The 138,435-nt window shown below is 42.9% G+C and overlaps 5 protein-coding genes across 10 annotated transcripts; 2 read left to right on the forward strand and 3 right to left on the reverse strand.

The window, feature by feature from the left end:
* The first annotated feature begins 1,951 nt into the window (after nucleotides 1–1,951).
* On the forward strand, nucleotides 1,952–5,941 carry mgme1 (mitochondrial genome maintenance exonuclease 1). Its single transcript, XM_042328401.1, is given in 3 exon segments — nucleotides 1,952–2,015; nucleotides 5,236–5,601; nucleotides 5,688–5,941. Coding segments are annotated over 3 exon segments (684 nt in total).
* A 2,985-nt stretch (nucleotides 5,942–8,926) lies between these two features.
* si:dkey-76k16.6 (uncharacterized protein LOC566817 homolog) lies at nucleotides 8,927–19,915 on the reverse strand. 3 transcript variants are annotated; one of them, XM_024432318.2, is made up of 6 exons: nucleotides 19,373–19,915; nucleotides 13,351–13,461; nucleotides 13,145–13,253; nucleotides 12,319–12,445; nucleotides 10,464–10,660; nucleotides 8,927–9,542 (listed from the first exon to the last, which is right to left on the reverse strand). In XM_024432318.2, exons 1-6 carry the CDS (start codon nucleotides 19,457–19,459, stop codon nucleotides 9,334–9,336), a joined length of 840 nt encoding a protein of 279 aa, XP_024288086.1. In that variant the 5' UTR covers nucleotides 19,460–19,915; the 3' UTR covers nucleotides 8,927–9,333. The 3 variants fall into 3 exon arrangements, with proteins under 3 accessions (XP_024288086.1, XP_024288095.1, XP_024288112.1); XM_024432327.2 differs by having other exon boundaries at nucleotides 19,385–19,913; XM_024432344.2 differs by lacking the exon at nucleotides 19,373–19,915 and adding an exon at nucleotides 18,111–18,369.
* Nucleotides 19,916–24,470: 4,555 nt separating this feature from the next.
* On the reverse strand, nucleotides 24,471–27,217 carry LOC112258172 (cystatin). The gene is made up of 3 exons (XM_024432355.2): nucleotides 26,902–27,217; nucleotides 25,366–25,476; nucleotides 24,471–24,807 (listed from the first exon to the last, which is right to left on the reverse strand). Exons 1-3 carry the CDS (start codon nucleotides 27,106–27,108, stop codon nucleotides 24,727–24,729), a joined length of 399 nt encoding a protein of 132 aa, XP_024288123.1. The 5' UTR covers nucleotides 27,109–27,217; the 3' UTR covers nucleotides 24,471–24,726.
* Nucleotides 27,218–43,621: 16,404 nt separating this feature from the next.
* LOC112258182 (MAD2L1 binding protein) lies at nucleotides 43,622–46,415 on the reverse strand. Of its 2 annotated transcripts, none has more exons than XM_024432378.2 (3): nucleotides 46,086–46,415; nucleotides 45,288–45,586; nucleotides 43,622–44,985 (listed from the first exon to the last, which is right to left on the reverse strand). In XM_024432378.2, the coding sequence occupies exons 1-3, from the start codon at nucleotides 46,330–46,332 to the stop codon at nucleotides 44,440–44,442; spliced, it is 1,092 nt and encodes a 363-aa protein (XP_024288146.1). In that variant the 5' UTR covers nucleotides 46,333–46,415; the 3' UTR covers nucleotides 43,622–44,439. The 2 variants fall into 2 exon arrangements, with proteins under 2 accessions (XP_024288146.1, XP_024288136.1); XM_024432368.2 differs by having other exon boundaries at nucleotides 45,981–46,414.
* Nucleotides 46,416–49,714: 3,299 nt separating this feature from the next.
* On the forward strand, nucleotides 49,715–117,664 carry LOC112258191. 3 transcript variants are annotated; one of them, XM_024432391.2, is made up of 26 exons: nucleotides 49,715–49,943; nucleotides 50,036–50,116; nucleotides 51,799–51,871; nucleotides 52,066–52,185; nucleotides 57,741–57,857; nucleotides 60,342–60,439; nucleotides 61,861–61,976; nucleotides 63,074–63,216; nucleotides 63,679–63,847; nucleotides 67,062–67,190; nucleotides 68,922–69,097; nucleotides 69,258–69,329; nucleotides 71,326–71,385; nucleotides 90,411–90,530; nucleotides 92,974–93,025; nucleotides 93,311–93,454; nucleotides 95,109–95,191; nucleotides 101,415–101,470; nucleotides 104,718–104,817; nucleotides 105,664–109,605; nucleotides 110,002–110,289; nucleotides 111,863–111,936; nucleotides 112,130–112,354; nucleotides 115,859–115,988; nucleotides 116,091–116,256; nucleotides 116,363–117,664. In XM_024432391.2, the coding sequence occupies exons 2-26, from the start codon at nucleotides 50,070–50,072 to the stop codon at nucleotides 116,611–116,613; spliced, it is 6,951 nt and encodes a 2,316-aa protein (XP_024288159.2). In that variant the 5' UTR covers nucleotides 49,715–49,943; nucleotides 50,036–50,069; the 3' UTR covers nucleotides 116,614–117,664. The 3 variants fall into 3 exon arrangements, with proteins under 3 accessions (XP_024288159.2, XP_024288175.2, XP_024288165.2); XM_024432407.2 differs by having other exon boundaries at nucleotides 93,311–93,448; XM_024432397.2 differs by having other exon boundaries at nucleotides 50,043–50,116.
* Nucleotides 117,665–138,435: the final 20,771 nt, after the last annotated feature.

Genomic DNA, 138,435 nt, shown 5'->3' on the forward strand with positions numbered 1-138,435 from the left:
CGCAAGGCACTACAGAGGGTAGTGCGTACGGCCCAGTACATCACTGGGGCCAAGCTTCCTGCCATCCAGGACCTCTATATCAGGCGGTGTCAGAGCATGGCCCAAAAAAATGCCAATGATTCCAGCCACCCCAGTCATAGACTGTTCTCTCTGCTACTAAGTCTAGGTCAAAAAGGCATTTTAACTGCTTCTAACCCCTTTAAGACTCTTGAACAGTTAATCTACCCGGACTATTTGCGTTGTCCCCACCTCACCCCCCATTTTACACTGCTGCTACATTCTTTTTATTATCTATGCATAGTTATTTTACCTCTACCTACATGTTTATATTACCTCGTCTAACCGCTGATTGACTCTGTACCGGAACCCCCTGTATATAGCCTCGCTACTGTTATTTTATTGTTGCTCCTTAATTATTTGTTATATTTCTATTTATTTATTTTTCTAAAACTGCATTGTTGGTTAAGGGCTTGTAAGTTGTCACACCCTGGCCTTAGTTATCTTTGTTTTCTTTATTATTTTGGTTAGGCCAGGGTGTGATATGGGCGATTTATGTGTTTTTCTTGTCTAGGGTTTTTTGTAGATTTATGGGGTTGTGTTCAGTTTAGGTGTCTAGGTAAGTCTATGGTTGCCTAGATTGGTTCTCAATCAGAGGCAGGTGTTAATATTTGTCTCTGATTGGGAACCATATTTAGGCAGCCATATTCTTTGGGTATTTTGTGGGTGATTGTTTCCTGTGTCGGTGTTTGTGCCACATGGGACTGTTTTCACGGTGCTTGTTTTCATGGTTTGTAGTTGTGCTCATGTTTGAGGTTTCCTATTAAAACCATGGACACGTACCACGCTGCGTATTGGTCTGATCCCTGTTTCACCTCTTCAGAGGAAGAGGAGGAAGAAAACCATGACATAAGTAAGCATTTCACTGTAAGCTCTACATCTGTTGTATTCAGTGCATATGACAAATAACATTTTATTGTTGTGTTGAGTCACTCTAAATACAAAGCTGCAAAAGAAAGAACGGATATCAAATGTATTTATAAATCCCTTAGATCAGCTGATATCTAGAAGTGCTGTAGAGAAACCCAGGCTAAAACCTCAAACAGCAAGCAATGCAGGTGTAGATGCACAGTGGCTAGGAAAAACTCCCTAAAAAGGCCAAAACCTACAAAGAAACCTAGAGAGGAACCAGGCTATAAGGGTTGGCCAGTCCTCTTCTGGCTATGCTGGGTGGAGATTATAGCAGAACATGGCCAAGACGTTCAAATGTCCATAAATGACCAGCATGGTCAAATAATAATAATCACAGTAGTTGTCGAGGGTGCAACAGGTCAGCACCTCTACCGCTCCTGCTGTCTCTAGAGAGTTGAAAACAGCAGGTCTGGGACAGGTAGTATGTCCGGTGAACAGGTCAGGGTTCCATAGCCGCAGGCAGAACAGTTGAAACTAGAGCAGCAGCACGGCCAGGTGGACTGGGGACAGCAAGGAGTCATCATGCCAGGTAGTCCTGAGGCATGGTCCTAGGGCTCAGGTCCTCCGAGAGAGAGAAAAAAAGAGAGAATTGTAGAGAGCATACTTAAATTCACACAGGACACCGGATAAGACAGGAGAAATACTCCAGATAACAGACTGACCCTAGTCCCCGACACAAACTACTGCAGCATAAATACTGGAGGCTGGGACAGGAGGGGTCAGGAGACACTGTGGCCCCATCCGATGATACCCCCAGACAGGGCCAAACAGGCAGGATATAACCCCACCCACTTTGCCAAAGCACAGCCCCAAACCACTAGAGGGATATCTTCAACCACCAACATACCATCCTGAGACAAGGCCGAGTATAGCCCACAAAGATCTCCGCCACGGCACAACCCAAGGGGGGGCGCCAACCCAGACAGGAAGACCACGTCAGTGACTCAACCCACTCAAGTGACGCACCCCTCCTAGGGATGGCATGGAAGAGCACCAGAAAGCCAGAGACTCAGCTCCTGTAATTGGGTTAGAGGCAGAGAATCCCAGTGAAGAGAGGGGAACCGGCCAGGCAGAGACAGCAAGGGCGGTTCGTTGCTCCAGTGCCTTTCCATTCACCTTCACACTCCTGGGCCAGACTACACTCAATCATAGGAGCTACTGAAGAGATGAGTCTTCAATAAAGACTTAAAAGTTGAGACCGAGTCTGCGTCTCTCGCATGGGTAGGCAGACCATTTCTCTATAGGAGAAAGCCCTGCCTCCAGCTGTTTGCTTAGAAATTCTAGGGACAATTAGGAGGCCTGCGTCTTGTGACCGTAGCGTACATGTACAGTAGGGAGAACAAGTATTTTGATACACTGCCGATTTTTCAGGTTTTCCTACTTACAAAGCATGTAGAGGTCTGTAATTTTTTTTATCATAGGTACACTTCAACTGAATCTAAAACAAAAATCCAGATAATCACATTGTATGATTTTTAAAAAAAAGTTATTAATTTTCATTTTATGGCATGACATAAGTATTTGATCACCTACCAACCAGTAAGAATTCCGGCTCTCACAGACCTGTTAGTTTTTCTTTAAGAAGACCGCCTGTTCTCCACTCATTACCTGTATTAACTGCACCTGTTTGAACTTGTTACCTGTATAAAAGACACCTGTCCACACACTCAATCAAACAGACTCCAACCTCTCCACAATGGCCAAGACCAGAGAGCTGTGTAAGGACATCAGGGATAAAATTGTAGACCTGCACAAGGCTGGGATGGGCTACAGGACAATAGGCAAGCAGCTTGGTGAGAAGGCAACAACTGTTGGCGCAATTATTAGAAAATGGAAGAAGTTCAAGATGACGGTCAATCACCCTCGGTCTGGGGCTCCATGCAAGATCTCACCTCGTGGGGCATCAATGATCGTGAGGGATCAGCCCAGAACTACACGGCAGGACCTGGCCAATGACCTGAAGAGAGCTGGGACCACAGTCTCAAAGAGAACCATTAGAAACACACTATGCCGTCATGGATTAAAATCCTGCAGCGCACGCAAGGTCCCCCTGCGCATGTCCAGGCCCATCTGAAGTTTGCCAATGACCATCTGGATGATCCAGAGGAGGAATGGGAGAAGGTCATGTGGTCTGATGAGACAAAAATAGAGCTTTTTGGTCTAAACTCCACTCGCTGTGTTTGGAGGAAGAAGGATGAGTACAACCCCAAGAACATCATCCCAACCGTGAAGTATGTGTCAGGATTTGGCCAGGGTTGTTCCGGTTTTGGTCACTAGATGCCCCCATTGTGCTTTTTGACCCTTTTGTTTTCCCTTGTTGCCAGTTATGATTTGCACCTGTGCCTTGTTTCCCTTGAAGGTATTTAAACCCTTAGTTTTCCTCAGTTCTTTGCTCTGTGTTTGAATGTTAGCACCCAGCCCCAGCGATGCTGTAAACATTTGTTGCTCCAGTTGGACTCTCTATAGGTACTCTGTTTTTGTTCTCGTTTATTTATTTTTGATTATCGTACCTACCACCTTGTGGATTTACCTTTTGAGTTGGAGGATTACCTTTGTTCTCTTGGAATTACTTTTGACGTTGTGGATTTATATTTTTGCCTGAAGAACTTTCCTTTTTACTTTATTGATGTGCTGATGTACTGATGTACATCAGTACTGATGTGTCTGCCTCATCTTCTGGGTTCTGCCGACTATTAGTGGCTCAGTTTGCTAAGTGACTGTTTCTCACACCTGTTTTTCACACCGGAGACCTGAGTTCGTAACTGGGTCCTGACAGTATGGAGGTGGAAACATAATTCTTTGGGGATGCTTTTCTGCGAAGGGGACAAGACGACTGCACCGTATTGAGGGGAGGATGGATGGGGCCATGTATCGCAAGATCTTGGCCAACAACCTCCTTCCCTCAGTAAGAGCATTGAAGATGGGTCGGGGCTGGGTCTTCCAGCATGACAACGACCCGAAACACACAGCCAGGGCAACTAAGGAGTGGCTCCGTAAGAAGCATCTCAAGGTCCTGGAGTGGCCTAGCCAGTCTCCAGACCTGAACCCAGTAGAAAATCTTTGGAGGGAGCTGAAAGTCCGTATTGCCCAGCGACAGATGCAGAGCCTCGGTCTGACGCCATTAAAAGGTCATTTACCACCTTCACAAGTGCAATCACAGAGCTATGATGGGGTTTAAAACCAGACTGAAGCATTTCGTATACATTGTTTGTCTTCAGGAAGGCAGTGAGTTGCTGTGCAACAGCTTTTTCTAAAATTTTTGAGAAGAATGGGAGATTCGAAATAGGCCGATAGTTTTTGAATATTTTCTGGGTCAAGGTTTGTCTTTTTCAAGAGAGGCTTTATTACTGCCACTTTTAGTGAGTTTGGTACACATCCGGTGGATAGAGAGCCGTTTATTATGTTCAACATAGGAGGGCCAAGCACAGGAAGCAGCTCTTTCAGTAGTTTAGTTGGAATAGGGTCCAGTATGCAGCTTGAAGGTTTAGAGGCCATGATTATTTTCTTCATTGTGTCAAGAGATATAGTACTAAAACACTTGAGTGTCTCCCTTGATCCAAGGTCCTGGCAGAGTTGTGCAGACTCAGGACAACCTGAGCTTTGGAGGAATATGCAGACTTAAAGAGGAGTTCGTAATTTGCTTTCTAATGATCATGATCTTCTCCTCAAAGAAGTTCATGAATGTATTACTGCTGAAGTGAAAGCCATCCTCTCTTGGGGGATGCTGCTTTTTAGTTAGCTTTGTGACAGTATCACATTTTGGGGGGGATTGTTCTTATTTTCCTCAATTAAGTTGGAAAAATAGGATGATCGAGCAGCAGTGAGGGCTCTTCGATACTGCATGGTACTGTCTTTCCAAGCTAGTCGGAAGACTTACAGTTTGGTGTGGCACCATTTCCGTTCCATTTTTCTGGAAGCTTGCTTCAGAGCTCGGGTATTTTCTGTATACCAGGAAGCTAGTTTATTATGACAAATGTTTTTAGGGGGACGACTGCATCTATGGTATTGCGCAAGGTTAAATTGAGTTCCTCAGTTAGGTGGTTAACTGATTTTTGTCCTCTGACGTCCTTGGGTATATCTCCTACAACATTCACTGTGTACTATTGTATGTGGCTAGCTAAGTTATCTAACGAACTAGAATGCATTTCCATCAGCTGTTTAGATGTGCACATCGTGTGTGGGAGCCAGCTAGGGTTGTGACTGGACTCTTCTCCCATTGTACCCCGACTTCCGTGAATACTTTCTCCACTTCCAATGTATCTCCAGCTCGTAAGAAACACAGTCCATACAGTTTCATGGACAGCAGACGCTACTCTACACTTGTCAAGTCAGTTGTGTCCCACTGAGTCAGTGCTCAAAATACCAAGATCCTAAAGGAGCCAGATGCTCAAATCTACGGACATGTGAGAAAATCCCAAACACCCTCCTAACGACTGCCACCCAAAGTGTTTAAAATGCTCCACCCGTTGCTTAACCGCAACAGGGCATTTTAATCTGGCGAAACTGAGCTTGGATGTGTGATCCATATCCTTCAGCAGACACTGTACCCGGAACGAAAGTTTTACCTGGAGAGGTGTAGGAGGAAGATGATCACTCAACTGGTAGAGGACGGCTTTAAGGAATACAATATGAGGTAGTCGGTGTAAGCAGAACCCTCTGATTGTAAAAGTTGATTTAATCATGAGGACATGATACACACAAACAAACAAACATGTCAGATCTATTCAGGCAAGGGAAGCTTTTCCACATGACCGTGGGGAGTGTTTGCCCATTGACAACAGAGGAGGCCCCAGGGGAAGACACAGCAGATCCTGAGAAGGCACCAGAGGTTCCAGCAGAGGCAGAGGGGTACTTGGACAGTATACACCATGTGTTGGAGGACGTTAGGGGAGTGAGAGCCATCGAGAGCCGTGTGCAGCATGACAAACTAGGCTATCTTTGATTTGTGGACTGCGTTGCTTTCTACAGGTGAGGATGGCCACGTTCCAGGCTAACTACATTGCAGACGACTACCAGATCTCCCAACGACTGGATAGATGTTCAACATATCAGCTAACCACATAATTTGATGTAATGCAACGTCTACAATGTTGTCACCCTGGAACGCGACCAACATCTTATCAAAGAAAGGACTAGAGGCTCTACCTGACCTGTAAGTTTATTTGGCCAACTCAGACTTTATTCTTTCCAGACACAGATAAAGCCTAGTCCTGGACTAAAAAAACATGCATGCTCAATGGAGAATCTTAATTGAAAGTGCTTTTAATGGAAACATCAGAGGTTGAAAACTTTCCTCATCAACACGTACAACAACCCCCTACAGGTAGCAGACTATGTTGGGGCCTTAAACAACGACGTGAACTACAACTACCAGGTGTGAATGACCTAAACTACAACTACCATACTCTCTCATCCTAATTCACTTCCTACAGCTCCTCCTTGGCACTAATCCTTCAATGTTAGCAGTTCTGAAGATTCTGGATAGGAATAAGCAGTGTAAATCAAATCAAATTTTATTTGTCACATACACATGGTTAGCAGATGTTAATGCGAGTGTAGCGAAATGCTTGTGCTTCTAGTTCCGACAGTGCAGTAATAACCAACAAGTAATCTAACTAACAATTCCAAAACTACTGTCTTATACACAGTGTAAGGGGATAAAGAATATGTACATAAGGATATATGAATGAGTGATTGTACAGAGCAGCATAGGCAAGATACAGTAGATAGTATCGAGTACAGTATATACATATGAGATGAGTATGTAAACAAAGTGGCATAGTTAGTGGCTAGTGATACATGTATTACATAAGGATGCAGTCGATGATATAGAGTACAGTATATACGTATGCATATGAGATGAATAATGTAGGGTAAGTAACATTATATAAGGTAGCATTGTTTAAAGTGGCTAGTGATATATTTACATCATTTCCCATCAGTGTAGTGATGGAGCTAACAGTATTGCTGCCACCATACAGAAATGCAAACATCAAAGAGTTAGGGCCAAGGTGGAAGAGCTGTGAGTTAAGAGTCTCTCTCTCAAATGTCTTTCTCACATAATACACAATGTGCTTCATTTCCTCCATGGGTTCTTGCTCTCCCTGCAGGTTGAGAATGGACAGATACTAGTGGCCTATAAAGACGGTTCCCTGGCCCATCTACTTAGCTCAGATCCAGTGCTACGTTACTGGGAGAGATGGCTGGTAAGGCTGGAGGAGAGAGGATGTGGATTAATGGTGTCTTTGCTGCGGATGGTGCAGTTGGTTTCATCTGCATGTTTCATGTCTATGGGCGGTAGGTAGCCTAGTGGTTAGAGCATTGGGCCAGCAACCGAAAAGAATCCCCTAGCTGACATGGTGAAAATCTGTTGTTCTGCCCCTGAACAAGGCAGTTAACTCACTGTTCCCCATTAGGCCGTCATTGTAAATAAGAAATTGTTCTTAACTGACTTACCTGGTTAAATAAAGGTTAAATTTTAAAATCCTTTCAGTAAGGTGATGCAAGAAAAATGTGCCCATTTGATTGCTGACTTGGAGTAAGGAGTGACAGTTGGCTCAGTATCTGACAATTAAGCATTTCATACTATGTCCTGTGACTGTATTTTGATCCATTACTCTATTTTGAGCCTGACACGTTTGACAACCACCATTATTTTAATGTGTTATTGGTGTTATTTCAAGCTGGAAAATGCATCATTGACCTTACACTGTGTTGAGAATGTAAAATTGTCTTAAACAACCTTTCCTCTAGTCTAAATGTTGAGGTTTTTTGCTTTTCACTTCTGAGGAACTCTAACCACTTTGGTAGCATCAGCCTGTGAAGTTCAGTACTAAACAAAGATGAATAAGAACTATTTTCTTTCATGTTTTACACTTGATAGTCCTCTCACTATCAACTGAATTTATTTTCAGTGAACTTAACATGTGTAAATATTTGTATGAACATAACTAGATCCAACAACTGAGACAAACTGAACAAGTTCCACAGACATGTGACTAATGTGTCCCTGAACAAAGGGGGGGGGTCAAAATCAAAAGTAACAGTCAGTATCTGGTGTGACCACCAGCTACATTAAGTACTGCAGTGCATCTCCTCCTCATGGACTGCACCAGATTTGCCAGTTCTTGCTGTAAGATGTTGCCTCACTCTTCCACCAAGGCACCTGCAAGTTCCAGGACATTTCTGGGGGGAATGGCCCTAGCCCTCACCCTCCAATCCAACAGGTCCCAGACATGCTCAATGGGATTGAAATCCGGGCTCTTCGCTGGCTATGGCAGAACACTGACATTCCTGTCTTGCAGGAAATCACACACAGAATGAGCAGTATGGCTGGTGGCATTGTCATGCTGGAGGATCATGTCAGGATGAGCCTGCATTAAGGGTACCACATGAGGGAGGAGGATGTCTTCCCTGTAACGCACGGTGTTGAGATTGCCTGCAATGACAACAAGCTCAGTGCGATGATGCTGTGACACACCGCCCCAGACCATGACGGCACCTCCACATCGATCCCATTCCAGAGTACAGGCCTCGGTGTAACGCTCATTCCTTCGACGATAAACGCGAATCCAACCATCACCCCTGGTGAGACAAAACCGCGACATGTCAGCGAAGAGCACTTTTGCCAGTCCTGTCTGGTCCAGCGAAGATGGGTTTGTGCCCACAGGCGACGTTCTCAGCCTAATGTGGACAGTGAGCACTGATGGAGGGATTTGTGTGTTCCTGGTGTAACTCGGGCGGTTGTTGATGCCATCCTGTACCGGTCCCGCAGGTGTGATTTTCGGATGTACCGATCCTGTGCAGTTGTTGTTATCTTTGAAAGACAGGGTCATGAAAAAGGGACGTTTCTTTTTTTGTTGAGTTTAATTGTATTCTATTTTTTGTTTTGTTTTTGTAAACATTCCCTCATTTGAGTTCAAATTAACATTTGGAATCAGAAATCTAAACAACAATGAAGTGTTATAGCTCAGAATTTAATTAGCATATTTTACTATGCAGCATTCTAATTACACCACACTGAAAATAAGCCTGGAGAAACAAACATCATGGGGTGCCGTGTGGCTCAGTTGGTAGAGTATGGCGCTTCCAACGACAGAGTAGTGGGTTTGACTCCCACAGGGGACCAGTAAGGAAAAGTAAAAAAATGTAAGCACTGGATAAGATTGGCGCTAAATGTAAAATAATGGAATCGTTGCCAGTCTAAAAGCTATTTGAATTGTGTGCATAGATACATTTAATAACTGTTCAAAGTAATATTTGCTCAAAGTACATCCTGCAATGATATCTCTTCACACACTGTCTTTTTTTGGAGATAATAGCATAGCTTTTAATGTCAACATTGATCTCTATGCACGACCTTAATCACAAACTGTTAAAGTCAAACCATGCAGCCCTGTATTGAGGGTCCTCAGTAAAGCCCAGGTTGGTGAAAAGGTTGTAGGACAGTGTATTCTCCTCCTCAACGAAGCAGTACACTGGGAAGCCCTGAGAATAGAGTCTCCTGGACATGCTGCTGACCAGGGCTTTGGCCAGGCCCTGTCCTCTGTGCTCCTGCAGGGTGTACAACATACCTGTGACGGGGTAGGAACCATTGTTTTGGTCATTGTTTCCCAGTGCGCCCAAAATAAGGAGGGACATGTAAAATGTATAAAAGCATTCCTTAGTCCTGTTCAAGTGAGAGCTGTGTACAGTGCCTTCAGAAAGTATTCACACCCTTTAACTTTTTCCATATTTTCTGTGTGCAATAATGTTCAACATGATTTTTTTAATGACTACCTCATCTCTGTACCCCACACAGAATTATCTGAAGGTCCCTCAGTCGAGCTGTGAATTTCAAACACAGATTCAACCATAGTGGTGGCTGCATCATGCTATGGGTATGTTTGTAATCATTAAGAAGACGGGAGTTTTTCAGGATACAAATTAAATGGATGGAGCTAAGCATAGGCAAAATCCTAGAGGAAAACCTGGTTCAGTCTGCTGTCCACCAGACACTGGGAGATTGTCTTGTTGCAAGGTGAATTAACCTAAAACACAATGCCAAATCTACACTGGAGTTGCTTACCAAGAAGACATTGAAATGTTCTGAGTTACAGTTTTGACTTAAATCTACTTGAAAATCTATGGCAAGATCTGAAAAAATTTAAAGATTTGACAGAGCTTGAAGAACTTTGAAAATAATAAAATTGGGAAATATTGCACAATCCAGGTGTGGAAAGCGCTTACAGAATTACCCAGAAAGACTCACAGCTGTAATTGCTGTCAAAGGTGATTCTAACATTTATTGACTCAGGGGGTCAAATACTTACATATCTAATCAAGATTTTACAAATGTTACATTTTTTCTTCCACTTTGACAGAGTATTTTGTGTAGATTGTTGACAAAAAATGACAATTAAATCCATTGTAATCCTACTTTTTAACACAACAAAATGTGGAAAAAGTCAAGGGGTGTAAATACTTTCTGAAGGCACCGTATATATTCCACATACCCATGGCACAGGAGGGATAGGTCAGAACCCAGGCTATGGGCAGCTGGCTCTCTGCATCCAGCACACAGCAAGACGGGTAGTGCCGGATCATGCTCCGGATCATCTGGAAACTGTTCTCCGTGTTCCCGAACTTCCAGGTTTTGTTGACTAGATCAGTATGGGATTCGTCCAGTGAGGATATCATTGATTCAACTGCACTGTGGATTTGAGAAGGAAAGAAAGAAGAGAGGTGTGAGATAGCACATCGTAGAGCGGCAGCCTGGGGTAACTCCGTCGGGGTCTCAAATTACCATTGAGAGTTAGAAAAGTAGAATACACAAGGTTCACTTAATATCATTAAGGACCTAAGCCACCGAGCCATGGTCTGTTCACTCTGCTACCATCTAGCAGGTGCATCAGAGCTGGGACTGAGAGACTGAAATACTGCTTCGATCTCAAATCAAATCAAATTTTATTTGTCACATACACATGGTTATCAGATGTTAATGCGAGTGTAGCGAAATGCTTGTGCTTAAGTTCCGACCATGCAGTAATATCTAATAAGTAATTTAACCGAACAATTTCACAACAACTACCTTATACACACGTGTAAAGGAATGAATAAGAACATGTACATACAAATATATGAATGAGTGATGGCCGAACGGCATAGGCAAGATGCAGATGGTATAGAGTGCAGTATATTATCTCCAGGCCATCAGACTGTTGAACAGCCATCACTAGCCGGATACTTGCCCGGTACTCTGCCCTGCACCTTGAGACTAATGCTCCATGTATATAGAGACATTTAACACTGGTCACTTCATTTAATTTTTATATACTGTTGTTTACTCACTGTGTATGTATACTGTATTCTCCACATAGCTCATCCTAATATACCTACCATTTTCTTTTCCAAATGATATGTCTATACACACCATGTATTTATATTCTGGATTTTTACATCGCTCACTCTAATATAGTATCTACTTTGGATTTTTAATTGTACTTGTTCTCATTTATTGTTTAGATTTCTTTATTATTTGTGTATTGAATTTGCTAGACATTCTACTGCACTGTTGGAGCTGGTAACGTAAGCATTCACTGCACCTGCTATAACAACTGAAAATCTGTGTACGCAACCAATAAAATTTGATTTTAAATTTGGTATAGTGCATCCTCAGTTTTCCTCGTTATGTCAGTCACTGACAGTCACTCAAGTAGCCCATGTCAGCAATGGTACCCCCCATGCATGCAGTGCACTTGCCATTGATTTTGTTTGAACGTGACACTCAGATATCATAAGTCATGGCAAAATGTGTAGAATGTTCTGTTATAATCTCCACCCGGCACAGCCAGAAGAGGACTGGCCACCCCACATATGCTCTCTCTAATTCTCTCTTTTTTTCTCTCTCTCTCTCAGAGGACCTGAGCCCTAGGACCATGCCCCAGGACTACCTGACATGATGACTCCTTGCTGTCCCCAGTCCATCTGACCGTGCTGCTGCTCCAGCTTCAACTGTTCTGCCTTATTATTATTATACGACCATGCTGGTCATTTATGAACATTTGAACATCTTGGCCATGTTCTGTTATAATCTCCACCCGGCACAGCCAGAAGAGGACTGGCCACCCCACATAGCCTGGTTCCTCTCTAGGTTTCCTCCTAGGTTTTGGCCTTTCTAGGGAGTTTTTCCTAGCCACCGTGCTTCTACACCTGCATTGCTTGCTGTTTGGGGTTTTAGGCTGGGTTTCTGTACAGCACATTGAGATATCAGCTGATGTACGAAGGGCTATATAAATAAATTTGATTTGATTTAAAATAGCAAAAATGTCTCTCCCTATGGTAAAATGAATTGAGCTGAGCCCATCATACCTTTCTACAGGTGGAAGGCGGGATGGATCCTGGAGCATCATCATGTGACTCACAGACACTTTTTTCACGGGCACCTTTCTCTCAGAAGCCACCGCCATCACCATCTCCTCATAGCAAAGACTGGTGCCTAAAATAGCAGAGGGCTGTAAAGTTGGCAAACAACTTCTACGAAATTGAACTTTGTGCTATATGGTGTGTGACTAATGAAACCACCCCAGATCCCAGCAGTCTAGAGACAACCAGAGACACCAGGGGCCGTATCTATCAAGCGTCTCAGAATAGGAGTGCTGATCTAGGATCAGTTCCTCCTTCATAATTATGCAAAACTGATCCTAGATCAACACTCCTACTCTGGCAAGCTTTATACATACAGCCCAGGTCTTTCTTTACTTGTAAAAGAGGTCTTCTGACCCCAATGGGACTTCCTGGATAAAGCATTAGGTTAAATTAATAAAACACAATGGGGAGCTCACCATCCCCTGTTTTATGGCCCTGCTATCTGCTGTAGCAGGGCAAGGCTGAGATTGTGTGTAGCACTGGTCCATGTTGTTGGTGCACATTCCTCCACTATTTTAGTAGGGGAAGGTGCAATAATGACCTGAACCAGAGCTCAGTTTGGGGGAGCATGAGAGAGAGCTAAAGAGGGCGTTACACTCCGAATGGGGAATTCTCAACATGGTACATTCATTTTAAGGTCCATGGGTGATGGTTTTAGGAGAAAGAGAGAAACTTACTTTAGTTTTAGGAAAGAGAAACAAGAGACAGAGGGGGGTGGGGCAAGCAGGCAAAGTGCAAGTGGCAGGTACTGTAATTACAGTGTAATTACCTAAACAGAGGAACTTTGTCCAATCAATTATGTTGTTCTCTCCAAGGATATTCCTAAAAGAAGCTTCATCTTTAGTAAAAACACATGTGTCTTTAAATAGGTCCCCCTCCTGCAAAATGGGCAAATGAGGAGTTAAGCCAACAAAATACACATTATTTCTATTAAGTTTGGGACATGTGTATCTTTATGAATGTATCTAATGTTACCTTCTCATATGGTGGTTTGCAGAGAATGACATTGAATTCTGGCCAGCGGTCCACAAAAACCTGAATCGGGTCAGCCATAACTCTGTTCATCTGGAAAATGTAACCATAAACCTTGACAGACAAGGCAAAATAACCCTTAGACACTACAGATCAAATCGGACATGTACCTGACAGTTCCCTAGATGCCTCCATTAGAAAACAAAGTATAAACTCTATCCTTGTTTGATATAAATGAAATACTCAATATATGTTATCTAGCATTTGTATATGTTATGTTTAAAGTCCTGTGTGGCTCAGTTAGTAGAGCATGGCACTTGCAAAACCAGGGTTGTAGGTTCGATTCCCACTGGGTGCAGTATAGGGAAAAAATATTAGGAACACCTTCCTAATATTGAGCTGCCCTCAGAATAAACTCAATTCATCAGGGAAAGCATTCCACAGGGATGCTGACCCATGTTGACTCCACACAGGACATCAAACAACTTGACACAGTTGTCTGAAAGTCCATTCTTGAAACACATGGGAAACTGTTGAGTGTGAAAAACCCTGCAGCGTTGCAGTTCTTTGCAACTGCGACCTGGCCAAGATAAAGCAAAGAAGTTTGACAAATACAACAACAGTTACACATGGAATAAACAAACATACAATCAATAATACAGTAGAAAAATATATATACAGCATGTGCAAATGAGGTAGGATAAGAGAGGTAAGGCAATAAATAGGCTATGGTGGCAAATTAATTACAATATAGCAATTAAACACTGGAATGGTAGGATGTGCAAGTTGAGATACTGGGGTGCAAAGGAGCAAGATAAATACATAAATACAGTATGTGGATGAGGTAGATTGTATGGGCTATTTACAGATGAGCTATGTACAGGTGCAGTGATCTGTGAGCTGCTCTGACAGCTGTGCTTAAAGCTAGTGAGGGAGATATGAGTCTCCAGCTTCAGAGATTTTTGCAGTTCGTTCCAGTCATTGGCAGCAGAGAACTGGAAGGAAAGGCGGCCAAAGGAAGAATTGGCCTTGGGGGTGACCAGTGAGATATACCTGCTGGAGCGCGTGCTACGGATGGGTGCTGCTATGGTGACCAGTGAGCTGAGATAAGGCGGGGCTTTACCTAGCAGAGACTTGTAGATGACCTGGAGCCAGTGTTGTTTGGCGACGAGTGTATGAAGCGAGGGCCAGACAACGAGAGCATACAGGTCACAGTGGTGGGTAGTATATGGGCTTTGGTGACAAAACGGATGGCACTGTGATAGACTGCTTCCAATTTGCTGAGTAGAGTGTTGGAGGCTATATTGTAAATGACATCGCCGAAGTAGAGGATCGGTAACATGGTCAGTTTTACGAGGGTATGTTTGGCAGCATGAGTGAAGGATGCTTTGTTGCGAAATAGGAAACCGATTCTAGATTTAATTTTGGATTGGAGATGTTTAATGTGAGTCTGGAAGGAGAGTTTGCAGTCTAACCAGACACCTAGGTATTTGTAGTTGTCCACATATTGTAAGTCAGAAACGTCCATAGTAGTGATGCTGGACGGGCGGACAGGTGCGGGCAGCGATCGGTTGAAAAGCATGCATTTAGTTTTACTTGCATTTAAGAGCAGTTGGAGGCCACGGAAGGAAAGACGTATGACATTGAAACTCATCTGGAGGTTAGATAACACAGTGTCCAATGAAGGGCCAGAGGTATACAGAATGGTGTCGTCTGCATAGAGGTGGATCAAAGAATCACCAGCAGCGAGAGCGATATCATTGATGTATACAGAGTCGGCCCGAGAATTGAGCCCTGTGGCACCCCTATAGAGACTGCCAGAGGTCCGGACAACAGGCCCTCCGATTTGACACACTGAACTCTATCGGAGAAGTAGTTGGTGAACCAAGCGAGGCAATCATTTGAGAAACCAAGGCTGTTGAGTCTGCCAATAAGTCGAAAGTCTAGCTGAGCGTGGCTGAGGTTCACCCATGACCAGCTCTGAAACCAGATTGCATAGCCGAGAAGGTACGGTGAGATTCGAAATGGTCGGTAATCTGTTTGTTAACTTAGCTTTCGAAGACTTTAGAAAGGCAGGGTAGAATAGATATAGGTCTGTAACAGTCTGGGTCTAGAGTGTCTCCCCCTTTGAAGAGGGGGATGACCGCGGCAGCTTTCCAATCTATGGGAATCTCAGACGATATGAAAGAGGTTAGTAATAGGGGGTGCAACACTTTCAGAGGATAATTTTTAGAAAGAGAGGGTCCAGATTATCTAGCCTGGCTGATTTGTTGGGGTCCAGATTTTGCAGCTCTTTCAGAACATCAGATATCTGGATTTGGGTGAAGGAGAAGTGGGGGAGGTTTGAGCGAGTTTCTGTGGGGAGATTGATTGGTGTGAACAAGTTGGTGAATTTCTGCCAAAGCCTGGACTTAATTGACATATGGAGAGTTAAAAACCCTGGAGAGAAACAATACACATGGAGTAAGAGATCGTTCTCTATAATCAATCATTTATTTGTGGGTTTTAACCTCTAGTCTTGAGCCCAACACTGTAGAGGTAAAAATATTGCCTGCAGTCCTGACGGATCATAAAGTCATATGGTTGACTGCAAGAATGTGCAGTGATGGTAAGAATGATGGTAAGAAATACTCGGGGGGTTATTGGAAATTAAATAACTCATTGTTATTGCATGATGATTTTAAAAAATGTGATTAAGAATCTAATTTCTGTTTACTGAATTTTATTGATATCTAATGCAGAATTTGGGAAATATTGTGAACTGCTGAAATTTAAGATCCGCTCAGCCTGTATTACTTAAGGAAAACGGCTTGCTTTAAGAAGGAGATGGGAGGTAGCTGAACTCTCGAAGACAATTGCAGAGATTGAGCATCTTGATCTTAATGAGAAAGCGAAATTGAATGACTTACAGAATCAACTAGATACATTGTATGAGGAAAAGGCTAGAGGAGCTTTGTCACGTTCTGACCTTAGTTCCTTTGTTTTGTCTTTTGTTTTAGTATGGTCAGGGCATGAGTTGGGTGGGTTGTCTATGTTAGTTTTTCTATGATTTTATATTTCTGTGTTTGGCCTGATATGGTTCTCAATCAGGCAGCTGTCAATCGTTGTCCCTGATTGAGAACCATATTTAGGTAGCCCGTTTTCCTTTGTGGGTGGTTATTTTCAGTCTGTGTGTCTGCACCAGACAGAACTGTTTCGGTTTTCACTTTGTTGTTTGGTAATTTGAAGTGTTCAGCTTGGATTATTATTAAATAAGATGAACACTAACCACGCTGCACTTTGGTCATCTCTTTTTTTCCACCTCTGAATGCTGTAACAAGCTTTCATAAGATCCAGAAAACAATGGCTTGAAAAAGGTGAAAAGAACCGTAGATACTTTAATTTGGAAAAGAGGAGAGAGGAACTGAACACATTTCGGAAACTGGGTTACCACTGAGGATAGAGATGTTATCAGATTATACCACTAAGTTTTATGAGAATCTTTACTCCTTAGATAACAATTTGGATGACTAAGGATCTCATTGATTCTATAGAGAATGTTAATTCAGTTAGTGAAGAATTCAATCGGTCTTGCTGTAAAGGTTTATCCATTATGGACATCCAGTATGGGATTGCTCAGAAAATAAAACTCCAGATTGTGATTGATGGATTAACCTCTGAATTTTACAAAACCTTCTCTGAAGAAATGGCACCATTTTTACTTGAAACCTTTAAGGAGGCTTTAAAGAAGGGGTTATTACACTTATACCACATAAGGATCTCTTAAATATTGATCATTGGCGTCCAATCACACTCCTAAATAACGACTACAAAATTATAGCCTTAATCTTTGCAAAAAGGTTAGTCTTGCTTGAATGTTCTGATTGAATGTCAGAGTTTAAGGGTGCCATATATCTAATAATCTGAGACGGGTGTTAGACTTGGTTGAGTATTGTGATTTATTGGATGACTTCCCTGTTATTGTCACGTTCTGACCTTAGTTATTTCATGTCTTTGTTTTAGTATGGTCAGTGCATGAGTTGGGTGGGTTGTCTATGTTCCATTTTCTATGTTGTGTTTGGCCTGGTATGGAATGGTTCTCAGAGGCAGGTGTCGTTAGTTGTCTCTGATTGAGAATCATACTTAGGTAGCCTTTTTCTACTTGTATTTCGTGGGTGTTTTTTCTGTTCTGTGTATTATTTCACCGTTCAGGACTGTTAGTTTGCCGTTTTATTTCAGTGTTCACTATTCGTATTAAAAATCAAGATGAACCCTTGCCACGCTGCGCTTTGGTCCTCTCCTTCATACGATGACCGTTAGTTATACTATTTTGGGATTTTTCAGAAACCATTTGATACAGTAAGTCACGTTTATCTTTGATTGTCTTAAGCATTTGAAGTTGTCTTTGTTGTTGATGCTATTAGAACTCTGCATAATGGTGGATAGCTGTATCAAACTCTCGGAACATCTTCAAGATTTAACATTTAGAAAGGAATACAGGTTGTCAAATTTCACTTTTTTGCATCTCAAATTTTATGTTCATTAGTTCAAAAGTCCATTTGAAGGCATTACATTCTAGGCCAGAGGGATCAAGATATCCCAACTGGCAGATGACACCTTTAAAAAAAAAAGTGCCACAAGCTAGATTAGCATTGGATATCGTGAAGTAGTTCTCCAAAATCTCAGATTTGGTATTAAATCTTTCCAAATGTGAAATGTTTGTTCTAAAAGGAGCTGTCAATCCAGCAGATTGTAACATCTCTGAAAAATATACTGTAACCTACCTCAGTGTAAAGATCACCAAAAATCTTAAGGCTGTGAATGATCGTAATTTGAATCCTTTAACTGAATCTGTCTGTCACGGCCGTTGAATGAAGAGATCCAAGGTGTGCGTACATATTCCTTTATATGCCGCCAACAATAAACAACCGTGAAGCTATAGTGTCAACTTTCCACACAGAAAGACGGGAATAGGGCTACCTAAGTACGGTTCCCAATCAGAGACAACGATAGACAGCTGTCCCTGATTGAGAACCATACCCGGCCAAAACATAGAAACACAAAATCATAGAAAACGAAACATAGAATGCCCACCCCAAATCACACCCTGACCAAACCAAATAGACATTAAAAGGCTCTCTACAGTCAGGGTGTGACACTGTCTAAAACAAAATATCCTCATGGTTAGGGAGGGATTTAAGTCTTCAAGGAAGGGTGCTTTTATCCAAAGCTGAGGGGCTCTCGTTTATCCTATCTTTTTTTGTCTATTGACATTCCCAAATCCACTTGCTGTACCTTAGATAGGCTATTGTACAACTTCATATGGAAAAACAAGCCACATAAGATAAGATGTTATCACCAACAGGGTTTGTGATGGCGGTCTAAATGTCTTAGACTTCACTCTCTTCAATCAGATATCAAAATCAACTGGGTTAAAAGGTACATAAAAAAAATCCTCATAGTTTCTGGAATATTATACCTCAATATGTTTCAGAAGTTCGAAGGGCTTCATTTTTTACTACAATGTCCATATATTGTGGGTAAACTTCCTGTGAAACTGGTGGCTTTTCACAAGCACGCTTTAATGTGCTGGGCTTTGTTGTATAAACACAACTTTTCACCTCATACTGTAAATGTCTTATATGGAACAACGGGTCGATATTACATAGAAACAAGATGTTATTTTACCATAATTGGTTCTCGAAAAACGTTATATAAAAAACCGATCCACGCCATATTGGGTGAGGCGGGTTGCAGGAGAGTATTTTGAAGTTGATGAGTAGGAAAAATATTAAAGGGAATGCGAAGTCTGACTGCTACGCCATCTTGGAAATCTTTAGGCTACATCTATTCCGACTTGCCACAACTAAAGTAGTTTCCTCTAGGAAAAATTGTTATAATATATAATGTAATCTATTCCAAAAATCATTATCTTTGAATTATCAAATCACATTACAATTTTTTTCAAGTGCATTTAAACCTTAATAAACTTCACACAAAAAGTATCATTTAATAATAAAAATTAATATAATGCACACTATACTACCTTAATACCCACCTGCTGCGACTGAGGAAATAGCTCTTTCAGTTGGGTCTCAACAGTTTTCAGCTGCATTTCATTTAGTTGCTCCATGGTTGTTCCTCGTTCTGACACTTGAATGACTTGACACTAAACAAATGCGGGCAAATCATTCCATTGCTTCCTGGATTTTACACTTTCACTTTGACTTCAACAAGTTTTACAACCTTCAGCACTTTACTTTCGGAGTTACGACGGAGGGGGAAATGACTTCACATCGGCCACTATGCAAACATATAGAAACTATGCATAGATGAATGTGGCGAACTGCCATACTAACAGCGGTTTGAATAAAACATCCCGAATCAGCTGTGAAAATAAGGCACATGCTGCAAACACTGCATACAGGCTAGGTTGAAGATGGTATATTTTGAACCAACCATGAAGATAAATATACCGTTATAAAGCGGGTAAGAATATTAGTTGTTCATTTTATCGAAAGCTAAAGGTGGCATCCTATGACGGTGCTACCTTGAAAGTCACTGAGCTCTTCAGTACAGGCCATTCTACTGCCAATGTTTATCTATGGAGATTGCATGGCTGTGTTCTCGATTTTATACACCTGTCAGAAATGGGTGTGGCTGAAATAGCAGAATCCACAAATTTGAAGGGGTGTCCACATACTTTTGTCTATCACTCAAAAAAGAAAAGCCCATTATGAATAGAATTTGTTTTCATGAATAGAACAAACGTGACAGAGTTCATGAAAAAAGTACATTTCTTCTGCATGGATGAAGAGATCTTGAAAAGAATGGTGACTGAAGAAAATGCCATTTCAGACGCAGTCAATATGAAGGGTTTTACCCTGGTGCAGCTTATGATGTTACCAGACCCTAGTCTCCTGCCCCAACTCAACATGTACTCACAGATTGGTTTAGTAACCTAGTGATATCTTGTGATGTATGATGTACACTGAGTGTACAAAACATTATGAACACCTGTTCTTTCCATGACATAGACTGACCATGTGAATCAGGTGAAAGCTATGATCCCTTATTGATGTCACTTGTTAAATCCACTTCAATCAGTGTAGATGAAGGGGAAGATACAGGTTAAAGAAGGTGCAACGGTTTGTGTCAAGAACTGCTACACTGCTGGGTTTTTCACACTCAACAGTTTCCTGTGTGTATAAAGAATGGCCCACCATCCAAAGAACATCCAGCCAACTTGATACAACTATTGGAAGCATTGTAGTCAACTTGGGCCAGCATCCCTTTGGACCGCTTTCGATACATTGTAGTCTATGCCCTCAGAACAGCCTCAATTCGCCGGGGAAAAATGAGGTGCAACTCAATATTACGAACATGTTCTTTATGTTTTTTACACTCAGTTTATTTTCTAATTAAAAGCTTTGAAGCCACCGGTCGGCCATATTGGCAATCCCCAGAAGGCGTAAATATTTTAAATGTTTTATTTGAATGTTTAGTATAATTTAAATGTATGAATTAAGGTGTATGTAATAGAATATATGTGGCAAAAACAAATGTAGACATTAATGAATGAATGCATTTCTATAGCTTCCAAAATATGTTTTATAAGATGGAGGCTCGGTGGCTTCCAAACAGCGGCCAATGTTAGTCATCTAATGTACATATAAATCATTGGGTCAAACACCTTATGTGTCGTTCTCCCGGGAGGGACGTTCCCAGGGGAACTATGTGGAGTGGGCATAGTGGGAGAGCAGGTGTACTGTTGGCTATTCAGGTTCACGCTCCACACACAGTTCTTTATCTTAAAGATTATTTTGAATTAGCTGATAGTCTTTTACTCGGTTTTATTTTGTAATGTAGTGTTAATTCATTCATGGCTAATACATCCTATTAGTTGAATTGAGTAAATGCAATCCTCGTGTTAGAGTAATTATTTGATTGACATTTATAGTTTAGTAGGTCGATTGATAGTTGTTATTTACGCGACACATAGTACATGCTTGGCTACCACCTTTAAACATTGGTCGCCAGGATTAGTTATTTGTAACTATTCTCTTAATATTTGCAGAACTGTGCAAGATAGAAACATGTTCATTATAGGTATATGTAATTAGATTCCTTCAGAAACACACAGGGCCTGTTTCTATTCACATTATATTGGAGTCAGATTGATTAATGTAGTTTATTATTATATTCAACATCATTTTCCTTCAACTATGTGTCTGTATAATCATATCCATTTTCTTTCCTCTACAGTGGCATTGAATTGAGGGTCTCCTCCCTGAACGAATCACACATTGACTTAGTTCGATGGGGACTAGCAGGGCTACAGGAACATTAAACACATCAGTCACTTACTTGCATTTCCCCAACTAATGGTTAAGGTTAGTATTGTGGGAGGGGAAGCTGATCCTAGATCTACACCCCGGAGCATGTAACATCTACACAGGGCTCACCTGAACCGTACCAAGGGGTGCTTTATATGTTCCCCCTGGGAAACAATTACCAAAGCTGTGGTTCCTATCCTTCTCCAGGAATGTTGTCAATAGGAACAGAGGACAGGGCCTGGCCAAAGCCCTGGTCAGCAGCATGTCCAGGAGACTCTATTCTCAGGGTTTCCCAGTGTACTGCTTTGTTGAGGAGGAGAATACACTGTCCTACAACCTCTACACCAACCTGGGCTTTATTGAGGACCCTCAATACAGGGCCGCATGGTACCAGTTCAATTATTAGTGTTAGCCAGTGGCTGTTCAGTCATTGCGCTTCTCGATTATAATTGTGAAATGTAATCTACGCAGAATCATCATATTTGTTACGCTATCCATGTCTATTCATGTTGAGATCAAATAAAACGTGTTTATATATTTTTTTAATCAGAAGCCTATTCATTTCATAAAATGTGCTTTTTTGTTGTCCTGTCCTACTTTTCTTGAATGGCAAGCCATGCAACCATGATTTAACCAACAAAAATAACGATTTTAATTGTATTGAGTCATGGACATGTCTGTAGTCTTGTATTATGAAGCCAAGACAAGCTCTATCTTAGTGACGTGCCAAGCAGAAGTTATCACTGACAATTAACCAGTGGTGTAATGTGCTTAAGTAAAAATACTTTTAAGTTCTGCTTAAGTAGTTTTTTGGGGTATCAATACTTTACTATTTATATTTTTGACAACTTTACTTCACTACATTCCTAAACAAAATTAAGTAGTTTTTACTCCATACATTTTCCCTGACACCTAGAAAGTACTCATTACATTTTGAATGCTTAGCAGGACAGGAAAATGGTCTAATTCACACACTTATCAAGAGAACATCCCTGGTCATTCCTTCTGCCTCTGATCTGGCGGCCTCACTAAACACATGCATTGTTGGTAAATGTGTTGGATTGTGCCCCTGGCTATCTGTAAATAACACAAAACTAGAAATGTGGACTGCTTTGCGTAATTTAAGGAATTTGAAATGATTTACACTTTTGATACTTAAAATATATTTTATCAATTACATTTACCTTTGATACTTAGGTATATTTAAAACCAAATACTGTCACTTGATGTGGTGTTTTATTGGAGTCATTTTCTATTTAGGTATTTTTATTCATACTCAAGTATGGCAAATGGGTACTTTTCCCACCAGTTAACACATCAGTAACGCCGCAGTTATTCAACACTGCTGTCGAGACTGGAATGAGAAAAAGTTTCTCAAATGCTTCAATATTTTCCCGCAAATGTGGGTGTATACCACAGCTAAGGGCTGTTCTTACGCACGACACAATGAGGATTGCCTGGGTACAGCCCTTAGCTGTGCTTTCGTGCATTTGGAAAGTATTCAGACCCAGACCTTTTCCACATTTTGTTACGTTACAGCCTTATTATAAAATGGATTAAATTGTCGTCCCCCCTCAATCAATACACAATATACCATATTGGACAAAGCAAAAACAGGTTTAGATATTTTTGCAAATTAATCAAAGTAAAAACGGAAATATCCTATTTACATAAGTATTCAGACTCTTTAGTGAGTACTTTGTTGAAGCACCTTTGACAGCGATTACTGCCTCGAGTCTTCTTGTGTATGACGATACAAGCTTGGCACACCTGTATTTAGGGAGTTTCTACCATTTTCTATGCAGATACACACAAGCTCTGCCCGGTTGGATGGTGAGTGTTGCTGCACAGCTATTTTCAGGTCTCTCCAGAGATGTTCGATCGGGTTCAGATACTGCGTTGTCTTGGTTCTGTGCTTAGGGTCGTTGTCCTGTTGGAAGGTGAACTTTTGCCCCAGTCTGAGGCCCTGAGCACTCTGGAACAGGTTTTCATCAAGGAACTCTGTACTTTGCGCAGTTCATCTTTCCCTCGTACATCTTACAACTCAGTCCTGACTGGTCTAAAAAAAAAAAAAAATCCCCACAGCATTTTGCTGCCACCACCATGCTTCACCGTAAGGCTGGTGCCAGGTTTCCTCCAGACGTGACTCTTTGCAGGCCAAAGAGTTCAATCTTGGTTTCATCAGACCAGAGAATCTTGTTTCTCATGGTCAAAATCCTTTAGGTGCAATATACCACAAACCCCAAAGGTATCTTATTGCTTTTATAAACCAGTTACCAATGTAATTAGGGCTGTAAAAATGTATGTTTTGTCATATCTGTGGTATACAATGATATACCATGACATTCAGCCAATCAGCATTCAGGGCTTGAACAACCCAGCTTATAATAAAGTATAAATAGCCAATAATCCCTTATGATACACCTTGTTTTTAGTAGTCCCTTGTCTCATACCTATTATCAATTTTTAAAAATGCTGTGATATACAATAGGTATGCTGCGTCACAGGGCGGACTGGTACCAGAAACCGGCCCTGACATTTCAAACACAGGCCACCCATTAGGCAGATAATGACAATTATTCACAACATAAAAAAAAGTGACAGGCCCACTGGACTAAAAACAGACCAGCCCATCTGTCTTATTACATTTATCTGTCACGTACTGGGTTCTGTGACTCATTGGGCGTGTGACTGGCAGCTGTATTTCTCAACTTTGGACACAATCATGTGAAAAGAAAACATATAGAACTTACTTTGTAAAGGAGAGGTTTGGGCATATGGCAACTAAATGAAGCAAATAACCACATGTAAACATCCCAAAACATTTATTTAAACTGTTGCATCATTTTAATACTACATTCTTAAGACAGCAATGTTTGCATTAAGTGCTTATATTAGTGTGGGCATGCAATACGTTTGAACATCTTTTATTAGTGGGATTCTCTGAATACATCCTAGACAAGGAGGTTGAACTGCATTGGTAAGACTAACAAATAACACTAGTACTAGATAATAGTAGTTATTGGGTAGACTAGACATTGATTGAAGTTCTCTTCAATGGGTCTTAACTTTCACACTGGTTCTTGACCATCCGGATATCGCTCATCCAGGGGCGGCTCCACACCTCGAAGGTGCACTTGTAGGGCTGAGGAGACAGAAAGCAACATGAGTTGGCATAGTAACACAACCTTTTAGCAAGCAGAACACTTGACAATGGACTTGTTCGACATTGCAGCCGACTGCCTGATATACAAATCAACTTGCGTCATAAATAACTACTCATTATTTGTAGATCAGTCACAATTTACACACAATATATTAGTTGTTATGCTCTTGAACATGGCCAAAGGCTGCACACACAGCCTCAATTCATTAGGGCATGGACTGAATGAAGTGGATTTAACAAGTGACATCAGTTAGGGAACATAGCTTTCACCTGGTCAGTCTGTCAAGGAAAGAGCAGGTGTTCTTAATGTTTTGTATACTCAGTGTATAGCAATAACTGAACTGAGCAAATTTTAATTTGTTTATCAACGGTTGTCTAAACTCTTAGTTACCAATGTGCTATGACTGTTTGTAACATGTTGCAAACAATCTATGGACCAGTCATAAGCCAGACATATAGGAAGCTCTGATCCGACTGGCACTGGTTGAGGACAAACCGATCTGGGAACAGGCTAGTCTAGGCCCTAGTGGTCCTTACCACAGCCATCTGTGGGTCCTTGTGCACGGAGCAGACCTTCTCAACACCTCCCTTCTTGCATGGGGTCCTGCCCATCTGCACTGTGAAGATGTACTTCATCCCAGATACCACCTATAGGCAAGAGGGTGGGTTACACAAACAATCTTTTTAAATCATGGCCATCATTTTATGGGATCATATCATTCACATATACAGAAATCACACCTGCTTTCAAAGTAATTTTGAAAGTTTTATTGATTGTACATGTCATGTTAGATTAGGCCAGGGTGACATTCTGTTTCTGCTCTTTTGCCAAATCCTGTCAGAACTGTCATGCAAAACACAGTACATTAAAGCAAAAACAGATTGGCACTCTGACCATGTTAGGCTGTGAGGTCAACCAACAGAGGTGATAAACAGCATTTTGGCCTAATTCTAGATTGGTCTTCTCCCTATCATGCACGGATGATAAACAATTGAAATGGAAAAAACAGAATCCAATTCCCTTCCGCATTCTATGCGGTGTTCTCAAATTAGCGCAGCTGCCCGCCTGGTTTAGAAATGAATAGTTCTCTGCATAATGGCAAATGTGCATTGATCCAGAGGGGTTGGGAAATTGGCATATAAACACAGAATCATTGAGCTTTCAATGTGGTGGTACGCTTGTGTTAATCTGATGAACTTCCTGACAATAAGACCCATTCCCATTTTCAGTCATTCAGCAGGTGCTCTTATCCAGAGCGATTTAGTTAAATTACTAAAACCATTTCACTTGAGGAATGAAACATGAGCAAACACAATAAGCATGGATTGGCGCCTGAGGTCTTTTGGGCGTCTATGTTTGGTTAAGATTTGGTCCTGCCTTGACTTGTCCCAATCATAGGCGTCTATGTTTCACAGCACAGTACAGAAGAGCGCAGCACAGCACAGAAAATGAGGTATAGTTGAGTACTGTAGAATGTACCATATTGTACTCTACGGAATTAAACTATATTGTACTGTACTCTGAATAGTACTGTGTCATAATACTGTTCAAACTTGTGAAACAGCCTTGACGTCCATGATTCTTTCAGATTTGGTTTTAGCCGGACTAACCAAATTGGTACTTGTTTGTTGGCGACTTTTATTAGAATAATATCCAGCATGCCTTGTTCGTTTTTTTTAATATATATATTTTTAATAACTTTTAGGTCGTTCAGCTTGTCCAGAACGACTTAGTCAGTGCATTCAACTAATGTAGATACAAAAATATATCAGTCATAACAAGAAACATTTCTATAACCGTTACAATGAATGTTATTGTAGTTGGTTTATTTTTTTCAACGTCGCTGACATCTTTAAAGCTCATTTAAAAAGCTTACATAAATGCATGTGACAGATTGGCAAATTTATTATAATAATAAATTCCACCCATACTACAAACATCCACAAAAGACGCATTTTGAACATACATTAGTGAGAAAATACGTATTTTCTACGTCATTTTGCTCACTGGGTAGACTACACAAACTAACAAAATGATCTTGTCGTGAACTAATACATGGAAAAGGATCTGACCTGTTTCTGTGCATTGACAACCTTGGCCACCTGCCTGACAAACATGTCGTTTGTTTTCTTGTTGTGTTCGACCACCGCGAACTGCAGGGCGTCTCTCGTTCCTTGGTCGTTCATATTTGCGTCCATGGGGCCTCCGATCAAACCGGCGTTCGCCACGGTAAAGGCCACGGCGAGCAAAGGAACGACGATCTTCCATTCCATGATCATTTTCCCGTTTGATATCTTTTTTAATCGTCACTCCAATCGTATTAAACAAACAAATCCTTGCCTCAGACGGCTGTTATATAAACACGGTGACGTCACTGCCTGCTTGCTGAGAGTGGGGCTTGATCTTGATTCCACCAATCACTTCAACCCAAAACCTAAAGAGGAGGACCCAAAAGTTTACACGTATTAAGTGCGTTTGTTTTGCAGAACAGATATTTACAAAATGTTTTAAACCAGGCAAGTCAGTTACAGTTTCTCAGTCCCTTTGGTGCATTTTTCACATCCCTAACATGTGCAAAATAATAAGTGCATTTCTCAGAACAATTTGTACAAACTGCAATATACAATAGATATGTTTCTAAAGCTAGTCAGTCACTAAAAATCCTTAGTACATCTCTCAGAAGTAAATATTCATGATCATGTCAGTGTCATCAGAATGATAAGTCATTGAGTCATTGTTCACGAACAAGGTCGTCAAAATGTTTAGGCATGTTGTCAATGTAACTGTGTACTTTGACAGTATTACCTGATGTAAACTTAGGCTACAGTTTGGATGACAGTTACTGTATTGAAAATGCACAAGGCTGCACTTCTATTGCATATATCAATTTCAACAGTACTATTTACATATTACTGTATGTGGGTTATTGATTGAAAGAGACTGGACAACCCAAGGGGCACAAAGGAAAAAAATGAAATTAGAAAGAAACACAGGAAACCACCCCTAAGGCACAACTTTGCCCGCAGCACTGTTGTGCTGTCTCTACACATCCAGACTTTCCTGTCTGTTGGCCCACATATTCTCATCCACATCACACCGGATATTTTCCCTTCCAATGCAACGTGGAAAGAATCTTTTGGAATGCCTTATCCATCCCCTGCAGGCGTCTACTGTGATGTCCTCACATGCTGCATCCATTGCAGCCAGCAGGGTCATCTGTGTGTGTGGCTGACGATCGTACACCTTCCACCTCCATGCTGAAAATAACTCCTCAATTAGGTTAAGGAATGGTGAATAAGGTGGGAGGAATTCTATGAGCATCCTCGGGTGGGTCACAAACCATTGCCTTATGATGTTTGATCGAGGGAAACTCACATTATCACAAATGACCACATACTTTGGCAAATCCTCTCTAAACAGACCCCTCTCATCATCAGGGATGAGAGCCTTGTAGAGAGTCTCAAAAAAGTTGAGTAGATGCTGGGTGTTGTATGGCCCTATAAGGGGGATATGGGTTAGGACACCATTCGGCCACCTTGAACTTTGACTGGACAGTAGCTTTACCACATTTCAGGCTTCAAACATAAAGATATCCAAAACTGTGCGAAAGTATTCGGCCACCTTTTTTTTGAAGAATCAGGCTTCAAACATAAAGATATAAAACTGTATTTTTTGGAAGAATCACAATCATGGGACACAAGTGGAACGACATTTATTGGATATTTCAAACTTTTTAACAAATCAAAAACTGAAAAATTGGGCGTGCAAAATTATTCAGCCCCCTTAAGTTAATACTTTGTAGCGCCACCTTTTGCTGCGATTACAGCTGTAAGTCGCTTGGGGTATGTCTCTATCAGTTTTGCACATCGAGAGACTGAAATTTTTTCCCCATTCCTCCTTGCAATACAGCTCGAGCTCAGTGAGGTTGGATGGAGAGCATTTGTGAACAGCAGTTTTCAGTTCTTTCCACAGATTCTCGATTGGATTCAGGTCTGGACTTTGACTTGGCCATTCTAACACCTGGATATGTTTATTTTTGAACCATTCCATTGTAGATGTTGCTTTATGTTTTGGATCATTGTCTTGTTGGAAGACAAATCTCCATCCCAGTCTCAGGTCTTTTGCAGACTCCATCAGGTTTTCTTCCAGAATGGTCCTGTATTTGGCTCCATCCATCTTCACATCAATTTTAACCATCTTCCCTGTCCCTGCTGAAGAAAAGCAGGCCCAAACCATGATGCTGCCACCGCCATGTTTGACAGTGGGTATGGTGTGTTCAGGGTGATGAGCTGGGTTGCTTTTACGCCAAACATAACGTTTTGCATTGTTGCCAAAAAGTTCAATTTTGGTTTCATCTGACCAGAGCACCTTCTTCCACATGTCTGGTGTGTCTCCCAGGTGGCTTGTGGCTAACTTTAAACAACACTTTTTATGGATATCTTTAAGAAATGGCTTTCTTCTTGCCACTCTTCCATAAAGGCCAGATTTGTGCAATATACGACTGATTGTTGTCCTATGGACAGAGTCTCCCACCTCAGCTGTAGATCTCTGCAGTTCATCCAGAGTGATCATGGGCCTCTTGGCTGCATCTCTGATCAGTCTTCTCCTTGTATGAGCTGAAAGTTTAGAGGGACGGCCAGGTCTTGGTAGATTTGCAGTGGTCTGATACTCCTTCCATTTCAATATTATCGCTTGCACAGTGCTCCTTGGGATGTTTAAAGCTTGGGAAATCTTTTTGTATCCAAATCCGGCTTTAAACTTCTTCACAACAGTATCTCGGACCTGCCTGGTGTGTTCCTTGTTCTTCATGATGCTCTCTGCGCTTTTAACGGACCTCTGAGACTATCACAGTGCAGGTGCATTTATATGGAGACTTGATTACACACAGGTGGATTGTATTTATCGTCATTAGTCATTTAGGTCAACATTGGATCATTCAGATATCCTCACTGAACTTCTGGAGAGAGTTTGCTGCACTGAAAGTAAAGGGGCTGAATAATTTTGCACGCCCAATTTTTCAGTTTTTGATTTGTTAAAAAAAGTTTGAAATATCCAATAAATGTCGTTCCACTTCATGATTGTGTCCCACTTGTTGTTGATTCTTCATTAAAAAATACAGTTTTATATCTTTATGTTTGAAGCCTGAAATGTGGCAAAAGGTCGCAATGTTCAAGGGGGCCGAATACTTTCGCAAGGCACTGTATATCCCAGAACACACAGTTGAATTTGTTTTGGTAAGGAAGAGTGACATAAAATGTACATATATTGCATGTTCCTTCCACAGCAATGGAAATGTGTGCAGTTTATGCTTACTGTACTATGTATCACTATAAAATGTTGCTGTAAAGTAGTTACATAGATACATGTTTTACCTGTACATACTGGTACCGTAGCTCCTTAACTCTGTCCTCATTCCTTTGGAATGGTACACGGTACAGCTGTTTCATACTCATCTGGTTTCTATGCAGCACCCTGTCGATGGTTGAGATGCTAACCGTATGGATGTTTTCAAAGACATCGTTGTCTTCTATAATGGTCCTTTGTATTTCCCTGAGTCTCATGGCATTGTTTACTCGGACCATGGTGCAAATAGCCTCCTCCTGTTGAGGTGTGAAAAGGCGTCCTCTGCCACCGGTTTGAGGTAATCTTGCAGTCCTATGTGGGGAAAAATGCAGTGATGCATCACACTTTCAGACAAAAACTATGCGAACACACATTTTACTGGAAAACATACAGGTTGTGCATGTAAGGTGCAGTATGTATCTGTATAGAGTATATTTCTGTATGCTGTGAAATACAAGTGGACTACTGTAATATGAAGCATTGTAGGAAGTATACAGTATACTGCTTATATACAGTAACAGTGCAGTGTACATTGGTGGACATACCTGTTCTCTCTTCGAAACGTTTGAACTGTTGAGGACACGGTTGATCTCCCAATATTCGGCTGCACCCTTCGACCCGCCTCAGCCATTGTAAGGCCATGATTGACAACATGGTCTACAATAGTGGCCCTTATGTCATCAGCTATGCGCCTATGTCCTCTTCTGCCTCTTCCTCTGTTTTGCCTTCCACCACGCATCCTTGCTCCTCTTCTTCCTCCTCTTGGCTGTTGACCCTGTTCGTTTCCTGGTCCATCCATTATTGGAAAATTGCAACTCTGTGTTGTGGTCTGTCTATATATGCTTGCCAATTGATTCTTCATGAGATGCAACTTTGAGCAATTTAGACAACTGGTTGATTGTTGGTTGAACTAACACTTTACATTCCTTCATGAGTGAGGGTCAATTGCACGATTCATCAATTCACGTTTTTGTACAAAAGGTCTAATAGAAATGTGTAAAACTATGCTTGACAGTTTATGACAAATAGTTCAACAATTTAGCATGTAATGGCTTATGCAAGGAACTAATGCCTAGATGTTTTGAGGGGTAAGACTATTCAACAGAGAACCATCTATTATATTTTGATCAACATGACATGAGCAATTGATCATGTGGAAAAAAGCGGACACTTGTACATTATCAATTGCAATTTGTTCAAAGGAATAAGAAATTGCTTTAATGATGTGCACAAGTGACTAGATGATTTGGAATTTGTACAAGTAGTATCAAGAATTGCACTTTTGATCTAAGAAATGCACCAAAGTGACTGAGAAAAACTGTAAGAACAAATTCTTATTTACAATTACCGCCTAGGAACAGTGGGTTAACTGCCTTGTTCTGGGGCAGAATGAGAAGTTTGTACCTTGTCAGCTCGGGATTCGATCTAGTAACCTTTTGGTTACTGTCTCAATACTCACCTGCCGACTGGCTTACCCAGTCTTGTTTGCCTGGTTGTACAGCTAAATACATAATTGAAAAACACTAATGAAATGTCACGAGACCCTGCTCACCAATGGAATTGTAAAATTCAGATGCTATTACCCAGGCAGATGCTACAGGACTGTTTTGCTAGCACAGACTGGAATATGTTCCGGGATTCATCCAATGGCATTGAGGAGTATACCACCTCAGTCACCGGCTTCATCAATAAGTGCATTGACTACGTCGTCCACAGTGACCGTACGTACATATCCCAATCAGAAGCCATGGATTACAGGCAACATCCGCATCGAGCTAAAGGCTAGAGCTGCCGCTTTCAAAGAACGGGACACTAATCCAGACGCTTATAAGAAATCCCGCTATGCCCTCCGACGAACCGTCAAACAAGCAAAGTGTCAATACAGGATTAAGATTGAATCCTACTACATCGGCTCTGGCACTCGTCGGATGTGGCAGGGCTTGAAAAACTATTACGGACTACAAAGGAAAACCCAGCCGCGAGCATACCAGACGAGAGAAAAATGCCTTTTACGCTCGTTTCGAGGCAAGCAACACTGAAGCATGCACGAGAGCACCAGCTGTTCTGGTCGACTGTGTGATAATGGTCTCGGTAGTCAACGTGAGCAAGACCTTTAAACAGGTCAACATTCACAAAGCCGCGCGGCCAGACGGATTACCAGGACGTGTACTGAAAGCATGCGCGGACCAACTGACAAGTGTCTTCACAGACATTTTCTGTTATGATGAGCGAAGGGGGGGGGGACACCCAAGAGCGGACTCAGCAGAGGAAACCGGGATGAATGCACAAAATGTTTATTGAACACAGAAAATGGGGAGTGCAGAACCGGGGCAGCTCAGATGAGTTGCAATAACGAGGAGTGTAGAGTGAGGTTGGAGTTGACAGCGTGGAACAGGGGAACTGGTCCTGAGGGGAATCCAAGGTGATGGTGGTGAGTAATATCCAGAGCAAGGAGGTTGGTGGTGAGATGTAGAACAGGAGACAGGAGCCGGAGACAGATCAGTACTTTAAGGAGAGGACAAAAATGATGTAAGACAGGGAACAAGCACTGTAGAGCTACCAGGATCTTGAGCTAAGACAAAAGGCTAGAATCATTACTGACTGATCAGAGATTACGTGGCAGCGTGGAAATGGCAGGAATGAGTTTATGTAGATGTCTTGATTATGGGACGATATGCAGCTGGTAGGGATTTGCTCTGACTCCAGCACACCTGTCTCCAACCACACAGACAGACAGACAGACAGAAGGTTATGACAAAACCGGATGGACACCAGAGGGCATAGTGGGAACAGATGTGACATTTTCAACCTCTCCCTGACCGAGACTGTAATACCTACATGTTTCAAGCAGACCACCATAGTCCCTGTGCCCAAGGAAGCGAAGGTAAGCTGCCTAAATTATTATTGCCCTGTAGCACTCATGTCTGTAGCCAGGAAGTGCTTTGAAAGGCTGGTCATGGCTCACATCAATAGCATCCTCCCGGATACCCTAGACCCACTCCAATTTGCATACCGCCCCAACAGATCCACAGAAGACGCAATCTCAATCACACTCCACACTGCCCTTTCCCACCTGGACAAAAGGAACACCTATGTGAGAATGCTGTTCATTGACACAACAGTGGTAGGCCTGATCACCGACAGCAATGAGACAGCCTATAGGAAGTAGGTCAGAAAACTGTCTGCATGGTGCCAGGACAATAACCTCTCCCTCAATGTGAGCAAGAAAACGGAGCTGATTGTGTACTACAGGAAAAGTCGGGCCGAACAGGCCCTCGTTAACGTCGACGGGTCTGTAGTGGAGCAGGTGGAGAGTTTCTGTCAACGGTGTGCACAACTGGTTAACTGAAGTCAGATGCAGGAGAGCAGAGATAAGTGAACAGGCACACTTTATTTGGCAGAAGGAAAACAGTCAGACGCAACTGCGTAATGACACTCCCGCCAAAGGCAAAAGCAAATAGCTCACTCGTCACACAAATAATGTACAGCATACAATACCACTGGTTCCAAACAAGACTCAGCGGAAAACCATCATGAAGCGTCACCCATGATACGTAACAAACAATTACACACACAGACATAGGGGGGGACAGAGGATAATATACACGTAGAGTAGTGAGGGGATGTAAAATAGGTGTACGGAAAAACAAGACAAAACAAATGGGAAATGAAAGGTGGAGCGGCGTTGACTAGAAGACCGGTGACGACGACCGCTGAGCGCCGCCCGAACAAGGAGAGGAGCCGACTTCGGCGGGAGTCGTGACAGTTTCAAGTTCCTTGGTGTCCACATCACCAACAAACTTTCATAGTCCAAACACACCAAGACAGTCGTGAAAAGGGCACAACAAAACATTTTCCCCCTCAGGAGACTGAAACGATTTGGCATGGGTCCCCAGATTCTACAAAAATGTTCTACAGCTGCACCATCGAGAGCATCCTGATCAGTTGCATCACTGCCTGGTATGGCAACTGCTCGGCATCTGACCTTAAGGATCTACAGAGGGTAGTGCATACGGCCCAGTACATCACTGGGGCCAAGCTCCTGCCATCCAGGACCTATATAATAGGTGGTGTCAGAAGAAAGCCCAATCAATTTTCAGAGACTTCAGTCACCCAAGTTCTCTGCTACTGCACGGCAAGCGGTACCGGAGTGCTAAGTCTAGGACTAAAACCCCAAGCCATAAGACTGCTGAACAATTCATCAAATGGCCACCGGACTATTTACATTTGACCCCCCATTTATTTTGTACACTGCTGCTACTCGCTGTTTATTATCTATCCATAGTCACTTCACCTCTACCTACATGTACAAATTACCTCAACTAACCTGTACCCCCGCACACTGATTCGGTACCGGTACCCCCTGCATATAGACTTGTTACTGTTATTTTATTATGTTACTTTTTTATTATTTTTTACTTTAGTTTATTTGGTAAATATTTTCTTAACTCCTCTTGAACTGCACTGTTGGTTAAGGGCTTGTAAGTAAGCATTTCACGGTAAGGTCTGCACTGTTGGTTAAGGGCTTGTAAGTAAGCATTTCACGGTAAGGTCTACACTTGTATTTGGCGCATGTGAAAAATAAAGTTTGATTTGATTTGACCTCGCCCTCTGGATGGTAGCGGGGTGAACAGACCGTGACTTGGATGTCTGAGTTCCTTAATGATCGTTTTGGCCTTCCTGTGACACCGGGTTCTGTAGATGTCACGATGATGAGGAGAGACGGACCAAGGCGCAGCGGATATTGAGTTCCACATCTTTATTATAAAGTTAAACTTAGCAAAAACAAAACAATGAATCATTAAACTAACAACGAAACGTGACTACGTGATGCACAAAACATAAAATAATATCCCTCAAACACAGATGGAAAAAATGCTACCTAAATGTGATCCCCAATTAGAGACAACGATTACCAGCTGCTTCCAATTGGGAATCATACAAATCACCAACATAGAAAATAAACTAGAACACCACATAGAAATAAATAAACTAGAAAGCCCCCTGTCACGCCCTGACCTACTACACCATAGAGATACAAGGGCTCTCTATGGTCAGGGCGTGACAGTAGATGTCCTGGAGGGCAGGCAGTGTGCCCCTGGTGATGCGTTGGTCAGACCGTACCACCTTCTAGAGAGCCCTGCGGTTGCGGACTGTACAGTTGCCGTACCAGGCGGTGATACAGCCCGACAGAATGCTCTCAATGATGCATCTGTAAAAGTTTGTACACTAGAAGGTATAATAGTAATAAATGTCCCACTTACAGTGCCTTGCGAAAGTATTCGGCCCCCTTGAACTTTGCGACCTTTTGCCACATTTCAGGCTTCAAACATAAAGATATAAAACTGTATTTTTTTGTGAAGAATCAACAACAAGTGGGACACAATCATGAAGTGGAACGACATTTATTGGATATTTCAAACTTTTTTAACAAATCAAAAACTGAAAAATTGGGCGTGCAAAATTATTCAGCCCCCTTAAGTTAGTACTTTGTACGCCACCTTTTGCTGCAATTACAGCTGTAAGTCGCTTGGGGTATGTCTCTATCAGTTTTGCACATCGAGAGACTGACATTTTTCCCATTCCTCCTTGCAAAACAGCTCGAGCTCAGTGAGGTTGGATGGAGAGCATTTGTGAACAGCAGTTTTCAGTTCTTTCCACATTGGATTCAGGTCTGACTTTGACTTGGCCATTCTAACACCTGGATATGTTTATTTTTGAACCATTCCATTGTAGATTTTGCTTTATGTTTTGGATCATTGTCTTGTTGGAAGACAAATCTCCGTCCCAGTCTCAGGTCTTTTGCAGACTCCATCAGGTTTTCTTCCGGAATGGTCCTGTATTTGGCTCCATCCATCTTCCCATCAATTTTAACCATCTTCCCTGTCCCTGCTGAAGAAAAGCAGGCCCAAACCATGATGCTGCCACCACCATGTTTGACAGTGGGTATGGTGTGTTCAGGGTGATGAGCTGTGTTATTTTTACGCAAAACATAACGTTTTGCATTGTTGCCAAAAAGTTCAATTTTGGTTTCATCTGACCAGAGCACCTTCTTCCACATGTTTGGTGTGTCTCCCAGGTGGCTTGTGGCAAACTTTAAACAACACTTTTTATGGATATCTTTAAGAAATGGCTTTCTTCTTGCCACTCTTCCATAAAGGCCAGATTTGTGCAATATACGACTGATTGTTGTCCTATGGACAGAGTCTCCCACCTCAGCTGTAGATCTCTGCAGTTCATCCAGAGTGATCATGGGCCTCTCGGCTGCATCTCTGATCAGTCTTCTCCTTGTGAGCTGAAAGTTTAGAGGGACAGCCAGGTCTTGGTAGATTTGCAGTGGTCTGATACTCCTTCCATTTCAATATTATCACTTATCGCTCCTTGGGATGTTTAAAGCTTGGGAAATCTTTTTGTATCCAAATCCGGCTTTAAACTTCTTCACAACAGTATCTCGGACCTGCCTGGTGTGTTCCTTGTTCTTCATGATGCTCTCTGCGCTTTTAACGGACCTCTGAGACTATCACAGTGCAGGTGCATTTATACGGAGACTTGATTACACACAGGTGGATTGTATTTATCATCATTAGTCATTTAGGTCAACATTGGATCATTCAGAGATCCTCACTAAACTTCTGGAGAGAGTTTGCTGCACTGAAAGTAAAGGGGCTGAATAATTTTGCACGCCCAATTTTTCAGTTTTTGATTTGTTAAATTTTTTGAAATATTCAATAAATGTCGTTCCACTTCATGATTGTGTCCCACTTGTTGTTGATTCTTCACAAAAAAATACAGTTTTATATCTTTATGTTTGAAGCCTGAAATGTGGCAAAAGGTCGCAAAGTTCAAGGGGGCCGAATACTTTCGCAAGGCACTGTATATCTTTATTTTTTATTATCAATCAACATTTAATAGTTCAATGTGAATACAATAAGGAGATTCACGAAGAAGAATACGTTATTGTCCATTGTCATTTTCTGATTTTGGTAATTGATCTTAGTTTGACTTTTTAACCAAGACCCATTCAGTAAAGTCTTACTACTAGTTCACTGTACTAGGAAGGCTACTAAGGGCTATGGTTCCTCTGGTGTCATGCTAACTCATTGTATCCGCTCTTCTTCTGTGGTGTCCCTCCTGGCAGACTTTAAAGTTCTGGATGCAGCGAGGGTCTTCCACAAGCTGATGGAGCGTATGGGATTGTGAGAGTATTATCTGCAGGGAGGAGACTGGGGTTCACTCATCAATACCAACATTGCCCAGATGAAGCCACAGTAAGAACAGAGTCCCAATTCTCCACTCTTTTCTAGATGTGTGCACTTGCACACTCCCAATCATGGATTTTAAAGCATGTGATTGGTGTAAGCATTGGCTGGAGTGATTTGCCAGCATTGTTTAATCCATGAGAAAAAAGTGTTTTGGGTGAAAATCGGGACGCACCCTAAGAACAGAGAGACAGCTTGCCCCAATTGTCCTTCCCCTTGGACCTCTTCATCTTTGTTGATCTGTTAGGTGTGTTAGGTTCTTAATTTTCAGAATCAGTAACTCACGGACACTAGAGAAGCTTAACCAAGTTTAATTCTTCCCAAAGGGTCATTACAGCTGTTATTCAGACAAAGACATGTTCCCATCATCACAAGTATACATACTCCACTTTAGACACCCCTCCTTCTCTCCAATCCAGACATCTTATAGTTTGACAGGAAGAGGGTAACAGGATAATAAACCATTATTTCTCCCTTCAAGGGATCTGACCTGACCTCCTGACCTCAACCCCTCCTTCACCTAATCCACAGATGTCTTCTAGTATCACCTATTGCACTCCTGTGACTCCCCCCGCCCCTGTCCACCCAGCACATTCCACAGCCACTCTGTCTTTCTACAGAGAACCATTAACTTCTGACATAAAAACCGCTCTTTCACTCCTTTATATACCATGCTTCTGATCTATCATGTCTTTAGTAAATCCATGTTCAAAGTTTACCCCGAATCCAACAGGTGGAAGCAAGCAATATGGTGGAAACGCCACCACTATACTGCTTACACACAGCCAGACCCTTCAGATCTGCAAATATTGAAGGGTTAGGGCTGCAGGAACATTAGTGTACACAGATTCAAATGTTTTAAGTGCATTGAAAATGAGTCAAATCCTCAACACTAAACCCCACTAAGCAGACAGACCCCTTGTTTTATTCTCTAAATTAAGTGACCGCATTCTTTGCTCTCTTCCTGTGCTACTGTAGGTGGGTGAAGGGTCTCCACCTCAACATGTTAACTGGAAAACAGAGGGGGTTGGGTGTCCTGTTTACTGTCCTGATCGGTCGCTACCTGCCCTGGCTGGGTTCACCCGGGAGGACGTCAGGATATTGTATGGCTTATTAGGTTTCATGGAGGGGAACGTACTGTATATGATCCAAAGTGGCGCAACGGTCTAAGGCACTGCATCTCAGTGTATAGAGGTGTCACTACGGTCCCTGGTTCAAATCCAAGCTGTATCACATCTGGCTGTGATTGGGAGTCCCATAGGGTGGTGCACAATTGATCCCGGGTTTGGCTGGGGTAGGCCGTCATTGTAAATAAGATTTTTTTCTGAACTGACTTGCTTCGTTAAATAAAAAAAATAAAAAAATATGAGATCCTCAGGGAGACTGGCTAGCTGCACACCCAGGCCACCAAGCCAGACTCCGTTGGTGAGAATGTGATCATCACACACATTTTTACCTCACTGTCAAACAAACAAACTGCCCATCTAAAATTCAAAGTAGTAATATGATGTATTGTATGATCATATATGTTTTTAACCTGTGATATCCTTTGTGGAAGCAATAGCACTTTTTAATGTCCAAGACACATTTCCTCTCAGAGACAACAAAATAAATACTAAATCCTAATCGAGGAGTTCTGAAGAAACCTACACTGGATGGATTCGAGGTGGCTCTAGTCATGTAAATAAAAATAAATAAATACAATTTGTGGACAATGTCTCCCCTTGCAGGTTGAGGGGTGAATGACTCTCCAGTGGCTCTACAGACTGGAAAAGTTTTCCACCTGGACTGACTTCAACAGCAGGGACTTGGGTAACACTATATTTGATTAGTCCATCTGTAGTTGCTCTACAGACTATCTACAGATGATCAGTAACATTTGAACTCTCTACTAAAACTAACTCTAACCTTAGTAAGCAGTTGCTTATCAAAAGGTACACTGAACAAAAATAGAAATGCAACATGTAAAGGGCTAGTCACATGTTTCATTACCTGAAATAAATGATCCCTGAAATGTTTCATACACACAAAAACCTTATTTCACTCAATTGTGCACAAAGTTGTTTACATCCCTGTTAGTGAGCATTTCTCCATAGCCAAGATAATCCATCCACCTGACAGGTGTGGCATATAAAGAAGCTGATTAAACAGCGGGATCATTACACAGGTGCACCTTGTTTTGGGGACAATAAAAAGCCACTATAAAAATATTCAGCTTTGTCACACAACACAATGCCACAGATGTCTCATGTTTTGAACGAGTGTGCAATTGGCATGGTGACTGCAGGAATGTCCACCAGAGCTGTTGCCATTCATCACCTCATGTTCCAGCATGATAATGTACAGACCCATGTCGCAAGGAAGGACCTGTACACAGTTCCTGGAAGCAAAACATGTCCCAGTTCTTCCATGGCCTGCATACCCACCAGACGTCACCCTTTGAGCTTGTTTAGGATGTTCTGGATCGACTTATCTGACAGCGTGTTCCAGTTCCCCACTACATACTACTTCGCACACCCATTGAAGAGTGGTTCAACATGCCACAGGCCACAATCAACAGCCTGATCAACTCTATGTGAAGGCGATGTGCATGAGACAAATGTTGGTCACACCAGATACTGACTGGTTTTCTGATCCACACCCTTATTTTTATTTATTTTTTTAAAGGTATGTGACCTGCATTCCCAGACATGTGAAATCCATAGATAAGGGCCTAATGAATTTATTACAATTGACTGATTTCCTTATATGAATTATAACTCAGTCAAATCTTTGAAATTGTTGCATGTTGAGTTTATTTTTGTTCAGTATAGTTTGTTGATAGAACATATAGTTGAAGTCAGAAGTTTACATACACCTTAGCCAAATACATTTAAACTCAGTTTTTCCACAATTCCTGACAATTAATCCTAGTAAAAATTCACTGTTAGGATCACCACTTTATTGTCAGAATGTGAAATAGTAGTAGAGAGAATTATTTATTTCAGCTTTTATTTTTTCCTACATTCCCAGTGGGTCAGAAGTTTACATACACCCAATTAGTATTTGGTAGCATTGCCTTTAAAAATGGTTTAACCTAGGTCAAACGTTTTGGGTACCCTCGACAAGCTTCCCACAATAGGTTGGGTGAATTTTGGCCCATTCCTCCTGATATAGCTGGTGTAACTGAGTCAGGTTTGTAGGCCTCCTTGCTCGCACACGCCTTTTCAGTTCTGGCAAAAAATTCTCTATAGGATTGAGGTCAGGGCTTTGTGATGCTCACTCCAATACCTTGACTTTGTTGTCCTTAAGCCATTTTGCCACAACTTTGGAAGTATGCTTGGGGTCATTGTCCATTTGAAAGACCCATTTGCAACCAAGCTTTAACTTCCTGACTGATGTCTTGAGATGTTGCTTCAATATATCCACATAATTTTCCTCCCTCATGATGCCATATATTTTGTGAAGAGCACCAGTCCCTCTTGCAGCAAAGCACCCCCACAACATGATGCTGCCACCCCCGTACTTCACGGTTGGGATGGTGTTCTTCAGCTTGCAAGCCACCCCCTTTTCCCTCCAAACATAACCATGGTCATTATGGCCAAACAGTATTATTTTTGTTTCATCAGACCAGAGGACATTTCTCCAAAAAGTACGATCTCTGTCCCCATGTGCAGTTGCAAACCGCAGTCTGGCTTTTTTATGGCGGTTTTGGAGCAGTGGCTTCTTCCTTGATGAGCGGCCTTTCAGGTTATGTCAATATAGGACTCGTTTTTACTCTGGCTATAGATACTTTTGTACCCGTTTCCTCCAGCATCTTCACAAGGTCCTTTGCTGTTGTTCTGGGATTAATTTGCACTTCACGCACCAAAGTACGTTCATCTCCAGGAGACAGAACGTGACTACTTCCTGAACGATATGACGGCCGCGTGGTCCCATGGTGTTTATACTTGCATACTATTGTTTGTACAGAGAAACGTGGCGTTTGGAAATTGCTCCCAAGGATGACCCAGACTGTGAAGGTCTACAATTTTTGGCTGATTTTCGATTTTCCCATGATGTCAAGCAAAGAGGCACTGAGTTTAAAGGTAGGCCTTGAAATACACCCACAGGTACACCTACTTGACTCAAATGATGTCAATCAGAAGCTTCTAAAGCCATGACATAATTTTCTAGAATTTTCCAAGCTGTTTAAAGTCACAGTCAACTTAGTGAATGTAAACTTCTGACCCACTGGAATTGTGACAAGTGCAATAATCTGTCTGTAAACAATTGTTGGAAAAATGACTTGTGTCATGCATGAAGTAGATGTCCTAACCAACTTGCCAAAACTAGTTTGTTAACAAGACATTTTTGAAGTGGTTGAAAATCAAGTTTTAATGACTCAAACCTAAGTATGTAAGCTTCCGACTTCAACTGTATACAGATGGCCTATCCAAATAAAGTGTGACCGGGACTTTGATGGCCAGTTCTACCAGCTGCTGGTTATATTTGCATCCCAAATGGCACTCTAATCCTTTCTAGTGCACTACATTTGACCCAGATCAAAAGTAGATCACTATATAGACAATGGAGTAGCATTTCAGATGCAGACACAGCATTCTTCCTGTTGTCAGAGCTGTTGATTGGTCTTTTCTTTTTCCTGTCTTTATGAAGTTCACCCTGGACTACCTGCTGACCAACACCATGATCTACTGGACTACCGGCTCCATCATCTCCACCATGAGGTTCTACAAAGAGACCCTCAAGACCAACATCAAGAACAGACTGGATAACAAGTGAGTGTTTGTGTTGCGGCACAGTGCTCCACAATGACATGAGGCTGTTGGCTTTCTCTCTACAGGGCCTGTCATTTAATACCTGTTTAATGGAAACAGTAATGCCACTTAATATGCCATAAGTAACTTACTGTACATTTGTAGTTGTATGTGATCCTTGCAGGACTTGAACCCATGACCAACTGAATTACAAAGCCCTAATCATGCTTGCTTTGTTAAGATAGCAGGCTCCCAATAATGAGGGTCTCGAAGTGGTTGTTTGACCTACTTTAGTTGAATGGACTGATTCTAATTCACCCTGGGAAAGAGCGCCTGCTAAATGAATGTCTGCTGTGAATAAAATGTAATTGTGTTGCAGTGTTTGTTTTCTCTCGTGTCCTCAGGAAGATGGTGTACAGTATGTGCCTACAGGCTTAGCGTCATTCCTTAATGAGATAATGCATGTGCCCCAGGTTCAGGAACATCTACTCCTACTTCCCCCAAGGAAGCCACTTCGCTGCCTTGGAAGAAGCACGGCTCTTGGCCGACGACCTGCTGCAGTTTGTTTGGAAGGTGATGTTGTTTTAAGGCTGATGCAACAACAGCCAGTCCCAAATTGCTCCCTACCACCTGGCACCAACCCCTCGATGTTTGCAGTTCAGTAGATTCTGGATAGGTATAAGAAGTGCAGTGGTGAAGCTCACACCATATTTGCTGACACCTTAATGAAGATCTGCAGAAATGAAGGGTACGGGCCAAGGAAGAGAGGTAGGAAGCGTTTGGGACTGTCAGGGGAAGGGGTGGGACATGGGTTTGGTATGTAATGAACACAACCCAGGTGTGTACACTGCACTCTCCAGCCAAGTGCCAGGAAGAGAGCCAACAGAACTTCAGGGACTTAATGTTCTCACAGAGGTGCACAACTAACTACTAATAGTCCAAGTTTCTCTAAAACCATTTTATACTGTTATCAAAGCTCAAAATCAAACTGTCTTATCAAGTCAATATTTGAAATACTCTGTCAAACAATGCTATTATAATTTAAGATCAATGTAATATGAATAAGGCTTAGTCATTTGATAATGTGCACTATCAGTCAAAACATAATTGACCAGCACTAACACATTCAGGTTACAAATGTCTGCCATATTGAACAAGAACTGTGGAAGCAACATGATCACAGATGTTTCAGCTCTTTCCTTCTCTTGTCCTTGTTGTAATAATGCACTACTGCTGTAATCATGTCTATTGTGACAACCCTGTAATGTCTGGCTTGTTAAGTCTTTTGTAGTGTCTAATATTGGTGGGGCTGGTTTCCCAGAATAACCCAGACACAGCTTAAGTCGAGTCCTGGGATGTATACTATAATTCAGCTTTTAGCTGCAGATGTGTACAATTCAAATGAATCTGAAATAATTTAGTGATCATGCAAAAACTGACATACACACTGTATATTTACAAAATATTGTTTCAGACCTCCATTTTTAAGCAATTGAAAACCAAGACACGTCAATGTACAGTACAGGTACAACCAGTGTTGCGTCTCAACCAGATGAAAAGTAGGCATACTGTCCATAACATTTTTTAGAAGGCTATATTATACACAGTAAAAGCACCAACACGGCTTTCATTACAGCACATAGCCAAGCTAAAAGTAAATCCACAGCTAAAAGACAACATAATTCATTAAAAATCATTCTGTACAGATCCCAAAAGTTTTTCATATGAATTGTAATAAAAACACAGTCCCTGGACTAGGCTAAGGGTTACATATGCTGTGTTTACACAGGCAGCACAATTGACCATTTTTAAACTTCACATGAGATCTTTTTCAGAGCTGATCTGATTGGTCAAAAGACCAATTAGTGAAAACAAGATCAGAATTGGACTGCCTGTGTAAACGCAGCCAGAGTGACAGGGGTCCCCTGAGAGAGAGAAAGGTATGGCAAATGTGTAAATCTGCTCAGTCAACACTTGGGCTGCGTTTACACAGGTCCATATTCACAGCTGATCTAGGATCATGTGCTCTAGGTCCATATAATGTTAGTCATTGTGATCCAAAAGGTCAAACTGAACCTAGATAAGCACTCCTACTCGGAGACACTTCATAAAGACGGGCCCAGTTTTGCCTTCAGATCAGTAAGAGTAGGATTATATAGACGGGGGGACCTGATCCTAGATCAGCACTCTTACTTTCAGATTCTGAATACAGGACCTTGTCTCATCTCATACTATGGCTGTGGGTTAGAGTACCTTCCTTGTACCTTGTATGTCACTTGCTGAAGCCTTTGATAGTCAAGGGTGCCTGAAACCACACATAGTCCTGCCAGGCAGTCTGCCCTCCTCCCTCAGACGCCCCAGACCCAGAGACACGACTGGGGTCACAAGACAGAGAAATAACCTGGCTCTTCACCCGTGTGGGGACCTTGAAATCCAGCTTGGGCCGGAACCACCCCACGCCACAGTCCCTGTGGGCCAGAACCATGACCGTCGTGGCTGTGAGCCGGACAGGTTTAGCGTCAGACAACAGGTCGGCCACGAAGAGCGTGCGGAAGACTTGGCGCAGACACGAGGAGATGCGTAGGCTCCGGTCGCCGGTGGCTAGTATCACATCCTCCATGTTGACTTCGTACAGCTCCTTGGGAAGGAGGAGGGAGCCGCCGAGCAGGAGGAGCACACGGGGGACCAAGGAGAGGGAGAAGAGCACTTCCAGTTGTTGTAGCACCTGCTCAAGGTCTTGGAGGGTACGCTGGCACCTCCTCCAGTCCAAGCCTTCTGCAGTGGACTGACCAGGCCTCCAGGCCACTGCCTCCTCATTCTGGGGGAAAGAGGAAGAGAGAGGGCCTGGGGTCAAACAGCAACTCATAGATCCTAGACAACACTGCTAGGAGTAGGGCTATTATAGCAGCCAGTATTTATTCGGTTGGAATAAATCTGTATTGCAGGAGGTTCCCAGGGTTCATCCCCTCCGACCTTCTCCAATGCATTTTGAGAAGGTGGTGAGAAGAGATGAAAAAAGGAATCAAAGACAGACAAATAGGGAAAACAGTCATTGATGTTAAATAAGTAGTGAGAGAAACATGGTTGAGAACGTCGGAAGCATCACTGCCCAGCACTCACCTGCATGGCAGCTTGCTGTCTCTTCTGAGAGTAAACCAGCTGGTCATAGGTCATGGGCAGCTGTTGTCTTTGGTAAAGGATACACTTCAGTATCTCACTGACGAAGCGGCAGCAGCCCTCCTGTGTGACCAAACCTGGGAACATTACCTCCACACGGCCCTCCTCCCTGGCCCTCCGTAGCGTCTCTGCATCGTCAGCCTCAGCCTGCTTGGAGGGGGTCAGAGGGGGGAGAGTGGTGGCTGTGTCTGTGCTGCTTGTCTCAGTGATAACCTGACAGGTACTGCCTGCAGATGACGGATCTGTGGATATAACACAATAGAATCATCTGATAGGTCCACCTCAGAATTTGAGCAGATCACTGTCAAATAACACACTGTTAAATAACTTTTTAGGAGATAGGTTCTGGGATTCCGAGACTAATGACAGCCACCATGGTGGCAGGCAACCAGTCAGAGACTAGGCTGTCATAAGTGTTGTTGGTTCAATAAGATTATTTTACTACAAAAAAACATTTCTACAGCTGTTTCAAAGTATTGATCTCCTGACATATCATGCGTATGACCTGGCTGACTGACGTATGATACATTTATCATGGACACAGAGAGATATCGTAGCTACAAGTACTGTATCTACCTACGAATAGCAACACGTGAACATCATGCGCAAGTGAATAGGAATAGAAGAGAGACAGACCAACATCAGAAACACAGGAGATGATGTAGTTTTCCTTATTTTCCGTGGTTACTACGATATCTTTGGAGTTAATCTCATCTGACTTTGAGCTGTTTGGTGTGTTACATTTGCTTGTTGTTGTCGGTGTTTCCTGGGATAGTCGCCCCGAGGTTTCCGTAGCTGATTGTTCGTCTGAGAAGTCGTTTGTCCGGCTCGCGACGTAACATTTGGTGTCGGATTTAATGTGTATGTTGATCCCTTTTCCTTGCGAAGTTGGGAGACACATTTTTGATCGGAGGTTGTGATCATTTGTGAATGTATTCGTTGTCTCTACGCTCCCGGTGACCACCTCCCTGTTTGTTTGTTCCGCCATCGCTGACTCGTTTTGAAAAATTCCACTCAGTGCGTTGCATCATGGGAAGACGAATGGAAACCGGTCATTGCTAGAAGGGATCCAGCTCCTTCTTCTTATTATTTGAGGTTCAACGGCGGTTGGCATCAAATACATTTAGCATTTCCGCCACCTACTACACTGGAGTAAAACTCCCTTATACTTCACTTGAGTCTTTTTTTAAATAAATCAACAAATACCCTACCATCTAAACCTACCAACCTACTCCACTATTTAAATCTATTTAGTTCTACTTAAGGCCAACAGCCTGAAAGGATGGGACACCACCACTTAACACAGCCTGTAACTCTTCTGACGTCAAGTCTCGCAAGCCCAAATACCTCTCTGCAGCTGCCACCACCACCTCAACTTTCTTCACTGCCTCAGCATAAGACAACTTCTGCACTCCTCTAACCCTGGAAACCTCAACCTGCCTCTCTTGACCAGACATTTTAGATCCACAGCCCCATGGACACCCCTACAATTAACACATACCACTACTTTCCCCAGTGCTACACATTCCTTTGTCTCATACCCTTCTGCACACTTCTCACACCTAGGAACCTCCCTACATACTGCTGTGACATGCCCATAAGCTTGACACCTGTAACAAAGTCATGTATTTGACACAAAAGCTTGCACGGGATAACTTATATATCCTACCATCAGTATGTCAGGCAAAGACTCAACATCAAAACTGAAAAGGACAGACCGATTCTTCTTTTTCACCACTCACGCCACCCTGTCTGCTTTGCACCAAACCACGAGCATCACAAAAAAACAGGAATCTTAAGGGATCCAGCTAGTCAAATGAACGTCAAAAGTAGAATTTGGGGGGATTTTAACTAACCCTAAACCTTTTCTAAACATTTACCTAATTCTCTTAAACCTGCTACATGTATTATCACAACCTACTCCCTAAGTCCTCTTAACCTGCTGTGAAAAGTCAAATCTGACTTAATTTGACAAAAGCTCCATTGCGAAAAAAGATTGCAGACAGAGTGTAGTATAACTGCAGTATGCGACAAATACTGCGTCCAAAATACCATAGTCGACTGCAGTTACTGCACTTTGACTGCAGTTTCAAAACTCAAATATTTTTTTGGATCAAAGGTGTTTATAACTAACCCAAGACAGACCACAGCACTTCTTCTTTTTCTTCTTTTTCTTCTATGATATCATGGCTGCAAATAAATGTTTAAAGTGCATGCCGTCACCTACTGTGCTTGAATGTCCGATCAATCATGATCTGCCCAATTCTATACTACCATGAAAATTCTAAACCAAAATAAATCCCTACTAACTTCTATCACAGTCTCTCCCCCCAAAAACTCCCCAACCCCATTAAACTTGATCTATATTATGCTGAAGAAAATCCACCCTTAGGAGTGTTCAGCATGTCAGCAGCCATTTCAACAGTAACGTATGTTACCCACAATCTCTTTTGCCATCTCCACAATAACCTTCATCCTGGCATTTCTGCTTTCCACAACCGAGTCGTATTGATAACCTTACCAATTAAAGCTATGAAGTCAACTTTGTTAATTATCAAAGTGTCATTTGACACTGCACATTCATGAGTTCAAGATTTTATGAGCAGGCCTCAAAACCATGCCAAGACCAGTAGAAGCACTGACTACAGTTGCTACTCCAGGAACATCCATGTAAGCTCCATCAGTCTGCACTGTAGTTCTACCAAAGGAGCAGCTACTCTTCCTGGGATCCAGCAAAATGAAGGAAGTTTATACAATTTTAAAACACAATACATTCACAGATTTCACAACACATTGTGTGCCCCAGTCCCCTACTCCACCATTACCACATATCTACAGTACTAAATCCATGTGTATGTATAGTGCGTATGTTTTCGTGTGTGTGTATGTGTGTGTGTGTATATGCATGTGTCTGTGCCAATGTTTGTTTTGCTTCACAGTCCCCGCTGTTCCATAAGGTATTTTTGCATCAGTTACTTGATGTGGAATAGAGTTCCATGTAGTCATGGCTCTATGTAGTACAGTGTGCCTCTCATAGTCTGTTCTGGAGATGGGGACTGTGAAGAGACCTCTTGTGGCATTTCTTGTGGGGTATGCATGGGTGTCCGAGCTGTGTAACAGCAGTTTAGACAGACAGCTCGGTGCGTTCAACATGTTTATACCTCTCATAAATAAAAGTAGTGATGAAGTCAATCTCTCCTCCACTTTCAGCCAGGAGAGATTGACATGCATATTATTAATATTAGCTCTCTATGTACATACAAGGGCCAGCCGTGCTGCCCTGTTCTGAGCCAATTGCAATTTTCCTAAGTCCTTTTTTGTGGCACCTGACCACACAACTGAACAGTAGTCCAGTTGCGACAAAACTAGGGCCTGTAGGACCTGCCTTGTTGATAGTATTGTTAAGAAGGTAGAGCATCGCTTTATTATAGACAGACTTCTCCCCATCTTAGCTACGACTGCGTCAATATGTTTTGACCATGATAGTTTAGAATCTAGTGTTACTCCAAGCAGTTTAGTCATCTCAACTTGCTCAATTTCCACATTATTTATTACAAGATATAGTTGAGGTTTAGGGTTTAGTGAGTGTTTTGTTTCAAACACAATGCTTTTAGTTTTAGAAATATTTAGGGCCAACTTATTCCCTCCACATACATAGAAACTCTGGCTTTACTCAAAGTCAGTGACAATGCAGTGCATATGGGACAAATTCTCAAACATTGAAACTAAGGAATCCTATATGTACATTTTCTTTAATATCATCTATGGACATAGATATTGTGACCCCATTGATGACTCCGCTCAACATAGCATAAGCACCAGGTAAGCATTTCACTGTAAGACCTATTGTATTCAGCGCATGTGACAAATAAAATGTGATTTGAGGTACATTGCTTTTAATCTTCTTCCCATTAAGCTTTTCCATTTGCAGAATCTTCCCTTGCTGAGCCTGGCAATCCACAGCCTGTTGTTTTCAATGGGAACAAATTAGTCATAGTAGGCAGAACAATGAAGGGGACAGAGCCAAGCACGAGCAAGCGTAACCTGGCTAGCGAGATCCTATTGCAGCGTTCTAGCATGTATTTGGCTTTAGGGAACGCCTACTCTAAAATGCGCGTGTGCGATAAACGCAATTTTTAAACCTATGGCAAAGGGTAAAGACTACAAAACTTAGTCCACTCTGTTCGTAATAAATTATAGCTTTGGGAGCAGAAAACTGTTGAGATCAAATGTTTCATCGATGAGAACATTTGCCAGAATTTCGTCCACAAAACATCTCACTCCATCTTCTCCCACTGGACACTGGGCCTTCTCTAGCCACCATATAAAGGTAGTGAGTGGAAACCCATAGCGGATGCTTCACATTTATACATCCGGTTAAATATCTGTCTCGTTGTTCTATCTGTGTCGGAATATCTTCTTGACATGCCCGTGGAAGACTGGAGCCCAAATCCTATGAACTCAAATCAGGTAGAGCCACCTAGCGGCGAGTCTGTGCAGACGGGGACAAGCACAGTTGCAGCAGCTGCATCGCGCAGTTAATCAAGTTGATATCAGTCCGTTCTGAGAAGTAAACTATTGGAAGAGGCCTGCAAACGAGTAAGTTTCCCCACAGCTATTAAAACTGAATCAGTGTGTTGCCATTTCAAAGTTAACGGATTGTAGCTACGTATGTGACTGACAAGGTGCAGTTCTCAGGTGACTTGGACGAAAGTGCGCTGTGCCATGGCGTCAGTGCGTGTGGCTGTCCGTGTAAGACCCTTGATCAAGAGGTCTGTATACTGATGGAGTCAGTCAATACGGCAACGTTAATGAACAGTATTTCCAGCACTTCTACACAGTATGACATGACTTATTATTCTTCTCTTGTGTACATGGAGCGGCATTTTGAAAACAGTATAAGTGGAAAGTAAAAATGTTGCAGTTTTAAAGTAACTGTTCAGTTACTATCTCATATGTTCATATTTTGTTAACTCCTACCCAAATAATGTTGTTGACTCATCCTATAGTGGTATTTGTGGCCAAGGCATACGTTCTAGAAGAAACACTTCCAAAAACTCCACCTCAAACAGCCCGTTTAAAACATGCGTGTGATTTCCTCAGAGGATGATGTCTGGCCAATCAGCAGTCTACTCACCTTAATATGTTTAATGACAAGTATACACCTGCACCATTCTGTTGTTGGGGTGCTTCCACACTATCAACACAGAAAAGCTGCTTTTTAACATACGATTTCACTTGTCATTAATTATAGGTCATATGTCACAGACATTTGCAAACATTGGACAATCACTTTAAAGGTTGGCTTTGGGTAAAAACTCAAATAATTGATTTAAACTGTGTAACTGATTTAATGTACTATCACAGGCTTTCCCAAACTCATATCTCCTTTTTCAACTAGGCCTTTATTATTATTATTTTTACCTTTATTTAACTAGGCAAGTCCAGTTAAGAACAAATTCTTATTTTCAATGACGGCCTAGGAACAGTGGGTTAACTGCCTTGTTCAGGGGCAGAACGACAGATTTGTATCTTGTCAGCTCAGGGATTCAATCTTGCAACCTTTCGGTTACTAGTCCAACGCTCTAACCACTGGGATATGTACAGTCATGTTGACATATCAGTATTTTTTGTTTGTCATATGACTTAGCCCTTTAATGGACTAAAGAAGCCTAATGTTACTCTTTATAGGGTTAGGGTTCCCACATAGCCATATGTCCATGTTACAGAGCTTGTTTATGGAAAACAGAGCAGAGTCTACTATCTGTGCTAATCATCTGCGTCTACGAACACCTGTGTGCAATAGGAATACACAAATGTGTTGTCACTGAAAAAGAGGGGGCTTTATGTTTCTAGTACAATATTGCAATTGAGAATTGATTCACGTTTAGATGAAGTATTTGGCTGCCACAGCCAATTCTCCCCTAAATAGAACATTTAAGGTACTTGGACTATAAAGGTGTGTAGTAATATAACCGTGTTTTAAAATAAAATGATTTCTCGCTGATATAGAACATACATATGTTTCCAAAACCAAACCGCAAGCGAAGCGTGTAAACATTTTGAACAAGCGTTGGGGCTCTTAACAAAACTCCCCCGGCCAGAAGATACTATCGTCAATAGGGGCTAAATGTAGTTGGCGTCTATATGGGCTAGATATGACTCCGCATATGAATGAAGGCTCTATATGTTTTGATGTAGTCATGATTCACACAAAATGTTGAAGTCCAATGGTGATTTTTCAAAGAATAACTGCACAGTTCAAAATCAAATTACCTGATAAGAGGGGGATTTCTGATTCAAGTAAATTATCATCACGACACTGACTGTATTTATCAAGGCACTAACAATCAATTAGCTGTAGGCCTACATTGGGCATTGTATTCAGTTTTCTACATAAAACAGCCTGACTGACTTAAAGTAAACTGCTCATAATTCTACATTAATTTCACAGAGAAAAGGAAGTGTCTGCGAAGGTCATTATCCACATGGAGGGGAGCACCACTTCTATAGATTGCAACAAAAAGGTGAATTATTGATTAATGTCAATGCTACATATATCTTTTTATATATTCAAAGAACAGACTATGTTTAAGAGACATTTTTGTACAAATATCAGGAACAACTAAAGGCTCTAGAATGAGGATGACATGTTGCACAATGACTAAAATAACAATCCTGTTATACTCCTGTTTTATAAATTAATCTATTATGCTTGTAGCACCTTTCCAAAGGCACCCCTGGCACTGGGCTGAAGGACAGAGGCAGACAGTCATTCTCCTATGATTTCTCCTACGATTCTACGGATGTCAGAAGCCCCAACTTTGTGCCTCAGGAGAAGGTATAGAACACACACACACCTCTAAACCTGCAGCCACTCTCAAGCCAGGTGGTAAGCTGTTGGTTACAACTTCATTAGCTATACTCTGTGGTGTGTGTTCTCTTTTCTACATCGAGAAGAGGCTGTACATCTCTTATCTTCAGCTCCAGACTTGAGTCCTGCAGTGATGTTCTTCAAGCTCTTTGTACTCTAGAGCAGAACCCTCAGATACTGACTGAACTCACCCTGTTTTCACATGTTTCAGGCTTAACCCCTATTTCACCTCTTACTCTCACCCCCAGGGCCCTCTTCAACCACCCCCATCACTGTTGCACCCCATATAATTACATATAGGACACCTCTATGCTCCTCTCTCACCACTGTCTACTAAGATTCCAGTGTTTTGTACACCATGCACTGTCTGAGGCTGTATATAATACTATACATGTTGAAGTAAGAAGACCAACTCTTGTGAACCTGTCCCGAACCATTGCATACTCTGTACCTAAAACCAAATCAAAATCAAATCAAATGTTGTCATATGCGTTGAATAAAATGCCCTAAAAAATGATAAAATAACAAATAATTAAAGATAGGGTAGTGCAAAAAGTCTGGGTAGCCATTTGATTAGATGTTCAGAAGTCTTGTGGCTTGTTTCGCTGTTTAGAAGACCTAGACTTGGCGCTCCGGTACCGCTTGCCATGTGGTAGCAGAGAGAATAGTTTATGACTAGGGTGGCTAGAATCTGACAATTTTTAGGGCCTTCCTCGGACACGACCTGGTATAGAGGTCCTGGATGGCAGGAAGCTTGACTCCAAGTGATGTACTGGGCCGTACGCACTACCCTCTGTAGTGCCTTGCAGTTGGAGGCTGAGCAGTTGCCATACCAGGCAGTAATGCAACCATTCAGGATGCTCTCAATGGTGCAGCTGTAGAACCTTTTGAGGATCTGAGGACCCATGCAAAATCTTTTCAGTCTTCTGAGGGGGAATAGGTTTTGTTGTGCTGTTGGGTTCTGAGAGAGGGTAATGTGTAATGTTTGCATTATATCAGGTATCCTATTGAAATATTGAGTGTAGGGAAGCGATCACATGTGGCAGACATTGATAAGGGGAGAGAGCCATGGATTAGTGATGAAGGGGGGGTCGAGATCCGGTCAAGTTACATTAAGGGAGAAGTACGTTTATGGCCGTATTACTTTGTCCTGCCTAGCAGTAAAGACACAATGTTTGTTCAGATGTGTAGGAGGAGACTAGGGTTAAATATCAGTGCTTGTGTGAACAATGTCTTTGTCTAATGCAGCTGTATTGATCCTCTGGGAAGAATAAACTTGGTTAAGGTTTCATAGTGTCAGTTGAGTTTTTACTCTGAATTAGTACGTAACAGTGCCCTCATCATGATTGTCTTGGTGTGCTTGGATCATGTTATTTTGTTGGTGATGTGGACACCAAGGAACTTGAAGCTCCACTATAGCCACATCGATGAAAATGGGGGCGTGCTTGGCCCTCCTTTTCCTGTAGTCCACAATCGTCTCATTTGTCTTGATCTTGATCATGATGAGGGAGAGGTTGTTGTCCTGGCACCACACTGCCAGGTCTCTGACCTCCTCCCTATAGGCTGTCTCGTCTGTGATCAGGTCTGTTGTGTCATCGGCAAACTTGATGGTGTTGGAGTCGTTCCTGGCCATGCCGTCATGAGTGCACAGGGATTACATGAGCGGACTGAGCACGCACCCCTGAGGGGGCCCTGGTGCCTGGTTCCTCTCTAGGTTTCTTCCTAGCTTCTGGCCTTTCTAGGGAGTTTTTCCTAGCCACCGTGCTTCTACACCTGCATTGCTTGCTGTTTGGGGTTTTAGGCTGGGTTTCTGTACAGCAACTTGTGACATCAGCTGATGTAAGAAGGGCTTTACAAATACATTTGATTGATTGAGAATCAGCGTGCCGGATGTGTTACTTAATCTTACAGCCTGGGGTTGGCCCGTCAGGAAGTCCAGGATCCAGTTGCAGAGGGAAGTGTTTAGTCCCAGGGTCCTTAGCTTAGTGATGAGCTTTGAGTGCACTATGGTATTGAACGCTGAGCTGTAGTCAATGAATGGCATTCTCAAAAAGGTGTTCCCTTTGTCAAGGTGGGAAAGAGCAGTATGGAGTGCAATAGAGATTGCATCATCTGTGGATCTGTTGGGACGGTATGCAAATTGGAGTGGGTCTAGTGTTTCTGGGACAATGGTGTTGATATGAGCCATGACCAGCCTTTCAAAGCACTTCATGGCTACAGATGTTTGTGCTACGGGTCAGTCTTTTTCCTATTTTGTTGCATTACAACCTGTATTTAAATGGATTTTTATTTGGATTTCATGTAATTGACATACACAAAATAGTCCAAATTGGTGAAATGAAAAAAATTACTTGTTTAAAAAAAATGGAAAAGGGGTACATGTATTTACCCCCTTTGCTATGAAGCCACTAAATAAGATCTGGTGCAACCAATTACCTTCAGAAGTCACATAATTAGTTAGATTGCACACAGGTGGACTTTAAGTGCCACATGACCTCCGTGTATATACACACACCTGTTCTGAAAGGCCCCAGAGACTGCAACAACACAAAGCAAATCTAAATCAAATCAAATCAAATCAAATTTTATTTGTCACATACACATGGTTAGCAGATGTTAATGCGAGTGTAGCGAAATGCTTGTGCTTCTAGTTCCGACAATGCAGTAATAACGAACAAGTAATCTAACTAACAATTCCAAAAAAACTACTGTCTTATACACAGTGTAGTGTAGTGTATAAGGGGCACCATGAAGACCAAGGAGCTCTCCAAACAGGTCAGGGACTAAGTTGTGGAGAAGTACAGATCAGGGTTGAGTTCTAAAAAATATCAGAAACTTGGAACATCCCATGAAGCACCATTTAAATCCATTATTAAAAAATGGAAATACTATTGCACCCCAACAAACCTGCCAAGAGAGGGCCGCCCACAAACTCACGGACCAGGCAAGGAGGGCATTGATCGGAGAGGCAACAAAGAGACCAAAGATAACCCTGAAGGAGCTGCAAAGCTCCACAGCAGAGATTGGAGTATCTGTCCATAGGACCACTTTAAGCCATACACCCCACAGAGCTGGGCTTTATAGAAGAGTGGCCAGAAAAAAGCCATTGCTTAAAGAAAAAAAATAAGCAAACATGTTTGGTCTTTGGCATGTGGGAGACTCCCCAAACATATGGAAGAAGGTACTCTGGTCAGATGAGACTAAAATGTAGCTTTTTTCCATCAAGGAAAACGCTATGTCTGGCGTAAACCCAACACCACCTCATCCCGATTACACCATACCCACAGTGAAGCATGGTGGTGGCAGCATCATGCTGTGTAAAGGTCGACGGATTCCGATTTTACCGATTTACCGTTACCAATTTATTGGAGGACCAAAAAAAAACTGATACCGATTTAATCGGCCAATTTTTATTTTATAGATTTGTAATAATGACAATTGCAACAATACTGAATGAACAATGAACACTAGTTAATATAATACATACATATAAAATATATTTAGTCTTAAATAATGAAACATGCTTAATTTGGTTTAAATAATGGAAAAACACAGTATTGGAGAACGAAGTAAGTGCAATATGTGCCATGTAAAAAGCTAACGTTTAAGTTCCTTGTTCAGACCATGAAAGCTGGTGGTTCAATATTCCCAGTTAAGAAGTTTTAGGTTGTAGTTATTATAGGAATTATGACGCGTCGACTAGTTCTCTCTCTACCATTTGTATTTCATATACCTTTGAATATTGGATGTTCTAATAGGCACTAGTATTGCCAGCCTAATCTCAGGAGTTGATAGGCTTGAAGTCATGAACAGCTTGTGAATCAAGCATTGCTAAGAGCTGTTGGCAAACACAGTAAAGTTTGATTGAATGCTTACGAGCCTGCTGCTGCCTACCACTGCTCAGTCACTACTATATCAAATCATAGACTTAATATAATAAACACAGAAATACGTGCCTTTGGTTATTAATGTGGTCAAATCCGGAAACTATCATTTTGAAAACAAAATGTTTATTCTTTCAGTGAAATACGGAACCGTTCCGTGTTTTATTGAACCGGTGGCAACCTTATGTCTAAATATTGCTCTTACATTGCACATCCTTCAATGTTATGTCATAATTATGTAAAATTCTGGCAAATTGTTTCGCAACGATCCAGACTGCCCAAACCGTTGCAAATACCCTGACTCTGCATGCAATGAACGCAAGAGAAGTGTCACAATTTACCTAGTTCATATTGCATGCTAACATGAATTTCTTAACTAAATATACAGGTTTAAATAAATATACTTCTGTGTATTGATTTTAAGAAAACCATTGATGTTTATGGTTAGGTACATTAGTGCAACGAATGCTCTTTTGTTAAAACATCACCCGTTTGGTGAAGTAGCCTGTGATTCGATGATAAATTAACAGGCACTGCATTGATTATATGCAACACAGGACAAGCTATGGTTGATGATATTACTAGGTTAATTAGTGATTGTTAAAATATATATATTTTTTAAATAAGATAAGTGTAATGCTAGCTAGCAACTTACCTTGGCTCCTTGCTGCGCTCACGTAACTGGTGGTCAGCCTGCCACAGTTTCCTTGTGGAATGCAATATAATTTGCCGATTTACCGATTTGTTATGAAAATGTGAAATCGGGCCTAATTAATCGGTATGGCCGACTAATCGGTCGACCTCTAATGCTGTGGGGATGTTTTTAATCAGCAGGGACTGGAAAACTGGTCAGAATTGAAGGAATGATGGACGCTAAATACAAGGAAATTCTTGAAGGAAACCTGTTTCAGTCTTCCAGAGATTTGAGACTGGGACAGAGGTTCACCTTCCAGCAGGGCAATGACCCTAAGCATATTGCTAAAGCAACATGGTTTAAGGGGAAATGTGTAAATGTCTTGGAATGGCCTAGTCAAAGCCCAGACCTCAATCCAACTGAAAATCTGTGGTATGACTTAAAGATTGCTGTACACCAGTGGAACCCATCCAACTTGAAGGAGCTGGAGCAGTTTTGCCTTGAAGAATGGGCAAAAATCTCACTAGCTATATGTTCGAAGCTTATAGAGACATACCCCAAGATACTTGCAGTTGTAATTGCTGTAAAAGGTGACTCTACAAAGTATTGACTTTTGGGCTTGGGGGAGGGGGGTGAATAGTTATGGACATTAAATTTTCATTTTTTTTGTGTCTTTCACAAGAGAACTGTTGCATCTTCAAAGTGGTAGGCATGTTGTGTAAATCAAATGATACAACCCTCCAAAAATCTATTTTAATTCCAGGATGTAAGGCAACAAAATAGGAACAATTCCAAGGGGGTGAGTACTTTTGCAAGCCACTGTAGGCAGGTTACCTTAGTGTTCTTGGGCACAGGGACTATTGTGGTCTGCTTGAAACATTTTGGTGTTACAGACTCCGACAGGGAGAGGTTGAATATGTCAGCGAAGACACTTGCCAGTTGGTCAGTGCATATAGTTGCAGGTGTTTCAGGACTTGCACTATGATGTTTCTGTGTCATTGCAGGTGTTTAAAGACTTGGGCTGTGATGTCCTGGAGGCAGCGTTTGATGGTTATAACGCCTGTGTTTTCGCCTATGGACAAACGGGATCAGGGAAGTCTCATACCATGATGGGAAGCCCAGTAAGTCACTTTTGAGAAGCCATGATAATATGCACTATTGTTGATTCACTGCGGTCACAGAGCTGTTTGTTGAGTTAGTGTTTGCCACAGAGATCCTATTAAATAATATGCAGTTCTATGTAGTGTTGCCTTCAATTATTCCATTTCAATTCAGTCAATTCTGTAAGAAACCCTTAAGTTCCAATTTTCCTAATTTAAAAACGCTTTCTTCCTGAATGAACCAATTATATCCATTTTTTAAATATCTCTCTGCAACTGGATCCTGGACTTCTTGACAGGCTGCCCACAGGTGGTGAGGGTAAGCAACAACACATATGCCACGCTGATCCTCAACACGGGGCCACCTCAGGGGTGTGTGCTCAGTCCCCTCCTGTACTTCCTGTTCACTCATGACTGCATGGCCAGGCACGACTCACACCAAGTTCTCTGATGACACAACAGCCAACAATGATGAGACAGTCTATAGGGAGGAGGTCAGAGACCTGGCTGTGTGGTGCCAGGACAACAACCTCTCCCTCATCGTGGTCAAGACAAAGGAGATGATTGTGGAATAGAGGAAAAGGAGGACCGAGCATGTCCCCATTCTCTTTTTTAAATTTTTTACCCCTTTTTCTCCCCAATTTCATGGTATCCAATTGTTGTAGTAGCTACTAACTTGTCTCATCGCTACAACTCCCGTACGTTGCTCGGGAGAGACGAAGGTTGAAAGTCATGCGTCCTCCGATACACAACCCAACCAGCTGCACTGCTTCTTAAAACAGTGCGCATCCAACCCGGAAGCCATCCGCACCAATGTGTCGGAGGATACAGCGTGCACCTGGCAACCTTGGTTAGCGTGCACTGCGCCCGGCCCGCCACAGGAGTCACTGGTGCGCGATGAGACAAGGACATCCCTACCGACCAAGACCTGGACGACGCTAGGCCAATTGTGCGTCGCCCCACGGACCTCCCGGTCGCGGCCGGTTCTGACAGAGCCTGGGCGCGAACCCAGGGACTCTGATGGCACAGCTGGCGCTGCAGTACAGCGCCCTTAACCACTGCGCCACCCGGGAGGCATGTCCCCATTTTCATCGACGGGGCTGTAGTTGCGCAGGTTGAGAGCTTCAAGTTCCTTGGTGTCCACATCACCAACAAACTATCATGGTCCAAACACACCATGACAGTTGTGAAGAGGGCACGGCAAAGCATATTACCCCTCAGGAGACTGAAAAGATATGGCATGGGCCCCGAGATCCTCAAACCGTTATATAGCTGCACCATCGAGAGCATCTTGACCGGTTGCATCATTGCCTGGTATGGCAACTTCTCAGCCTCTGACTGCACGACACTACAGAGGGTAGTATGTACGGCTCAGTATCTTACTGGGGCCAAGCTTCCTGCCATCCAGTACCTCTATACCAGGCTGTGTCCGAGGAAGGCCCTTAAAAAAATCCAGCCACCCTTGTCATGGACTGTTCTCTCTGCTACTGCATGGCAAGTGGTACCAGAGTGCCACATCTAGGTCCAAGATGCTTCTAAATTGCTTCTACCCCAAGCCATAAGACTCCTCAACGGCTAATCAAACGGCTACCCAGACCCCTCTTACGCTGCTGCTACTCTGTTTATTTGCTATGCATAGTCACTTTAACACTACCTAAATGTACATATTACTAACCGGTGCCCCCGCACTTTGACTCTGTACTGGTACCCCCTGTATAAAGCATCACTATTGTTATTTTACTGCTGCTGTTTAATTATTTGTTACTCTTATTTTCAATGTAACTTTTTTTCCTTCTCTTAAAGCATTGTTGGTTAAGGGCTTGTAAGTAAGCATGTCACTAAGGCCTGCACCTGTTGAATTCAGCGCATGTGACATACAATTTGATTTGTTACTCCACTAATCAGAAAATGTGATGAGTGGACCCGTCTGAGTCCCGTCCCTTTAGTCTCTCTCCCAGATCTCTCTCTTCTCCTTGCACAGCATAGGAAACACTCAGTACACAAGTCAGACCGTCTGAGGCTAATGAGTTTTCTGCTTGTCTAACCACCAGGAGACTTTTATACAAGGTCAACGGCACCATGCAGAGCTGCTGTCAACATGTAGGATAATCATACAGGGTTGTTAATAACATTATTCACTATCTGCAGTGTGTGCTAATTAGAAACAAGGACAGGACATCACAAATCAGAGTGGACCGACGTGCTGTTACGCCTCAGTGACGCTAACTCCACATTAGATGCCCTGGCTGGCTAGTTGGTATTTGTAGGCTGTTAAAGCAGTTGCCTGAATGGATGAGTCTGTGTGTACAGGACAGAAGAGGAGATGGAATATAGGAAACGTTTTACCACAGCTGCTAATGGTGAACAGGGATAGTACTAAGGTTAATCAAATACAGTTTTCATTTATAATAAATGTAAATAATTCTGAAGGGTATTATATAATTACAGTATGTATGTTTAGCAAATATAAATGTAAGTCCTCTGTCATACTTTCTACTGTTGCAGGGAGATTTTGGTCTGATTCCACGGATCTGTGAAGGCCTGTTCTGTCAGATATCAGAGAAGAGCCAGGGGGATGGGGCCTCCTTCCGCACAGAGGTCAGGTAAGAGTCAGCACTGCTGAGCAACAAACAACAACAACCAGGATGCTGTCACGGAACATTTTATGGCGACGCAAGAGATGGCTACAAGGTACAGATTTCCTCTGGGGGACCAGTAGCAGTTTAAATACGTCTGGCAGACACCGTGGTCCAATGGTCTTGGCTGGAGGGCATATTAATTAAGCTCCTCTCTAACAAGTAATTACCTGACAAGTGAGGAATGGACCATGTGCAGCCATCTCTGTTGGTTTTTGCTGCATTTACCTGACTAGACTTTTAGCCAGTAGTGCAGATAAGAACAATATGTGGAGGATGCCCCAACTGGAAGTCTGAGGGATAATAGCTAGCTATCCGCTAGCTGAATTAATTGCCAAACCCCATAGAGAAGTGCTAGCTGACCTGACTGCCAATTCTCATAGGAAATGCTAGCTGAGCTAATTGCTACAGTAACTGACCTGACTGCCAATCCTCATAGGAAAGGCTAGCTGAGCTAATTGCTACAGTAGCTGACCTGACTGCCAATCCTCATAGGAAAGGCTAGCTGAGCTAATTGCTACAGTAGCTGACCTGACTGGCAAGCCTTAAGCTTCTGCCTTAATAGACTTCTGCCCATTGTGAATGATTGAGGAGTACAGAGTGCATACAGTATGTCTATGCCAATGAGCATAAAGAAACGCTGTAATTTAACGTCTCTCCTGTCAGTAATAATTATTTTTGCTTTTGACTAAATAAAAACATTTCCCCAGCCACTGTCAGAATAAATGGGTTGTGAGAACTATTGTAATTCAATAAATATCATCTAGGCGTTTTAAAATGTATTCAGGTGGAAGTTGTTTCAGCTTTCATTTGTGTGCTCACAGAGAAATCATTGTGAGCATTAAAGTAGGCAGGTCGTTGACTCGAGTTTTCCAAACAACTGAGCAATAACATTCACTGTCATTTCCTCTCTCTAACAAACGAACAAACGAGTCTCTGTTCAGGCTGTGAATATGATTTTCTCTGAAGTTAGTGTCTCTTTAATCTCTGTCAGTACAACAATCGATGAGAAAAATCATGGATTTTAATGTGTTTTTCTGACATGGTATAATTGGGTAATTCGTTAACTGTGAGCTGAAAATGAGCTTGAAAATACCATTTATGTCAGTGGATGATTTGGATCTAGTGAGAAGTTGTGTTGATATTATTCGTATGGTTGAATGAAAGCAGCCATGTCAGTGTGACAGACATCAGGAAATGGAGTAGCTTTCTAACGTCTTCACAGACTGATGTAATTCTCTGAGGTGTGATAGTGGAATGAAGACTAGTAGTTTAAACCACAAATAGCAAACCTCTTTAGAGCATTTAGCTACTGAAGGAAGCTTGCGGTAGATTGTTCTGCAGCCCGACGATGGTGACGTGAAATGTTTAATGTGTTCTTCTGTTAGTTACCTGGAGATCTATAACGAGCGTGTGCAGGATCTTCTCACGACTAAGAGCAGCCCAGAGAACGGGTCAGGACTCAAGGTCAGAGAACACCCCAAGGATGGGCCGTATGTGGAGGGTAAGACTTCCTCTCTCACAACCATACTACCGCATTGATTAAGAACAGACCAGTGATATAATCTTGATGTTGACAAGCATATAAATACAATGAATAGAGATGGCATCTCCAGTTAAGTCAATGATGGCATGATGGGTGGACTGGCAGCCATTTTGAGTATAGGAGGTAAAAGCTGAAAGTGTACACTTCAATTTGTGCTGTGATTTGTTGAGTCAACTCAACTGACACTGCAAAAATACATTCCATTCTAAATTACCATGGCAATCCAGCATCAGTTGATAGAACATTCCAAAATGCCATGGAAATGATTGCACCACAATACCAGGCAGCCATTAATAGTTTCCCCATGACTTTACCAGTCGAATTACCATAGATACCAAGACCATTCTATTCATTATATTACCCGTTACAGACTGAATGCCGGTACAGTGATGTGTCGATATCAACAATTGATAACCTTTAAGAGAATTTAAAAAAAGTTCTGCATCAGAAACATCTGTACTTTTTCAGACAGTAGAACTCTGCTCTGGCGTAGAATGTTTTGTATTATTCCCTGACCACATTAGAAATTGCAGATTTTTACTGCAGTGTCATTTTTTATGGTATGGTAGCTAGATGTTTTATTTCCACTAAATGTCTTGTTAAGTCACAGTATTTAATGAACCTTAGCATCCCTTTTTTTTAGGAGAGTGGTCTGAGTGCTGGCAGCTGGAGATGATTTAATTGACAGTTCTGGTGATGGACGTTAGTCCCAGAAGCGGCATTCCTTTACAGACAAGTAAAATGGCTGTTCAGTGGCGCTTCGAAACAATCTCCAGAGGTTTCATGGCAGGCATTTAAAAAGCTGTAGTGTACCTTTGCAGACAAACAAACATGTCGTAGCCGAGGTGCTTTCAAGGCGGCACTTTCCGTAAGTCTTGAAAGGGTATAGTTCTATGTTGACAAGGCTCCTTTCTCTAGTGAGATTCTCCTACTGGTATGGGCCGTAGACAGACATGATGCTAACCAACTCAGACAGGTCATAGTGGCTAACAGGATCTGAGCACGGCAACATATGTGATGTGTTAGGTGTGACTCTCCTTGGGGTGTGTGTACAGACCTGTCGAAGCACCTGGTTCAGAACTACAGGGATATAGAGAAGCTATTGCATGCTGGGAAAGCCAAACGCACCACGTCGAGCACGGGCATGAACGATGTTAGCAGCCGCTCGCATGCCATCTTCACCATCAACTTCACACAGGTACACACACACTGTTAGTGACCAAGTGTTCAGTACATCTATTTTGATTAAAATAACAATATATGCTACTTTTATCGAAAGCATCCTACTGTACATTGAGTCATAAAAATGTTTCTCTGTGTAACTGTGTGATCCCTGTAGGGAATTGAACCCACAACCATGCTTATAACCTTATCAAGTAGTGTGTGTGGTTGACACTTGATTTTGTAAATGCATTCTTTTCTAGCCTTAGGGTGCAACTGAAGACCAGCCCTCAAGAGACAGTTAGTCCATTTATTGAGTAAATTTGTCCAATATTAGTATTGAACATGTTTGCTTTGAGCCACATCCAGCTATATATGTTAAGTAGCACAGTATTGATTGTTAGTTCCCCTCTGTTAAATGGATGGTTTGCTTTGGATCCTTCTCTCCCTCCCTTCATTCCCATGGATAACAGCTCTGAGTGTATGTACCCATCTCCAGGCTCGTTTTGATGCAGAGCTGCCATGTGAGATGGTGAGTAAGATCCACCTGGTAGATTTGGCGGGCAGTGAGAGGGCTGACGCCACATGCGCCACCGGTGCCAGGCTGAAGGAAGGAGCCAACATCAACAAGTCCCTGGTCACACTGGGCATTGTCATCTCTGCTCTTGGTAAATGATGCTTAGTACACACACACACACCAGGGTTTCTGTTAGCCGGCTTTTAGCCGATTACATTTTTCTCAATGTAAAGCCAATGAATAAAATTGCTGCTGATCAATTGTCTTGGTGAAGAAAAACAATCGAATTGCAGAATGATGCTTTTTAGCCTATTCATTCATGGAAATTCTACTCGATGGAAATGCATATTACTGTTCATGCTTATCAGTCTATAGGTTAATTTGCAAATTGTTTTGCGTGAAGTATATTCGTTATGGATCTTATTTATCACACGGGTACAGGATACAGAGCCTTTGAGCGGAAAATCTGTCGACAGCGCGAGAGCTGCTGCTACAGTATCTCAAATAGCAAATGCAACGAAAGGCAAGCTTCATCAGCGCGTCTCACACCACTAATGAGCTGTATGCATTTGAAAACATATACTTAATTGTTTTGAAACCTGAACGTTTTATTACATGTTATGAGGCATGTCTTGCTTCAAAGAAGCCTAGCCAAAACCAGACCATATCCGTGGAGGCAATTATTTTATATAAACCTTCTTTCATTGTCCAGTATCCAAAAGGCACAATCCTAGTCATACAGTGGGGCAAAAAAGTATTTAGTCAGCCACCAATTGTGCAAGTTCTCCCACTTAAAAAGATGAGAGGCCTGTAATTTTCATCATAGGTACACTTCAACTATGACAGACAAAATTAGAAAAAAATCCAGAAAATCACATTGTAGGATTTTTTATTTATTTGCAAATTATGGTGGAAAATAAGTATTTGGTCAATAACAAAAGTTTGTCAATACTTTGTTATATACACTTTGTTGTCAATGACAGATGTCAAATGTTTTCAGTCGTCCTGGTCCCTTTGCAGAAAAACAGCACCAAAGCATGATGTTTCCACCCCCATGCTTCACAGTAGGTATGGTGTTCTTTGGATGCAACTCAGCATTCTTTGTCCTCCAAACACGACGAGTTGAATTTTTACCAACAAGTTATATTTTGGTTTCATCTGACCATATGACATTCTCCCAATCTTCTTCTGGATCATCCAAATGCTCTCTAGCAAACTTCAGACGGGCCTGGACATGTACTGGCTTAAGCAGGGGTACACGTCTGGCACTGCAGGATTTGAGTCACTGGTGGCGTAGTGTGTTACTGATGGTAGGCTTTGTTACTTTGGTCCCTGCTCTCTGCAGGTCATTCACTAGGTCCCCCCGTGTGGTTCTGGGATTTTTGCTCACCGCTCTTGTGATCATTTTGACCCCACGGGGTGAGATCTTGCGTGGAGCCCCAGATCGAGGGAGATTATCAGCGGTCTTGTATGTCTTCCATTTCCTAATAATTGCTCCCACAGTTGATTTCTTCAAACCAAGCTGCTTACCTATTGCAGATTCAGTCTTCCCAGCCTGGTGCAGGTCTACAATTTTGTTTCTGGTGTCCTTTGACAGCTCTTTGGTGTTGGCCATAGTGGAGTTTGGAGTGTGACTGTTTGAGGTTATGGACAGGTGTCTTTTATACTGATAACAAGTTCAAACAGGTGCCATTAATACAGGTAACGAGTGGAGGACAGAGGAGCCTCTTAAAGAAGAAGTTACAGGTCTGTGAGAGCCAGAAATCTTGCTTGTTTGTAGGTGGCCAAATACTTATTTTCCACCATAATTTGCAAATAAATTCATTAAAAATCCTACAATGTGATTTTCTGGATTTTTTTTCTCTCATTTTGTCTGTCATAGTTGAAGTGTACCTATGATGAAAATTCCAGGCCTCTCTCATCTTTTTAAGTGGGAGAACTTGCACAATTGGTGGCTGACTAAATACTTTTTTGCCCCACTGTATTAGCAACCTATGTTAGTTGTTGCATATTAAATCTCCCCTCTTTCTAAATGCCCACAAACAAAATACAGCAGATTAGAACGTTTGCCTTAATGTTGATACACTATTATTTCTTCACATTATAAACACAGCAATATTTGAGTCTCTGTCATATGAAACCGCTTTGCTGTGCTTTTGACAATTGCATTATGGAACGAAGATTCACCTGTATCAACATTTTAAGCTAAACGTATGTTGCATCAGATAAATTATAAAAAAATTAATATAATGTTTGTACTTTTTACCCCTTTTTCTCCCCAATTCGGTGATATCCAATTGGTAGTTACAGTCCTGTCCTATCGCTTCAACTCCTGTACGGACTCGGGAGAGGCGAAGGTCGAGAGCCCTGGGTCCTCCAAAACACGACCCTGCTAAGCCACACTGCTTCTTGACACACTACTTGCTTAACCTGGAAGCCAGCCGCACCAATGTATCGGCGGTAACACTGTACATCTGGCGACCGAAGTCCATTTACAGGCTCCTGGCCCACCACAAGGAGTTGCTAGAGTGTGATGGGACAAGAACATGCTGGCCAAACCCTTCCATAACCAGGATGACGCTGGGCCAATTGTGCACCGCCTCATGGGTCTCCCGGTCATGGCCGGCTGTCTGTAGTGGTGCCTCAAGCACTGCAATGCAGTGTCTTATACCGCTGCACCACTCGGGAGGTGGAATTACCATTTTCTAAATGCGATTTCTGACGACTGTTGTTGGATGCACTAATCAGGTTACGCCCCCAATGCATATGGGTCCGGTACGTTTCTCAATGTCCATTTTTAAATAAAAATTCTACCGTTCAAATGTCCAGTGCCACAGACATGGTACACACACGCACGTGCCACACCACATGCCTGATGCCAACCATGACACAACAACTTACTCAATTTTAGACTCAGTAAGGCTATTAATAAGTTAACACCAATTAGACTCTGGATAAGGATTCATTTTTTAAAATCAGTCTGCTGCACAAGTGGTTGCTACATGTACTTATGATTCCATTTCTATCTGCCCAGTTTTGTGGCATATTCTTACATGCTTTTGTAGTTGGCTTTGGAGAGGATGTTTTTGTGTAATTTTCTATTTCAGTGTTGTGTCTCTACATGGAGGAGGGGTTACCAAGAGGAAAAAGCAGCTCTTTGTCCCCCTATAAAGACTTTGTCCTAACTCCTCTTTCTGTCTGCGTGTGTCCTCCTAGCTGATATAATTGGAGCATTAGGGAGTAAGTGAAGCCTCTCAGTCCCAGACCATGGGAAGAGGAGGAAGCAGCTGTTTATCCCCTACAAAGACTGTTCTGACCAGGCTTTTTCTCTGTCTCCCGCTCTGTGTGTCTGTGTATGGCTGAAGGAGGAGATAGAGGGGGCTCCCACAAGGGAAAAAGGAAGAAGCAGCTCTTCATCCCCTACAGAGATTCTGTTCTGACCTGGCTCCTGAAAGACAGCCTGGGAGGAAACTCCAAGACCATCATGATAGCAAGTATGGTTGATCTTAGTCAGTGGTATTCAAATTGGTGTCACAATCCTATATTTTAAAAATATATAAAAATAAGAGGACATATTATTATAATGGACAATATAGAGACTTTTTGAGAATAATACATTGAAAAATAACGTGAGTAAATATAATTATTGGATAACTTGATTTTGATGAAAATGTAATGAATTGAAGGTTATTTCTTGTTGATGAAAAAATAGAAATGTACTGATTTTAAAGGTTGCCATTAGATTAAGGGTTGAGGTCATGAAATAATTGGTGTCCCTACTGAAAAAGTTTGAATACCACTGATCTAATTCCTACCTCTGACACCACAGTGTAACACATTCTTTGTTCCCTCCACCAAGCCGTTAAGCGATGTCTTTACATGTTGATAAGGGGGACTAGTAATGTAACCTATTTGGTAGGGAATATTCATATTATTCCTTTGGGTATTACTGTTTAGCACAGCTGCTGATTTAAATACAGGCTCGAGTTAGTTATCCTCCTTTGCGACGGATTTACGTTATATTGATTTTTACAATTTGATTTAGTATTTTTGGGGGGGGAGATGTATATTAAATATTAATCCAATATTGAAAAGGGCTGGAATTAGTCTAATTTAATACATGATGGGTATTACTTTTCCTTTACATGAAAGGGAAGGGTAACACTCGGCGTGTCGGAATTCCTAAACTACTAGAATGGCCATCCTGACCGTTGATATTTCAACTGTGTAAATATTCCAGAATAAATAGTGAAATGAATCTATTTTTTATGTTTAAAATATGTCATATATGAAACCTCAGGACACCAAATGTAAATTGTAATCAGACAGAAAATGTATTGATTGATCCAGAAGCGCATAAGTAAATACTAAAATAAGATGTATTTTCTGCTTGTAAGACAGTCGTTGTCTGCCCAGCTAATGCCTGACCCAAACTAAGCCTAAACTATATATATATTTTTTTAATTTGACCCCTTTTTCTCCCCAATTTCGTGGTATCCAATTGTTGTAGTAGCTACTATCTTGTCTCATCGCTACAACTCCCGTACGGGCTCGGGAGAGACTAAGGTTGAAAGTCATGCGTCCTCCGATACACAACCCAGCCAGCCGTACTGCTTCTTAACACAGCGCGCATCCAACCCGGAAGCCAGCCACACCAATGTGCCCTTAACCACTGCGCCACCCGGGAGGCCCCAGCCTAAACTATATTGAAACTAAATTCACACACACATTAGATGTAGTCTAAAGACAAGATTTAAATTGACAGTAGTCTGATGGGTATAAAATTGTCTTAATATCATTTAAAGAAAATACAAATCTTTGACCTTAACAAAATATTAATTTATTTGTGATATATTTTAAATTGATTTATTTAACTGGTCTATTGTTACTTGTGGACACCTGGCTCTTTTACTGTTAATATGCATACAGTCATTTTGAGGTAGAAATGCAAAAAGTTTTTGTATTTTTGGGGTATTTATCTCAAAGTACTACTACTAAAATACACTTAGGAAAAGTCAGGGACAAATATGTTTTTATTGAAATTAAGTTATTAAAAATACTACATTGAAAACGGTCAGATTTTTGTGGTGTTTCTACTGTTAACTTGGCCCCAGACAGTTGATCTGAGATCGTCTTACGCTTCAGTCATGGGATTATCATTTGCTTTAACTCCTGTACAGGGGATTTTTAGTAAGCGATGTGTTCCTGTCAATGTTCCCGCCCAGCTCTTTCACCCGCTGACGTGAACTACAGTGAGACACTGAGCACGCTGCACTATGCTAACAGAGCTAAGAACATCTTCAACAAGCCCACAGTCAACGAGGACAGCAGTGTTACAGTCATCAGAAAACTGCAGGAGGAGATTGTCAGACTGAAACTTCTAGTGGAGAAGAACAACCAGGTAGATGGGGAGGGTGGGTGTGTATGTTAAAGCATTTGGCTAATATCTGTACATGTGACTCTCCAGCAAAGCAACCAGGTGTGTGTGTGTGTGTGGGGGGGGTTTATGTAAGGGTATGTTGAAGTACAATGCTCATACAGTATGGCCTCTCCCTCGCCAGGCTTGCCTTTCTCCTCAGGATCTCTCCAAGACACTGAAGGTGGAGGAGAAACTTCACAAGAATGAGGTCAAAGTGAGTGCACTTTTCAGGCCTACAGGAAGTGTTCCTGGGTTGACTTGTGTATGTTTCTCAGTGTGACTCCTAAGGTCTTGGGTTCTATTCCTGCTGGGATCGTCCTACACATTCTAAAGCTGGATGCATTCACTGTAGCCTATTGTGTCTGCCAGTACCTAGTGGAATGTACTAGAGGTCGACCGATTATGATTTTTCAACGCCGATACCGATTATTGGAGGACAAAAACCCCGATACCGATTAATTGGCCGATTTTTAAAATGTGTGTGTATGTATATATATCACATTTTTGTAATAATGACAATACTGAATGAACAATGAACACTTTTATTTTAACTTAATATAATACTAATGGGCTTTTGGATGGGTGTTCTTAAGGTGATTCCACAGGGTGGTATTCTTTTATTTAGCCGTTGCTGACCCCATGCTTACATCTTTATCACAAATAAGACACCTTGCTTTCCCTGCTGCCAATTCCATGTAATAGTCTCATACTGGTGCTCTTTTCTCTTTTTCATAATTCCCATGACACCTTCAAGCAACATCTGAAAAGCTGTTCCTTCATTCATTTATTCATAGAATATTTTTAGATTCACTTAAAATAAGGTCTGTTTCTCATGTAGGCTTACACCACCTCGCCAATTTTATAACTGTGTAGATATCCATAGGACAAGGAAACTGATCAATATTGGCTAAATGTAAGCGAAGATCATATATAAGCTAAGATTTTTTTTGTAGAGTGGATTTATGAAAATATTTTGACAAACGTTACCTTATCCTAGTGAGATTTACATGGGTATTAAAACCCCGAGGCGGTTTAAGCCTGAACCCTAACCTGCACGAAACAAAGACCTTATTTGAAGTAGATCAAGACATTCTCCATGGAAGACATGAACGGTAAAATAACGAAGGAACCCCCTTCAAGTTCAGCTGCAAGTTATTACAGGAATTATAACGCGTCAACTATTTCTCTCTAATAGTCTAATACCTTTGACTTACGAGCCTGCTGCTGCTGCCACACCTCAGTCAGACTGTTCTATCAAATATCAAATCATAGACTTAATAATAATAAACACACTGAAATACGAGCCTTAGGTCAAATCTGGAAATTCTGGAGATTTTATCTAACGTGTGGCATACACGAGTCTAAATATTCCTGTTACATTGCACAACCTTCAATGTTATGTCATAATTACATAATTTCTGGCAAATTAGTTCGCAAAGAGCCAGGCAGCCCAAACTGTTACATTTACTCTGACTCTGCGTGCAATGAACGCAAGAGAAGTGACAATTTCACTTGGTTAATATTGCCTGCTAACCTGGATTTATTTTAGCTAAATATGCAGGTTTAAAAATATATACTTATGTATTGATTTTAAGAAAGGCATTGATGTTTATGGTTAAGTACACATTGTCGCAACGACAGTCGTTGATTGATTGTTTTTTATAAGATAAGTTTAATGCTAGCTAACAACTTACCTTGGCTTACTGCATTCGCGTAACAGGCAGGCTCCTCGTGAGGCAGGTGGTTAGAGCGTTGGACTAGTTAACTGTAAGGTTGCAAGATTGGATCCCCCGAGCAGACAAGGTAAAAATCTGTCGTTCTGCCTCGTTCCTAGGCCGTCATTGAAAATAAGAATGTGTTCTTAAATTCCTTGCCTAGTTAAATAAAGGTGTAAAAAATAATAATAATAATAATCTGCAAAATCGGCGCCCAAAATTACCGATTTCCGATTGTTATGATAACTTGAAATCAGCCCTAATTAATCGGTCGACCTCTAGAATGTACAGAATGTGTTTCTCTGCAAATATGAGAAGTTATATGTCAATGTTTTGTGACTACAGATCTGTTCTCAACAGTTCTCTCAACAACTGGAAATGCATAAGTTTAGCTTTTTTAATTAGAAAATCAACAGTTATTTCTGGTTGTTTATTAGTTAGACCGCTAACTCATTTATCCTGCTTTGTAGTAAACCCTTCTGTGCTCTCCCACAGGTGTTAGAACTGACCAGGGAGTGGACCAACAAGTGGGGGGAGACCCAGAACATTCTCAAGGTACGCAAATATGTCAGTTAATCATTTATTTTTTTACAATTTATTTGACAATTGAGAAATGCTACAACCACACATGTGGCGCAATGGATTTCAAATGATGATGACCAAGTCAAACACATTTCCATTGTGGCCCTGAACAATTATGGAGATTAATAAAACAAAAGGCCATTGTAGCTTTTTTCTTTTTTTTGGTGGAAGGAGTATGCCCACTCATGGTGAAGACTGGTGGCAACCCACTTCAGTTTGATGATAGTGATGCCAGATGGTGGTGATGCAGTTGGCAATCCTTCCTCTGTTACTGTTTTGGATCTAAACCTTCGTACAACATTTTCTTTGACTCACACAATTTACGCTAGATGAGAGATTCTCTCTCTCACTCATCCCCATCACTGGCATATCGGTTAATGCATTGGCTGACTCATAAGTCAGCAACAAAGGCTCTCCACTAGATAGATGATGATATCATGTACTAATTTTCTAGCATCTGGGGTATGCTGGAATGTAGAATGAGTCTTGGGCACTGGAATGTCAGTCACTGTGTAAACCTAGTGAACAGTAAGACATTTGAACCTTTTCTTTCTCTCCATTTGTGTGATTATCAGTCACACTTTCTCAGTCGAAAAAGATGGCTGTGTGTCAGTGTCTCAGCTTTGGGCTCTGTCTGACCGTCTGTCTAGATCCACGGCTCCCTCAGAAGGCCATAGGCATTTGACATGTATAAGCACTATTTATCTTTTAGTCTGTATCCCAAATGAAACCTATTCTCTTTATAGTGCACTACTTAGGGTGACATTTGGGACTCATACTTAGTCTTGGCTGCCTGGCTTCTCATCTCACATTTCTGTTGCTAGAATCATCTCTTGTTTGTGTGGCAGCCAAATAAGATTACAAAAAAGTTCTTAAATATCCAGGGACCAATTTGCTGTTGGTTCAGTCAACTCAGAACCTCTATCCCAAATGGCACCCTATTCCCTTTATAGGGCTCTGGTCAAAAGTAGTGCACTGTATAGGGAATAGGGTGCCATTTGGGATGTGGTAAGAGGCTCAGCAGGCTTCATAGTGCTGTCTGGTGTATGGAAATGATTTGGTTGCTACTCGGCACAGTATAATCACTTGATGTAGCAGGACTTTGGTGGAGTATATTCTAGTTTTCCAGTAAATGAACATTTTGTTTTCTGCTTATTAGTTCTTCTGTCGTGGAGTGATTAGCTAGCTATGCTGATTATAAACTAAATAATGTTGCTTGGAAAGAAGAACCAAATTGTTTGGAAATTAAAGTTGGGGTATTTTGTAAGTAAACTTTGTTTGGGGGATTTTGCAAGATTGTATTATAACAATTGCACTAAGCCACACTGGCCACTTGATTTAATACTGAAACTTGCTCGTCCATGTACCCTTTTGTCTTCTTAACGATCAGCCCTTCGATTGGGTCTGTTAGTTTACCCACTTCAATCAGTGTAGATGAAGAGGAGGAGACAGGTTAAAGAAGCATTTTTAAGCCTTGAGACAATTGAGACATGGATTGTGTATTGGTGCCATTAAGAGGTTGAATGGGAAAGACAAAATATTTCAGTGCTTTTGAACAGGGTATTGTGGTAGGTGCCAGGCACACCGGTTTGTGTCCAGAACTGCAACGTTGCTCGGTTTTTCATGCTCAACAGGTTAATGAAGATAATATGTACATGTAGGTAGAGTTATTAAAGTGACTATGCATAGATAATAAGAGTAGCAGCGGTGTAAAAAAAGGGGGGGGGGGCAAATGGAAATATTCTGGGTAGCCATTTGATTAGATGTTCAGGAGTCTTATGGCTTAGGGGTAGAAGCTGTTTCGAAGCCTCTGTGACCTATACCTGGTGCTCCGGTACTGCTTGCCGTGCGGTAGCAGAAAGAACAGTATGACTAGGGTGGCTGGAGTCTTTGACAATTTTTAGGACCTTCCTCTGGTGTAGAGGTCCTGGATGGCAGGAAGCTTGGTCCCAGTGGTGTACTGGGCCGTACGCACTACCCTCTAGTGACTTGCGGTCGGAGGCTGAGCAGTTGCCATACCAGGCAGTGATGCAACCAGTCGGGATGCTCTTGATGGTGCAGCTGTAGAACCTTTTGAGGACCAATGCCAAATCCTGCCAAGTTGACACAACAGTGGGAAACATTGGAGTGAACATGGGCCAGCATCCTTGTGGAATGCTTTTGACACATTGTAGAGTCCATGCCCCGACAAATTGAGGGCAAAAGGGGAGGAGGGGGGCTGTGCAACTCAATATTAGGACGATGCTCCTAATGTTTGATATACTCGGTGTATATATACAACCGGTCTAAAGTGTTTGTTTTTTTTAGAACACCTACACATTCAAGGGTTTTTCTTTATTTTGACTATTTGCTTCATTGTAGAATAATAGCGAAGACATCAAAACTATGAAATGACACATATTGAATCATGTTGTAACCAAAAAAGTGTTAAACAAATCAAAGTAGCCACCCTTTGCCTTGATGACAGCTTTGCACACTCTTGGCATTCTCTCAACCAGCTTCACCAGGAATGGTTTTCCAACAGTCTTGAAGGAATTCCCACATATGCTGAGCACTTTTAATTCACTCTGCGTTCCGACTCATTCCAAACCATCTCAATTTGGTGGAGGCCAGGTCATCTGATGCAGCACTCCCATCACTCTCCTTGGTCAAATAGCCCTTACACGGCCTGGAGGTGTGTTGGGTCATTGTCCTGTTGAAAAACAAATGATAGTCCCACTAAGAGCAAACCATATGGGATGGTGTATCGCTGCAGAATGCTGTGGTAGACATGCTGGTTAAGTGTGCCTTGAAGTCAAAATAAATCAGACCGTGTCACCAGCAAAGCACCACCACATCATAACACCTCTTCGTCAATGCTTTATGGTGGGAAATACACATGCGGAAATAATCCGTTCACCCACACCGCGTCCTACAAAGACACGGCAGTTGGGAACAAAAATCTCCAATTTGGACTCCAGACCAAACGATACATTTTCCACAGTTCTAATGTCCATTGCTCATGTTTCTTGGCCAAACAAAGCAAGTCTCTTCTTATTGGTGTCCTTTAGTAGTGATTTCTTTACAGCAATTCGACCATGAGGGCCTGATTCACACAGTCTCTGAACAGTTGAATTTGATGTGTCTGTTACTTGAACTCTGAAGTATTTATTTGGGCTGTATTTTCTCAGGCTGATAACTCTAATCGTCTGCATCAGAGGTAACCTTGGGTGTTCCATTCCTGTGTGGTCCTCATGAGAGCCTGTTTCATCATAGCACTTGAAAAAGCTTTCAGAGTTCTTGAAATATTCCATATTGACTGACCTTCATGTCATAAAGTACTGATGGACTGTCGTTCTTCACTTATTTGAGCTGTTCTGGCCATAATATGGTCTTCGTCTTTTACCAAATAGCTCTATCTTCTGCATGCCACCCCTACCTTGTCACAACACAACTGGTTGGCATTATATTCTACACACTTTTAACAAGGGACACGTGTTAATTGGGACACGTGTTAATTGAAATGCATTTCAGGTGACTACGTCATGAAGCTGGTTGAGAGAATGCCAAGCGTGCAAAGGGGGGTTACTTTGAAGAATCTTAAATATAAATTATATTTGGACTTGTTAAACCTTTTTTTGGTTACTACATGAATCCATATGTGTTATTTCATAGTTTTGATGTCTTCACTATTATTCTACAATGTAGAAAATAGTAAAAATAAAGTGAAACCCTGGAATAAGTAGGTGTCCAAACGTTTGACTGTGTGTGTATGTCTGTATACTGGAATACTTATAAATGGTCATAAAGCAACCCAATATGGAGTTAGTTGCAGGTTTTCCTACATTCCAGTTGCCTGTTTACAAAACAGTCTAACCAGCATTTCCCTTTCTTCCTCGTTCCGTCCCATGTAACTGCTGCTTATAGTTCCTGTATCCTACCAGCGGGTGTCAGTGTTGCTCTGCTGAACCTCAACATGACGTTGCTATTTAATTTTCCAGCTATTTAGCTTAAATGGCATCCAGCTGACATTATAGCTGCTTAAATGGTCCTGAAGTCAACATCTGACACTGGGAGAAGAGTGAGGGAGAGAAGGGGAAACTCATCAGACATGGCTAATCGCTTACTCTCTCTACATCCCATATGGCTCATCAGTGTGCCGGAGATAGAGTGGGAGAGAATTTCAGTCTTCACACTTAAGCGTGCAAACCCAGAGTTTTAGTTGATGCTACTCAGGCCCAATGAAAGAGTTAGTTGATGTTCACTTCAGCTTCACAGAGTTGACAGGTTTTGAGGCAAAAGTTGGAAAAAGCGTTCTAGCGGGTGGGGAAAACACAGGTCGCGCAGCCACTCCATTTGAATCTCAATTGCATTTCCTTGATTCCTCTCGTCTCCTGCTCAAAATCTATTGGATGAGAAGTTGAGGGGAGAGACCTCTGACCTTCTCAGTCAATGGATTTTGAAAAGGTGAGGAATCAAGGAAAAGCAGTTGAGTTTCTCACATGGACTTGGCCCAGCTGAGACAAGTTGAAAATGACTCAATTTACTTTCACATTGAAATTGGTTCAACTTCTCAAGTAGCTCTTGTCAGGCCTACAGTGTCTACATGGACTAGTCCTAGATGGTGTTTGTTCCCCACATGGGGAACATGACCCTCAAACAGAGAGGGTCATACTCTAAGGCTTGGAAATATTGGGTATAAACCAGTGGAGGCTCCTCAGAGGAGGAAGGGGAGGGCCATTTTCTGTGAATTTCATAAAACAAAAAATACTGGAACATTAAATGTTATCCTTTTCAGATACAACTATACTACATATATTCACGTCACCAAATAATTGATAAAAACAGGTCTATCCTCAACAGCACACAAAATTAAGGAAAAGAGAGAACATTGCTTGCTAACTATATATAAATAAAATACACAGTTGAAGTCGGAAGTTAACATACACTTAGGTTGGAGTCATTAAAACTCGTTTTTCAACCACTCCACACATTTCTTGTTAACAAACTATAATTTTGGCAAGATGGTTAGGACATCTACTTTGTGCATGGCACAAGTATCTTTTCCAACAATTGTTTACAGACAGATTATTTCACTTATAAATCACTATCGCAATTCCAGTGGGTCAGAAGTTTTACTTACACTAAGTTGACTGTGCCTATAAATAGCTTGGAAAATTCTAGATAATTATGTCATGGCTGTAGAAGCTTCTGATAGGCTAATTGACATAATTTGAGTCAATTGGAGGTGTACCTGTGGATGTATTTAGAGGCCTACCTTCAAACTCAGTACCTGTTAGTGGAATTCTAAATTCCTCTGTAGTATTTCCCAATCAGAATTATTACTCTGTCAATGCATTCTAAAGGGATTGTAAGACCCAATATTTTTTATAAGAAATGGACAGAGTCCCGGTCTTAAGTCAGGTAACAGCGTTTAATTCAAGAGAGTACTGGTACATACACATTTTTCCACAAGTTATAAACTGAAAATGACGTCAGCGTTTTCTAAATGTTTTATCTCTTAGAGGCCCTATAGTTTCTCGAGCTTTCGCTCGACGCCTGAAGTCAAGGTCAGTCAGTATAAATCAGCATTCTAGACAGTCTGGAGATAGTCCGTTCCTGCCACCTGGAGATTGTACAAATGAATGAACTAAGTAACAGACCTTCATTGTTACTAAACTCCTGACTACATTATATACAATTGGGAATGGGAGCAAGAGAGAAAATTCATATATGTACAGTACATTATAGCATTTGGACTAGTCAGTTCTGATTGGAATGTATATATAATTAGTCATTTCAACCATAATTTCCTCCAACAGTACCTCTTTGCTTGACATCCTGGGAAAATCAAAATAAATCGGCCAAGACCTCAGAAAAATAATTGTCGACCGCAAGTCTTGTTCATCCTTGGGAGCAATTTCCAAACGCCTGAAAGTACCACGTTCATCTGTACAAACAATTGTACGCAAGTATAAACACCATGGAACCACGCAGCCGTCATACCGCTCAGGAAGGAGACTCCTTCTGTCTCCTAGAGATAATTGTACTTTGGTGCGAAAAGTGCTAATCAATCCCAGAACAACAGCAAAGGACCTTGTGAAGATGCTGGAGGAAACGGGTACAAAAGTATCTAAATCCACAGTAAAACGAGTCCTATATCGACATAACCTGAAAGGCCGCTCAGCAAGGAAGAAGCCACTGCTCCAAAACCGCCATAGAAAATCCAGACTACGTTCTGCAACTGCACATTGGGACAAAGATTGTACTTTTTGGAGAAATGCCCTCTGGTCTGATGAAACAAAAATAGAACTGTTTGGCCATAATGTCCATCGCTATGTTTGGAGGAAAAAGGGGGAGTCTTGCAAACAGAAGAACACCATCTCAACTGTGAAGCACAGGTGTGGCAGCAGCATGTTGCGAGGGTGCTATGCTGCAGGAGGGACTGGTGAACACAAAATAGATGGCATCATGAGGGAGGAAAATTAGGTGGATATATTGAAGCAACATCTCAAGAAATCAGTCAGGAAGTTGAAGCTTGGTCGCAAATGGGTCAATGGACAATGACCCAAATGGACAATTACCACAAGCATACTTCCGAAGTTGTGGCAAAATGGCTGAAGGACAACAAAGTCAAGGTATTGGAGTAGCCGTCACGAAGCTCCAATAGAGAGAATTTGTGGGCACAACTGAAAAAAATGTGTGCGAGCAAGGATGCCTACAAACCTGGCTCAGTTACACCAGCTCTGTCAGGAGGAATGGGCCAAAAATCACCCAACTTATTGTGGGAAGCTTGTGGAAGGTTACCCAAAACATTTGACCCAAGTTAAACAATTTAAAGGCAATGCTACCAAATACTAATTTGAGTATCTTCTGACACACTGAATGTGGTGAAAGAAATAAAAGCTGAAATAAATCATTCTGTCTAGTATTATTCTGACATTTCACATTCTTAAAATAAAGTGGTGATCCTAACTGACCAAAGACAGGTAATTTTACTAGGATTAAATGTCAGGAATTGTGTAACTGAGTTTAAATGTATTTGGCTAACGAGTTTGTAAACTTCCGACTTCAATATATATATATATTTCACTTAGCTTGCAATGCAGCTAGCTAGTTTAGCCTACTCAAACACCAGGTTCAAACAGAGAGGGATGCTATTTTAGCTAGCTGGCTTTGGCTATCCAACACTGGAACTCTTCCAAGTCAAAGTAAGCTTTTGGTTTTATTAATTTACGGCATGATTTGTCCAACGCATTAGTTCTAGTAGCCATGTTGACTGACGTTAATATGGTGAAAACAATGTAGGCTTGGTGTAGCGGTTATGGTATGAAAGTTTTTATTTTTTTCTTCTCTTTTTCACCTAGTCACAGACAGCTGTTGTACATGTAACCGATGTGAAATGGCTAGCTAGTTTGCTGTGGTGCGCGCTAATAGCGTTTCAATTGGTGACGTCACTTGCTCTGAGACCTTGAAGTAGTGGTTCCCCTTGCTCTGCAAGGGCCGCGACTTTTGTGGAGCGATGGGTAACGATGCTTCGTGGGTGTCAGTTGTCTGTGTGCAGAGGGTCCCTGGTTCGAGCCTGGGTAGGGGCGAGGGGACGGACTAAATTTATACTGTTACGTACACACCCTCGATTACACATAACTAGCAGCCACATATAAACCGCATCACTTTGCTCATTGTATATATAATTCCTTCTTCCGTCTATGCTCGCTCTTCCTCTTTCCTTTCCTCTTTGCTTGTTGACTTCAGTGCACAATACAACAGCTGTAACCCAATCATGCACTACTGTGTACAGCAAGCATGTTAGCAGTTACAATTGCGGGCCCCGGTGACAATAAATTAGCCAGCTATGCAGTGCTAGCTAGCTAGCTGTAGCTTGTGCTTTTCATTACTAGATTCCTTCTCTGAGCCTTTGTTCTCTGCAGGAGCTCTGATAGGTTGGAGGATGTACTCCGGAGTTGTCATAATTACTGTGTACGTCTATAGAAGATGGTGAGAACTATGAGCCTCCTAGGTTTTTTGTATTGAAGTCAATGTACCCAGAGGAGGACAGAAGCTAGCTGTCCTCTGGCTGCACCATGGTGCTACCCTACAGAGTGCTGATGAGGCTACTTTAGACCTACATTGCCAAACAGTGTGTTTTTAATCAGTTATTTAATGACGTGAATATATTTAGTATAGTTCCATCTAAAACGGATAACTTTTTAAAATGTTTCACATTTTATGCAATTCACTGACGATGGTTTACTGAGGAGCCTCAACTGATTCTCGCCAAAAGATGTATAGTTCTTGAGTGGAACAGCGTCCACCCTCCATTGCACAGTCGAAGGCTGTGTTCTTGAACTGCTGCAAGGAAACCACTACTAAAGGACACCAATCCATCCACACATAATGGATGCAAATAAAATCTAAAATTAAATAACAAAAAAGGCAACAGCATCAGTAAGCCATACAAATATACAAGTCAAAAAGGAGGGCCTGGCCCTTGTATATCTATAAACGGTCCACAGGTGGAATGAAATGCATATTTTATACTTTAAAACAGGCAAAAATTAAGTTTTATAGTTTTTTAAAAAGTGAACCAGTGGACATTTTGTCTTCGCTATTTTTGAATTCTGTGCAGGGTGACGAGTGGTAGAACCAGCCATGGAGCCAGGGGTACGGTGTGGAATGCAGGGGAGGTATTAGTGGCTATTGTGTGTGGAGACGGGTTAATTCTGTTGATGAGAGCTGCTTCGCTTCTCCCTGAAAGGGAAAGGCTATGAGACTCCCACCATGGAGCCAGGGGTACGGTGAGGAATGGGGGGCATATTAGGCGCCTCGTCGTTAGAGAAAGAGAGCAGTGTAAACACAAGGTTAATGCCATTTCTCAGGTCGATTTTTTTAGAATGCAAATGGCACCCAATTCCTCATTTAGTCCACTACTAGAATATATATATATAAAGAAAGAAAGAAAGAAAGAGAGAAAGAAAAAGACCACTCTTGACTGTAGCCCTATGGGCCCTGGTCATAAGTACTGCACTAAATAGGGAATGGGGTGGCATTTGGGACGCATTCAAAGATTGGTTGCAGGGTTTGTGGGAAAGGCAGCCTCTTGGAGGGAAGTAGGGAAAAGGTGGAGGGAGAAAGATTCCAAAATGTTCTCATTTCCTGCTGTATCCTTTCACGCATGCACACACAAGATTGCAGGATGTACCTGCACATGTTTGGGGAGAGGTGGCGCAGATGATTGCAAACCTGTTCTTGTAGTGTTGGTAGCGTCCCAAATGTAGCCCTATCCCCTATATCGTGCCCTACTTTAGTTTAAAAAGTGCACTATATACGAAATAGGGTACCATTTGGGACACACTTTTGGAATGAAAAACATGATGAAAAAATATGAGGAGTTTCGCCCTCTTGATTTGCGGAAAGGGAGACTGTTACTTTCTGGAAGTTTTATATTGTCGTGAGAGCCAGTGCCAACGGAACTGTTACTTGGGTTGGATGAATCTCTCTCCGTCTGTCTGTCTGTGTCATCAGACTCCTTTTGATCGTGCTATGTTAAGCACATCGGACAGTAGAGATTAATACATGTAAACATTGTTTTCTGATACTCCCAAATGGCACCCTATGTGTGTGTGTGTGTATATTTATTATTATATATTTTTTTCAGTTTTTAAACAACTAGTTGAATTCCATTTCTTTCTGATTTATTTTCTGTCAGCTCAAAGCACACATCGCACAGTTTCTCTAGAGAGAAATCACATCCAGCCTGAAGATGCAATGTAGTAGGGAGTTGTAGTTTCCATCAGGCTAATATTCTACGTAGTTTACCGCATACAAAATGATAATTAACTACATTGCGCATCTACTTGTCCGGTCTGATTCAAAAGACCATACGCCTGCTACAGAAGAGACAGTAATCTGTGATCGATCGTGAGGAGATCTAGATAGAGCTGCTGTTGCTTCGTGAGGTATCTCTACCTGAAAATACATGATCAAAGTGATTTTGAAGAACTACAAAATTGTGATTTCTGTCAGAGCATACGCAGCAGCTCTAAAGAGATGAGATTATAACTTGGAATGAAAAGTCTTCAAATAAAACAAATGTAATATACACAACATTAAATATTTTAAGAAAGTAATGTGAATAAAATACTGGTAAGTGATAGACAGTAATGGGCATTCACTACCATCATGGGACATTTTTTAAATATATTTTTTTATTCTCTTACAGCATTTACCCAAATAATCGAAATCGAAAAACCATGATTGTTTTTGATAGTCGAACCAACCACAAAAAGCACTAATCGCTCGCTCAGTACTACATCTGGGTCATCCCCACAGACTGTCTTCGGTTATTCCGCCATTGTCTTTGGTCTGTCATTTCTACATTATATTTAATCATTAAGGGATTCCATGACATTCTAGTATCCACCCTGTCAGCAGTTAGGCCTTGATGTATCATTTGAGATGACCTTTGTGATTGTTCTATCTATAACCTTTACATGAGCAATAGAGCTCAATTTCAGATGGCTTGACTCGACTTGACTCGCAGTGGAAATCAATAAGCATTCAAGTTGCTGCTGTTTTTGAGCCCTTAACTTCAATCAAGTCCACAGTAAATCCCATTAATGCCTAGATCTGTAATCTATGAGCTTCATTCTAATGTCTTTGGCGACTTCCCTTAGACCTGCCCTGAATGGAGAAGTCTTGTGCTTTTTTTATTGAAGTGTTTCAGTATGGGTTTCTGTACGTGAGCTGGACAGACTGGTGACTTTCTTGCAAGCTGGACAGGTGCTTTGCTGTCCAACTGTGTAGTTTGTTTGATATGTAGAGTAAAGTAGGGAAACTCCTAGGTGTCTGGAGATTCTCAGAAACCCATTTAAAGATGGAATCTGCATGTAGGGGATACGGCGCAACTGTCCATCCCACGGCAATTATTGTTTTGTTGCCGAAGCAGAGCTGGGGAGCATTGCACATCGTAATTTTTTGTTGTTGCAGTACCTTTGCTGCTGTTCTAGTGTGTGTGTGTGCAATGATGTCGGAGGTGTAAAACAACAGAGCTAGCAGTAACCTTTTTGTTTAAATATCGAGAACAGACATGTCAGTTTCACCATTATGGAGTCTAGCTTTAAAGACATCTGCAGTTGGGTGACATTTTAATAATGCAATGTCTGCTCTCAAAGCCTCAAGCATTTTGTTGCAACTCCTAAATATAAAACCCAATAATGCAAATATCTGTGATGTGTGAACTTAATTTCAACTTCTTTGGAGAGATATCCCCCCCAAGTTACCACAATACTGTTTCATTTTGAGATGGCCTACTACCCTACTCTGCCCTCTGCTATCTCTGTGGGAGGAGTTTTTGATGTGTTGTAGTGTGGGCTCCTGACGGATTAAGTAAAGTTTGTGCCATATTTTATAAAATATATTGGAAATCTTACTCACTAGTTTTCTCATCATAGCTCTCCGATGGATAGAAGCTCTCATCAGAGCTCTCATGGACAGGTGGTGGGCTGACCTTGCAGTGGAGTTACTTTTAATTTATGTAAAGTGAAGTAGGGAAACTCTGAGTGGAAGTGCTCACAAATGCATGAAAGCCATCATCTGCAGTTGGGTGAAATTTTAATGCGAGTTTAAATGCTGCCCAAGCCTGGCTGATAGATGAGGTGTGTGTGAGTGTTTGTGCCCAAGCTTGCCCAAAAGATAATTACGTCCACCACCTGCCTCAATCAAGGGATGGAGAGTGGCATCATGCTGCATGGCCTGGCCCTATACTCTGATTTGGTCTGACTAAGAAAGAGAATCTCATCTACCCATCCTGTCTCAGGGAAGTGTGTTTCCAGGCCTTGTAGTTAATTAAAGGGTTCCTTCACAGACTTCATTAGAGGTGAAGAGAGGAGCCTGGCAGATTAATGCACTGTGTCACTTCACTGAGACAGGACTGGGAGATGAGACACACAGACACACTGAAGGAGTTAGTTTGTTATTCAGCAGGAGCCACTGACTGAAGGGAAAAGGCCGTTTAGCCTTGACCCCAAGGTGGGAAGTCTGCTCTGTTTTTAATGTCTGGTGCCATTTCATCAATGTCAATAGTCATAACACTGGTGACTTGTATTCTGTTTGTTTTTCAGCCTCTATTATAGAATATATACACACACACACGGCTGTCGACTCCCTCTCTCAGGACAGTTTCCTGACATTAGCCCAGCTCCCATACTGTGGGCAGTGAAGCAGACAGATCGCCGATGGAAATGTAGAATTGTAGCTCTCTGCACTAAAGCTTTAAAAATGTCTTCCACAGATCAATTCCATTTATCCTGCCTCTTATCACCCTCTTCTGACGTGCAGAAACCTAAAATGCATTAAATACATATTTAGCAGTGATTTCTGGACAAGCGGCATGGATTTTTCCACCTGAACATTCATTGATTTGAGGCTGACTTGAGTTTCTGATGCGACCAAAGGCTAACGTGGGGGTGTGACTGCCTGTAATGTGAATGTCAGCACTATAGGGCAGCATTCATCTCACACACACACTATAGGGTAGCATTAATCAGACGTGTGTGTGTGTGTGTGTGGCGTATGGACGTAAAAAAACCTTTTATTAGTCAGTGTTTGACATGGAGGTTTCTGTGTGAATAAATTAAAAATGTTCAAAAAGGAAAATGGTTGCTATGGCCATGAAATTGTTCAAAAATTGTTCATATTCACCGGATCCTTCAATCTTTCCTCGGGAAGATGGTGCATTGAAAGATAATTTGGCACAGAGAAAACACATCACTTGTTATATAAAGGGCTTATAAGTAAGCATTTCACTGTAAGGTTGTATTTGGTGCATGTGACAAATACGATTTGATTACTAGGAGGGCAACATGCAGTGCCTTCAGAAAGTATTCCTGCCCCTTGACTTATTCCACATTGTGGTGTTACAACCTGAATTCATAACAGCAAACTTTTTGTTTCTCTCACCCATCTACACACTACCACATAATGACAGTGAAAACATGTTTTTAGACATTTTTGTACAGAAATATTTAATTTACACAAGTATTCACACCCCTGAGTCAATACATGATAGACTAAAGCTGTCTGTGTAAGTCTAAGAGCTTTCCATACCTGGAAAATTCTTCATTCTCTGTTAAGTTGGTTATTGATCATTGCGAGACAACCATTTTCAGGTTTCGCCTTAGCTTTTCAAGCCGTATTAAGTTAGTTTTAACTTGGCTACTCAGGAACAGTCAATGTTGTTTTGGGAAGCAACTCCAGTGTATTTTGTTTTTGCCTTGTTTTATGTTACTGTCCTGCTGAAAGGTGAATTTTTCTCCCAGTGTCGGTTGGAATGCAGACTGAACTAAGTTTTCCTCTTGGATTTTGCCTGTGATTAGCTCTATTCTGATTATTTTTTATAAAAATACAAACAACTCCCTAGTCCTTCCTGATGACGGGCATACCCATAACATGCTCCAGCCACCACCATGCTTGGAAATATGAAGTGGTACTCAGTGACGTTGGATTTGCCCCAAACATAATGCTTTGTATTCAGGACATAAAGTACATTTACTTGCCACTTTTATTTTGGCAGTTTAGTGCCTTATTACAAACAGGATGCATGTTTTCGGAACATTTTTTATTCTGTATAGGCTTCCTGTCATTTAGGATATTAGCCTAGTAGTTAGAGCATTGGGCCAGTAACTGAAAGATTGCTGGATAGAATCCCCAAGCTGACAAGGTAAAAATGTGTCATTCTGCCCCTGAGCAAGGCAGTTTACCCACTGTTCCCCGGGCGCTGCCGACGTGGATGTCGATTATGGCAGCCCCCCGCACCTCTGATTCAGAGATGTTGGGTTAAATACGGAAGACACATTTCAGTTGAATGCATTGTACAACTGACTAGGTATCCCTCTTTCCCTAGTATTGTGGAGTAACAATGTTGTTCCATCCTCAGTTTTCTGCTATCACAGCCATTAAACTCTTAACTGTATTTAAGTCACCATTGGCCTCATGGTGAAGTCCCTGAGCAGATTCCTTCCTCTCTGAAAACTGAGTTAGGAAGGACTCCTGCATCTTTAGTGACTGGGTGTAGTGCTAGAAAATCAAATTATAATTAATACACTGTTTGCTTTGGTATTTTTATTTTTTTCCCATCTATCAATAGGTGCCCTTGGAAAACCCATGGTCTTTGGTTGAATCTTTGTTAGAAATTCACTGCTCAACTGAGGGACCTTACAATTATCAGTATGTGTGGGGTACAGAGATCAGGTAATCATTCAAAAATCATGTTGAACACAGTGAGTCCATGCAACTTATGTGACTTAAGCAAATCTTTACTCCTTAACTTAATTAGGCTTGCCATAACATAGGTTGAATGCTTATTGACTCGAGACATTTCAGCTTTTCATTTTTTATTAATTTTTAAACTGTTCTGAAAGCATTATTCCATTTTGACATTATGGGGTATTTTGTGTAGTCCAGTGACAATCTCAATATATAAATTTTAAATTCAAGCTGTAACACAACAAAATGTGGAAAACATCAAGGGTAGTTTCTGAAGGCACGCTATACCTTGTTAGTTTCTGAAGGCACGCTATACCTTGTTAGTTTCTGAAGGCACGCTGTACCTTGTTAGTTTCTGAAGGCACGCTATACCTTGTTAGTTTCTGAAGGCACGCTATACCTTGTTAGTTTCTGAAGGCACGCTATACCTTGTTAGTTTCTGAAGGCACGCTATACCTTGTTAGTTTCTGAAGGCACGCTATACCTTGTTAGTTTCTGAAGGCACGCTATACCTTGTTAGTTTCTGAAGGCACGCTATACCTTGTTAGTTTCTGAAGGCACGCTATACCTTGTTAGTTTCTGAAGGCACGCTATACCTTGTTAGTTTCTGAAGGCACGCTATACCTTGTTAGTTTCTGAAGGCACGCTATACCTTGTTAGTTTCTGAAGGCACGCTATACCTTGTTAGTTTCTGAAGGCACGCTATACCTTGTTAGTTTCTGAAGGCACGCTATACCTTGTTAGTTTCTGAAGGCACGCTATACTTGTTAGTTTCTTATACCTTGTTAGTTTCTGAAGGCACGCTATACCTTGTTAGTTTCTGAAGGCACGCTATACCTTGTTAGTTTCTGAAGGCACGCTATACCTTGTTAGTTTCTGAAGGCACGCTTACCTTGTTAGTTTCTGAAGGCACGCTATACCTTGTTAGTTTCTGAAGGCACGCTATACCTTGTTAGTTTCTGAAGGCACGCTATACCTTGTTAGTTTCTGAAGGCACCTATACCTTGTTAGTTTCTGAAGGCACGCTATACCTTGTTAGTTTCTGAAGGCACGCTATACCTTGTTAGTTTCTGAAGGCACGCTATACCTTGTTAGTTTCTGAAGGCACGCTATACCTTGTTAGTTTCTGAAGGCACGCTATACCTTGTTAGTTTCTGAAGGCACGCTATACCTTGTCAGTTTCTGAAGGCACGCTATACCTTGTCAGTTTCTGAAGGCACGCTGTACCTTGTCAGTTTCTGAAGGCACGCTGTACCTTGTTAGTTTCTGAAGGCACGCTATACCTTGTTAGTTTCTGAAGGCACGCTATACCTTGTTAGTTTCTGAAGGCACGCTATACCTTGTTAGTTTCTGAAGGCACGCTATACCTTGTTAGTTTCTGAAGGCACGCTATACCTTGTTAGTTTCTGAAGGCACGCTATACCTTGTTAGTTTCTGAAGGCACGCTATACCTTGTTAGTTTCTGAAGGCACGCTATACCTTGTTAGTTTCTGAAGGCACGCTATACCTTGTTAGTTTCTGAAGGCACGCTATACCTTGTTAGTTTCTGAAGGCACGCTATACCTTGTTAGTTTCTGAAGGCACGCTATACCTTGTTAGTTTCTGAAGGCACGCTATACCTTGTTAGTTTCTGAAGGCACGCTATACCTTGTTAGTTTCTGAAGGCACGCTATACCTTGTTAGTTTCTTTACCTTGTTAGTTTCTGAAGGCACGCTATACCTTGTTAGTTTCTGAAGGCACGCTATACCTTGTTAGTTTCTGAAGGCACGCTATACCTTGTTAGTTTCTGAAGGCACGCTATACCTTGTTAGTTTCTGAAGGCACGCTATACCTTGTTAGTTTCTGAAGGCACGCTATACCTTGTTAGTTTCTGAAGGCACGCTATACCTTGTTAGTTTCTGAAGGCACGCTATACCTTGTTAGTTTCTGAAGGCACGCTATACCTTGTTTTCTGAAGGCACGCTGTACCTTGTTAGTTTCTGAAGGCACGCTGTACCTTGTTAGTTTCTGAAGGCACGCTGTAACTTGTTAGTTTCTGAAGGCACGCTGTACCTTGTCTGTTTCTGAAGGCACGCTATACCTTGTTAGTTTCTGAAGGCACGCTGTACCTTGTCTGTTTCTGAAGGCACGCTGTACCTTGTTAGTTTCTGAAGGCACGCTGTACCTTGTCTGTTTCTGAAGGCACGCTGTACCTTGTCTGTTTCTGAAGGCACGCTGTACCTTGTCCGTTTCTGAAGGCACGCTGTACCTTGTCCGTTTCTGAAGGCACGCTGTACCTTGTCCGTTTCTGAAGGCACGCTGTACCTTGTCCGTTTCTGAAGGCACGCTGTACCTTGTCCGTTTCTGAAGGCACGCTGTACCTTGTCCGTTTCTGAAGGCACGCTGTACCTTGTCCGTTTCTGAAGGCACGCTATACCTTGTCCGTTTCTGAAGGCACGCTGTACCTTGTCCGTTTCTGAAGGCACGCTATACCTTTATATTCAGAAGAGGTGAATGGGGTTTGGAGGGTGTGCTTAGAGTAACAAAATCGCTGCCAAGGCAACGTCTACTCTTCCTGGGGTCCAAACAGGAAACCCAAATAAAATGAATAATATACAGTACATGATACAATACGAAATATATCTGTCTCTGGCGGGAATTCCACTAACGGTCCGTATGTAGCCAAACTTAACTGCTGTTCATTCTGTTCCGACGACATAAGTTCTGCTTCCATGAGCAGATCCAATGCTAGCATCAGTAATTCTACATTTGTTGTTAGCCCAGCAAGCAGGGACACTGGCCGTTGTGAATCTGATGCAGCCGAAGAGCTACTGCTCCCTTCCCCGGGAAAGCATCGAACAACAGACGGGGACGTTGGACCATCGAAGAGGCGCAAATATGATCAACTACATTGATTTGGGGTTCACTTATATTGGGTGTAGTGCCTTTTCTCAGCCACAGTGAGTTTTTTTTATATGTGCGAAAGTAATCTCTCAGCTCAATGAAACCTTCACTCTTGCACAAACATTTAGAAACAAAACATGCCAAGTTGAAAAATTAGCCACAAAGTTTTTTGAGTGAAAATGTAAGGCTTTTGAGTAGTAAGACGTATAAAAGCAACAGATACCATGAATGAGAAGGGGCTCAAAGCGTCTTATATGGTGAGCTACCAAGTGGCTAGAACAGGCAAGTCCCATACTATTGTAGAGGACTTCATTCTTCCTGCTGCCGTGGATATGGCTGGGACAATGGTGGGGGAAAAGACCCAAAAAACTGTACAGACAATGCCTTTATCAAACAACACTGTTTCACGACGCATCAGTGACACGGCAGGAGATGTTTTGAAACAATTACTGCGTTGCGTACAAGCCAGTGAATTCTATGCATTACAGCTGGATGAGTCAACAGACGTGGTGGGCCTGACACGGCTCCTGGTATATGTCCTTTACGTTTATGGGGGGTCAATTAAGGAAGACATCCTCTTCTGCAAACCACTGGAAACCAGGAGGAGGATATTTTTTAAGTACTGGAGAGCTTTGTGACATCAAATGGACTGGTCAAGATGTGTTGGTATATGCACTGTGATGGCACAAAAGCCACAAAATAGTGGAGTGGTAATGCACGTACAAGCAGTTGCTCCCTGACGCCACTTGGGTACACTACAGCATCCACCGAGAGGCTCTTGCTGCCAAGGGAATGCCTGACAGCTTGAAAGACATTTTGTACACTACAGTGAAAATGGTTACCTTTGTTAAAGCAAGGCCTCTGAACTCTTGTGTATTTTCTGCACTATGCAATGATATGTGCAGCGACCATGTAACGCTTTTAAAATATACAGAAGTGTGCTGTATGTGTCTTTTGACTATGTATGACTGTCTGTGTCTAACTTACACTACCGTTCAAAAGTTTGGAGTCACTTAGAAATGTCCTTGTTTTTGAAAGAACTTCTCGCATGGAATAGCCTTTATTTCTCAGAACAAGAATAGACCTGACGAGTTTCAGAAGACATGTATTTTTTGGGGGCCATTTTGAACTTGTAATCGAACTGTGACTGTTTGTGACCCTGACTGTGTCTGATTCTGTGTCTTTGACTGACTGTGACTGTGCTGATGCTCCAGATACTCAACTAGTCTATTGTATGTTTTGTTTATCCCATGTGTAACTCTGTGTTGTATGTGTCGAACTGCTTTGCTTTATCTTGGCCAGGTTGCAGTTGCAAATGAGAACTTCTCAACTGGCTTACCTGGTTAAATAAAGGTGAAATAAAAAATAAAGGCCAGTTTTATTGCTTCTTTAATCAGTACAACAGTTTTCAGCTGTGCTAACATGATTGCAAAAGGGTTTTCTAATGATCAATTAGACTTTTAAAATGATAAACCTGGATTAGCTAACACAACGTGCCATTGGAACACAGGAGTGATGGTTGTTGATAATGGGCCTCTGTACGCCTATGTAGATATTCCATAGAAGTAATCAGTTTCCAGCTACAATAGTCATTTACAACAATAACAATGTCTACACTGTTTCTGATCAATTTGATGATGTTGTAATGGACAAATGTGCTTTTCAAAAACATGGACATTTCTAAGTGATCCCAAACCTTCGAATGTTGGTGTGTGTATGAGACGACAGTGTTGGACTTACCTCACCTGTCTATTAATCTCCTGCTATATAGGGGACTGTAGCTCTGAGGAAGGAGGGCATAGGCGTAATGCTGGGTTAACATGTTATCATAATAGTAGTACTACCCTGTTCTGTGTCTGCTACTATATAGGAGGAGACTGTAGCTCTGAGGAAGCAGGGTATAGGTGTGGTCATGGACTCCAAACTACCTCACTTAATCGGCATCGATGATGATCTTCTCAGCACTGGCATCATTCTCTATCATTTAAAAGTGAGTAAGACAAATACATACAGTGGGGAGAACAAGTATTTGATACACTGCCGGTTTTGCAGGTTTTCCTACTTACAAAGCATGTAGAGGTCTGTAATTTTTTTTATCATAGGTACACTTCAACTGAATCTAAAACAAAAATCCAGATAATCACATTGTATGATTTTTAAAAAAAAGTTATTAATTTTCATTTTATGGCATGACATAAGTATTTGATCACCTACCAACCAGTAAGAATTCCGGCTCTCACAGACCTGTTAGTTTTTCTTTAAGAAGCCCTCCTGTTCTCCACTCATTACATGTATTAACTGCACCTGTTTGAACTTGTTACCTGTATAAAAGACACCTGTCCACACACTCAATCAAACAGACTCCAACCTCTCCACAATGGCCAAGACCAGAGAGCTGTGTAAGGACATCAGGGATAAAATTGTAGACCTGCACGAGGCTGGGATGGGCTACAGGACAATAGGCAAGCAGCTTGGTGAGAAGGCAACAACTGTTTAGCGCAATTATTAGAAAATGGAAGAAGTTCAAGATGATGGTCAATCACCCTCGGTCTGGGGCTCCATGCAAGATCTCACCTCGTGGGGCATCAATGATCATGAGGAAGGTGAGGGATCAGCCCAGAACTACACGGCAGGACCTGGTCAATGACCTGAAGAGAGCTGGGACCACAGTCTCAAAGAGAACCATTAGTAACACACTACGCCCTCATTGATTAAAATCCTGCAGCGCACGCAAGGTCCCCCTGCTCAAGCCAGTGCATGTCCAGGCCTGTCTGAAGTTTGCCAATGACCATCTGGATGATCCAGAGGAGGAATGGGAGAAGGTCATGTGGTCTGATTAGACCAAAAAGCTCTATTTTTGTCTCAACTCCACTCGCTGTGTTTGGAGGAAGAAGAAGGATGAGTCCAACCCAAAGAACACCATCCCAACCGTGAAGCATGGAGGTGGAAACATCATTCTTTGGTGGACGACTGCACCGTATTGAGGGGAGGATGGATGGGGCCATGTATCCCAAGATCTTGGCCAACAACCTCCTTCCCTCAGTAAGAGCATTTAAGATGGGTCGTGGCTGGGTCTTCCAGCATGACAAAGATCCGAAACACACAGCCAGGGCAACTAAGGAGTGGCTCCGTAAGAAGCATCTCAAGGTCCTGGAGTGGCCTAGCCAGTCTCCAGACCTGAACCCAGTAGAAAATCTTTGTAGGGAGCTGAAAGTCCGTATTGCCCAGCGACAGCCCCGAAACCTGAAGGATCTGGAGATGGTCTGTATGGAGGAGTGGACCAAAATCCCTGCTGCAGTGTGTGCAAACCTGGTCAAGAACTACAGGAAATGTATGATCTCTGTAATTGCAAACAAAGGTTTCTGTACCAAACATTAAGTTCTGCTTTTCTGATGTATCAAATACTTATGTCATGCAATAAAATGCTAATTAATTACTTAAAAATCATACAATGTGATTTTCTGGATTTTTGTTTTAGATTCCGTCTCTCACAGTTGAAGTGTACCTATCATAAAAATGACAGACATCTACATGCTTTGTAAGTAGGAAAACCTGCAAAATCGGTGGTGTATCAAATACTTGTTCTCCCCACTGTATATAGAGTATACTGTATACACTGATCGTATAACATTTTTGAACACCTTGCAAATATTGAATTGCACTCCCTTGTGCCTTCACAACAGCCTCAATTTGTCAGGGCATGGACTTTACAAGGTGTCAAAAGCATTCCAAAGGGATGCTGGCCCATGTTGACTGCAATGCTTCCCACAGTTGTCATTGGCTGGATGTCCTTTGGGTGGTGGACCATTCTTCATAGACACGAGAAACTGTTGAGTGTGAAAAAACCCAGCAGCATTGCAGTTCTTGACACAAACTGGTGTGCCTGGCATCCACTACCATGGCCCATTTCAAAGGCACTTAAATATTTTGTCTTGCCCATTCACCCACTGAATGGCACAGATACACAATCCATGTCTCAATTGTTTCACGGCTAAAAAAATCCTTTAACCTCTGTCCTTTCCTTCATCTACACTGATTGAAGTGGATTTAACAAGTGACATCAATAAGGGATCATGGCTTTCACCTGGATTCCCCTGGTCAGTCTGTCATTGCAGGTGTTCCTAATGTTTTGTACACTCAGTGTACTTTCGCAATGGGTCTGTGGTACTAGCCAATAATGTAGCTTGTTTTAAAACGACTGCTAAATGTGGAAAATCCATATTAGTTTATCCACTACTGGTCTCTTAGTCTACATCCCAAATGTCATCCTCTTCCCTTTTAAAGTGCACTCCTTTTGACCAGGGCTATAGTAGTGCACTATATAGGGAATAGGGTGCCGTTTGGGATGCATCCTTAGATTTGGATTCTCCCGTGAGCAAATCAGCTTACGATCAGGCAGACCTAATGACATTGGCCTTGTGATCTGATTGCAGGAGGGCAGGACGCTGGTGGGTCGAGACGAGGCTTCATCCAATCCGGATATTGGTGAGTCAGTAGGCAGACAGGATATCTGCTGTGGGTTGTTGCTTCGGGTTCATGCGAGTTTAGTGTTATTCCAGAGCATTAGGCACTCATTTTTTTTGCTCATTATATGATCAAGATAAGTGATTCTGAGCCTCACCTTAACTGACCCCCTTAAACTCGCGCTTTTTCTACATCAACCTTTGACCGCTTCCCTCCCTTTATTCCCTGCAGTGCTCCATGGTATTGGTCTGCAGGAGGAACACAGTTTGTGAATTTTGACCCCTAACCCTGTCTCCCACCATGCAGTGCTCCATGGTGCTGGTCTCCTGGAGGAACACTGTGTGTTTGAGAACCGTGATGGAGTTGTGACTCTGATCCCCCAGACGGGGGCGCTGTGCTCTGTCAACAGACTGGAGATGACCCAGCCCTGTCAGCTGACACAGGGTAATGGTGTGTGTGTGTGTGTGTCGTCTCTCATCTCCCGGTCGTGTGTGGAGACTCTGCAAGATAATGTGTACAAAATCCTCTCTCTGACCCTGGGAGTTGGGGGCACTAACTTTGAGGCTCACAAACTTTGCGACTGGTCATTTACGTCCTCTAACCGGGGCACTGGGACAGTTGTACCTATAATCTAAACCGGCACACCTCTCTTTCAATGAGCCTGTGTGGACTTGGAAGACATGCTAAACCTGTAATGGCTGCTCCAACTTTGGAGACCTCATCTTTCCCCTTACTTTGGGACTAGACAACACAACTCTTAACTTTCAGGCAACTTGACAAATAAATAGAAAAAGTTTTACTCATTTTCTCAGTCCTTTGCCGTGGTAAAGTGAATACATTTCCATGAAGTACACAATCTCTCTGACATGATTGGCTTTAGTCAAGACCTCGGCTGGGTGATTTACCAAAGGTAATAAGCTAGAAAAACTCTAGGATGTGTTGTAAAGCTATGGAATAGAGGCTGATATTGGGGGCTTATATATCTAGCAGGCTCACACTTATAAGATTTTCTCCAGGTCTTCTCTCTTTCTCACAGGCACACTCTCTCTCCTTCTTTCTGTGCATAAAATACTAATCTTGCTTTGATTAATGGCTTCTGACGAGTGACAATGCACCTGAGCTGCAACAGGAGCAGAAATTACTATCATTTGTTGTGTAGAAAATGGCCTGAGATGCAGTTGCTTCGGGGGGACTTTTGGGTCAATTTGAAATGGCTATGAAGGAGTAGTGGCAGGGACCTTTTGATGTGGGGTGCTGGGACTCTCACTCTTTCTCCTCTATATCCTCTCTCTCTCACACACACACACACACACACACACACACACACACACACACACACACACTCACAGCTGTTCTTTATATTTCTGAGTCAGAGCGGGTTGGTGTAAGCGAGGCTACGATGGAAAAAAAAGAAGCTCGCAGACAGACCTGGCAGAGCTAACTGAATAGTGGGTTTTTCTATTGGGGCCAAAGTTAGCTCTTCAGCTCTCTGCCTGCCTGGCTGGCTCTATTCCCACTTTTCTGTAAAGGTTGATCCTGGTCTCTACTTCAGAACCCACTCTATCACCACCATCTGCCAATTGACCGGAGAGGCCTGGAGCTTTGTTCAGGGCTTTTTCCAAGGCCTCTCGTCCTCAAATGTTTAGTAAAAGAAATGTCATCTGCCCTGTGGAGAAGGGATGGGAGCGTGGTTCACAGCCACTCCTGACTGGTAACACTGAATGCTTCAGAGGGAGACAGAATGCAGGAATTTGAAGTGGATACCATGAGAAGAGGTGAAGAGGCAGCACTTTAATCTTAGCAACATTTGGGAGAGATGTGTTGTGTGCCTCCCACTAAAACTGAACCCACTATCAGCTTTTAATAATGTTCCAATTACCAACCATCCACTGCCATAGCACTCAACTCAGGGCTGGTTTCCCAGACACCGATCAAGCTTAGTCCTGGACTAAAAAGCTATTTCAAAAGAGATTCTCTTTAGTCCAGGACTAAGTTTGATCTGTGTCCAGGAAACCAACCATCGATGTAAAACTTTGTTCACAGTATAATAACTTATGTGCCATTTACATTGAGCATGTTTGTCTCTGTGTCTGGTTGGTTTCAGGTGCAGTAATCCAGCTAGGTAGAGGGACTATATTCCGTTTCAACCATCCTAAAGAAGCTGCACATCTCAGAGAGCAACGCAAGGTGAGTCACACCACAACCGCTCTTACTAAACCCAAACCCCCCAGACCACACCACAACCGCTCTTACTAAACCCAAACCCCCCAGACCACACCACAACCGCTCTTACTAAACCCAAACCCCCAGACCACACCACAACCGCTCTTACTAAACCCAAACCCCCAGACCACACCACAACCGCTCTTACTAAACCCAAACCCCCAGACCACACCACAACCGCTCTTACTAAACCCAAACCCCCAGACCACACCACAACCGCTCTTACTAACCCAAACCCCCAGACCACACCACAACCGCTCTTACTAACCCAAACCCCCAGACCACACCACAACCGCTCTTACTAAACCCAAACCCCCAGACCACACCACAACCGCTCTTACTAAACCCAAACCCCCAGACCACACCACAACCGTTCTTACTAACCCAAACCCCCCAGACCACACCACAACCGCTCTTACTAACCCAAACCCCCAGACCACACCACAACCGCTCTTACTAAACCCAAACCCCCAGACCACACCACAACCGCTCTTACTAACCCAAACCCCCCAGACCACACCACAACCGCTCTTACTAAACCCAAACCCCCAGACCACACCACAACCGCTCTTACTAAACCCAAACCCCCAGACCACACCACAACCGTTCTTACTAAACCCAAACCCCCAGACCACACCACAACCGTTCTTACTAAACCCAAACCCCCAGACCACACCACAACCGCTCTTACTAACCCAAACCCCCAGACCACACCACAACCGCTCTTACTAACCCAAACCCCCAGACCACACCACAACCGCTCTTACTAACCCAAACCCCCAGACCACACCACAACCGCTCTTACTAAACCCAAACCCCCAGACCACACCACAACCGCTCTTACTAAACCCAAACCCCCAGACCACACCACAACCGTTCTTACTAACCCAAACCCCCAGACCACACCACAACCGCTCTTACTAAACCCAAACCCCCAGACCACACCACACCCGCTCTTACTAACCCAAACCCCCAGACCACACCACAACCGCTCTTACTAAACCCAAACCCCCAGACCACACCACAACCGTTCTTACTAACCCAAACCCCCAGACCACACCACAACCGCTCTTACTAACCCAAACCCCCAGACCACACCACAACCGCTCTTACTAACCCAAACCCCCAGACCACACCACAACCGCTCTTACTAAACCCAAACCCCCAGACCACACCACAACCGTTCTTACTAACCCAAACCCCCAGACCACACCACAACCGCTCTTACTAAACCCAAACCCCCAGACCACACCACAACCGTTCTTACTAACCCAAACCCCCAGACCACACCACAACCGTTCTTACTAACCCAAACCCCCCAGACCACACTACAACCGCTTTTATTCTCTTAGAGCCAGGTTCCCCGACACCGACTAAGCCTATCCCTGGACTAAAAAACACTTTCAATAGACAATTTACATTGAGCATGCTCTTTATTCCAGGGCTAGTTTTGTATTAATATTTTTGGGAAACCAGTCCTTGCAACCCAGCCAACTCTTATTTCCAGACCAGAGTAAACTCCAGCCCAGAACATAACCTTACATTTCCCTAACTTTCCTGTTTTTGATCAGTTAAACTTGAGCAGAAATCACAAGCTATCTAACCCAGTACGTAAAGTAATTTGCATTTCTTCGTCTCGGAGTCATAATTAGTGCTGTGCCGTCGGCTATATATCAAACAAGGAAAAAACACATCTTCAAAGAAATGCATCTTCCACTTCCTCGAAGCTATCACTGTAAATACTGTATCTCCTCCTACTTCACCATGTCTGTACACACCACATACGCACACAGAGATGTGAAGCACTTCTGGTAACACCTGCTGGCATAATACTTCATAGCTTGTTATCAACAAGTATTTATTTTAATGTCTTATAAGGCATATAATATGCTCTCAAGGTGGCTGGTATTTAGTCAGGATCATGAGATGATTCTAAGACATAAAGGGGTCATATATTGTATGCTTATGACAAGTCTAGTCTAACTGAATTAAAATGCATTATATACCTGCTGGTTTAAGTACTGTAAAGTGTTACCGAACTGCTTCTTTGGATAATGGGCTGTAACTGTCAGGTTCCAGGCTCAGTGCTCTTTATAGTGTACTACTTTTGACCAGGGACCATTGGGCACTTTGTAGGGAATAGGGTTCCATTTGGGACGCTGACATCCATTTACTGAGGCAGGTTCAGCAGGTAATGATAGAGTTCCAGGTTGTTAAGTCATTTTAATGTAGAGTATATTTCATGAAGCCAGTGACTGATGCAAGAGTTTCTTTACCAACAATTCTAGCGCTCACATTTTGTAGTTATTCATTTGTATTGTGGACACAAAAAAATCGTCATTATTTTAAATTGGGTAATAAAAATGGATCACAAAAAGAAGTTGAGTTATGTGAGTCTTCCTTCCTGTATGCATTTGTGGGGATGAAATTAAGATAAATTGTTTCAATATATTCAATCAGCGTGCCTAGTGAAAGTCTACACACCCCTCTTCACATTTTGCTGCCTTTAAAACTAAAATGGGAGTAAATTGGATTTTCTCCTACTGATCTACACAACCTTCTCCACATTTTCAAAGCCAAAGAGAAATTATAGGTCATTTTCCAAATGAATAAAAAAACAAATCAACAGTTAATACTTGCTGTAAGCACCTTTTGGCAGCCATTACATCTGTAAATCCTATTGAATAAGATTGTACCAACTCTTAGGTCAACATATATAAAAATAAAATAAAAAGATTCAGTCCAATTGCTCAAGCTCAATAAATTTGGGAATCATTGGACAGCAATGGCACCGGAGGAGATGGTTGCCGTTTTTAGGGGCTCCTAACCAATTGTGCTATTGTTATTTTTAACTTACTTTACATAATGTTTCTGCCAATGTCTCTTATGACCGAAAAGAGCTTCTGGATATCAGGACAGCGATAACTCCCCTTGCACTGGATGAAGATTTTTTTTCTTTAATGAGTCGACGCAAAGGATTTACTTCAGACCCCGGGACGAGGCCCACATCCCTGTCAATCGCTTGAAGAGACAGAGATATCAGAGACGTAGTTTGGGATGCCTTGTAAGGATCCGAAGGCGAGTGGGAAATCCGCCTCGACCATCAGTCCTATTAGCCAACGTGCAATCATTGGATAATAAAATCGATGAGCTCCGATCAAGACTAACCTTCCAACGGGACATTAAAAACTGCAATATCTGATGTTTAACCGAGTTGTTGCTGAATGACGACATGGATAACATACAGTTGGCTGTGTTTTCCATACATCGGCAACATAGAACAGCTGCCTCCGGTAAGACAAGGGGTGGCGGTCTGTCTATTGTTAAATAACAGCTGGTTCACAAAATCTAATATTAAGGAAGTCGCAAGGTTTTTCTCATCTGACGTAAAGTATCTCATGATAAGCAGTAGGCCACACTATTTACCAAGAATTTTGGTCTATATTTTACATAGCAGTCTATTTACCACCATAAACAGATGTTGGCACTAAGACCACACTCAGTCAGCTGTATAAGGCCATAAGCATCCAGAGGCTCTTAGTGGCCGGGGACTTTAATGCAGGGAAACGTTTAAATCAGTTTTACATCATTTCTACCAGCATGTTACATGTGCAACCAGAGGGGAAATAAACTCTAGACCATCTTTACTCCACACACAGAGATGTGTACAAAGCTCTCCCTCGCCCTCCATTTGGCAAATCTGACCATAACTAAAGCAGGAAGTACCAGTGACTCGCTCAATATGAAAGTGCTCAGATGACGCAGATGCTAAGCTACAGGAATGTTTTGCTAGCACAGACTAGATGTTTCCGGTATTCTTTCAATGGCATTGAGGAGTACACCACATCAGTCACTGGCTTCGTGAATAAGGACATCGATGATGTTGTCCCCACAGTGACTGTACCTACATGCATGGATTACAGGCAAAATCCTCACTGAGCTAAAGGGTAAAGCTGCCGCTTTCAAGGAGCAGGACTCGAACCCGGAAGCTCAGAAGAAATCCCGCTATGGCCTCCGACGAACCATCAAACAGGCAAAGCGTCAATGCATGACTAAGATTTGATCGTACTACACCGGCTCCAACACTCGTCGGATGTGGCATTGCTTGCAAGCTATTACGGACTACAAAGGGAAGCACAGCCGCGAGCTTCCCAGTGACACACGCCTACCAGGCGAGCTAAATTACTTCAATGCTCGCTTCAAGGCAAGCAACACTGAAGCATGCATGAGAGCACCAGCTGTTCCAGAAGACTGTGATCACGCTCTCCGTAGCCGATGTGAGTAAGACCTTTAAACAGATCAGCATTCACAAGGCCGCAGGACCAGACGGATTACCAGGACGTGTACTCCGAGCATGCGCTGACCTACTGGCAAGTGTCTACACTGACATTTTCAAACTGGTCCTGACCGGGTCTGTAATGCCAACATGTTTCATGCAGACCACCATAGTCCCTGTGCCCAAGAACACAAAGGCAACCTGCCTAAATGCCTACCGACCCGTAGCACTCACATCTGTAGCATCAAGTGCTTTGAAAGGCTGGTCATATCTCACATCAACACTTATCTCAGAAACCCTAGACCCACTCCAATTTACATACCGCCCCAACAGATCCACAGATGCTGCAGTCTCTATTGCACTCCACACTGCCCTTTCCCACCTGGACAAAAGGAACAACTACGTGAGAATTCTATTCATTGACTACAGCTTGTGTACAACACCATAGTGCCCTCAAAGCTCATCACTAAGCTAAGAACCCTGGGACTAAACACCTCCCTCTGCAACTGGATCCTGGACTTCCTGACAGGCCACCCCCAGGTGGTAAGGGTAGGTAACACATCTACCATGCTGATCCTCAAGGCGGCCCCTCATGGGTGCATGCTCAGTCCCCTGCTTTACTCCCTGTTCACCCATGACTGCATGGCCAAGCACGACTCCAACATGACGTTTGCCGACGACACAACAGTGGTAGGCCTGATGACTGACAACGATGAGACAGCCTATAGACCTGGCAGTGTGGTGCCAGGGTAATAACCTCTCCCTCAACGTGATCAAGACAAAGGAGATGATTGTGGACTACAGGATAATGAGGGCCGAGCACGTCCCCATTCTCATCGACAGGGCTGTAGTGGAGCAGGTCGAGAGTTTTAAGTTCATTGGTTTCTATGTCATCAACAAACTATCATGGTCCAAACACACCAAAACAGTTGTCAAGAGGGCATGACAACGCGTATTCCCTCTCAGGAGACTGGAAAGATTTGTCATGGGTCCTCAGATCGTCAAAAGGTTCTACAGCTGCACCATCGAGAGCATGGTTGCATCACTGCCTGGTATGGCAACTGCTCGGCCTCTGACTGCGCCCCAGCCAAGCTTCCTGCCATCCAGGACCTCCACTGGTGTCAGAGGAAGGCCCTAAAAATTGTCAGACTCCAGCCACTCTAGTCATAGAATGTTTCCTCTGTTACGCATGGAAAGCAGTACCGGAATGATAAATCTAGGTCGAAATTGGCTTCTTAACAGCTTCTACCCCCAAACCATAAGACTCCTGAACAGGTAATCAAATGGCTACCTGAACTATGCTTAGTCACTTTTTTTTATTTCAGTTAATTTTAGTAAATCATTTCTTAACACTTATTCTTCTTACAAGCCCTTATCCAAGAACGTACTTAAGTAAGCATTTCACTGTAAGATTGTATTCGGTGCATAAAACTTTGATTTAAACTTCTCTGCTTTTCAAGCAAATTGAATTCAGGACTGAGACTGGAACACTCAACACCTATTGGAAAGCCATTCTGGTCTGACTTTGGCATTAGTTTGATTGTCCTGCTGAAAAATATAGAGAGAAATAACTTATTTTTTTATGATTTGAAAGAATTTCAATACATTTTCTTTCACTTAGAAAATGTGGAGTAGATTGGTAGGAAAACATCTAATGTAATATTTTTTAAATGACGTTTTAAGGCTGTAAAATGTGGGGTATTGACTTTCACTAAACACTGTAATTGCCCGGTCTAGATCAGGAACAGCATGTTCGATGTCTCCATATTTTCAAAATCATTTGGAGCTTAGTTTCCATTATGTCCATGTCCTTTGGTGGGACCTCTTATGTTTGCAACGTCCAGTTGTTTTTACTAGTGAAAAGGTGTGTGTGTGTGTGTGTGATACTGTGTATGTTATGTTTTCTCCCAGAGTGGCCTTCTCTCCAGCCTTTCCTTGACCGACTTCTCCAGGCTTTTCCATCCTGGGTGAGTTAACACGCATGCACACACACACACACCTGAACTCCCTCTCCACTCCCACTACATTGCAACTACACTAACATGGCATTGGATGGGTATTCTAATTTCTGGGTAACAATTAGATACCTTACTGTAACGGTTTTCCATTTAAAATGGTAAAAAAGACAGGCGGTAGTTTCATCAGCTGTTGTGCAATATGATTCTTGAATGCACTGGGCCTATAAGGCCCAGAGGCGGAGGCTTATTTACATTGTGGTCCTCCCCAGCGTTGCTTATTGCCTAGTGTTGATCAGTCTGGCATGAAGACTAAATAAAACCCATTGCTCCATCTGTCTGGCATGAAAACCAAATAAAACCACACTCTCTCTCTCTCTCGTAGACCACTGATGGAGTAGGACACAGCAGGCTTCTCTCTTCTATCAGCCTCTGTGTGGGGGGGATCACATTAGGCTTGTGTTATTTGGCTTCTAGGCCTGGTTGTGTGATCTGATATTCTGGTGTTACAGCTACTACTCCTGTCTGACTTGTAATTTACTCCGCAAGACAACGTCCCCTAACAGCGGCACAGCACTTTCTCCTGCAGGCTTTAGTCAGAAGATATGATTTGGAGAGGGGATTGAGAAGGATGGAGGGAGATGTAGTGGGAGGGAGCGTCTGCAAGGGAGTGTGAGGAGAAAAGATGGAGGGTGAGTGAAGGAGACAAAGATAGAAGACAGGAGATGGAGAGGACGAGCTAGTCAAATGAGATGGATGACCGCTCGTGCTAGTGGGTGATGTTGAATGCAATCTTGGAGAAGTTCAGATGTCGTATATCCTTGTGGGGTTCAGAGGGATAAGATACAACCAACACATCTCCAACACTGAAAGATAGCAGACAGACAAAACAAAGCTAAAACACAGATACGACAACATGCAGCTACCAGAGTTACCACACACACTGAAGCCGGGTGGACAGTTTCTCACATTAAACCACCTTTTTTTTGTCTTGCCACGTAATGGTGCGCAGACTAAACTGTAGCACAGACGGGTGTCACACACTACAAGATTCTTCACTTGGTCGTGAGAATTCTCTAAGGTTGTTTCGCAAAAATGTGATTAGATTTAACATAGCTATGAGCTGTGGCTCAAATAAAATTTTATTAGTCACATGCGCGAAAATACAACTGGTGTGGACCTTACAGTGAAATGCTTACTTATGTGTTATTGACTGTACTTTTGTTTATCCCACATGTAACTGTTGTTTTTTTGTCACACTGCTTTGCTTTATCTTGGCCAGATCGCAGTTGTAAATGAGAACTTGTTCTCAATTGGCCTAGCTGGGGAAATAAATAATAAAAAAAACAACAATGCAGTTAAGAAACAAAAGTAAATAATAACAATAGCGAGACTATAAATACTTGGGGGGGGGGTACCGATACGGAGTCTGTGTAAAGTAGGTAAAGTTATTAAAGTGACGGTAGCAGTGGTGTAAAAAAATAGGGGGGGTATTTGATTTAGATGTTCAGGAGTCTGTTTTAGAAGCCTCTTGGACCCAGACTTGGCGCTACGGTACCGTTTGCCGTGCGGTAGCAGAGATAAGTCTATGACTGGGTGGCTGGATTGTTTTTATTAATTTTTTACCCCCAATTTCATGGTATCCAATTGGTAGTAGTTAGTCTTGTCTCATCGCTGCAACTCCCGAACGGACTCTGGAGAGGCGAAGGTCGAGAGCCATGCGTCCTCCGAAACACAACCCAACCAAGCCGCACTACTTCTTGATACAATACACATCCAACCTGGAAGCCAGCCGCACCAATGTGTTGGAGGAAACACTGTACACCTGGCGACCGTGTCAGCGTGCACTGCACCCGGACCTCTACATGTTTTGTAAGTAGGAAAACCTGCAAAATCAGCAGTGTATCAAATACTTGTTCTCCCCACTACATACATACACACACACACACACACACACACACCTCTGTCTTGCTGTACTTGTGAGGACGTTTTGGGGATCAACAATCTGTTTCAATTCAAAATACTATTTCCCCAATTCTAACCCCTGACCTTTAAACTTAACCTCTAAGCCTAAAATAGCCTTTTTACAAGTGAGAACCGGCAAAATGTCCACACTTTAGATTTGTTTGTTTTACGATTCTTATGAGGACGTCTAGTAAAGTATAGTAAAACTTGTCGCACGCGTACTCGCGCACACACACATTATTCGATTTGAATAGCAAATAGCCCCAATGTCTGGATAAGGATTATGAGACACTCACCTAGCTGTGAAGTGAAGCAGAATCACTGTGTGCGTGTAGATTGTAGGATTAACATAAAGTACAATACTGGGATGCGTCCCAAAGGGCACCCTATTTCTTATGTTCCCTGGTCAAAAGTAGTGCACTATACAGGAACCAGGGTGCTATTTGTGGCGCAACCTCTATCTGGGAGTGGGGGGGAGGAGAACACCGAGCGAAACCAAATATACCGCTCAAGAAGATATCTGACAGCAGACTTAGCGAGGGCTAAATGTATTACGCTATTAGTGTTGGTGTGTCTGCACATGTGCATGAGTCTCTTGTGTCACAGCATGAAAATAATTTAAATCGATTTTGGAAAAGAAAGTTACTGCCAGCGGGATAAACCCCCAATTGCTCTGAACCTCCACCCCTCGTCTTTTATATATTGTTAGGTTCTAATTTCTGAGTAAAAACTTGACGGACACTGAATGCTTAAACCAAGTTTATTTATTCCCAGAGGATCAATACAGCAGCATTAGACAAAGACATTGTTCACACAAGCACTGATATTTAACCCTTTCTCCTACGCTGAGTTGAGTCAATTTCTCCTACTGCTAGGCAGGAAACTAAATAATGTGCCCGTAAACTTTTCTCCCTTAACGTGACCTGACCTCGACCCCCTTCATCACTAATCCATGGCTCTCTCCCCTTATCAATGACTTCCACGTGATCACTTTCCCTGCACTCGGCACATTCCAAGCTTAATGGCACACACTATTATACCTTCCTCCTACAGATAACTTCTGGTGTAGACCCTCTAAACCTAGGCACTCAATATTTCAATAGGATACCTGATAATTAACCCTATCCCAAGTTTAGGAGTTAGTACCCAGAGTCTTATCGATCTAGAGAGGGAGAGAGAGATCCATGTCCTCTGGCTTAACTGCTGCCTTATCGAGATCCTATTAAATTACTTTACCAATATGGATGATTTCTAGTGTTCTAATTCTTAATTATATGGCTACCTCCTTCTCCAGCAACAGGATGGATGTGTTCGCTGAAGCAGGAGAGAAGGGAGACTCTAGACAACAGAGGAGCTCTGTGCTCTCTCCTCAACTACAGAGCTGTACGGTTATGGTACGTACACACACAGTGACATAAACACGTACATTCATTGATGGATACTGTGCTAGTGGATGGGCAAACCTTTTACTAACTAACAATGGGGCAAATTTGCAAAATGTTTCTAACAAAAAGGTAAAATAGAGAGTAAGTGTTTAAGATAAACCCACTTCACATGTTGTCTGTCAGACTATGGTGTAGGCTGCGTATCTATCTCCACAGCATGCCCAATACATTATTCCATGTGTATGTGAGTGCTCTGAACGTCGCCATCTCAGCTCTAGTCAGGTCGGGTTTCACATCTTCTTTCAAATTGTTAGATAATAATGTAATGGCTACTCCTGTCCCCTGCCTCGGCCTAATGCATTCACGCACGCACACACAGCCTAATACAGACTTTTATGGAGCATGAAATGCCTGTTCCCTTGGCTTGTTTTCTTTGTTTAATATGCACATATTTCAAACCCATTACCTTCCTGCAGGGTTTTCAGAGCCCACCTCAGAGAAAACGACTAGCGTTTTGTGAAAGCACATTGTACACAAAGCAAGACGTTAGTGTATTTACATCTCTCCCGCTCCCCGCTCCCCCCTCTCTCTGATCCTCACTCCATTGGCTTGTTAATGCTTTGATTCATGTTTTTTCTACAGAAGAAAACAGACATGCTTTAATAAATACTTGAAAAGGTTATTTTTTTCCATTGGCAATGTGGGTTAACTGTGGCTTTCTTATCAGTCCTTTTACTTTCGAATGAACAATTTCTGTTAAAAACAAACAGGCTACCTGGTTATGAGGAATGACTTGTTTCAAAAATTTGAAACATGAAGCAGAAGTTATTTATCATGTTTTTCTTTCTCACCCAGACAAAGGCCATGCCTATGGAGGCTCCTGTCTCTGTCTCTCGTCATCCTTCAGCATGTTATGCTGTACCTCTTCAGATTGGAGCCGGAGCCCTTCAGCATCTTCAGGCCGTCTCCTCTCTGCAGGCTGGGGTAAACGGGTGGAGCTTTGGTGCGGCTGAGGGCCATGAACGTCCCTGCAGGAGTACTAATGTAGAGAGCCAGAGGAGGGCCAGGGCCTCCCCAGTCCACCGGACAGGGACTCCTACTCTCACTTCCAGCCCCACTCTCACTCCCACTGCCTTGGAATGGGACAGCCTGCAGCAGGGATTGGAAGGAGAGGTGGTGGAAGAGTGGGACTTGTGTCATCAATCAGCGTCTGGGGTTGGAGTGTCTGATAGGTGGCTGGAGGGAGCTTTACCTCTGCGTAGAGCGAGGGAAGAGGGAGGACTCTATTGGGGTGAGGAGGCCTGGTCTGAACCTGGGGACGAGGAAAGGAACCGGGCCCTCCAGCAGACACCTGTCCTCCTGGTACAGCAGGCTGATGTATGTACCGTTGGGCTGAAGGGGCTACCGGGGCCTGCTAACAAGAGCCCAGGTGTCCTGTCAGGCCTACCTGATGGCTGCAGGGTCCTGGGAGGGGTCCTGGCAACTACCTGCTGCAGAGGAGACCTGTCCAGGGCCGGAGCCCACTACGGTGGCCCTGCAGGGACCTCATTAAGCACTGCTGTATCCTATCTGCAGAGAGGAGACGGAGGAAGAATAGATGGGTGGACGGAGGAACGAATGGACCGTGCCCACCTCCCACAGGCCAGCAGCAGCTCAACATACACACAGACCTCTCCCTCTCGGTTTGACACACACACACCCTCTGTGTCTCAGCTCGACAATCACAGCCAGGCAACACACACTGCCTCTCTGTCTCAGATTGACACACACAATTGCAGCCAGGCAACACACACTGCCACTCGGCAGGACAGACACAGACGCAGCCAGGCGGTACGCGGCCTACCACTAGAGGCTTTGGAGGGCCAGTTCAGTCGCGTCATGATGGATCGATCCAGGATGACAGTGGAGGGCCACAGGGAGAATGACAAGGAGGGGGATGCTGGGGCTAGGAGGGAAGAGGTGGAGCAGAGCTTCAGGCTGGGCGCTCCGGTTAGCAGGGTGTTTAGGGAGGAGGAGGAGCGGAAGGAGGAGAACCAGTTCTCTGTCTCTGGACTAAGTGCTCTGGTTAGAAGGGTATGCCAGATCTCTGGGATTGGAGAGGAGCAGGAGCTAGACTCTCTGGGGGAAGAGGTCTCTGGGATGGGTTCTCTGGTCAGCAGGGGGCTCTCCTGGATGTTTCCGGACACAGGCCGTCTCCTTCGCAGCTCCACCCCCAGGATCCTGCAGCAGGTCTGGGAAGGTACAGGAGTTCTGCAGCCTGCAGCTGGGGGAGGGGCTGGGAGTCTGCAGCCTGGAGCTGGGGGAGGAGCCAGCTCCAACTGGTCCAGTCAGGTTGTGAGGGAAAGTCAGGTGCTGTCGGTGGTCAAAGATAGCCAGGTCTTCTCATTGGTCAGAGAGAGTCACATGTACTCCCTGGTCCGAGACAGTCACGTGTTCTCTATGGTCAGTGAGCTGCCGTTTGTGCATCACATCAGCACAGAGCTAACTCAAGACTTCAGGATCATTCACAATAAGCTCACTCAGGTTCTACAGCCAGTGGAGTCAACTGGACTCCAGCAGAAAGATATTGACCTCAACAAAACACCAGAAATAAAACTGCCCCTAGTCCACAACACTGTCCTCAGCACAGTACCGAGCCTGTACCCAGCCCACAACACCATAGAATTTGCAAATAAACAGAGCACAGGTAAAGAAGTGGATTGGAGAACAGAGGACCACAGTCCCATCAGTGAACTGGCTTGTACATCGGAGCAGGAGGGAAAAGAGGAAGCTCTAGCTAAGTCGGAGGAACAGAGCCCTGTCAGAGAACTGCAGTGTACATCAGAGCACCAGGGCAGAGAAAAATCTCTAGCTAAGTCTGAGGAACAGAGGACCATCAGAGAAGTGGAGTGGACAACTGAGCAGGAGGGCAGAGCGGAAGCTCTAGCTAAGTCGGCGGAACAGAGTCCCATCAGAGAACTAGAGTGTACATCGGAGCTGGAGGGCAAAGAGGAAGCTCTAGCTAAGTCAGAAGAACCAAGTCCCATCAGAGAAATGGAGTGTACATTGGAGCAGGAGGGCGGAAAGGAAGCTCTAGCTATGTCGGAGGAATGGAGCCCCATCAGAGAAGTGGAGTCAACGTCGGAGCTGGAGGGCAGAGAGGAGGCTCTACCTAAGTCGGAGGAACAGAATCCTGTCAGAGAAGTGGAGTGGACATCTGAGCAGGAGGGCAGAGAGGAAGCTCTAGCTAAGTCGGCGGAACAGAGTCCCATCAGAGAACTAGAGTGTACATCGGAGCTGGAGGGCAAAGAGGAAGCTCTAGCTAAGTCAGAAGAACCAAGTCCCATCAGAGAAATGGAGTGTACATTGGAGCAGGAGGGCGGAAAGGAAGCTCTAGCTATGTCGGAGGAATGGAGCCCCATCAGAGAAGTGGAGTCAACATCGGAGCTGGAGGGCAGAGAGGAGGCTCTACCTAAGTCGGAGGAACAGAATCCTGTAAGAGAACTGGAGTGTACATCAGAGCACGAGGGCAAAGAAGAAGCTCAAGCTCTGTCGGAAGAACCACGTCCCATCAGAGAACTGCAGTGTATATCAGAGCACGAGGGTGGAGAGGAAGCTCTAGCTAAGTCAGGAGAACCAAGTTCCATCAGAGAACTGGAGTATACTTTGGAGCAGGAGGGCAGAGAGGAAGCTCTAGCTCAGTCGGAGGAACAGAGTCCTATCAGAAAACTGCAGTGGACATCAGAGCACGAGGGTGGAGATGAAGCTCTAGCTAAGTCAGAAGAACCAAGTCCCAGCAGAGAACTGGCTTGTACATTGGAGCAAGAGGTCATAGAGGAAGCTCTAGCTAAGTCGGAGGAACAGAGTCCCATCAGAGAACTGCAGTGGACATCAGAGCACGAGGGTGGAGATGAAGCTCTAGCTAAGTCAGAAGAACCAAGTCCCATCAGAGAAGTGGAGTGTTCATTGGAGCATGAGGGCAGAGAGGAAGCTCTAGCTAAGTTGGAGGAACAGAGTCCTGTCAGAGAAGTGGAGTGTTCATTGGAGCAGGAGGGCAGAGAGGAAGCTCTAGCTAAGTTGGAGGAACAGAGTCCTGTCAGAGAACTGGAGTGTACATCAGAGCATGAGGGCAAAGAAGAAGCTCAAGCTCTGTCGGAGGAACAGTGTCCCATCAGAGAAGTGGAGTGTACATCCGAGCACGAGGGTGGAGATGAAGCTAAAGCTAAGTCAGACGAACCAAGTCCCAGCAGAGAACTGCAGTCTACATCAGAGCATGAGGGCAGAGAGGAAGCTCTACCTAAGTTGGAGGAACAGAATCCTGTCAGAGAAGTGGAGTGTTCAGCAGAGAACAAGGGTGGAGATGAAGCTCTAGCTAAGTTGGAGGAACAGAGTCCTGTCAGAGTATTGGAGTGTTCATTGGAGCAGGAGGGCAGAGAGGAAGCTCTAGCTAAGTCAGAAGATCCCAGTTCCACCAGAGAACTGGAGTGTACATCGGAGCACGAGGGTGGAGAGGAAGCTCTATCTAAGTCAGAAGATCCCAGTTCCACCAGAGAACTGGAGTGTACATTGGAGCACGAGGGTGGAGAGGAAGCTCTATCTAAGTCAGAGGAACAGAGTATAACCAAGAAGGTGCTGTGGTCATCAAAGGACCAGATTGAGATTGTGGAGGACAAACATTGTGTCACTTGTGGAGCCAAGAGCACCAAGTCACAGCCCCCTCCAGAGCAGCGTAACAACACCAGTTCCACAGGCCCAGAGAATATCTTTATCCCTGGGCATGGAAATCAGAGGACTGATGATGTTCAGGTGTATTATGGGGTGTGTTTTCTTTTTGTAAAAAAACATAGAATAATTGTGATTAAATAATAAAGCCTTCACTGCTATTGATACCATGGGTGCGTTCACTACGAGGAAACGGTTTCCAACGTTTAATTCAATGGAGATGGCACTGTATTTAACGACCAGAACAGTGTGATTATGGTGGCCCAGAGGGAGATTTCGTATGGTGGTTTCTGCACAAGTTTTACGATTTCAAGTGGTCACACCCATATTGATCTGGCCACACCGCAAAGGCTGCTGAAGAACGATGTGCACCGTTTTGGGTAAACGTGTCGTTCAGTGCAAACGTCAAGCAGCGTAGCAAACGTTGAATCAAACTGAACGCACGTATGTAACATTGCTTTAATAAAGTAAACCATTTTCTCTTTCTTTCAGAGCCTGGTGGAGTTCCCAGAGGCTCTGGTTAAACTCCAGTCCCTTCCCGTATCCACCCTCCTGGGCTGTCTCCAGTCCGTCCTCCCCTCCGTCTTCACCTCACAGAGACTACTGGCTCTCTACTGGCTGGGCGTGGCTAACTGCAGCCAGCCCCACCCACACCTCGCCCTTGTTCTCCTATTGGAGTCCTGCCTCTACGCCCTGACCTTTGACCCTGACATGACAGATCGGACAACGCCTCTGACAGTGTTCCACCACCTCCCCCTGCTACAGGTTAAGGAGATCCTGGTAGGCTGTTTTTTTATTTGAAAAAATGTATATTATATAAATGTTATTGTTCTACCAATTAATCATTTTTCTTTGTACCTACTAAGATTTTTATCTATCTTTATCAGCATCCAGATTTTTCAATATATTCACTATATACACTACCGTTCAAAAGTTTGGAGTCACTTAGAATTGTCCTTGTTTTTCAAAGAAAAGCACCTTTTTTTGTCCATTAAAATAACATAAAATTGATCAGAAATAGTGTAAACATTTAATGTTGTAAATGACTATTGTAAGCTGGAAACGGCTTATTTGATTTTTAAAAATGGAATATCTACGTAGGCGTATTATGGTGGAACATTTCAAGATTATGTTATAATACTTTTATTGCATCAGAAAATAATATTCTTATAACTATTGTGTGTGTGTGTGTTCTACTGAGGATGGGCCTCTGGGAGATGGCACTGACAGGAGATTTACCATGTCTTTTGGGTGATAAAACCTAAAGGTCATTCCAGAGCATGACCCATTCTATACATCTGTTGATCGTCATGTATGTTTAAAGGGGTGTATCTTGGCTATAAAAGTCCTTTGTACTTGTCTCGGGGCTCTCAACAATCGCTTGATTACAGCCATCGCTTGATTACAGGCTCAAAATGGCCAGAAGAAATGGCCTTTCTTCTGAAACTCGTCAGTCTATTCTTGTTCTGAGAAATGAAGGCTATTCCTTGCGAGAAATTGCCAAGAAACTGAGAATCTCGTACAACGCTGTGCACTACTCCCTTCACAGAACAGCACAAACTGGCCCTAACCAGAATAGAAAGAGTGGGAGGCCCCGGTGCACAACTGAGCAAGAGGACGAGAACAGACGGCTCACAAGTCCTTAATTGGAAGCTTCATTAAATAGTACCCGCAAAACACCAGTCTCAATGTTGATAGTGAAGAGGCGACTCCAGGATGCTGGCCTTCTAGGCAGCGCTGCAAAGAAAAGCCATATTAAGATGGGCAAAAGAACACCGACAATGGACAGAGGAACTCTGCCAAGAAGGCTAGCATCCCGGAGTCTGAAGCTGACAGTTGAGGACTTGTGAGGCTTCTTTAATCAGCAGTACAGTTTTCAGCTGTGCTAACATAACTGCAAAAGGGTTTTCTAATGATCAATTTAGCCTTTTTAAAATTATAAACTTGGATTAGCTAACACAACGTGCCATTGGAACACAGGGGTGATGGTTGCTGATAATGGGCCTCTGTACGCCTATGTAGATATTCCATTTAAAAAATCAGGCGTTTCCAGCTACAATAGTCATTTACTACAATATCTAAACTGTATTTCTGATCAATTTGATGCTTTTTTGATGGACAAAAAATGAACTTTTCTTTCAAAAACAAGGACATTTCTAAGTGACCCCAAACTTTTGAACGGTAGCGTATATACAAAAGTTTGTGGACATGCTTTTGAATGGTTTTGGTCATTTCAGCCACACCTATTGCTGACAGGTGTATAAAATCGAGCATGCAGCCCATGATTTTGGAATGAGATGTTTGATGAGCAGGTGTCCACATACTTTTGGTCATGTAGTTTATATCCATCCAGGTGGGTTTTGGCGGTCAGAGCCTGCGTCTCAAGGCCTCCAGTGAGGAGTGTGTCCTCACCCTCTACACCCACAGGTAAAGGACCAAGGTGCTTAACTCTTATCCTCTAAACAAATAAATGGGTGCTTGGAGCCAACAGTGGATCAAGAACGATCATTAATCAAACGGTCAATTTTTTTCCAGATAGGCCAGCACTTGAATATAAGTAGATTGTAAAGTAATTTACTAAGAAATGCTTCAGTTGCACCCTATACCTCCAAACCCACAGCCAGACCCTCACCCAGGCCCTCACCCACACCATGCTTGGGGTCCTCTGTCCTGGGGACCAGAGACTGTCCCAACACCCCCTCCTGGTAGAGAACCTGATGGTTCTGTCTCTGGACTGGAAGGCCCAGGCACCTGACCTGCTGCTGAATGCTGAACTCAGGCTGTCTGGCCAGTTCCACAGGACCCTAGCTGACCTGGTCTACCTCGTCCATGGCAACATGAACCGGTATGGTAGTAGTGGTAGTCCCAGGCTGTCTGGCCAGTTCCACAGGACCCTAGCTGACCTGGTCTACCTCCTACACAGTAACATGGCCAGGTAGTAGTATTTCCTGTTGAAAGGATAGCTCAAATATTATAGCGCTATTTCTTCTATTCAGTGTCTGTGTTTCAAGGAAAGCAAGTTAGTGGGCAGTTGAGAGGTAAAGTCTATATATATATATATATATATATATGAGAGAGAGAGAGAGAGAGAGAGAGAGAGAGAGAGAGAGAGAGAGAGAGAGAGAGAGAGAGAGAGAGAGAGAGAGAGAGAGAGAGAGAGAGAGAGAGAGAGAGAGAGAGAGAGAGAGAGAGAGAGAGAGAGAGAGAGAGAGAGAGAGAGAGAGAGAGAGAGAGAGAGAGAGAGAGAGAGAGAGAGAGAGAGAGAGAGAGAGAGAGAGAGAGAGAGAGAGAGAGAGAGAGAGAGAGAGAGAGAGAGAGAGAGAGAGAGAGAGAGAGAGAGAGAGAGAGAGAGAGAGAGAGAGAGAGAGAGAGAGAGAGAGAGAGAGAGAGAGAGAGAGAGAGAGAGAGAGAGAGAGAGAGAGAGAGAGAGAGAGAGAGAGAGAGAGAGAGAGAGAGAGAGAGAGAGAGAGAGAGAGAGAGAGACTTTTTCTTTATACATAGTTGAATGTGCTGACAACAAAATGATCAATGGAAATCAAATCCAGACCTCCATGGGTTGATAAATTTGGAGTCACACTCAAAATTAAAGTGGAAAACCACACTACAGGCTGATCCAACTTTGATGTAATGTCCTTAAAACAAGTCAAAATGAGGCTCAGTGTGTGTGGCCTCCACGTGCCTGTATGACCTCCCTACAACACCTGGGCATGCTCCTGATGAGGTCCTGGACTAAAGCATCCGCCAACTCGTGGACAGTCTGGTGCAACGTGGCGTTGGTGGATGGAGCGAGACATGATGTCCCAGATGTGCTCAATTGGATTCAGGTCTGGGGAACGGGCGGGCCAGCCACATGAAGTCTAGCATTGTTCTTGCATTAGGAGGAACCCAGGGCCAACCGCACCAGCATATGGTCTCACAAGGGTTCTGAGGATCTCATCTCGGTACCTAATGGCAGCCAGGCTACCTCTGGCGAGCACATGGAGGGCTATGCGCCCCCCAAAGAAATGCCACCCCAGTCCATGACTAACCCACCGCCAAACCGGTCATGCTGGAGGATGTTGCAGGCAGCAGAACGTGCTCCAATGCGTCTCCAGACTGTCACATGTGCTCAGTGTGAACCTGCTTTCATCTGTGAAGAGCACAGGGTGCCAGTGGTGAATTAGCCAATCTTGGTGTTCTCTGGCAAATGGAAAAACGTCCTGCACGGTGTTGGGCTGTAAGCACAACCCCCACCTGTGGACATCAGGCCCTCATACCACCCTCATGGAGTCTGTTTCTGAACGTTTGAGCAGACACATGCACATTTGTGGCCTGCTGGAGGTCATTTTGCAGGGCTCTGGCAGTGCTCCTCCTTGCACAACGGCGGCGGTAGCGGTCCTGCTGCTGGGTTGTTGCCCTACGTCCTCCTCCACGTCTCCTGATGTACTGGCCTGTCTCCTGGTAGTGCCGCAATGCTCTGGACACTACGCTGACAGACACCGCAAACCTTCTTGCCACAGCTCACATTGATGTGCCATCCTGGATTAGCTGCACTACCTGAGCCACTTGTGTGGGTTGTAGACTCCGTCTCATGCTACCACTAGAGTGAAAGCACCGCCAGCATTCAAAAGTGACCAAAACATCAGCCAGGAAGCATAGGAACTGAGAAGTGGTCTGTGGTCCCCACCTGCAGAACCACACCTTTATTGGGGGTGTCTTGCTAATTGCCTATAATTTCCACCTGTTGTCTATTCCATTTGCACAACAGCATGTGAAATTTATTGTCAATCAGTGTTGTTTAATTGTTCCCTTTTTTTTTGAGCATATATATATATATATATATATATATACACACACCTTATCCAAATACATTTAAACTCAGCATTTCACAATTCCTGACATTTAATCCTAGTAACAATTCCCTGTCTTAGGTCAGTTAGGATCGGCACTTTATTTTAAGAATGTGAAATGTCAGAAAAATAGAGCATGATTTATTTCTTCGATCACATTCCCAGTGGGTCGCAGGTTTACATACACTCAATTAGTATTTGGTAGCATTGCCTTTAAAATGTTTAACTTCAGTCAAACGTTTCGGGTAGCCTTCTACAAGCTTCCCACAATAAGTTGGGTGAATTCTGGCCCATTACTCCTGACAGCTGGTGTAACTGAGTCAGGTTTGTCGGCCTCCTTGCTCGCACACTCTTTCAGTTCAGCCCACAACATTTCTATAGGATTGAGGTCAGGGCTTTGTGATGGCCACTCCAATACCGTTACTTTGTTGTCCTTAAGCCATTTTGCCACAACTTTGGAAGTATGCTTGAGGTCATTGTTCATTTGGAAGACCCATTTGTGACCAAGCTTTAACTTCCTGACTGATGTCTTGGGATGTTGCTTCAATATATCCACCTAATTTTCCTCCCTCATGATGCCATCTATTTTTTGAAGTGCACCAGTCCCTCCTGCAGCAAAGCACCCCCACGACATGATGCTGCTTCACGGTTGGGATGGTGTTCTTCGGCTTGCAAGCCTCCAACCTTTTTCCTCCAAACATAACGATGGTCATTATGGCCAAACAGTTCTATTTTTGTTTCATCAGACCAGAGGACATTTCTCCAAAGAGTACGATATTTGTCCCCATGTGCAGTTGCAAACCGTAGTCTGTTTTTTTTATGGATGGTTGTGGAGCAGTGGCTTCACAGCCTTTCAGGTTATGTCGATATAGGACTTGTTTTACTGTGGATATAGAACCTTTGTATCTGTTTCCTCCAGCATCTTCACAAGGTCCTTTGCCCATGTTCTTGGATTTATTTGCACTTTTTTCACCAAAGTACGTTCATCTCTAGGAGACAGAATGCGTCTCCTTCCTGAGCTGTATGACGGCTGTGTGGTCCCATGGTGTTTATACTTGCGTACTATTGTTTGTACAGATGAATGTGGTACCTTCAGGCGTTTGGAAATTGCTCACAAGAATGAACCAGACTTCTGGGGGTCTACAATTTTTTTTTCTGAGGTCTTGACTTATTTTGTTTTGATTTTCCCATGATGTCAAGCAAAGAGGCACTGAGTTTGAAGGTAGGCCTCTAAATACAGGTACCCCTCCAAGTGACTCAAATGATGTCAATTAGCCTATCAGAAGCTTCTAAAGCCATGACATCATTTTCTGGAAATTTCCAGGTTGTTTAAAGGCACAGTCAACTTAGTGTATGTGAATTTCTGACCCACTGGAATTGTAATACATTGAATTACAAGTGAAATAATCTGTCTGTAAACAATTGTTGGAAAAATGACTTGTGTCATGTACAAAGTAGATGTCATATATATATATATATATATATCTCAAAATAAAACTAAAATATTTTAGTCTTTTCAGAGAGAAGCCTCATCTGGGAGAGGTTAGGCTGCTGCTTTACACCAGCGTTGGTGTGACAACGACCCCTGACCCCAGACCTGACCCCTGGGCCCAGCTCCTCCTCACAGACACACACCTGGGACTGGTGCAGGTACATTAACTATGTCAAATACATTTCTTAGTAAATTAATACATTCATTAATTTATGCAGGAGGATGCCATGCGCAAAGCACTCACTCACTCGTTCACTTAGGAGGATACAGTGTTCCACCCTGCCCCCCACCACGTCCCCCTGCTGTCCCGCCAGGCCCAGTTCAAGGGGGTGACCCTCCGTTGCCTCTCCGACGTCCAATGTGTGATAGTCCGAGACGGGGTTGGGAGCTCGACCAGTGTGTGTGGAGATGGAGCCGGGGATGAAGGTATTTATTTGGCCATTTAAAACACAATTCAACCATACATATGGATACAGTTTATTTAAATTAATCAACAAAAACAGTTTAACAACTTATTTCTGCATGGTCTTAGGTGGGGCAACCAGGCTGGACATCATCCTGTCTCAGGACTGGAGGACCAGGAGAGAGAGGCCTAGAGGTCACCCTGAAAGAGGTGCTGTTGCTGAAGCTGATGGAAGTGCAGTAGGGGGGGTAGCTGGAGCTAGTGTCCTGTCTGCTGCCTCTAATTCATGTCCTCCGCAGCAGCAGGCTGAAGTATGGAAATTACATTTCAGCTGCTCCTCCGAGGCCGCCTGTCTGATTAATCACTTGTCAAACGTCTGAATGGTCACTGATCAAGGACTAGAGGACTGGACAGAACAGAATGAACTACAGCTTAGACGGGTACCAGTTCTGTCCGGTCCTAACTCTCATCGAGAGAACGGCAGGGTGTGTGTTTGCTCACTGAGTGGCAGTCAAGGGTCCAATGTATCTCAAGCAAACAATGGAGAATATCGCTACCATTAAACTATTTAGGGCCAGTTTCCCCGAACAGACTAAGCCTAGTCATGGACTAAACAGCAGGCTCAAAAGACAATATCCTTATTCCTTTATAGTCCAGGGAACAGGCCCATAGAGTATAGTAATACATTGATGTGTTTAAGTTTTGGTGAATGTTTCTATGCACATAGTTCTTGGAAATTTCTAAATCAAATGTGCCACTTTCACATTCATTTAAAGAGACTCAGGGACATGACGTGGTAGTGGTCCATAGTGGGTCAATTTCCACAAAAACTAAGAGCATTGAAGCGCGAGGCTCAACTTCTCCTCTGTCTTTGTAGCTACCAGCGAACACATGCGCATGAGCAGATATTGTGTGACTGAGAGCAAAGTCCACAATCTCGCTCATCTCAATATTTGTGGAGCTGCTTGTGGCCACATAATTTCGCAGTCTACCTTTTTTAAGTCTTTCTGAACTGCACTATATTTATTTGTTTATCTTCTGTTCAACGCTGTGTTAGTCTGTTCATGCTGTTTTTGTTCACACTGTGGAGGGAACACAGGACACTTGGTTCTACAGAATGTAAGCTTTTTTAAGGGAAGATGTGAAGGGCACAAATAATTGCAGGGTAAGCTTTTTAAGCATATTTGCACATTTGACCACAAAACAGACCAGTGTTAAATATTAAAATGTTTGTTTTATGGACATGTATAAACAATGAATGTATTTTATACCAAATAAAGTCATGCAATTTAAATAAAATATTCGGAATATTTGCCGGTCATAATTTGACACTCGTGTGTAAAAATACATGTATTAAAATGTTCATGTTTACAATGCTGCAGGTGGCAAGGCTTTGTTTTGTTTTAAACGAATAAAAGTAATTGTTTTGATTTTTCAGTCAATTGTTTATAGTAGACTTGTGTGAAGGGTTGAAACTCTTCAGAATGTAGCTGACGCTGCTCATTCTCTGAATCTCTCTGGCGCCATGATCTAATCTCCCTTTGTTTTCTGGTCTTTCACACAAATTCTCACTCATCTCTCTCTCCATCTCTGTCTGGCTGTCTTTCCTCCCCCCCTTCTGTCTCTGTCGATCTTTCACTTGCGCTCGCTCTCTCTCTGTGTGTGATAACTCTGTCAGTAACTTGCTTCCTCTTGTCCCTCAGGACCCAGCCTAGGGTAAATCAGTATTCTACTCCAAGCTCGGCACCACACACCTGTCTAAGTGCCTGAGGTCAAGGTGAACCTCTTAACTGCTATTTCCCAGCTCCTACACCCAATACCCAATAGATTTTGCTTTGCCTTTCCAGTTAACATTGCGCTGCACCAATGGATAGGCCTTTTGCAGTGGATAAAAACTGATGAAGATGTTGGTTTAACAGCTGATCCATCTGATAAGTATTTGAGGTCAAACTAATTTAGAAGCTGACAGGTAGACAGGCTGAGTGCACGTACACTGAGATCAGGACTGACTGTGCTCCAATACAGCCTTCTAAGTTACAGGCCCAGCAGCAGCAGAGTGCAATAAGTCCTACTTTCTCTTCCTTCTCTCCTAGTCTGAATGGGATGACGGGGAGAAAAAGGTGTGTGCATAGGGACAGGAGGTTTGGGCAATTTGAGGCACTATGCTTTTACTGGTATTTCCAGCAATGTCCACTAGTTTTCCTGCAGGTAGGAATCCTAGGAAATGTTCTGCGATTGACACAATCAATGTCTGGTTTGTGCGTGTGTGTTTGGCAGGAGGATTGCCTAAGCCAGGGGAAGTGTAGCTCTGAGACTCAATCGCACAAAGCCTATTTGGCAGGGAATACTATTAAATAGATGTGATTCTACACCTCGCTTTGTTCAAACTGATCCACTCCAACAGACTTGGGAAGTTATAGCTAAAAATGTGTCAATTAGGCACAGTTAATGGGTGACATGATTAAACCAAACAATGAAGTATGTTTTTGTGAATTCGGGGGTAGCCCTGACCAGGACTCAAACCCAGGTCCAGCGACCGTTACGCCAACACCTTAACCATTACGCCAAGAGGGCCAAACCTCTTCGCATACGGTTCAAGTGTTGGCTTGACAGTCGCTGGCTCTGGGTTTGGGTCGGGGCTACCCCCGAATTCACTGCCCTTTTAACTGTTCCTAATTTACCCATTTTTTTCCGGAACTTTTGAGTCCATTGTCCTTTCAAATGATCAAAGATAGATGAGTTGGTTATTTGAATCAGCTGTGTAGTTCTAGGGCAAAAACCAACATGTGCACCCCTTGTGGTCCAGAGGAAGGAGCTTGGGAAACACTGATATAGGGTACCGGTTGGGGGGGACAGTGTTCTCCTCTTCAGATTAGACCAGGCTGTGAATGTACACAAGATGTATCACACCTCTTTACAGGTCTCAGTTTTAAACGGGCTGAAAGCTTCCGGAGAGTAATAAAAGGCTCTTTACTTTCTCTCGTCCTCTCTTCCTCTCCTTTCTCTTCCTCCCTATTCTCTTCCTCTTTCTCTCCTGAGCGCTGAAAGACATTTCATTAGTGCACTCAAGCCATCCATCTGTCCTTCGTTGTGTATTCTGTCATCTCATCCCCTTAATCCCTCTTTTGTATCAAACATCCAACAAAATGAGAAGAAAAAATAAATCACCTAATGTTGCGTATTAAAATGTAGATCCATGCTCTAACAACCTGCAAGGGAAAATCTGAATTATGTTTTCATTGTATTTGCCCCTGGCTCATTTTAAATTCTGAAGCTGTATTGGAGGGGGGCTAATGTATTGTAAATATTTGTACAGGTCCTGAAAGGGGTTGTTAATATACTGTAGATGAGAGAGGAGACTGTCCTCTAGATAAGCCTATAAAGTGGAGTCTGTAATTGAAAACACAGCGTAAGTTCATTCAGTTCTGAATTAGACTTCACCTCACACACACTTTATGAAGGTCCATATAACAAACCAGTTGAGATTTGTGATTGAAAAATAATCATTGATCATTCTCTCCCTCTTCTATGTCCCAAATGGCACCCTATTCCCAATCTAGTGCACTACTGCCTTAGTCCTTGATCAAAAGTAGTGCACTACATAGAAAATAGGGTGCCATTTGGCATATATACCATCTCTTAGTAGAGAAGCAGTGAGATGAGAGAGAGAGGACTGTTCTGTCTTACTAAAACCAGTAACATTTCATTTTGAGTAACCCCTCGTGTTCTCTTCTGCCATATCAACCTGAGACCTTCAAAGTTTTTCTTTGTAACTGTGCTGCTTTGAACATTCATGGAATAAATACAAAATATCTGTGTAAAAACGTGTCTAATCTTTCAGTGGTTGTCATCTTGGTATCTCTCTCAAAATAAAATAAATAGTGGTTTTGTTTGGGACATCAAGTTCAGACGGTTCTGTATCATAATGCACTGTATCAATCATACCATCACTAATGGCACTGACTAAATATTTTATCAGACCGAAAGTATAAACGTGTTGTAGGCTAAATGTCCATGCCCAGCCTGGTCAGCGCCAAGTTTTGGTGCCAACAGATCATTCCTCCAGCCTACAGAAAATGTAATCTTGGTTGTCAAAATGTTATCAGATAAAGTATTCACACACGGGTATAAATTACTCTGCAGGTAGAATTAGCCTATAGGCCATTCATTGTTATTTTCAATATGGCTCTATGCTGATTGCGTTTGATACCCCTGCTACAGGCCTACAACAAGTTAGTACAAACCACCATTCCGCCCATCTCTCATTTAATTGGACCCAAGTCACAGTAGTAAATATATAAGCTATTTCAAGTATTTTGTTCTAGGCTATGCATCTGTAAAGTAGCTTAGCTTTTAAGATACAGTAGAATTTAACAGGTGACCAGAATATTTTGCATGGAAGTCTGTAGTCTACCACTGTAAGTAGGCCAAGTGTATTTGTATTTTTTCAGAGTAGACAATGTTATTTAAACGATTCAAATGATCTGTTTCCAGGTCCACAACCATTTGGAAATGTTTTTGTCTTTCAGAGAAATGGACACACAGCAAATGTCACTGCAAAAGAAAACATTCTGTCAAGACCTCCAAAGACATTTAATCAAGATCGCCACTGCTTTTTCCTTTAGATACTGTCTTGGCCTGATTACAATACTTCCAAAGTATACATTCAGTAAGGGCGTTTTTCAGGCTGTGTTATAATGCTCTTTCACACGCACACTTTTTTACGACAGGTCTGATTTATAACGGGAAACATGCCAAAGGATGGCGTGCTCCAAGTTGATAAATCTCTATGTTTTTGTACAGTACCAGTCAAAAGTTTGGACACACCGACTCATTCAAGGGTTTTTCTTTATTTTTACTATTTTTCTACATTATATAATAACAGTGGAGATCTCAAAACTATGAAGTAACACATATGGAATCATGTAGTAACCAATAAAGTGTTAAACAAATGAAAATATATTTGAGATTCTTTAAAGTAGCCCCACTTTGCCTTGATGACAGCTTTGCACACTCTTGGCATTCTCTCAACCAGCTTCATGAGCTAGTCACCTGGAATGCATTTCATTTAACAGGTGTTCCTTGTTAAAAGTTAATTTGTGGAATTTATTTCCTTCTTAAGATATCCAAATTTGGTAAAAGACCAAGTCCATATTATGGCAAGAACAGCTTAAATAAGCAAAGAGAATAATGACAAACAGTTAAACAAACAGGGAGGATAGGGGATCAATCGCATCTATTTATAAAGCCCTTTTTTACATCAATAGATGTCACAACGTGCTTATACAGAAACCCAGCCTAAAACCCCAAACAGCAATGTAGATGTATGTCCCATGTCCCCTCTTCCTCTGTCCCATGTCCCCCTGTCCCCAATCTTGTGCCCTGTCCCCTCTACCTTTTTCCCCTGTGCCCCTGCCCCATGCCCCCTTTATCCTGTCCCTGTCCCCTGTATGTGTTCACTGTGTGTCATTATTATTTTCTGTAAAAGATGGCCAGCTGCAGGCTCTGGTCAAAAGTAGAGCACTAGAGTAGAGCACTAGAAAGGGAATAGGGTGCTATTTGGGATGCAAGCCACTCATTCTTAGCATAGGCATCAGGCATAGAGATATTCATAGGTCAAAGCTCTGAATTCTAATGCTTACCGTTGTTGGATTTCTCTGCCTCCAGTATCAGTGTTCTGAATCTGAACACAGTTGGTTCCCTTCACAATTGAATCATAAACAAAGCTGTCAGTTTACAGTGTATTCAGCCTTACCTGTGAATGTAATGTCCTCTCAAGACTTTGTATTCTAATGCCATAGACTTAGACAACTCTAGTGCCCCAAAACACATTTTAGCATGTGCAGTGCCATTGAGGACCATATTGAAGTAGTCAACTGGATGGGACTTCCTATGGGTTAAGGAAGGATCATATAATTCCATCCAGATCATCAGGAGGGATCAGGCAATTAATTATACTCTCAAGTTAACATTCCATACCTGCAGGTGTCAATAAATCATCAACCTTTATACCTGTTCAAACAACACACTCCAGGTGGCAGTATGCTCCCTTAAAATTAGTTTACCAGCTCATAGAAGTAGTAGAAGAACAAATTGACTACTTTAAAATGGAGATAGCCTCAATAGTGTTGCCCATGCTGTCAGAGATGCTATAATGGAGCAGATACAAAGATGAGAAGTCAAACTAAGTCTATGTATAAAGCGCTGTATTGTTTGAGTTTATCTGTGCTCATTATTCATAGTTTGTTTACCTCTTAATTTAGTCATAAACGGAGCTGTCAGTCTTCAGTCAGATTTCTGAGGTTGAGCTCACTTGATCACTCTATCCTTAGAGGGCAAAATAAATTAACCAAGACGTACACAATCCAAATCATGCGAAAAAGTATAAAGGCTGTAGGGCTATTTCTGCTGTTGCTCCATTAGCCAATGGATATATAAAGGCTAAATTCATTAAGACATATACTGGAGAATATTAAAACTAGTTGAATTATCTACAGTATAATAGCTGTATTCTTTGTTCTGTTTTCAGTGGCGGGTTCTTCACAGTTCTACTTTAACACAGAAGGAGTGTCACAAGTTGCACTGAACGTGTGTGAGAGTGTGAGTGTCAGTGTGTATCTGAGTGTGTGAGTATCTGATCTCAGTGTGTGAGTGGCTGAGTGAGTATCTGAGTGTGTGAGTATCTGATCTCAGTGTGTGAGTGTCTGAGTGAGTATCTGACTGTGTGAGTATCTGATCTCAGTGTGTGAGTGGCTGAGTGAGTATCTGAGTGTGTGAGTATCTGATCTCAGTGTGTGAGTGTGTGAGTGAGTATCTGAGTGTGTGAGTATCTGATCTCAGTGTGTGAGTGTCTGAGTGAGTATCTGAGTGTGTGAGTATCTGATCTCAGTGTGTGAGTGTCTGAGTGTGTATCTGAGTGTGTGAGTATCTGATCTCAGTGTGTGAGTGTCTGAGTGGTGTGAGTATCTCAGTGTGTGAGTATCTGAGTGTGTGAGTGTCTGATCTCAGTGTTTTAGTGTGTGAGTGTCTGAGTGTGTGAGTGTCAGTGTCTGAGTGTGAGAGTGTCTGAGTGTGTGAGCGTATATGTGTGAGTGTCTGAGTATCTTGTGTCTGAGTGTCTTAGTATCTTGTGTCTGAGTGTGTGAGTGTCAGAGTGTGTGAGTATCTGATCTCAGTGTGTTAGTATCTGAATGTCTAATTGTCAGAGTGTCTGATTGTCAGTGTGTGAGTGTCTGAGTCTGTGAGTGTGTGAGTATCTGAATGTCTGAGTGTGTGAGTGTGTGAGTGTCTGAGTATTTTGTGTCTTAGTGTGTGAGTAAATTAGTATCTTGTATGTGAGGGTCTGAGTGTATGAGTGTGTGTGTGAGTATCTGATCTCAGTGTGCCTGTGTGTGAATATCTGAGTGTTTGAGTGTGTGAGTATCTGAGCGTGTGAGTATCTGATCTCAGTGTCTGAGTATCTGATCTCAGTGTCTGAGTGTGTGTGTGAGAGTATCTGAGTGTATGAGTCTCTTAGTGTCTTAGTATCTGAGTGTGTGTGTCTGAGTGTGTGTGTGAGTGACAATCAGACAATCAGACACTCAGATACTCACACACTCAGATACTCAGACACTCAGACACTCAGACACTCATACAATCAGATTTAGTGTCTGTGTGTGGGAGTATCTGTGTGTGGGAGTATCTGAGTGTGTGAGTATCTGTGTGTTTGTGTGTATCTGAGAGTGTGTGTGTGTGTGTGTGTGTGTGTGTGTGTGTGTGTGTGTGTGTGTGTGTGTGTGTGTGTGTGAGTATCTGATTGTGCTAGTGTCTGAGTGTCTGATTGTCAGCTTGTGTCTGAGTGTGTGAGTTTCAGAGTGTCTGATTGTCAGAGTGTGTCTGAGTGTGTGAGTATCAGTGTCTGATTGTCAGAGTGTGTCTGAGTATCTGAGTGTCTGATTGTCAGAGTGTGTCTGAGTATCTGAGTGTCTGAGTATCTGAATATGTGAGTATCTGAATATGTGAGTATCTGAGTGTGTGAGTATCTAAGTGTGTGACCGTCTGACTGTCTGTGTGTGTGAGTATCTGTGTGTGTGAGTATCTGAGTGTCTGAGTGTGTGAGTGTGTGAGTGTGTGAGTATCTGAGTGTGTGAGTATCTGAGTGTGTGAGTATCTGAGTGTCTGAGTGTGTGAGTATCTGAGTGTCTGAGTGTTTGAGTATCTGAGTGTCTGAGTGTGTGAGTGTCTGAGTGTGTGAGTATCTGAGTGTGTGAGTGTGTGAGTATCTGAGTGTGTGAGTGTGTGAGTGTGTGAGTATCTGAGTGTGTGAGTGTGTGAGTGTGTGAGTGTGAGAGTGACTGAGTGTCTGAGTGTCTGAGTGTGTGAGTGTGTGAGTATCTGAGTGTCTGAGTGTGTGAGTGTGTGAGTATCTGAGTGTGTGAGTGTGTGAGTATCTGAGTGTCTGAGTATGTGAGTATCTGAGTGTGTGAGTATCTGAGTGTGTGAGTATCTGAGTATCTGAGTGTCTGAGTATCTGGGTATCTGAGTATCTGAGTGTCTGAGTGTGTGAGTGTGTGAGTGTGTGAGTGTGTGAGTATCTGAGTGTGTGAGTATCTGAGTGTGTGAGTATCTGAGTGTGTGAGTATCTGAGTATCTGAGTGTCTGAGTATCTGGGTATCTGAGTATCTGAGTGTCTGAGTGTGTGAGTGTGTGAGTGTGTGAGTGTGTGAGTATCTGAGTGTGTGAGTATCTGAGTGTGTGAGTATCTGAGTGTCTGAGTGTGTGAGTATCTGAGTGTCTGAGTGTGTGAGTATCTGAGTGTGTGAGTGTGTGAGTGTCTGAGTGTGTGAGTGTGTGAGTATCTGAGTGTGTGAGTGTGTGAGTATCTGAGTGTGTGAGTGTGTGAGTATCTGCGTGTGTGAGTATCTGAGTGTGTGAGTGTCTGAGTGTGTGAGTATCTGAGTGTGTGAGTGTGTGAGTATCTGAGTGTGTGAGTGTGTGAGTATCTGAGTGTCTGAGTGTGTGAGTATCTGAGTGTCTGAGTGTCTGAGTGTGTGAGTGTGTGAGTATCTGAGTGTGTAAGTGTGTGAGTGTCTGAGTGTGTGAGTGTGTGAGTATCTGAGTGTGTGAGTGTGTGAGTATCTATCTGAGTGTGTGAGTATCTGAGTGTGTGAGTATCTGAGTGTGTGAGTGTCTGAGTGTGTGAGTATCTGAGTGTGTGAGTGTGTGAGTATCTGAGTGTGTGAGTGTGTGAGTGTATCTGAGTGTGTGTGTGTGTGAGTATCTGAGTGTCTGAGTGTCTGAGTGTGAGAGTGTCTGAGTGTCTGAGTGTGTGAGTATCTGAGTGTGTGAGTATCTGAGTGTGTGACTATCTGAGTGTGTGAGTGTGTGAGTGTGTGAGTATCTGAGTGTCTGAGTGTGTGAGTATCTGAGTGTGTGAGTGTCTGAGTGTGTGAGTGTGTGAGTATCTGAGTGTCTGAGTGTGTGAGTATCTGAGTGTGTGAGTGTGCGAGTATCTGAGTGTGTGAGTGTGTGAGTATCTGAGTGTGTGAGTGTGTGAGTATCTGAGTGTGTGAGTGTCTGAGTGTGTGAGTATCTGAGTGTGTGAGTGTGTGAGTGTGTGAGTATCTGAGTGTGTGAGTGTGTGAGTATCTGAGTGTGTGAGTGTCTGAGTGTGTGAGTATCTGAGTGTGTGAGTGTGTGAGTATCTGAGTGTGTGAGTGTGTGAGTATCTGAGTGTGTGAGTGTGTGAGTATCTGAGTGTGAGAGTGTCTGAGTGTCTGAGTGTGTGAGTATCTGAGTGTGTGAGTATCTGAGTGTGTGAGTGTCTGAGTGTGTGAGTATCTGAGTGTGTGAGTATCTGAGTGTGTGAGTATCTGAGTGTGTGAGTGTGTGAGTGTGTGAGTATCTGAGTGTCTGAGTGTGTGAGTATCTGAGTGTGTGAGTGTCTGAGTGTGTGAGTGTGTGAGTATCTGAGTGTCTGAGTGTGTGAGTATCTGAGTGTGTGAGTGTGCGAGTATCTGAGTGTGTGAGTGTGTGAGTATCTGAGTGTCTGAGTGTGTGAGTATCTGAGTGTGTGAGTGTGTGAGTATCTGAGTGTGTGAGTGTGTGAGTATCTGAGTGTGTGAGTGTGTGAGTATCTGAGTGTGTGAGTGTCTGAGTGTGTGAGTGTGTGAGTATCTGAGTGTCTGAGTGTGTGAGTATCTGAGTGTGTGAGTATCTGAGTGTCTGAGTGTGTGAGTGTGTGAGTATCTGAATGTGTGAGTGTGTGAGTATCTGAGTGTGTGAGTGTGTGAGTATCTGACTGTGTGAGTGTGTGAGTATCTGAGTGTGTGAGTGTGTGAGTATCTGAGTGTGTGATTGTGTGAGTATCTGAGTGTGTGAGTGTGTGAGTATCTGAGTGTGTGAGTATCTGAGTGTCTGAGTGTGTGAGTGTGTGAGTATCTGAGTGTGTGAGTGTGTGAGTATCTGAGTATCTGAGTGTGTGAGTGTGTGAGTATCTGAGTGTGTGAGTGTGTGAGTATCTGAGTGTGTGAGTGTGTGAGTATCTGAGTGTGTGAGTGTCTGAGTGTGTGAGTGTCTGAGTGTGTGAGTATCTGAGTGTGTGAGTGTGTGAGTATCTGAGTGTGTGAGTGTGTGAGTATCTGAGTGTGTGAGTGTGTGAGTATCTGAGTATCTGAGTGTGTGAGTATCTGAGTATCTGAGTGTGTGAGTATCTGAGTATCTGACTGTGTGAGTATCTGATTGTGTGAGTGTGTGAGTATCTGAGTGTCTGAGTGTGTGAGTATCTGAGTGTCTGAGTGTGTGAGTGTCTGAGTGTGTGAGTATCTGAGTATCTGAGTGTGTGAGTATCTGAGTGTGTGAGTGTGTGAGTGTGTGAGTATCTGAGTGTGTGAGTGTGTGAGTATCTGAGTGTGTGAGTGTGTGAGTATCTGAGTGTGTGAGTATCTGAGTGTGTGAGTGTCTGAGTGTGTGAGTATCTGAGTGTGTGAGTATCTGAGTGTCTGAGTGTGTGAGTGTGTGAGTATCTGAGTGTCTGAGTGTCTGAGTGTGTGAGTATCTGAGTGTGTGAGTATCTGAGTGTCTGAGTGTGTGAGTGTGTGAGTATCTGAGTGTGTGAGTGTGTGAGTATCTGAGTGTGTGAGTGTGTGAGTATCTGAGTGTGTGAGTGTGTGAGTATCTGAGTGTGTGAGTGTGTGAGTATCTGAGTGTGTGATTGTGTGAGTATCTGAGTGTGTGAGTGTGTGAGTATCTGAGTGTGTGAGTATCTGAGTGTCTGAGTGTGTGAGTGTGTGAGTATCTGAGTGTGTGAGTGTGTGAGTATCTGAGTATCTGAGTGTGTGAGTGTGTGAGTATCTGAGTGTGTGAGTGTGTGAGTATCTGAGTGTGTGAGTGTGTGAGTATCTGAGTGTGTGAGTGTCTGAGTGTGTGAGTATCTGAGTGTGTGAGTGTGTGAGTATCTGAGTGTGTGAGTGTGTGAGTATCTGAGTGTGTGAGTGTGTGAGTATCTGAGTATCTGAGTGTGTGAGTATCTGAGTATCTGAGTGTGTGAGTATCTGAGTATCTGACTGCGTGAGTATCTGATTGTGTGAGTGTGTGAGTATCTGAGTGTCTGAGTGTGTGAGTATCTGAGTGTCTGAGTGTGTGAGTGTCTGAGTGTGTGAGTATCTGAGTATCTGAGTGTGTGAGTATCTGAGTGTGTGAGTGTGTGAGTATCTGAGTGTGTGAGTGTGTGAGTATCTGAGTGTGTGAGTGTGTGAGTATCTGAGTGTGTGAGTGTGTGAGTATCTGAGTGTGTGAGTGTGTGAGTATCTGAGTGTGTGATTGTGTGAGTATCTGAGTGTGTGAGTGTGTGAGTATCTGAGTGTGTGAGTGTGTGAGTATCTGAGTGTGTGAGTGTGTGAGTATCTGAGTGTGTGAGTATCTGAGTGTGTGAGTGTCTGAGTGTGTGAGTATCTGAGTGTGTGAGTATCTGAGTGTCTGAGTGTGTGAGTGTGTGAGTATCTGAGTGTGTGAGTGTGTGAGTATCTGAGTATCTGAGTGTGTGAGTGTGTGAGTATCTGAGTGTGTGAGTGTGTGAGTATCTGAGTGTGTGAGTATCTGAGTGTGTGAGTGTCTGAGTGTGTGAGTATCTGAGTGTGTGAGTATCTGAGTGTCTGAGTGTGTGAGTGTGTGAGTATCTGAGTGTCTGAGTGTCTGAGTGTGTGAGTATCTGAGTGTGTGAGTATCTGAGTGTCTGAGTGTGTGAGTGTGTGAGTATCTGAGTGTGTGAGTGTGTGAGTATCTGAGTGTGTGAGTGTGTGAGTATCTGAGTGTGTGAGTGTGTGAGTATCTGAGTGTGTGAGTGTGTGAGTATCTGAGTGTGTGATTGTGTGAGTATCTGAGTGTGTGAGTGTGTGAGTATCTGAGTGTGTGAGTATCTGAGTGTCTGAGTGTGTGAGTGTGTGAGTATCTGAGTGTGTGAGTGTGTGAGTATCTGAGTATCTGAGTGTGTGAGTGTGTGAGTATCTGAGTGTGTGAGTGTGTGAGTATCTGAGTGTGTGAGTGTGTGAGTATCTGAGTGTGTGAGTGTCTGAGTGTGTGAGTATCTGAGTGTGTGAGTGTGTGAGTATCTGAGTGTGTGAGTGTGTGAGTATCTGAGTGTGTGAGTGTGTGAGTATCTGAGTATCTGAGTGTGTGAGTATCTGAGTATCTGAGTGTGTGAGTATCTGAGTATCTGACTGCGTGAGTATCTGATTGTGTGAGTGTGTGAGTATCTGAGTGTCTGAGTGTGTGAGTATCTGAGTGTCTGAGTGTGTGAGTGTCTGAGTGTGTGAGTATCTGAGTATCTGAGTGTGTGAGTATCTGAGTGTGTGAGTGTGTGAGTATCTGAGTGTGTGAGTGTGTGAGTATCTGAGTGTGTGAGTGTGTGAGTATCTGAGTGTGTGAGTGTGTGAGTATCTGAGTGTGTGAGTGTGTGAGTATCTGAGTGTGTGATTGTGTGAGTATCTGAGTGTGTGAGTGTGTGAGTATCTGAGTGTGTGAGTGTGTGAGTATCTGAGTGTGTGAGTGTGTGAGTATCTGAGTGTGTGAGTATCTGAGTGTGTGAGTGTCTGAGTGTGTGAGTATCTGAGTGTGTGAGTATCTGAGTGTCTGAGTGTGTGAGTGTGTGAGTATCTGAGTGTGTGAGTGTGTGAGTATCTGAGTATCTGAGTGTGTGAGTGTGTGAGTATCTGAGTGTGTGAGTGTGTGAGTATCTGAGTGTGTGAGTGTGTGAGTATCTGAGTGTGTGAGTGTCTGAGTGTGTGAGTATCTGAGTGTGTGAGTGTGTGAGTATCTGAGTGTGTGAGTGTGTGAGTATCTGAGTGTGTGAGTGTGTGAGTATCTGAGTATCTGAGTGTGTGAGTATCTGAGTATCTGAGTGTGTGAGTATCTGAGTATCTGACTGTGTGAGTATCTGATTGTGTGAGTGTGTGAGTATCTGAGTGTCTGAGTGTGTGAGTATCTGAGTGTCTGAGTGTGTGAGTGTCTGAGTGTGTGAGTATCTGAGTATCTGAGTGTGTGAGTATCTGAGAGTGTGAGTGTGTGAGTATCTGAGTGTGTGAGTGTGTGAGTATCTGAGTGTGTGAGTGTGTGAGTATCTGAGTGTGTGAGTGTGTGAGTATCTGAGTGTGTGAGTGTGTGAGTATCTGAGTGTGTGAGTGTGTGAGTATCTGAGTGTGTGAGTGTGTGAGTATCTGAGTGTGTGAGTGTCAAGGGAAGACAAAGTGTTGAGATGTGTGTTTGATCTGCCGTGTTTTCACATTTAGACTTCCTTCAACCTGTTTTCATTCACAGGATTCATCCATCAACTGCTGCATTGGAAAACGTTGCTAACTTCTGGCTTGATGTCGTGACAGAGTAACAGTGCGTGTCCAGCCTGTGCTAATCAAGAAATCAGAAGCGTCAATGTATATTCCAAAAGCGTGCTTTCATGCGCACATACATTTTCGTAAGGTGGTCTCAGGAATCGAACCAACTAACTTGGTGTTGCAAGCCCCATTCTCTCTCTCGCTCACTCTGTGTACTCTTCTCTCATGAACCCAGCGTAAGTCAGCAGAGCAGGGTTTTATTACGCCCTTCTAATGTAATGTAGTCTCTGAGGAGAACGTCACAATGGCACCCTGAATGTCACACCACCACCACCACATCCCTCTGAGCTCAGCTCATTTGTGTCTGTCTGTCCTCAGGCCAGATACATTTCAATGCCCTTTTTAGAAGGATGGTTTTGTACCTTTCTAAATTGGAATAAACTCTGAGTCCCCTCCAACCCTGTCGACCACACTTCCTCCAACCCTCCTCGTTTTTTTGGACCTCTCATGAATTGAATTAGCATTTGTAGGAACTGCGAGACATTTGCCACCATGGTTTGTGACAGATTTCACAGGTTCCATTTGGCTGCTGCTGCCTTGGGGGGAGGAGACGGAGCAGGGCAGCATTCAGTCAGACCATCTCTGTGACTGGCTGGAGATACTTAGCAGATACTTAAAGGTCCAATGCAGCTGTTTTTATCTCAATATCAGATAATTTCTGGGTAACAATGAAGTACCTTACTGTTTTCAATTCAAATTGTCAAAAAGAAACAAAAATAGCTGCTTAGCAAAAGGGGAATTTCTCAAACAAGAATTTAGCTAGGACTGTCTGAGAGTGGTCTGAGATGGGAGGAGAAAACAGAAAATGTGCTTTTATTGGCAGAGGTTTGTACCTCTTTCTTATTGGTCTATTAACTAATTTACCATATGATGATGTCACCAGGCAGGCCAAGACTCCATCCCACCAAAACATGCAGAAATTGCTGGCGGCCTTTTCAAACATCTCTTACACTAAAAGGGCATTATCATGTTTCACACTTTCACATTATTATTCCAACCTCATAGTGTGGAAAATATATAAAACAGGCAAATCACGTTTTTCATTGCACTGGGCCTTTAAGATGGGAGAGTGCGTGTGTGCGTGTGTGTCTGTGTGCGTGAGAGAGAGTCCTTCAGGGACCACTGCCATTTCTGCCACTGCTCTCTGAAGCCCAAGGGACTGTGATGTCTGGAGACTGGAATGTGATGTCACCACAAGGCTCTCTAGGTATCAGCAGACTGAAAATGTAGTATTTACATGAGCTATTATGGAAAATTGTTTTGTAAGAAGAACCAAACTACCCCGTTCTTTTCAAATGTGCATATTTCTATGTGGGAAGATTTGTTTTTATTTGAATGAAGACTGAGTGTACTGTATGCCCAGTGGTGTTCATACATTGAGTGTGTTTTGAACGGACTCTTACTTTTACAGTGGTTTACTGTAATGCCATTAGTTAGATAACATCTAAGAAAACGGTAAATGTCCATTACATTTTCATAGAAAGGACATTTTCTTTTGGCACTCAGGCTTGAATAGAAGCAGAGGACAATTGGATGGAATAATAGTGTTTACACATAGATAGACTGAAAGGGCACAGAGTGAAGGGATGGAGGGGTGGTGTATTAACATAACGACACATCCTTCAAAAGCATGGAGGCAATTTACATCAGGGCTGGAAGGGCAGAGCAGAGCCAGGCAGTCTTCTGAGGCCCAAAGCACTTAGGATCCATTATGCTCTTCAACAGCCTATTAACAAAGGAGAGAGTGGTAGAGGGATGTATACAGGACATTCTGAATGTATAGGACATCTATACAGCTATAAATGATTGTTCTGTATGATAATCATTCTAGAAGGAGTTCTTTACAAAACCATGTTGTGGTAGTTATGAAAAGACTGTGGATTGTGGAAGTAGGTGAGAGATACGTATGTGAGGTATCTGTGTTTATTATGGATCAAAGCTGCCAAAGCAGCAGCTACTCTTCCTGTGGTCAAGCAAAATGAAGGCAGTTTATACAATTTAAAAAACATTACAATACATTCACAACAGATTTCACAACACACGACTGAACTGTAGTCAAGGTGCGACAAAACCAGGGCCAGTAGGACCTGCCTTGTTGATAGTGCTGTTAAGAAGGTAGAAACCAGGGCCAGTAGGACCTGCCTTGTTTATAGTGCTGTTAAAAAGGTAGAAACCAGGGCCAGTAGGACCTGCCTTGTTGATAGTGCAGTTAAGAAGGTAGAAACCAGGGCCAGTAGGACCTGCCTTGTTGATAGTGCTGTTAAGAAGGTAGAAACCAGGGCCAGTAGGACCTGCCTTGTTGATAGTACTGTTAAGAAGGTAGAAACCAGGGCCAGTAGGACCTGCCTTGTTGATAGTACTGTTAAGAAGGTAGAAACCAGGGCCAGTAGGACCTGCCTTGTTGATAGTGCTGTTAAGAAGGTAGAAACCAGGGCCAGTAGGACCTGCCTTGTTGATAGTACTGTTAAGAAGGTAGAAACCAGGGCCAGTAGGACCTGCCTTGTTGATAGTGCTGTTAAGAAGGTAGAAACCAGGGCCAGTAGGACCTGCCTTGTTGATAGTGCTGTTAAGAAGGTAGAAACCAGGGCCAGTAGGACCTGCCTTGTTGATAGTGCTGTTAAGAAGGTAGAAACCAGGGCCAGTAGGACCTGCCTTGTTGATAGTGCAGTTAAGAAGGTAGAAACCAGGGCCAGTAGGACCTGCCTTGTTGATAGTGCTGTTAAGAAGGTAGAAACCAGGGCCAGTAGGACCTGCCTTGTTGATAGTACTGTTAAGAAGGTAGAAACCAGGGCCAGTAGGACCTGCCTTGTTGATAGTACTGTTAAGAAGGTAGAAACCAGGGCCAGTAGGACCTGCCTTGTTGATAGTGCTGTTAAGAAGGTAGAAACCAGGGCCAGTAGGACCTGCCTTGTTGATAGTACTGTTAAGAAGGTAGAAACCAGGGCCAGTAGGACCTGCCTTGTTGATAGTGCTGTTAAGAAGGTAGAAACCAGGGCCAGTAGGACCTGCCTTGTTGATAGTACTGTTAAGAAGGTAGAAACCAGGGCCAGTAGGACCTGCCTTGTTGATAGTGCTGTTAAGAAGGTAGAAACCAGGGCCAGTAGGACCTGCCTTGTTGATAGTGCTGTTAAGAAGGTAGAAACCAGGGCCAGTAGGACCTGCCTTGTTGATAGTGCTGTTAAGAAGGTAGAAACCAGGGCCAGTAGGACCTGCCTTGTTGATAGTGCTGTTAAGAAGGCTGAGCAGCTCTTTATTATGGATAGACTTCTCCCCATCTTAGCTACTGTTGTATCAACATGTTTTGTTGACAGTTTGCAATCCAGGGTTACTCCAAGCAGTTTATTCACCTCAACTTGCTCAGTTTCCACATCATTCATTACAGGATATAGTTGAGGTTTAGGGTTTTAGTGAATGATTTGTCCGAAATACAATGCTTTTAGTTTTATAAATATTTAGGACAAACTTATTCTTTGCCACCCATTCTGAAACAAACTGCAACTCTCTGTTACGTTTTGCAGTCATTTCAGTTGTTGAGTCATCTGTGTACATAGACACACTAGCTTTACTCAGTGGCACATCATTAGTAAAGAATTTAAAAAGTAAGGGGTTTAGAAAGCTGCCCAGGGGAATGTCTGATTCTACCTAGATTATGTTGGAGAGGCTTCTATTAAAGAACACCCTCTGTGTTCTGTTAGACAGGTAACTCTTTATTCACATTATAGCAGGGGGTGTAAAGCCATAACACATACGTTTTTCCAGCAGCAGACTATGATCGATAAGGTCAAAAGCCGCACTAAGGTCTAACAAAACAGACCCCACAATCTTTTTATCATCAATTTCTCTCCGCCAATCATCAGTCATTTGTGTACGTGTTGTGCTTGTTGAATGGGGCGGCGGTAGCCTAGTGGTTAGAGCGTTGGAATAGTAACCGAAAGGTTGCAAGATTGAATCCCCGAGCTGACAAGGTAAAAATTGTTTGTTCTTCCCCTAAATAAGGCAGTTAACCCACTGTTCCTAGGCAGTCATTGAAAAAAAGAATTTGTTCTTAACTGACTTTTCTGGTTAATAACAAAAACATTTAAATGTCCTTCCATATAAGCGTGATGAAAGTCTGTTGTCAATTTGTTTACTTTAAAATTGTCATATGAATTGACGCTGGAGAGACGAAGCAGGTACGGGGAGTACTGACAGATATAGGGGAGGAAATGAACTGGTGATAAGTGACTCCAGGAGAACAGAGCTGGGGACTGACAGATATAGGGGAGGAAATGAACAGGTGATAAGTGACTCCAGGAGGACAGAGCTGGGGACTGACAGATATAGGGGAGGAAATGAACTGGTGATAAGTGACTCCAGGAGAACAGAGCTGGGGACTGACAGATATAGGGGAGGAAATGAACAGGTGATAAGTGACTCCAGGAGAACAGAGCTGGGGACTGACAGATATAGGGGAGGAAATGAACTGGTGATAAGTGACTCCAGGAGAACAGAGCTGGGGACTGACAGATATAGGGGAGGAAATGAACAGGTGATAAGTGACTCCAGGAGAACAGAGCTGGGGACTGACAGATATAGGGGAGGAAATGAACAGGTGATAAGTGACTCCAGGAGAACAGAGCTGGGGACTGACAGATATAGGGGAGGAAATGAACTGGTGATAAGTGACTCCAGGAGAACAGAGCTGGGGACTGACAGATATAGGGGAGGAAATGAACAGGTGATAAGTGACTCCAGGAGAACAGAGCTGGGGACTGACAGATATAGGGGAGGAAATGAACAGGTGATAAGTGACTCCAGGAGAACAGAGCTGGGGACTGACAGATATAGGGAAGGAAATGAACAGGTGATAAGTGACTCCAGGAGAACAGAGCTGGGGACTGACAGATATAGGGGAGGAAATGAACAGGTGATAAGTGACTCCAGGAGAACAGAGCTGGGGACTGACAGATATAGGGGAGGAAATGAACTGGTGATAAGTGACTCCAGGAGAACAGAGCTGGGGACTGACAGATATAGGGAAGGAAATGAACAGGTGATAAGTGACTCCAGGAGAACAGAGCTGGGGACTGACAGATATAGGGAAGGAAATGAACAGGTGATAAGTGACTCCAGGTGAGTCCAATAACGCTGATGTACGTGACGAGGGAAGGCAGGTGTGTGTGATGGATGGCAGGAGTGTGTGATGCAGGGCAACCTGGCGCCTTCAAGCGCCAGGGGGCGGGAAGAGCAGAAGCAGACATGACAGTACCTCCCCCTCTTGGGGCGCCACCCGGCATCCCACCTGGGCGAACCGGCCGAGACATGGGCGCTGGGCAAGACGGGTGGGGCGTGGAAGCCCAACGAACCAGCAGGAGCGTGAGAGCCTGGCGAACCGTCCGAGACATGGGCGCTGGGCAAGACGGGTGGGGCGTGGTAGCCCGACGAACCGGCAGGAGCGTGAGAGCCTGGCGAACCGGCCGATACATGGGTGCTGGGTAAGACGGGTGGGGCGTGGTAGCCCGACGAACCGGCAGGAGTGTGAGAGCCTGGCGAGCCGGCTGAGGCTTGGAAGCCCGAGGCTCCAGCTGAGGCAAGACGCCTGTCGATCCCGCTGCAGAGAATGAGCCCGAAGATCCGGTGGAGTGTGACGTGGGATGGGAAGCCGCCAAGCCAACCGAGGCAAGGAAACCTCTCGAGCCAGCCAGGGCATGAAAGCCCGGCGGGCTGGCTTAGGCACCCCTGGTTCCAATCTCCGTTCAGTCAGGCATGCTTCTAGCTATTTGTTGTTATTTAAGATCCTGTATCCTGCTGTGCCTATTTCCTTACCTGACGCTGTTTCTGCTCTCACTGCAGTTTTGCCGCTCTGAATCTGGTTCCTGTCTCCTGTTCCACATCTCATCACCCTGCTACCCTGTTCTGGATTCAACTCATCATCACTCCCTTGGATTCCCCTCTAGACCTGTTAACCCTGTCCCAACCCAGCTCACTCCAATCTCAGCCTCCACATCTGGTTTCCTACAACTCATCCAAGCTTCCCTGGATCTGCACTTCATCTCTCCCTGTGTTACAATAAATATCATGCTTCATTCAACCCCGTTTCCTGGTCTGAGTCTGCTCTTGGGTTCCCCTGTGCTGCTCTGCTTGACAAAAAATAGCATTGCATCTGGTCAAACACCATTTTTCCCGAAAGTTTACTAAGGGTTGGTAACAGGCTGATTGGTCGACTATTTGAGCCGGTAAAGGGGGCTTTACTATTCTTAGGTAGGATAACTTTTTCTGACTTTTTCTTCCCTCCAGTCCTGAGGGCACACACTTTCTAGTAAACTTAAATTGAAGATATGGCAAATAGGAGAGGCATTATCGTCCGCTATTATCCTCAGTCATTTTTCATCCAAGTTGTCAGACCGCCATGGCTTGTCAATGTTGATAGACAACAATACTTTTTTCACCTCTTCCACACTCACTTCACAGAATTCAAAATTAAAACTCTTGTCTTTCATAATTTTGTCAGATATACTTGGATCTGTAGCGTCAGTGTTTGTTGCTGGCATGTCATGCCTACGTTTGCTAATCTTGCCTATGAAAAAATCATTAGTTAAAAATCATTAGGCAATATCGGTGGGCAATATCGGTGGGCAATATCGGTGGGCAATATCGGTGGGTTTTGTGATGAATGAGCCATTGGATTCAATGAATGATGGAGCGGAAATTGCCTTTTTGCCCAAAAATGTCATTTTCCTCATCTTTTTATTTAGTTTAGTCACATGATTTCTCAATTTGCAGTACGTTTGTCAATTGGTTGTGCTGCCGTACTTATTTGCCATTTATTTAGCCTCATCCCTCTCAACCATACAATTTTTCAATTCCTCATCAATCCACAGGGATTTAACAGTTTTTACAGTCATTTACTTAATGGGTGCGTGTGTATTAATAACTGGGATAAGCAATTTCATAAATGTGTCAAGTGCAGCGTCTGGTTTCTTCTCATTAAACACCACAGACCAACAAATATTCTTTACACCAACAACATAGAAATCACTGAAAACATCTTATATATAATATATATACTATATTAGGTCCAGCCTTTGGAACTTTGGTTTTCCTAGATATGGCTACTGTATTGTGATCGCTACAGCCGATGGATTTGGATACTGCTTTCCATCAAATGTCTGCAGCATTAGTAAAGATGTGATCAATAATCATTCCTGTGTTGTTTGTAACTACCCTGGTAGGTTGACTGATAACCTGAACCAGGTTACAGGCTATCAGGAATCAAGGTAAGACCCAGATGCAGACCCGTCAAATTGACAATGGTTTAATAATCCGACAGGTCAAGGCAGGCAGGGGTCAGTAAACCAGAGGTGGGGCAACGGTATTGGACGGCAGGCAGGCTCAGGGGCAGGCAGAGTGGTCAGGCAGGCGGGCTCAGAGTCAGGACAGACAAGGGTCAAAACCAGGAGGGCAAGAAAAAGAGAGAGACTGGGGAATGCAGGAGCTGAGAACAAAAACACTGATTGACTTGACAAACAAGGCGAACTGGCAATGGACAAACAGAGAACACAAGTATAAATACACAGGGGATAATGGGTAAGATGGGCGACACCTGGAGGGGGGTGGAGACAATCATAAGGACAGGTGAAACAGATCAGGGAGTGACACAGGTACTAGTTACATTTTGAATATTTCTCTTGAGTGGGCAGCCAGATGAAAGCCAGTCAATATTTACTATAGTATATCCCAAAAATGTTCCTACTACGGTATTTATACTGTAGTAAACTGTAAATAGGAGTCCAATGGTGCTGTGTTCATACACACACAAACAGCCAGCTGGGCGGACTGTAGTGGCTCTGTTCATTGTGAAACAAATCACTGTGTCTTGGTTTGTTGAATTGATAGTGCTGATTTCAATCCGGACCTGGCCAGCGACAATGGGAGGCTATTAAATATAAGTTGACCCGCTGTTCACCACAACAGTCTGATCTGTCCTCTTTCTTGCCAGTTTAGCACGTTTCTTTATGACATTTCTCTCAGATAAGATCTATTTTCTGAGGATGTAAGCACAAGGTTAATTGTCTGGCTGTGTATGTGTTTGGGGCATACAGAGGGCCTCATTACCCAGTGAATATTGAGTACACGTGTGCGTTTTGTTAAGACTACACACTATAGGAGGTAGTAGAGGGCGTTGGGAAATGCTAAAAGTACTGTCTGGGTGTTCTGTAGTGAGATGTACTCCCTGGGCGATGATGAGTTCTATCACCATGCCTCTCGCCTCTACAGATTCTGTCTTCTACCACCGGTCTCTATTATTTACGACAGCCAGACACACAAGCGTGCACACACACAAACATACACACGTGC

This window comes from Oncorhynchus tshawytscha, linkage group LG01 (assembly GCF_018296145.1).
Source record: "Oncorhynchus tshawytscha isolate Ot180627B linkage group LG01, Otsh_v2.0, whole genome shotgun sequence".
NCBI lineage: Eukaryota > Metazoa > Chordata > Actinopteri > Salmoniformes > Salmonidae > Oncorhynchus > Oncorhynchus tshawytscha.

Excerpts from the sequence above, each read along its gene's own strand:
- si:dkey-76k16.6 (XM_024432318.2), bottom strand. The coding sequence starts at position 19,459 with ATGGAGCAACTAAATGAAATGCAGCTGAAAACTGTTGAGACCCAACTG. Across the intron at positions 13,462-19,372 it reads CGCAGCAGGTGGGTATTAAG|GTTTATGGTTACATTTTCCA; the intron begins GTAGTATAGTGT and ends TTGTCTGTCAAG. Across the intron at positions 13,254-13,350 it reads GCAAACCACCATATGAGAAG|GAGGGGGACCTATTTAAAGA; the intron begins GTAACATTAGAT and ends CCCATTTTGCAG.
- LOC112258172 (XM_024432355.2), bottom strand. The coding sequence starts at position 27,108 with ATGATCATGGAATGGAAGATCGTCGTTCCTTTGCTCGCCGTGGCCTTT. Across the intron at positions 25,477-26,901 it reads TTGTCAATGCACAGAAACAG|GTGGTATCTGGGATGAAGTA; the intron begins GTCAGATCCTTT and ends TCTTGCCTATAG. Across the intron at positions 24,808-25,365 it reads AGGACCCACAGATGGCTGTG|CCCTACAAGTGCACCTTCGA; the intron begins GTAAGGACCACT and ends CTGTCTCCTCAG.
- LOC112258182 (XM_024432368.2), bottom strand. The coding sequence starts at position 46,332 with ATGGCGGAACAAACAAACAGGGAGGTGGTCACCGGGAGCGTAGAGACA. Across the intron at positions 45,587-45,980 it reads CTCCTGTGTTTCTGATGTTG|ATCCGTCATCTGCAGGCAGT; the intron begins GTCTGTCTCTCT and ends TTATATCCACAG. Across the intron at positions 44,986-45,287 it reads GACAGCAAGCTGCCATGCAG|AATGAGGAGGCAGTGGCCTG; the intron begins GTGAGTGCTGGG and ends TCTTTCCCCCAG.
- LOC112258191 (XM_024432391.2), top strand. The coding sequence starts at position 50,070 with ATGGCGTCAGTGCGTGTGGCTGTCCGTGTAAGACCCTTGATCAAGAG. Across the intron at positions 63,217-63,678 it reads TCACCATCAACTTCACACAG|GCTCGTTTTGATGCAGAGCT; the intron begins GTACACACACAC and ends ACCCATCTCCAG. Across the intron at positions 69,098-69,257 it reads TAGTGGAGAAGAACAACCAG|GCTTGCCTTTCTCCTCAGGA; the intron begins GTAGATGGGGAG and ends CTCCCTCGCCAG.